At 42.0% G+C, this 134872-nt stretch overlaps 1 protein-coding gene across 2 annotated transcripts; it reads left to right on the forward strand.

Moving 5' to 3' along the window:
* Nucleotides 1–46563: 46563 nt before the first annotated feature.
* Nucleotides 46564–119014, forward strand: KCMF1 (potassium channel modulatory factor 1). 2 transcript variants are annotated; one of them, XM_057741898.1, is made up of 9 exons: nt 47030–47240; nt 52420–52547; nt 52842–52967; nt 90917–91084; nt 94237–94376; nt 108267–108368; nt 111281–111452; nt 112784–113066; nt 116902–119014. In XM_057741898.1, the coding sequence occupies exons 2-9, from the start codon at nt 52490–52492 to the stop codon at nt 117161–117163; spliced, it is 1311 nt and encodes a 436-aa protein (XP_057597881.1). In that variant the 5' UTR covers nt 47030–47240; nt 52420–52489; the 3' UTR covers nt 117164–119014. The 2 variants fall into 2 exon arrangements, with proteins under 2 accessions (XP_057597882.1, XP_057597881.1); XM_057741899.1 differs by lacking the exons at nt 47030–47240; nt 52420–52547; nt 52842–52967 and adding an exon at nt 46564–46719.
* Nucleotides 119015–134872: the final 15858 nt, after the last annotated feature.

The raw sequence follows: 134872 nt of genomic DNA on the forward strand, positions 1-134872 counted from the left end.
AGGAGACTGAACCCTTAATACTGGGAGATGGCCCTGTTGGCTCAGCCCTGGTGTTTTTCAGCATTACTCTGAATTCTGTAGCATTCATTTCTATCTCTGTATTGAAAAAATTGATGTGTTTCATAGAAATCAAGATCAGAAGGACTTTGTTATTGGTAAGAAGGTAAAAACTGGCCCCATGGATGCTATTTAAGATTATCAAGCACCCAAACCACAGCTGAGAGTATTTTCTACATTTTGGAGAAATCCTGTTCCCTAGGAAACAGAAAAATTCTAACACTTGTATCAGTGTAGCCCCAAGACCTTCATCTGAGGCATCTGTGGCTAAAAAGAACCTGTTCTTTGAATTATTTCTTTCATCTGAATGTTATCTCCTGCCGAGCTGTCCCTTACTTTGTTTCCTGCTACTCAGATGCCAGGTTATTTGATATGGCTTTTCTTAGGGGAAAAAAATCAGTGGAATGCATGATTGTATCATAAGGATTCTTTGGTTTTTTTATTTTTAAAAATCCTATCCAAACTGGCTTAAGCAAAAAGGATTTATTTACTTATGTCAATGAGAAATCCAGAGAGTATGTTCTGCTTCAGGTGTGCTGATGTGAAGACAGTCGAATGATGTCACAGAGACCTGGTTTCTCTCTCTCCATCTCTCACCTTAAACTTCTTCTTCTCAGGCTAAACCTCCCCCTCATGGTGACAATATAGCCGTTGGAGCCCTGAGACGACATTCCTCCCAGGGGTAAGAACAGCAGAGAAGAGAGAAATTCTCTTCAACCAGTTCAAACAAAAACCCTGGACCTAACTTTCAAAGGCTTGAATTAGATCAAGTGTCCATCCCTGACGCAATTACAGTGGCCGAAACAAAGGAAGACAGAGCTTAGTTTAAAACTAGGTCCCATAGTGACTTATATGGGAAAGAATCTAAAAAAGAATTGATGTATGTATACGTATAACTGAGTCACTTTGCTGTAGAGCAGAAACTAACACACTGTAAATCAATGATACTACAATAAAAATTAATCTAAATAAGAAAAATAAGGTAAAATAAAAAACTAGGTCCCGTGCTATCCCTGGAGTTAGGGGAAGGGTCAACTTCACTAGAATCACAGGGACATCATGTGGAGAAGGAGTACATGTCTGAATGAAAATCAGGGACTATTATTAAGAACAGGGTAAATGGATATTAAGCACCCAAACTCATTGATGTCCACAGTCATGTGCTAAACTGAAGCCTAAAGGTCCCATTTTAACCCTTTAACCCCTGGGGACTGCAGGGGCTGGAATGAGTCTGATCCTGGGAGTAGGTGGATGTGAACTGGTGGAGAAAACCTAACTGTCATCACAGCACTATTCCCAATATCCCTGCCGAAAACCAGGGCTGAGGCAAAGGTCTTGAGATTAAAGACACACACACACACACATCTATGTACATACACACATACATATATATGTATACATGTATATATATAAATATATATACGTGTATGCACGTGCATATATAAAGAGAGAAAGAGATTTTTAAGGAATTGTCTCACAAGATTATGTGGGCTGGTGAATCCCAGCTTCATACAGTAAGTCAGCAGACTGGGAACTCGGGCACTTCTTCCATGTTACAGCTTTAAGGCAGAATTCCTTCTTCTCCAGGAAACCTCAACATTTGCTCTTCAAGCCTTCAACTGATTGAACAAGGCCCACCGATATTATAAGCAGGTAATCTACTTGCAGTTAACTGATTGTAAATGTTAATCACATCTACAAAATACCTCCACAGCAATATCTGGACTGTGTTTGACCAAATAACCGGGCATCATAGTCTAGTCAAGTGGACACAAGAAATTAACGATCATCGCAGTGACTGAGGTTGATTGTCCATTTCATCCTCACAAGTACCCAGATTCCAGCAGGCATTGTCTCCTTGGATCTGGGCACCAGTCCATGATATGTCAAGCCTGGCTGGCAGAAAGGAACACCCAATGTAGGAGTCTGGTTCCCACTCCCATCTTGGGCTGGGAAATGAACTATATGCTGGATGATTTCAGTTGCCTACTTCCAGACTTCTTTTGAGGGAGAGGAAAACGCGTCTATGATATTTAAGTCATTGGGTTTTGGAGGCTTCTCTGTTATATCCAGCTGTTATATGAGCCCAATTCTATGTAATACAAAAACCAAAGAAAATGCAACCCACTTAAGAAAAGATAATAAACAAAGGACTAAATAAGGACACATTTTTTAAAAATAAAGCGTAATTCAAGATGACGGAAATAAGACTACAGAGATTTTTTTTTTACCATAAGTATAAATTAGTTTTAAAAATCCTTCTAAAAGACTCTCAGACTGGGTCAAAATCATTTTCAATCATATTTTTTCAGGGAAGATATATCTGCAACAGTTTTCAGAAAGGTTAGGGTGTTAACAACAAAGTAAAATTGAAGCCAGAAAACACTAAGCAATTAAAGAGGGTTGTTTAATATTGCCACTATGTGAAGAATAGTCACAAACTTTTATGCACTGAATAACATACACACACACACACACACACACACACACACATACACACACACAGACACGCAGACATGCAGACATGCACATTCTTACCACTTAGAAGAGTGCCAAGCCCAGATGGTTTCACAGATGATTTCTTTCAAAGCTGCAAGAAAGCAGTAACTTCAATACCTCAAAATTTGTTTCAGTAACTAGAAAAAGACATATGCCTACCAAAACATTTTACACAGCCAAAATGATCCTGAAAACAAAATCTACTATGAAGATTGTTGCAAAATTCTGAATAAAATGCTAGCAAAATTAATCAGGAAATAAATTAAAATAATACTACAACAATGCTGATAGTTACATTTTACTATGAGAATGCAAAGATATTTCAATATCAGGAAATCTATTGTCATAATTCAGCACATTCATTGGTAAAAGGAAAAAATATATGTGTTTATTTTGACATGAGCCCCCAAAGTTTGTTATTGTTTTATTTCAACAGCTATATCTGATTTTTTAAAGTTCTTGGTAAACTAATCATAGACGAGCTCTTTCTTAATAGGACTAAAAATATCTGGTTCATAGTAATAGCTAACATTATTTTATACTAAAATATTAGAGTTATTCCCTTTATGTGAATTAACCCCACTGTGTTTTAACAACGTACTGGAAGTCTTAACTATCACCACAAGAAATAAGAGGCATTATTATGGAAAGGAAAAGAGAAAAATGTCATTATTACAAATAATATAATTATCCAAATTAAGATTCAGCAAATAAATGTTAGAATTATTCAGAGAGTTTGGTTAGTTTATTTAGATCACAAAATAAACAGAAATCAATTGCAGCAATAATCAGTTAGAATATATAAAGAAAAAAACATAGCTTTTGGAGAAATCCCCAAACAATTTTCCACGGTGGCTTAGTGAAATAAACCAGACACAGAAGGACAAACACTGTATGATTCCACTTATATGAGGGACCTAGAATAGGCAAATTCATAGAAACAGAAAGTAGAATAGAGGTTACCAGGGGCTGGGGGAAGGGAGGATGAGCAGTTGTTGATGGGTACAGAGATTTTGTTGTAGATGATGAAAAAGTTTTCGGTATAGATAGTGGTGATGGTTACAAAACATTTTGAACATATGTAGTGCCACTCAACTGTACACTTAAAAATGGTTAAAATGGGAAATTCTATGTTGTGTATACTTTACCACAATAAAAAAAAATTCCCTGATCCACAGAATACATGAGATACAGCAAAATAGTCATTTTAAGCCACTAATTTTGGAGTCACTTAAGTGGAGCAAACCAGAACAAAACATGTTTAGGAATAAATTTAGCAAAAATATACAGAACACTATGAAAACTCTACCCATGGAAACTGGGTAAGATTTGAATAGGATGCGAGATAAATTAGTCAGAGGTCTCTAGTCAGGGTTTCTAGAGAAACAGAAGGTCCCGCCACTTCCTCTCTAGTCTCTTCCTTTGGGGTCAGCCCACATAATCTCTCCCTCATTGGTCGTTAGAACCACGCTGCCACTTCCCCACCCCTCCTCCACGCCCCACCCTTGGCCATTCCCCCCAGGGGTGGCCTAAAGGATGCTAAGTCCATCAGAGTTTGCTTCCACTATAGCACTGCTCACCAAGGACGTGGTTTGTACCTGTCACCCAGGAGGTGGTTGGTACCAAGGGATATTTGCCCCACTACCATCTTTGTTAAACTCATAAATAAAATAAAAACTAATAATAATACCCTCATGTAAATGTAATAAAGACATCTCTAGAAAATGTTGCTTTTTTGATTAAGCTGCACAAGGGTGTCCTTACAAAGCAAGTCTGTAGGTATCTCCCTTATTACCACGCTACAGACCTCCCTCTTCCAAACAGACTGTCACCCAGCCCCTTCTTTTTAGGAATTCTAGAGGCCTTACAGACGATAGACACAAGGCAGGTGAATAACCCTTTAGCCAAGGCTGTCCCATCACTTATGCCCAGCTCGCCTGGAGGTATCCACCTGTTGGAAGGCCTCCCATAGCTGTGTCACCCTTCTGCCCACAGGCTCAGGGTGCTGAGGGGGTCTTTCCAGGGCCCCTCGGTCACACTCGGGGTGGGGGGTGGGGGAGCAGCAGGGGCTGTCTGGCTGGCCCATCCAAATGCCATGCTTAGCCCACGGCCTCCTCAAGCCCGGACTCCACAGGCGGATCCAGGGCAGGTCTAGGCAAGTGGGACGCGCAGGGCTGTTATTTTCAACTCAAGCATCCTGAGAGGGTCTCATGACTCGGCAGCAATTTCTTGAGTCAACACCGTCCATGTGGGAAGGAAGTGAGCCTGAGGGCTTTCAGCATCAGCCATGGGGCAGAATGGAGCGGAATGCACCCCAATCCGGCCTCTACTGGGCTCAGAGGTCCAAGGTCTTGAAGAGCAAAGAGCAACTTGAGACCCAAAAGCGCCACAAACACGTGCGTAAACCTCCCTCCCTGGTCCCCGCCGAGCGGACTAGCGCCATCTGGCGGCCCGCCGTGGAGGCGTCCACAGAGAGAGTGACCCGGGTAACTTACGTCACACTGAGACCCGCTCCGTGCCCGGCGGCGGCCTTACACAACTCGTGGGACACGCGGGGGCGCCATTCTCACAGGACCCAAAGTAAAGTTGCCCCCCGGAGTGAAGCGATGCTGCGGGACCCACAAACCAGTGGAGGAAAGGGCACGCTTGATCTGGACTGTGAATAAGAAGAAGAAAGGAAGGGCCGTCTGGACAAAGGGCCCAGGGCAAAGGGTGCGGAGGGGCTCGGCATGTTGGGTCTGGCTAGAGCCTAAGTGCATGGGATGGGGATTTAAAAGGAGGGTGGGAATAGCTGGGAAGCGTCCCCAGAGCCATGCTGGGGAGCTCGGGGTTTATCCTGGGCCAGGCATCTTACATGTGAGTAGCTTGCAGATATGCATGGTGAGGCCAGCACAGTGTTTTAAGAAATTGTAAGTTGGAATGCCTTGAAGAGGAGCTCGTGCTCTCAACAGACCCCACCACCCCCGTAGTCTGCTGTTATGCCCAGTTTCACCCCTATGCATCACTTCCCCAGCCCTGAAGCATGTGGGTTTATGACCCTTCAAGGTCATGGGGTGCTGGTTCTGGACAGCACAACTAGGAACTGGCAGAGGAGAGAGACACACCTGCCAGCGGCAGGAGGGGATGCCATCAGCCACCATTCCCTCTCACTGGATGGTTGGGGGTGAGGTGCCCCCCCCCCACCTCAGTCATCTTCATCACTATATGAGGTGCCCAGGCTTCCAAGGAAAGGCTGTGCCCTGGTCCCTCCCGGGCCCCAGACCCAGAGTACTTGCTGCAGGGTCGGCTTTCCTGCCCTTGCTTAGATCAACACTGTTGGGGGTGCCCCTATTTCAAGGATTGCCCCTTCCTCCATAGCCCACGACTCCCCATTCTCTGTGACTCTGTCCTCCCTCAGGAAAGCACTGGATGTGTCCGAGGGAGAGCAGACTTCTCTCTTACAAGGTTGGAGGGACACGAAGGAACACAAACCACCAACCTGCAGGCAGCCACAAGCAGGTTCCAGGTACACCAGGGCACAGGAGGTGGCTACCAGTCCAAAGACCTAAGACTTTAGAAGGGGGAACGGACGCCATCTGGTGTCCATTTCTAAAATGGCAGCAGAGAACTGGGACGCGTTTCTGTATTTTGTTCCAACTCTGTTCCAGGTCTTGAGCAAAGCAGCAAAATTCCAAAGAGTAGTGTAGTATCTAAAGGCCACAGCATACCAGAAACAACAAATGTAAAACATTCCCTCTTCTCTGTTCACACCGGTAGGAGGGTTGGGGATGGAGACCCCCATGAGCTGAGCTCAGAAAGCTTCCTCCTGCTTTGATTCAACTTCAGAGTTAAGTTTGGGCTCTCAGGAGGTCCCCTATTTTCTTGGGAGCTTCCCTACAGATCCCTGCATTCTACCAACTCTTGTTCAGCACTCTATCGCTTGTTTACCATTAAGCTTGAGAACCATTTAGGAGAAGTAAAAGGAGATGCAACTTTCCTAGAGGAGGCTTTCAGAGGACCCTTAAAAGAGGGTGTTAGTGCTGCCACCAGGGCCTCTGCTGGGTCTCCTGTGGGTTTTTCCCTCCTTTCCAAAGCTGCTTTTCCACACACATTCACACACTTGTATTGGGCACCTCTCGACACAAGCCTGATCTGAGTGGGTAGAGTCCAAACCTCAGACACATGGGTCCTTATTACCACCTTTACTGCTGGCCACCACTAGGAGACAGACAGGAGGGCAGGTCTGAAGGCATTTTGAAGAAAGGAGGTCTGGGGCCAGTGACCTCTCCCCAGATTGTTTGTAAGAGGAGAAGATGCCACAGAGCTTAGATATTTTCTTAATTAAGGATCATAAGTTTGCATGGAATATTTGTGTTTGATGATCCTTGCAGTTCTCTCCCTGGCCGATGTTTTTTCTTCTTTTTTATTTTGTTGTATTGTTAATATTTTTAAGGTCACCTTAAATCTATTCTTGCAGGGGACGTCCCTGGTGGCACAGTGGATAAGACTCTGCACTCCCAATGCAGGGGGCCTGGATTTGATTCCTGGTCAGGGAACTAGATGCCACATGCATGCTACAACTAAGAGTTCGCATGCCACAACTAAGGAGCCCACCTGCCACAACTAAGACCAGGCACAACCAAATAAATAAATAAATAATTTAAAAGTCAGTAATTTCAATACAATGTTTTAAAAAAATCTATTCTGGCATAAGGGAGGTGGTATGCACATATGTGTATGTGTACTCAGAGGCTGGCAAATAAGAGGCCTCTGGAATCTATGAGTGAGTGATTCGTGAGGGCATGAAATACCCAGGTTGGAAAAGGAGGGGGTGTAGGTGAGTATGAGAGTTGTGTTCAGGTCACAGAAGGGGACAAACAGAAGCAGGAGACAGTCAGAAAAAGAGGCAGATATTGGGGTCTAAAGGCCACTTCAGCCAGGAGCTAATAATGGACAAGCATCACTAAGGCAGCAGTGGAAACAGGGAACTGAGTCAGCCAAGAACAGATTCCCCCACACCACCCCAAGCTGGCACAAATGCTACAAAAAAGAATGAAAACATGCTGGACCAGTTCAAAGCCCAAGGGCAAGCAGATCTTCAATTCACACATATTGAAAAACAACCCTAAATTCACAAGCAATTGCCAGGTATAATAATAGTGCTTTCTGAGGAAACATTTTCAGAAATGTTGTTTTTTTTTTATAGAAAACTTGGCTTAGGAATATTTTAATTTTTCATATGAAAAATCACATTTTAATTTTTTAAAGAAAATGCGTCAGCCATCAAATTTGGTCAGGGAACTAGATCTGGCATGCATGCCGCAACAAAGGAGCCCACCTGCCGCAACTAAAACCCAGTGCAACCAAGTAAATAAAAAAATAATAAATATTTTCTAAAATGCCTGCCCACTAAGGGCAACGACTTTACCAGAGCCTTATCTGACTTGGGAGTTGGGGGGAGCATTAGTCCAGCCCCCTCTAACCTTCCTGTCTCAAGTAAGGTGAGGAAAAAAAAGGCAAGGAAGTGGTTCTGAAAGTCACAGCCCAGGGACTCAGGTCCTCCCCTCCCCCCCCCAAAAATGAGATTTAATCAAAAGATTATAGAATCTAATACCTTACTACTACTTCAGCAGAACTCCAGTATCATAACAGTGGATTACAACTGAGATTGTTACAGTGCACAGACTCTATTTAAGAAGGAGTTCTGGAGATGGAAGTAACTTAAATGTCCATCAACGGATGAATGGATAAATAAAATGTGATTTGTATGTACAATGCAATATGCCTATCTGTTCTTTAAAAAGAAGGAATTCCTGGTGGCACAGTGGTTAAGAATCCGCCTGCCAATGCAGGGGATACTGGTTCAATCCCTGGTCCGGGAAGATCCCACATGCTGTGACGCAACTAAGCCTGTGCACCACAACTACTGAACCTGCGCTCTAGAGCCCGCGAGCCACAACTATTGAGCCCACGTGCCACACCTACTGAAGCCCTTGTGCCTAGAGCCCATGCTCTGCAACAAGAGAAGCCACTGCAATGAGAAGCACAAGCACCACAACAAAGAGTAGCCCCCGCTCACTGCGACTAGAGAAATCCTGTGTGCAGCAACGAAGACCCAAAGCAGCCAATAAACAAATAAATATTTTAAAAAATAAAAAACAATAAAAAATAAATAAACCAACCTTGCATAAAAAAAGAAGGAATTCCTGTCATATGCTACATGAACAAACCTTGATGACATTAGGCTAAGTGAAATAAGCCCATTGAAGAAAGACAAATGCTGCGTGATTCAATTTATATAAGGTACCTAAAGTAGTCAGACTTACAGAAACAGAAAGAAAATGGCGGTTGCCAGGGGCTGGGTGGAGTGGCAGGTAGAGAGTTGTTGTTCAGTGGATGTAGAGTTTCATTCAGGATGGGGAGGTTCTGGGGATGAGTTGCATGGCAATCTGCATGGGGTTGACAGTATTGTACTACATATATACTTGGAAATTGTTGAGAGGGTGAATTTTATGTTATGTGTGTGGGGTTTTTTTTTTTTTTTTGGGGGTTTTTTTGCCACAGTTTTTTAAAAGGAGTTCTCAGAAAAACTAAAGACAACAATGAAGGGGGAAGATTAAGGAAACTACAGGAAACTGAAACCTCTGGCACCTATAGCTATAGTATACACTAAACATAGCCCAGCTACATCTAGCCAGATTAACATAAACCTTTCATATGAAAGCTTAATTTTCTCAGTTTCTATCACCAATACACGGTGCCTAGTTTTCAACAAAAACTATAAGGCATGCTAAAAGATTTTTTTAATACAGTTGAAGAAACAAAGAAAACAGATTCAGATATGACACAGATTTTGAAATTATCAGGGAATTTAAAATAACTATGAGTAATATGTTAAGGGTTCTAATGGAAAAAATACACATCTGGCAAGAACAGATGGTTAATGAAGCAGAGAGATGGAAACTCTAAGAAAGAATCGAAAAGAAAAGCTAGAAATAAACGCTGTAACAGGGAATTCCCTGACAGTCCACTGGTTAGGACTCCACGCTTTCACTGCCAAGGGCACAGGTTCAGTCCCTTGTCCGGGAACTAAGATCCCACAAGCCACATGGTGCACGACCAAGAAACAAAACAAAACACAACACTGTAACAGAAATGAAGAATGCCTTTGATGGCCATATGAGTGGATTGGACATGGCCAAATCAGTGAGCTTGAAGATATGTCAGTAGAAGCTTCACAGACTGAAAGAAAGAAAGAAAGAAAGAAAGAAAGAAAGAAAGAAAGAAAGAAAGAAAGAAAGAAAGAAAGAGCGAGCCAAGTACTGTGGTACAATTTCAAAAGATGTAACATACATGTAATGGGAACACCAGAAGAAGAGAGAACAGAGTAGAGAAATAGCTAAAGTAATAATAACTGAGAATTTTTCAAAATTAATGACAGCCTAAAACAACAGATCCAGGAAGCTTTGAGAATACCAAGCATAATAAATACCAAAAGGTCTACACCTGGTTATATGTTCAAACTGCAAAACCAAAGGTAACATGAAAATCTTAAAAGAAGCCAGAGGAGGAAAATTGCTCACCTAAAGAAGAATAAGGATAAGAATCACATCCAATTTCTCATCAGAAACCATGTAAATGAGAAGAGAACAGAGTGAAATACTTAGTGTTGGAAGAAGAAAACACCAACCTAGATGTCTGTATCCAATGAAATTATTCCTCACAAGTGAAAGAGAAATAAAGACTTCCCAGACAAAACCTGAATTTGTCATTCATAGACCTGCCCTTCATTTTAACAAAAAATGTTAAGTTTTTCAGAGAAAAGAAAAATGATATAAATCAGAAAGTCAGATCTACATAAAGAAGTGTTAGAAACTGACAAAACATTGTAACTCAACTATACTCCAATAAAGAACTTTTTAAATAAAATAAAATTTAAAAAGAAGTGTTAGAGAAGGACTAAATGAAGCTTCAAAAATCTTTTTTCTTTTTCTTTCTTTCTTTCTTTTCTTTGGCTGCACTGGGTCTTCATTGCTGTGCACAGGCTTTCTTTAGTTGTCGTGAGCAGGGGGCTACTCTTCGTTGCAGTGCGCAAGTTTCTCATTGCCGTAGCTTCTCTTGTTTTGGAGCTCAGGCTCTAGGCACGTGGGCTTCCGTAGTTGTGGCACATGGGCTTAATTTCTCTGCAGCATTTGGGAATCTTCCTGGACCAGGGATCAAACCTGTGTTCCCTGCATTGGCAGGCAGATTCTTAACCACTGCACCACCAGGGAAGTCCAAAAATCTTTCTTCTAATTCTTAATTGATCTAATTGATAATTGTTCAAAGTTATGATAGCAACAATGTATTTGACAATTGTAACATCTGAGTAAATGAAATCAATGACAGCAATCTTATAAGGGACAAGTGGGAGGAATTGCGAATACTCTGTTATAAGGTACCTGCACTACTTGCAATATTCATGAAGTGGTATAATCTTGTTTTAAAATAGACCTAGATTAATTGTAAATGTATACAGCAAAACTCTAGGGTAACCACTAAAAAAAGAAATATACTTGATATGCTGAGAGGAGAAAAATAAAATTTAGAAAATACTCAACTAAAACCAGAAAAGGCAGGAAAAGCAGGGAAGATAAAAAAGATATAAAGAAAGAAAAGCAGGGACTCAAACAGATACATATATGAGGATATTCATAGCAGCATTATTCAAAATAGCCAAAGGTGGAAACAACTTTTATCAAAACAATAAATGTCCTTGAGCCAACAGAAGAATGGATAAACTAAATATGGTGTATCAATACAATGGATTATTATTGAGTCTTAAAAAGGAATGAAATTCTGATGCATGCTACAACATAGATGAAGCTCAAAAACATTATGCTGATTGAAGTAAGCCAGACACAAAAAGACAAATATTGTATGATTCCGTTTATATCAGGTAGCTAAAATAGGCAAATTCATAGAGACAGAAAGTAGAATAGAGCCCCCCAGGGGCTAGGATGAGAGGGGAATGGGGAGTTATTGTTTAATGGGTACAGATTTTCTGTTTGGGATGGTGAACAGTTCTGGAAAGAGATAATGTTGATGGTTATACAACATTGTGAGTACACATAATGCCACTGAATCATACACTTAAAAATGCTTAAAATGGTAAATTTTATGTTATGTATACTTTATCATAATAAAAAAGAAATTTGGAACAAACACCATGAATAGAAAACAGTTACAAGTATGGCAGATATTAATATAACTTTGTCAATAATCAGTGTAAATGTGAATGGTAAAAATACATCAATTAAAAAACAGAGACTGTCAGAGTGGATTTTAAAAGAGAGCCAATTATAGATTGTATAGAAGAAATCCACTTTAAATATGAAGACAAAGACAGAGTAAAAGGGTGGAGAAAAACATACATGCTAAAACTAATCAAAAGAAAGCTAGAATAGCTGTATTAATTTTAGACCAAGCAGACTTCAGAACAAGGAAAATATCAGGGATAAAGAGGGCATTATGTAATGATAAAAAGGTCAATTCTTCAAGAGGATGTAACAATCCTTGATCTGTACACACCTAACAGCAGAGTGAGACAAAAACCAGTGGAGCTGCAATGAGAAATAGACAAATTCACTCTTTACTTTGGCATCTGTCAGTAGTTCACAGACCATCTGGTAGAAAATCATAAGGATATATTTGACCCGAACAGCACCATCAATCAACTGGATCTAATTGACATTTATAGAATAGCTCAACCAACAGCAACAGAATACACATTCTTTTCAAACTCACATGTAACATTCACCAAGTTAGACCATTTCTGGGCCATAAAACACTCCTCAATGGATTTAAAAGGTTTTGAATTATAGGAAGTATGCTTTCAAATCACAGTGGAATCAAACTATAAATCAGTAACAGAAAAATTGCTGAAAAATCCCAAAATATTTGGAGATTAAACAGCACACTTCCAAATAACACAAGTCAAAGGAGAAGTCACAAGAGAAATTTTTAAATATTTTGAACTAAATGAAAATGAAAATACAACTTATCAAAATCTGTGGGATGCAATGAAAGCTGTGCTTAAAGGGAAATTTATAGCATTGAAAGCATATAGTAAAGAAGAAAGACCTAAAAATGAACAATCTAAGCTTCTTATTATGAATCTTGAGAAACAAGAGCAATATAAGCCTAAAGCGAAGAGAAGAAAAGAAATAATAAAAATTAGAGTAGAAATCAATGAAGCAGAAAACAAGAAATCAACAGAGGAAAATCAATGGAGCCAAAAGCTGATTCTTTGCAAAGACCAATAAATGGATAAACCTCTAGCTAGGCTAAGCAAGAAAAAAAAAAGGGAAAAGACATAACTCACTAATAATAGAAATAAAAGAGGGGTCATCATTACTGACCCCAAAGACACTGAAAGAATTATAAAGGAATATAATGAACAACTCTGTATCCACAAATTTGATAACGTAGATGAAAATGGACCAGTTCCTTCAAAGATACAAACTACCAAAATCCACACAAGGAAAAATAGATAATCCAAATAGGTTTATGGCTATTAAAGAAATTGAATCAATAATTAATAATGTCCTCAAAAAGAAAGTACCCAAACTGAGATAGTTTCATTGGTGAAGTCTACCAAATATTTTTTGAAATAATATCAATTCTCTACAATCTCTTCCAGTAAATAGAAGCAGAGAGGACATTTCTGATCTATATTTTTTTTAGATTTTGTATTTATCTATTTGTCATCCATTAGGCATAGGGACAAACTATGGTTGGTTGGTTTGTTTGTTTTTTGTCTGTGTGGGTCTTCATTGCTGCGCACGGGCTTTCTCTAGTTGTGGTGAGTGGGGGCTACTCTTCGTTGCAGTGCGCAGGCTTCTCATTGCAGTGGCTTCTCTTGTTTCGGAGCTCAGGCTCTAGGCACATGGGCTTCAGTAGTTGCAGCACATGGGCTCAGTAGTTGTGGTGCACGGGCTCAGTTGCTCTGTGGCATGTGGGAATCTTCCTGGACCAGGGATCAAACCCCCAAAAGATAAATATTAATAGTTAGGAATATATCTAACAAAATATGCACAGGATCCATTTGAGGAAAACTATAAAACTCTAATGAAAGAAATGAAAGATCTGAATAAATGGAGACATATGTTCATGGATAACATTTAATATTTTTAAGATGTCAATTCTTTCCAACTTGATCTGTAGACTCAAGTTAATCCCAATCAAAATCCTAGCAAGTTATTCTGTGGATATCTACAAACTGATTCAGAAGTTTATCTGGAAAGGGAAAAGACTCAGAATAGTCAACACAATACTAAAGAGGAAGAACAAGGTCAGAGGGCTGACACTACCCAACTTCAAGACTTACTGTAAAGCTTCAATAAGCAAGGCAGTGTGTGGTACTCACAAAAGATCAGACAAATAGATGAATGGAACAGAACTGAGAATCCAGAAATAGATCCTCTCAAATATAGTCATCTGACAAAGGAGCAAAGCAATTCAGTGGAGAAAAGACAGTCTTTTCAACAAATGGTACTAGAATTAATGGACATGCATATGTAAAAAAAAGTAATAATTATCTAGACACAGACATTACACATTTCACAAAAATTAACTCTAAATGTATAATAGATCTAAATGTAAAATGCAAAACTATAAAACTTCTAGAAGATAACATAGGAGAAAACCTAGATGATCTTGGAAATGGTGATGACCTTTTAGATACAACACCAAAAGGAATCCATGAAAGAAATAAAATGATAAGTTGACTTCATTAATGTTGAAAACTTCTGCTCTGTGAAAGGCACTGTCAAGAGAAGGAGAAGCAATAGACTCCCATCCAAGTACTAACCAGGCCCGACCCTGCTTAGCTTCCAAGGTCAGACGAGATCGGGCGCATTCAGGGTGGTATGGCCGTAGACAAGGAGAAGCTATAGACTAGAAGAATATGTTCGTAATACACACATCTGATAGAGGACTTGTATTCAAATATACCAAAAATCTTTGAAAGTCAACAATAGGAAAACAAACAACCCATTAGAAATTGGGCAAAAGATCTAAACATACCACATCAAAGAAGGTATACAGATGGCAAACATATGAAAAGATGTTCAACATTATATGCAATTAGGGAACTTCAAATTTAAACAACACTGAGAGAGGACCACACACGTATGAGAATGGCTAAAAAAGTTTTTTAATAAGAAATAAACCTGACAATATGAAATGCTGGTGAGGATGTGGAGCAACAGGAACTTTCATTGCTTGCTGGTAGGAATGCAAAATGGTACAGCCACATTAGAAAATAGTTTGGCAGTTTCTTATAAAACTAAACATAGTCTTACCAGGCAATCCAGCAATCACAGTCTTAGGTATTCACTCAATTGAGTTGAAAATTTCTCTGTATGCAAAAAGCTACACATAAATGTTTATGGCAGTTTTATTTATAATTGCCAAACACTTGCAAGCAATCAATGGAATATTATCAAATGGTAAAAAGAAATGAGCTATCAAGTTATGGAGGAATCTGTAATGCATATTACTAAATGAAAGAAGCCAAACTGAGAAGGCTACATGATTCCAATTATCTGACATTCTGGAAAAGGCAAAACTATTAAAGATGGTAAAAAGATCAGTGGTTGGACTTCCCTGGTGGTGTACTGGTTAAGAATCCGCCTGCCAATGCAGGGGACACAGGTTTGATCCCCAGTCCAGGAAGATTCCCACATGCCGTGGAGCAACTAAGCCCATGTGCCACAACTATTGAGCTTGTGATCTATAGCCTGTGAGCCACAACTATAGGGCCCATGTGCCACAACTACTGAAGCCCACATATATATAAAAGATCGGTGGTTGCTGGGGGCTGGGAGGTAGGGAGTGAAAAGGTTAAGCACAGGAGTTTTTAGGATGGTGAAACTATTCTATATGATGCCTTAAGGGTAGATACGATACATGCATTTATCAAAACCCACAGAACTATAGACACAAAGAGCAAACCTTAAACTAGAGACTTTAGCTAATAATAATGTATCCAAAATATTGGTTCTTTAATTGCAGCAAATGTACCACACTAATGCAAGATGTTAGTAATAGGAGAAACTGTGTAGGAGGTTGGTATTGTGGGAACTCCCTTTACTATCTGCTCACTTTTTTCTATAAATATAAAACTGTTCTAAAAATGACCTATTAATTTTATTTTTTTTAATATTCATTTCTTTATTTGGCTGCACTGGGTCTTAGTTGCGGCACACAGGATCTTCATTGCGGCGTGCGGGCTCTTTAGTTGTGGCACGTGGGATCTGGTTCCCTGATCAAGGATCGAACCCAGGCCCTCTGCATTTGGAGCATGGCGTCTTAACCACTGAACCACCAGGGAAGTCCCTAATTTTGAAAATATATGAAGCTTTAATTGATGGATAGCATTGCGATAGAAGTGACCACGAATGTTTTTGCCCGTGATTTCCTGCTATGTCACAATCCTCCCTATCCGGACAGCTAGACCAAGAGTCTCCCCACTCCACTGGTTAATGACAGTGAGATTATAGAGGAACAAAGAAGAAAAGAATCTGGGTCTTGGCTTTAAGTCTTCAAAACTCCAAAGATGATTTAGAAGACTGTTCTATCCATTTGGTTAAGTTTTCCCATGGAGGAGCAGGGAAAAAATGTCCTGGAGTGACAGAGAAGAGCTGAAAGGGAAGCAGGAGGGTGAAAAAGACCTGACAAGCTCCACATCTCCATCCAGGTGGCTTTAACAAAACACCACAGGCTAAGCGGCTTAAAACAACAAACATTTATTTCTCACAGTTCTAGAAGCTGGGAAGTCCAAGATCAAAGTGCTGGAAGAGTCCATGTCTGATGAGGACCCTCTTCCTGGATTGCAAATGGTTGTCTTCTTGTGTCCCCACACTGGCTTCTCTTGGTGTGTGCACAAGCAAAGAGAAAGATCTCATGGCTCTTTCTCTTTCTATAAGGACACTAATCCCATCATGCAGGCCACACCCTCATGACCTCATCCAACCCTAATTACCTCCCAAAGACCCATCTCCAGACACCGTCAGCATATGAATTTGAAGGGGATACAGCATTCAGTGGGTAGCAGCCCCCCAAGCTACAGGAGAGGCCACAAAGAGGGAGCAGTGAGAGGAACCCAGGAAGGCATGGGTGATGGTCCAGGGGCTCCCTGGTGCCCACAATGACAGGAACACAGAGTGGGGAGAGGCCCAAGACAGCCTCAGGACCCTGGCTTCCCAGGCTGGAGCCGGGGGAGGCACAACCAATTTCTCCTGTGCAGGAGCTATGGTAGAACCAGAACTCTGGGCTCATTCAGTCAGGGGAAGCAACAACACAGCAGTGACCTTTGTGGACCAGAAAGACAATGTCCACAGCAGTGGGCACCAACCTGACAGCCAACAGCAGGATGGATGCCCTCCTCACCCCAAATGCCCACCTGACCCCATGCTCCCTTCCATGTTCCTCAAAAATCAGACTAACTCTAACAATTAATCGAGGAAACTCTAACTGAAAAATAGAAGTTAGGTTGCATCCTTTAAATACAGAAAATTACATTTCTCATGTACCTGAGTTTGTGGGTTAGGATTCACTCACACAAAAACTAGCTAAACCTTCCTTCTTCCAGCCTCCAGGGTAAAGATGGTCTTTCCCATTTACTGCTCTTCAGCACTCTTTTCTCATCAAAAGCATCCATCATAACTTTCAAAAAATGCCTTAAAGAAGAAAAAAATATTTTTTCAAGCACAGCATTTTAATGCTTTCTCTCTTAAAACAGGGTGTGTAGCAGTACATTCAGAAGTGGATGTTAAGCCAGCATCTGAAATGACTTCCTGGATAACACGATCCACCCAGGAGCAGCAGTTCTTCCAAATGACATTTCTGATATGCAAATACAGTGGAGAAGAAAAATTAGTTAAATATCTTTGCTGTCTTTGGTAACAAGGATGATCTGAACAGATTGCTACCATACACAGAAGCTTCTCAGTGGGGACAGATCTACCCACCCTCCATCCCACCCCATCCCACGCCCATTCCAAGCCTCCCTTTCACACCTGGTACTTGAAATGTGACTTAATTATCTTTCCTTACCCTGTATACAGCCCTGATTGGATGATTATATAATAATTGTATATACTTGCATATCATTGTATATATAATGATTATATATTATCCACATATATAATAATTATATTTACAGTCTTTTTAGAGGATGGAAAGAAATAGAAACACTTGAATGTAATGAAGAACAGTTAACTTTTATTGGGTGATTACCATGTGCTAGGTTTTCCCTTCATTAACCCTTTCAGTCCTCACAATCCTATGAGAGAGGTGCCATTATCATTCCAATTTTTGTAATTAAGGACAATGAGGCACAGAGAGGTTAAGCAATGTGTTAAGCAAGGCCACACACACAGGAATCCAACACCGGAGGCCATGCTGGTAAGGACTGTGGTTTACTGCCTCCCATCATGTGAGTCTCATTGATGACATTTACATACCTTATTTACTCTTACTATAGTACTACGAGTTTGACGTCATCCCCAATTTTCTGATGAGAAAAATGTGGCCCAGAAAGAGTAAGTGATTTTCCTATCAAGACACCCAACTATTAAGCAGTAGAGGTGGAATTGCATTCTTAGAGAATTTTCTATCTCACCACTAGAATGCAAGGTCAATGAGGGCAGAGATATTTTTACTTTTGCTCATTGCTGTTTCCTCAGCACTGAGAACATTGACTAGCACGTAGCAGGTACTCAATATATATATGTTATAAATGAAGGCTTCCATTGCTATAAATGCTGAGATATGCAACAAATGTTGTCAGGAGATTAGAATCATGTATCCACGCAGACAGCCTTGGTTTCATTGTGCAAGATCCGTGGATCTCCCAGCTGTTCACAGCTCAGACTCTTCAACTGACATACGATGGGGAAGTTATATGATACGCATCTACTCATCTAACCCCCATCTTTTTCCAGGAAGGGTTTAAGGCAGTTTATAGGCTTATAACCACAGAGAAATGAAAACTGCAGCAAAAATAAGATGCAGACAAAGTAAAGCTAAGAATGGGGCTCAATAATTCAGATCTTAAGGGACTCAGTGCTCGCTAGGTGGGCCTTATATTCTGCTCCAGTCTTCCTAGCAGCCTGTGCAAAAGAAATAGCTGACTAGTTACACAATCCACAATGTCTATGAGATGAAGGCAAACTCCTGGACCTGAAGAAGTATAACTGTTCTCAGTCCTAAAATCAGAAATACCTCTATCCTGGAGTTTCTCATGAAGATGACTTGTGTGTGTTTTATTAGAAGCTCAAAAAGTGAAACCAGAGGCTTCCTAGGTGGTGCAGTGGTTAAGAATCCACCTGCCAATGCAGGGGACGGGGTTCAATCCCTGCTCCAGGAAGATCCCACATGCCAAAGAGCAACTAAGCCCGTGTGCCACAACTACTGAAGCCCTCGCACCTAGAGCCCGTGTTCCACAACAAGAGATGCCACGGCAATGAGAAGCCCGCGCACCACAACGAAGAGTAGCCCCCACTCACCGCAACTAGAGAAAGCCCGTGTACAGCAACAAAGACCCAACACAGCCAATAAAAATAAATTAATTGATTAATTTTTTTAAAAAAAGAAAATGAATCAGTATTTTTAAAAAGAGGAAGGTCTCAGGGTAAGAATTTAACTGAGCCTTTACATAACGTAACAGAGCTTATAGCTCAGTGCACTAGATTACATGCTAAGAAACAAGTCCCTACGCATTGTCAGAGTGATATACCACCGTGTGATAGACCTTACAGTTTTCTAATTTACTTAGCTGAGTAAGCCTGCAGGGAAAGGATGTTCCTAGTAGAACTCCACTGGCCCCTCTCAGATCCATGGGGAGGCACTGGTGACTATTCCCTTAGCTGCACTAAGCCATGACCAACATTAATTATCTTCAGTTGTTTAGTTACTCCAATCCTTCAGTTAAGTCTCTTCCAGACATATGGAATTACAACGCGATCATGGTGGTGATGTTGGTGGGGATGGTTGTGGTGGTGATAGGGGTGGGAATGATGGGGATGGTAGTGGTATTGGTAGTAGTCATGGTGTTGGTGGGGGTCATGCTGGTGAGAGTGATGGTGGTGATGGTGGGGGTGATGGTGGGGATGACGGAGATGGTGATGGCAGTTTGGAGAGTACAGGGAATGCGCAGTAAAGCTAAAGCAAATGTAGCCCGCCACCACGTTTCTATGAAGCTGGAAGAAAGGAGACTAATCCTAGGATTACCAGGCACTGACTAGCAGCCACAGGAGAAGCACAAAGGTGACCTACCTCTTCTCCAAGGCAATACCTGCTGGAAGGGCCAGGATTCTTCTTGGAAAATAGTTTTATATTCCTCTAAGTACACAGGCAAAGGAGACCTCAAAGTTCTACCTTAAATCACCTGGCCAAAATGGTTTTCTTCAAAAATGTGTGAAGGCGGCTGAACTCTGACACCTGCCTTGGCCAAAATAAACTTTCATTCAGTCATGCAGGGCCCCATTGCCCAGCTTTGGGCAATGCTGCCTCCTAGTGTCACTCTCCACCCATCAGGTGTTTGCAAAACTACAAGATGGCATGGAAAGGTAACTCGATTGTTTAGGTCAGGAGTCGGCAAACTTTTCCCATCAGGGGACAGACAGCAGATAGGCTGTGCGGGCCATGTGATCTCTGTCGCAACCACTCACCTCTGCTGCTGCAGGGTAAAAGCAGCCACAGACAATACATTTTGGAACGAGTGTGGCTGTGTTCCCGTAAAACTGTATTTATGAACACTGATATTTAAATTAGATATCATTTTCACAAGCCCTGCAATATTATTCTTCCTTTGATATTTTTTCAACTATTTAAAAATGCAAAAACCATTCTAGCCTTGCAGGTCCTGTAACAACAGGTGGCAGGCTGAATCTGGCCAGCAAGCCATGGTATGACAACCCCTGGCTTAGAGTCCAGTTTTTAAACCAGTCAAGAGTTGGGGACCATCTGCCAGAAACTGCAGATTGAGTTTTAGATTCATTGAACAGTGGGCCCTTCTTTCTGGCGACAGTTCTGCCAGCTGGGACCCCTTCTATCTATTTCGGTGTGACAGGCCCATCCCTTCATCTGGGAAAGAAAGCTAGTCTTTCTGCCCTCTGCAGCAGAGGCTGTGTTTCCATTCCAAAGCTGGCCAGATCATCAGGAGAGAATGTTGTAAAGAAGGAAAAAGAAGAGAGAGTAGAATACAGCTCCCAGCACAACCATCCCCCCACCCCCCGGAGGCTCTAACTGGCTCGCTTCTATTGCTGCTGGCTCTCCTGGTGGTGTTATTATGTGCACAGAGGAAGGAACCAGGTTCTAACTTCCGGGAGGGCAGGCGGGTGCAGACCTGGAGAAGGCGCTGGTCTACAGGATGGGAGTGGAAGATATAAAAATGCCAGCCCCTAGCCTTGATTTTCCATTCCTTCTCTAACACCTGTTACCATACTCTTAATAACTGTCATGTCAACATGTAACATTAAAGGGACTTCCCTGGTGGCCCAGTGGCTAAGACTCTGCGCTCCCATTGCAGGGGGCCCAGATTCAATCTCTGGTCAGGGACCTAGATCCACATGTCACAACTAAAAGATCCCATAAGCCACAATGAAGATCCCACATACCACAGCTAGGACCTGGTACAGCCAAATAAGTAAATAAATTTTTTTAAAGTAACATTAAAAATACAACAAAAAGTGACCACCATCAGAGATGGCAGGGAACACCCTAGCTAGAGCCTTAGCTTTGCTTCTGTAGTTCCTGCCACAGAATCAAAGGCAGTAGAAATCTCAGTAAAAGTTTTAAATTGGGTGGTGGTTCCAAGTTCAAGGTCCAGAGTCAGATAGGCCTGCTAGTTACTAGCTCTGAGATCTCAGTCAGCTTACTTGAAACCGCAGTCCGTACTCCACTGCCATGGCTGCTGAGAACAGTCCCTACTTGTCTGCCATCTTTGGGTCCATCCTTCCAGGTTTTTCTACCTGGGGGAAGCTTGGGATTGGCTGAGCCTGTCACATGGCAGCACCCAGTTGCCAGGGGCAAAGCATCTGGCCACCTTTTAGCTTCTACCTTGCTTCCTATCAAAGTATGTACATTGGGAGATGCTCTCCAAATAGGAAGGAATACAACTAAAAATGACACTTCACTGAATTGATTAGATTGTAGAACTATTGTAGAATAATACTTAAGGACATAGAAAAAATACCATTTATTGGTAAGTTAAATTTTAAAAGACTGCAAAATGAATGTATACATTTGTGTGTGTGTGTATATATAGATATATAAATGGAAAAGTTAATACCAAAGAGGGACTTCCCTGGTGGCACAGTGGTTAAGAATCCGCCTGCCAATGCAGGGGACACAGGTTTGATCCCTAGTCTGGGAAGACCACACATGCCGTGGAGCAACTAAGCCCATGCACCACAGCTACGGAACCCCTCATGCCTAGAGCCCATGTTCTGCAACAAGAGAAGCCACTGCATTGAGAAGCCCGCGCACTGCAATGAAGACCCAACACAGCCAAAAATAAAATAAATTAATAAATTTTTAAAGAGTCACTCACAAAAGAATAAATATTGTATGATTCTACTTATATGAGGTCCTAAGAATAGGCAAATTCACAGAGACAGAAAGTAGAATGGTGGTTGCCAAGGGCTGAGAGGAGGGAAGAATGGGGAGTTATTGTTTAATGGGTAGAGTTTCAACTGGGGAAGATAAATAAAAGTTCTGGATATAAGTTGTATAACAATATGAAAGTACTTCATGCTCCTGAACTGTACACTTAAAAATTACTAAAATGACAAATTTTATGTTTATGTCTTTTACCATAATTTAAAAAACAATTACCAAAAGTTTTTAAAAGAAGTAGAAATAAACATATTTCTATAAATATAAGCGAATTATTTTATACAATTAATAAAGTATTCTACAATTATTTTAAAATGGTTAATATGGTAAAAAAAAATTTTTCTTTTGGCCTCGCAGCTTGTGGGATCTTAGTTCCCCAACCAGGGATTGAACCCGAGCCCTCAGCAATGAAAGCACAGAGTCCTAACCACTGGACCACCAGGGAATTTCCTGGTAAATGTTATATTATGTATATTTTACCACAATAAAAAAATGTGTTCATGAATATTCACAGCAGCACTATTCACAAGTTAAAAAGTAGAAACAACCCAAATGTCCATCAGCTGATGAAAAGTTAAAATATAGGGTATCTGCACAATGAATGGTTACTCGGCAATAAAAAGGAACAAAGTCCTGACATGCCAAAACACTGATGAGCCTTGCAGACACTATGCTAAGTGAAAGGACACACACAAAGGCCATATAAGGCATGATTCCATTTATATGAAATGACAGAATACACAAATCCATAGAAAATGAAAGTGGTGCCTGGAGCTGGGGAACATTTCTCCTGGGGAGTAAATGTGGAGTTGCCACTGGCTGGGTTTCTTTGGGGGATGATGAAAACGTTCTGACTGTGGTGGTGGTTGCACAACTCCACGAATATATTAAAAGCCATGAGTTGTACAATCTAAACGGGCGACTTGTAGCGTATCTGAATTCTGTCTCAACACAACTGTTACCAAAAACAGTTAATGGGGGGGAAGCAATCTATAAAGACATAAGCAATTTTAAACAAATTTGAAAGGCTAGCTGGTAGAGACACATTAAATAGTAAAAACGACCAAAAGAAATGTTAAAACCATTCAAATCCAGGGCTGACCTGTCCTCGAGACGCGGCATCCACCCACGGCCTTTGGTTGCACAGGGCACGGGCATCTTGTCTGGGACACAGGTGCTGTGGTCTGAACATTTGTGTCCCCCCAAAATTCATATGTTGAAACCCTCACCCCCAAGGTGATGATATTAGCAGGCGGGGGCTTTTGGGAGGTGATTGGGTCATGAGGGTGGAGGCCTCAGGGATGGGATTAGTGCCTCATAAACGAGACCCCACAGAGCTCCTTAGCCCCTTCCTCCACGTGAGGACACAGCGAGAAGACAGCCATGCAGGAACCACGAAGCACGCCCTCAATAGACACTGAATTCGCCGGCTCCATGAACTTGTAGCTCTCAGCCTCCACGATGGTGGGAGATAAATGTCCATTGTTTATAAGCTACCCAGTCTATGGTGTTTTGTTCTAGTAGCCTGTAAGAACAAAGTTCAAGTATAATGCAGCCATCCTCAGGCAGTCCCAGACTGAGGCTTCCTACTGAGGGGCACCTGAGAAAGCGGACGGATTTACAGCTGCTTTCCTAAGGAAGAGCATGTGCACAGGAGGCCTGTGCTGAATTGAGACACTCATAATGTTTTAAGGATGCATGAAATTTCATATCAAAATCTCATGTGCCTCCACCCCTCAAAAAAAAAACAAAAAAACAAAAATTCCCATGTACCTATATGGGCTGGACCAGGGTAGCAGCTGCCTTTTGTATAAGAGCAGCTTCTACAACACCCCACCACCACTCTTACCTGACTCCCGGGTGGCTACTCTCTCCTGCTTTACCTGCCTGGCTTCTAAGGCACACCCCAACCCCCTACTTGAGGTTTCTAAGGGCAATGAGGGAGTTGTCTCATCTATTCATCTCTTTGGTTCGCGGGAGAAAGAGAGAGGGGAGTCACCCTGTGGCTTCTTTTTGCCTTTAAAAAATGTTCTGCCATTCTTGGCTAAATTTAAAATGTGAATCAGAAAAGAAGAGACTTGGTGGGGAGAGAGGCAAGGGATGAAATCCCTCCCTGGGGGGGAAATGAATCTAGATTTAGAAATTGCCAGGAGCTGGGTTCCTTGAGCCACCTTGGCCTTGAACATCCTATAAGAGGAGGACATCAGTGAGGATTGAAGAGGTGCTGGAAACCCCGCCCCGGGGGGGCGGCCTCCTGTTACAGTTTGGTTTCAGTTTTAAGCACGTGGCTTTAAAAGGGACTTTCCCCATCAGAGCAGGAAACGTTAATAAGGGGAACAGCCCCAGAGCAAGGAGCAAACGAAGCTGAATTCAAACAGCTACAGCTGGGAGCAATAAACTTGAGATGCTGAATTGTCACACAGCTGACAGCAGCTGGACCCAGCCAGGAGCCTATCAGGTCGGAGACTCAGGACCTGCCACAGACCAAACCCTGAGGCTTGTGAAAGCACAGAGCCTTTTGTAGGGGGTGGAAAAGGAAATGAAAGCTAATGTTAGGTTGAGCAGCTACTGGCAGCACTGAAAGTTCAGGCCAGGTCCAGCTGAAGAAAGATGACCCAGAAGGCCTTTCTGCTGCAGGATAAAGGGACTATCGCGATGAACTCAGCCAGGCACACCCTCCCAGAGACACATATTGCCATCCCCTCCCTGCCTTCAGCTAAGGAGAGTAGAGAGAGGGGTGCCCTAAAAAAAAAAAATAGACAATATATTAAAATTTTTAATGGTGATCTTATTGGTAAAGCAGAAATAGAGACACAGACACAGAGAACAAATGTATGGATACACAGGGGGAAGGGTGGGGTGGTGGCATGAATGGGGAGATTGGGATGGGCACATACACACTATTGATACTGTGTATAAAATAGATAACTAATGAGAACCTTCCTGGATAGCACAGGGAACCCTACTCAATGCTCTGTGGTGACCTAAATGGGAAGGAAATCCAAAAAAGACGGAATATATGTGTACATATAGCTGACTCACTCTGCTGTACAGCAGAAACTAATTCAACATTGTAAAGCAACTATAATCCAACAAAAATTAATTTTAAAAATTTTCATGGTAAAAAGTACACACGGACGTTTCTCTCTCATTGTTCCTTGAACTTCCAGTTCCTCTCTCCCAAAAAACTGTTTTTCTTTCCTTCCAGAGCTAGTTTATACCTATACAAGGTCTATATATACGCATATGTATAATTTATATATTTTTTTTTTTCTAAAAAGGGCAGCACATTATAACACAGTTCATACACTTGCTTTTTCACTTCTCAGTATGTCATGGAGAATGTTCCAGATCAGCACATTCAGAGCTTCCTCTTTGATTTTATACTTGCGTAGGATTCCTTTGTGTGGTTGCACCATCTTTTTTATTACTGTTGAACTTTCAGGTTATTCCCAGTCTTTGTTATTACCAACAGTGCTACAGTGGAAAACCTTACACATATGTAATTTCTTACATACAAGGAAAAGTACATTCCTGGAAGAGAAAATGCTGGAGAATTTTTGCTTGTCATTGCCAAATTTTCCTACATAAAATCCATGCCAACTTTACCCACCCCCCCCACACCCCATGTGCAATTCAGGGCACATGCTCCAGGCAGGAACTGAGGCGACTTCAACCTCACTGTGCTGAGAACCTGCAGAGGCAGCTCAGCCCCGGGGGGAAAGGCTGCTCCTTCCTTTATGCCTGTATTATCCACAGCTGTCGTTTGGTCAGTCTCCCCAGCTCTGGCCTGTGAACCCCACGCAGGCTAAAATTGGGCTTTATCCACCTTTATTCCTCCAGTGTCTCGTCCGGAGCAGATGATCAATAAATGTTTATTAGATGAGTGAACAAATTAATACATTGGGCTCCTAGTTTCCATCTAGGATAAAGAATTGGAAACTGTAAAAAGAGGACTAAGGCTGTAATACCCTTAAAAGATTTCTTGACTCTCTGCAACTTTCCCATGTTTGGGGGTTTTGTCCTCTCATCTGTATTTCCCTAGAGAGATTAACATTTAAATACCAAAACTCTTCTATTTGGCTGTCACTGAGTCATATCCTTTATAATAAACTGGTGAATACAAGTAAAGTGTTTCTCTGAGTTCTATGAGCCATTCTAACAAATTACTGAACCTGAAAAGGGGGTTGTAGAAACCCCCGATGTATAGCTGGTTGGTCAGGAGTACTGGGCCTTGCTATTGGCATCTGAAGCAGAGCCAGGCTTATGGGACTGAGCCCTTAACCTGTGGGATCTGACACTAATTCCAGGTAGGTAGTGTCAAGAATTGAATTGAATTCTTGGACACCCAGCTGGTGTCTGGAGAGTTGGAGAATTGGTTGTTGTGAGGAAAACATCCACACACTGGATGTCAGAGTATCGTTAAGTCAAAACAGTTCAGGCCTCCCCAGCTCCCGAACTGGAAAACCCAGCATCATCTTAAATGCCACCCTCCCACTGCACGCCCTTACCACTAGCCCTGCCCAATACCTTGAAAAGTCATCCTGATTCAGCCTCCCAAATACCTCTCATGTCCCCTCTTCACCTTTTATTCATCGGTTTACTCATTCAGTCTGATGTGTACTAATTACCTTTTCTGTCAGATTTTATGCCAGGCATTGGAAACCAAGGACTAGTGAGACCTGGCCCCTGCCTTAGGAAAATCACACTCTAGTGATGATTTAGAAAGAAAAACACAATCATAAAGCAATGGAACTTGCACAGAGACGGAGAAATGCCCACAGCCTCATGGAGCCCAGAGCAAACTGGGGTCCCCAGCCCATCTGGGAGTGGTGGGGGATGGGGCGGGATGGCAGTAGACTTTTCTTGGTGGGGTGATGCCCACGTCTTAAGAGTTTAAAGACTGACAGAGAACTGGCCATGCCAAGAGGAGGGAAGGGGACGTGGTAAGCTGGGCAGGCAGCTTCGAGAATGACCCAGAGGCGAAGGCAGCATGGACAAGAGGTCATTAACCACTCTCCCCACCGATGCTCCTCCACCAGAAAATCTCTCTAAAGCTCAAATTTGACTTCCTGTCTCCCCTGCCTGCAGCCCTCTGCTCGTTCCCCTTCCTGATCTGCAGCCTCTCTGCTGTCCAAAAACTTCTGAGGGTGCCCTTGGCAGTATTTCCCCTCTCTGGACCATCTCTGGCCCTTCCTATCTGCTCTTCTGTCTGCCTGGAATTTCCTGCCCTGCCTTGGTTGATTTGGCAAACTCCTATTCACACTACAGAGTGACTCAGCTCTGACTCAGAGGCGACTTCTTGCACAAAGATCCCCTCCCACTCGCACTCACCTCTGCGGTGCACGTATTCCAGGGCCGTGAACTTCACCTACTCACAAGTCTCCCTCCTGCTCCGGCTGTGAGGGCACAGACCTCCTCCGCCCACTGGCACCAGCACCGGCCAGCAGCAGATCGTCAGCAAATGAGGAAACGAGGGCTCCTGACCAGGTGAAAATGCAGCTGATGACCTGCAAAGCTGAAGCTGCTGGAACATTCCTGAGACCCTTTAGACCTAGAAGGGGCTCGATGTCGGCGGTTGGGATGTGCTGACTAGAGAAGGCCTGAGCTGAGGCTGGTGCCTCTGTCTTCAGCTCTGCCTCTGACTCTGGCTCCAGACACAGCCTCAAGCCTCCCAGAGCTCTGACCTGGCTTTGCGACCAACCTGCCTCCTCTTTGTCCACGGATCTGTGTAGACTCCCAGTTCTAACCATGGGATGCGGTGGCTTAGAGGCACTGTGTAATGGTGATTGTATGGTTATCATGAACAAGAAGTTGTTCTATTTTATATAACATACAAGTTTACATACATTATGACTAAGACTAGTAAAATTCTTTTGAATTAAAAAAAATTTCAATTGAATTCTATTTAACTACAAAAGCAGGGACTTCCCTGGTGGCGCAGTAGTTAAGAATCTGCCTGCCAATGCAAGGGACACGGGTTTGATCCCTGGTCCGAGAAGATCCCACATGCTGTGGAGCAACTAAGCCTGTGCACCACAACTACTGAAGCCTGCACGCCTAGAGCCCATGCTCTGCGACAAGAGAAGCCACCGCAATGAGAAGCCGGTGCACAGCAAAGAAGCGTAGCCCCCACTCACCACAACTAGAGAAAGCCTGTGCGCAGCAATGAAGACCCAACGCAGCCAAAAATAAATAGATAAGTAAATAATAAATAAATCTTAAAAAAAAAAAAGCAAAGCTCTCTCCATATACAACATTCAATAAAGTCAGGAAAAGAGACCAACTGTCCCAACCTCTCACTTCCGCAATCCTAATCACTAGATGTGACTGCTGTTAACAGTTGGGTGTGTGCCCTTAAAGACTCTTTTTCAGATCCATACAAAGGTATGTGCAATTTTGCCCCCTCCCTCGAAAAAATATACATGTATATATTTAAACAACTTGATGGACATCTTTGTCAAAATGCATAATTCTATTTGATTCTCTTTACTATCCACAAAGTAAGAATTTATCATATCAGAGGTCAGCAAACTATGGCCTCCTGGCCAAAGAAGGCCCAGCACCTAAATAAAGCTTTACTGGCACACAGCCAAGCCGATTCATTTACATAGTGTCTCTGGCTGCTTTTGCACTATACTCAGCTGGGATGGACATTGCATCAGAGACCCTATGGCCCACAAAGGCTAAAATGTTATTATCTGGTCCTTTACAGAAAAAACCGTGCCGGGGAGTTCCCTGGCAGTTGAATGGTTAGGGCTCTGAGCTGCCCCTGCAAGGGGCACCGGTTTCATCCCTGGTCTGGGAACTAAAGATCCCACAAGCCACGAGGCTCAGCCAGAAACAAAAAAGAAACAAAAAAAGAAGTGTGCCAACCCCTGCAATATATGGCTGTCCCATGTTTTATTTAACCGGTCCCGTGTTAATCACATGTACATTATTTCCATTTATTCACTGTTACCAACAATTCTACGATGAACACTTTTCTCAGTGTTACACCATTGATTATCACCACGGTGGGGAGCAGTGAGTGAGAACATGGTGGAACATAAACCCAATGTGTCCTCCACACAGAAAGATTTCTTTTGAAAGAGATCTTCAAGTTAATAGACCAAGTGGCTCATGGGGGGATTCTGGGATTACGAGCAACTGACAAAGTCACTGAGATCTCATTTTCGTGAAAAAGAACCAGGACACTCCCCAAAACCCATCAAAACACCCTCAAGGTCCAGGATCAGGTGAAAATTCAGGGATGTAAGACAATGAAAAATAGATGCTAGCAACCAATGGCCTACTCTCAATGATGGTGGGACATAATGGAGCCCCAAAAAAAGGAAGGAAAGAAAAGGAAAGGAAATTAACAATTACAATCATATGCCAGGCACATGAGCTGGATACTCTATATACAGGCATGGTGTTCCAAATGTCAAATAACCATTATGGCATGGGCATCAACCAATCAGAACAGACACAGACCTTAAATAACTGGTATAGCTGAACCAGTGTGAGCTGCTGGAGATCATACTGTCCATAATAACTCTTAACTTAGTCCCTATAGTAATATGCCACCTGACAGTCAAGAAAAGCAACTTTGAGGAAAGACATCAACCCACACAAAATTCCCCTTCCTTCCGAGAAGCCTCCGGGATTATCCCCTGCACTCTGACTACCAATGATAACTGAAGAAGCAATGATCAGAACTTGCGCACAGTCTCAGACTATACTGGGGAATATGGGTACGTGTGTGTCGAGTTAAAGTTAGACATTGTTATAGGTATTTCCCCAAAGAAGGTATACTAATGGCCAATGAATCTATGAAAAGATGCTCAACACCATTAGTAATTAGAGAAGTACAAACCAAATCCACAATGAGGTACAGCTTCACACCCACTACCATGGCTCTAGTGAACAGATGTACACTTACAAGTGTTGGTAGGAATGTGTGGACACATGGGACTTCTCTGGTGGCACAGTGGTTGAGAATGTGCCTGCCAATGCAGAGGACACGGGTTCAATCCCTGGTCCAGGAAGATCCCACATGCCTTGGAGCAACTAAGTCCGTGCACCACCATTACAGAGTCTGAGCTCTAGAGCCTGCGAGCCCCAACTACTGAGTCTGTGTGCTGCAACTACTGAAGCCCACACACCTGGAGCCAACGCTCCCCAACAAGAGAAGCCACCGCAATGTGAAGCCTGTGCACCGCAGCGAAGAGCAGCCCCTGTTTGCCACAACTAGAGAAAGCCTGCACACAGCAGTAAAGACCCAACACACCCAAAATAAGTAAATAAAATAAATAAATTTAAAAAAAAGAATGTGTGGACACTGGAACCCTCATACATTGGTGGTAGGAATGTTAAATATTGCAGCCACTGTGGAAGACAGTTTACTAGTTCCCCAAAAAGATAAACATAGAATTACCTACCATAAATGATCTAGAAACTCTACTCCTAGGTAGATACTCAAGAGAAATAAAAACGTGTCCACACAAAAACTTGTACGCAAATGTTCATAGAGGCAGCATTATTCAAATAGTCAAAAGGAGGAAACAACACAAGTATCTGAATGGGTAAACAAAATGTGGTATATCCATGTAACAGAGCATTATTCAGCCATAAAAAGAAAGCAAGTACTGATAAATGTTACAACTTGAGTAAAGCTTGAAAATATTGTGCTAAGTGAAAGAACAGACCCTAAGGGCTACGTGCATATTGTATGGTTCCATTTCTATAAAATGTCCAGAATAGGCAAATCCAGGGAGTGGAAGTAAATTACTGGCAGCCAGGGGCTAGGGGGAGGAGGAATGGGGAGTGACCGCTAATAGACTCAGGGTGATGAAATATTCTAGAATTAGTGGAGATGGTTGCACAACTCTATATACTGAAAACTGCTCGGCTCACTCTCGAAAAGGGTGAATTTCATGGTATGTGAATAAAATTCTTTTAACAGTTACCAATGAACTTCATTGTTAATTTGCCTTAATGGTTCATGCCAAAGATGTCCCTCTACAAGAGAGAACACATGCTTCATTTGCTTAGTTTTGACACATCCCACCTGAGCTCTCACTCCAGCTAATCCTGCTGGCTCCTTTTACTTCTTTTTTTTTCAATTGGGGTATGGTTGTTTTACACTGCTGGTTCCTTTTTGAAACCAAGCTCTGAGCTCAGCCCTACTACTGAAGGGGCCTGATTCACACTGTGGTTCTCCCCTAGGCCCTGTGGGCCCCATGACACACTTCAGGCCCAGCCTGTTGGCTTTCTTCCTGCATGCTGTGCCCTGCTTGGCCAGGCTGCCACCCTGGTGGGGACAGAAGTTAGAGCCACTCCAGGATGGGAAATAGACTCATTAAAGAACGAGGCAGAGAGAGAGATTGAAGGAGGAGGGGGAGAAGGAGGGATGGAGGGAGGAAGGGAAGGAAGGAAGGGAAGGTCCCAAGTCACTGGAAGCCAAATCTTGCTCTTGACTCATTTATTTATTTGATTTGCCAGATATTTTCTTTTTTATTTTCTTTCTCTTTCCTCTCCCTCGGAACCCATTCATCCATCCATTCTACATGGTTCTTACGAACAAGGCACAGGACCAGGTCCTGAGGAAGCCACATATCTTCTCTTTCAGGTTTGTTCTTCCCTTTGGTGAAGCTTCTCCTCCTTCTCGGTTATTCCCAGCTGACGTCCTGGCCAACTTTCCCCAGCAGCCCCGTGGCCTCAGTGCCAGATGTCCTCGGTTCCTGGAGTCTGTCAGCCACACCTCAGCAGCTCTGACAACCTGAATACAATGTGATACAACTCCTTGTATCCTCCTATTTCGAGGCCCATGTTCACTGGAGTCCAGTTTCCTGCCTAAGAGACCCCCCCACTCTTGCCTACAGTCTATTTACAATGGAAGAAGCCGGGGGTGCTAGACACTCTCCAAGACACCAGCTCCCCACACTTTCCGAGGGCTTTAGGGGAAGGACAATTAACAACGCTCAGTCTTCGTTCAGGTGGAGGGTCACTTGTAGCGAGGAAAAGAAGAGATGACTTCATAGGGAGATGGGATTGGATGAAAGGATCTTTGGTCACAAGCAGAGAGCAAAGCCAAAGAAATAAACCAAGAGGGCGTCCTTGTTCATGCAAGATCAAGGTGAGTGCTACAAGCCAGATACACGCAGCACAGTCTGAGGCAACGTGGCAGGGGTAAGGCGGTGTCCAACTACCTTTACAGCAGGCTTTTTTTTTTGGTCCTGCCACATGGCTTGTGGGATCTTAGTTCCCCCACCAGGCATTGAACCAGAGCCCCATCAGTGAAAGCACAGAGTCCTAACCACTGGACTGCCAGGGAACTCCCAAAATAAGCTTATTATTGAATGATGGATTGCTTGATTGATTGGCTTCGTTGCTGCACTCGGGCTTTCTCTAGGTTCGGTGGGCAGGGGATATTCTTCACTGCGGTGTGCGGGCTTCTCATTGCAGTGCCTTCTCTTGTTGTGGAGCACGGGCTCTGGGCACGTGAGCTTCAGTAGTTGCAGCACATGGGCTCAGTAGTTGTGGCTCATGGGCTCTAGAGCACAGGCTCAATAGTTGTGACGCATGGGCTTAGTTGCTCCGCAGCACGCGGGATATTCCTGGCCCAGGGCTCGAACCCATGTCCCCTGCATTGACAGGCGGATTCCCGACCACTGAGCCACCAGGGAAGCCCAAGGCTTATTATTTTTAACTGCTATGTGTGTCTTCCTCTTCGGGGGCCAAGCCTCACCTAGTTTAATTACATGGTGATAACAGAAACAACAGTAAGTAACACTTACATAGGCTCACTCTGGACCAGACACTGTGCTTAGTGCTTTACACGAGTGAATAATTTTATTGGGTGGAAAGAACCACTGTTTGTGCTTGTAGACTAGTGGTCCCTGAAGTCTCCCCACGAGAGTTCTGAAGAGTTGGCCTCAGCGGGATGGCAGGCAGCAGTGGCACAGAGAGAATACAGGGCACTGGGTTCAAAAAAGTCAAACAAGGGACGTCCCTGGTGGCGCAGTGGTTAAGAATCCACCTGCCAATGCAGGGGATACAGGTTCAACCCCTGGTAGGGGAAAATCCTACGTGCTGTAGAGCAACTAAGTCTATGCGCCACAACTACTGAGGCCTTGTGCCGCTACTACTGAAGCCTGCTTGCCTAGAGCCTGTGCTCCGCAACAAGAGAAGCCTCTGCAATGAGAAGCCTGCGCACAGGAATGAAGAGTCACCCCTGCTCACCGCAACTAGAGAAAGCCCGAGTGCAGCAATGAAGACCCAGTGCAGCCAATAAATTAAAAAAATAATAAAATAAAATAAAAAGAAAGAAAACCAGAACCCTCATACAGGAGAGCCCAGAACAGTGGCCAGCAACAGAGGACCAAGGTGAAGCTCGGTATCAGGGACCAGCTGCAGACTGGGATTGGAAAAGAAATAAGGGTGGGAGGTGAGTTCCCAAAAGGGAATGATGTTCAGCGCCCCATGGAGGGGCTCCTTCTACAGCACCTAATCCCAATAAAGCATGATAAATTTAACCCAGGTCTACGTCAAGAGTTCTTAGGGGGCTTCCCTGGAGGTCCAGTGGTTAAGATTTCCATACTTCCACTGTAGAGTGCATGTGTTCCATCCCTGGTCAGGGAAGCTCTGCATGCCGAGAGGGGTGTCAAAAAAGAAAAAAAAAAAAGAGTTCCTAGGGCTGCACATGGAGTCAGATTGGGGCCCAGAGTTGTGCAGGGCGTGGCACAGATCTGGACATGGATCAGGGATGAGGGCAGTATGGATTTCCAAGCCGGGTGTTCCCGTGACTTCTGATAGGGCACTGCCTGGGGGAACAGGGGCAGGAGCCAATGTTCTAGGTGGTGCTCAGTCAAAGATCCAGGCCACAGGGAGGACAAGGAAGAGAGAATGACAGAACAGTAAGACCCAAAAAAGGCCAAGCCCAGGGATGGGGATCATGGGCAGGGCAGGAAGTGATTTCGGAAACATGTAGGCTCCGTGGGCATCCCTCGGCTGGAGACTCCTGGGACCCGATTACAAAGCAAAGGCCTGGGAAACAGCAATGCAGGAGCTCAGGGAACAGCCGGGGGCTAACAGAGCTGAGTCTGCTCCCAACGTGCTCCCTGCAGTGAAGGTGGGCCCGTGGGCTGCATAACAGGATGCTGAGAAAGGCGGTCCAAAGTGTCAGTCTGAAGGGCCTGGGCAGAAACCAAATATCAGGAGGCAAGACAAGGACATTCAGAATGGAGAGAGGAGACAGTCCTGGAGAGACTCCCCCACGCCACTTGGAGCAGGTCACGTGTGGTTTTATGCCCCCTGGGAAGAGGGTACTGATGACAGCGCATCACACGCTGGTTCAGACAGAGAGTGGGTCCTCCCTCTTTTCTTACTCAACCCCACCACCCAACCTTGGGAAGAACTGGATTAGAGAAAGTAGCAGTGGGCCAGCTGTGAGGCAGCGCTTATTGAGCTCTTACTGTGGCTAAAACAGTGCTAGGCACGACTCTTTAGTTACAGTTCATCTACCCAGATTTTCCATTCTTTCTTCCTTAAATGAAGTTCTCCTTTTACAATTACGTATCAAACACAACCTCTACAAGAGCCTTTGTTTTAGGCAAAATGATAAGTCTCTATTAATAAGTTAATTAATCATTGTGTGCTTTATTACCAAAAAAAAAAAGGTTGTTTTTTTCCTATTCTTGGAAGGAAAAAAACATCATAGATGCTTATCAAGTACTCCAGGAGTTGGGCTCTTGTATATATGTTATCCTCTGTTCAATTTTTTTTGTAGTTTTCCGTCCCTGAGATTTGGGAGTTGTTTTGTTACTGCAGTGTCATTTATCTCATCCTGATTGATCTAAGAGCATAGAGGAAGGAAATCAGGAGAGGCTTCACCGAGGAGCTTGAGAAGATGAAGCCGACTGGAGCAGCAGAGAACAGAGAGGGACATTCTAGAGGGCGGATAGGGGTGTGGAATCACAGAGCTGCATAAGCCACTGACCGGCCTTGAGGTCTGATGTGGCTGTTGTACAGGACAAAGAGGAGAGGAAGTGGGGAGAGACAGGCTGCAGGGAAAGAACTGGGCCAGATCGTGACAAATCTTAAAAATACACTAAGGAGCTGTAGGAAATGAGAAGCCAACAAAGATTTTACTGAGTAAAACCCTAGTGGGATATATATTTTAGGAAAACAACTAGCTGCAGAGTAGAGAGAGAACAGAGTAGAAAGAAGACCAGTGGCTAGGAGACCAGTTAGGAGGCAACTGCAAGTTGAGAGTAAAGTGATGGAGCCCTAAATCAGAGATTGACAAAGTTTTCTGTAAAGAGCTAGACGGGAAATATTTTAAGCTTTGTTTACCATGCGGTCTCTGTCACCACTACTCAACTCTTCCATAGCAGCACAAAAGCAGCCAGAGACAATATGTAACAAATACACACGGCCATATTCCAATACAATTCTATTTACAAAAAAGGAGGTAGGGGCCAGATTTGGCCCATGGGCTGCTATTTGCCTAGCCTTGACCTAAAGTAATAATAGGACAGCCACCATTTTTTGAGACCTACCGTGTACCAGACACTTTTCAGGCATCATTGCTGATTCTCCCAAGCTTGCAGGGAGGGATTCTTGGCTCCATTTTGCAGATAAGGAAACTGAAGCTGAGACATATTGGATAACTTGCCCAAGGTCATATGGCTGGTATATGGCAAAGTCAGCATTCAAAGTCAGGTCTGACTCTGTAGAGCTTAGGCTCTTAGCCTATGCCACCCGAAGGCAGCCAAGGAGAAAGGGACAAGAGGTATAAAGGACTGTCAGTTCTCCGTACCTGGGAGAATTCATTCACTCATGCATTCACTGATTCATCCATTCATCCCTTCAACAGATATTTTGCTCTATGCTCTTTGTGAAGTATCAGAGATTTGAAGATGAATGAATGTGATTCCTGTCCTTGAGTAGCTCAGAGGATAGCATTTAAACCTGCAACTGGAAGTGGGGATGAAGAAAGGGAAGTATGATTTATTAAGATCAAGGAAGTGAAATATTCAAGTCACTTTCATGCCCACCCCCCTCTTTCCTCTAAGCATCCAAACAACCCTCCAATCCTTTGGATCAGAGACACCCATTATTTTTACCTTCTAGCATGAACGCATAGGTGATTTACCATGAAACGATTAAAGCTTAAGCTTCAGGGTCCCTTGCTTCCTTAAACAGGGCCTTCTAAGGCCCTCAGAAATATGTAGGCCTCAGCTCCCAAATCTGAATCTGTCCTTCAGTGAAGGTTTCTCAGAGCCAGGTCTGTGAAACACTGTTTTTAGGAATTTCCAGGGGCTAAGGATCCCGGTTTGGGCTCTCAGGGTGTCTCTCCGGGAAACTAAGAACCTGGGGGCTGCCCTCAAAGTCACAGGTGTGGCCATTATATCCACTCTCCACTTAACATCAGCTGGTCCTGCGCCCTTCTCCTTTAAAATCAATCCTGGGCCCAGTGGTTTCTACTGAGTCAACTCCTTGGAATTCAAGACACCCAGGAATTCAAAACTCCTCCCAAAGACCTCTAAACAGCTGCTCCGTGGGCTACTGGGGCAGGAAAGCACACAGGCAATCCTAGTGGTGCCGGGGGTGGGGCTGAGGCTGTGCAGCAACTGAGAGCCGCTGAAGGCAGGCCGCTGGCCATCGCGGGGCTTCCCAGGCTGGGGACGTCTGTCCAGAGGCCCAGAGGAAATCAAACTCTGCAGCATTGGCTGTTTCACCCTCACCAGCAACTCAAAACTAGAGTGTGATTAGTGTGAGAATAGGAGGCCTAACTGGCAAAATAATTGGCTCTGGCCATTTGCTCAGAGGCCTATGTCTTGCCAGGCAAATCCACAAAGCATCCCAAATTCCAAGCTGGGAATTGGGTGAGTGAGTGGGAACGATGCTGAGACTCCTTTGGGGCAGGTACTGTGCCGTGTTGCCCACTGTCACAGCTCCAGCAGCTGGTACAGTCCCCGACCCATGGGAGGCGCTCAACAAAGACTTGAATTGAAGGGACTTGCCTGGATGTCCAGTGGTTAAGACTTCGCCTTCCAATGCAGGGGGTGTGGGTTCCATCCCTGGTCCGGGAGTTAAGATCCCACATGCCTCACAGCCAAAAAACCAAAACATAAAATAGAAATAATAGTGTAGGGGACTTCCTAGGTGGCACAGTGGTTAAGAATCCGCCTGTCGATGCAGGGGACATGGGTTCGATCCCTGCCCCAGGAAGATACCACATGCCGCAGAGCAGCTAAGCCCATGAGCCACAACTACTGAAGCCCACGTGCCTAGAGCCCGTGTTCCGCAACAAGAGAGGCCACCACAATGAGGAACCCATGCACCACAATTAAGAGTAGCCCCCGCTTGCTGCAACTGGAGAAAGCCTGTGTGCAGTAGCCAACAGCCAACATAGCCAATAAAATAAATAAATAAATAAATAAATAAATAAACAATAAAATTTAAAAAAAGAAATAATATTGTAACAAATTCAATAAAGAGTTAAAAAATGGTCCATATAAAAAAATAAGTTTAAAAAAAAAAAGACTTGGATTAAAGAAAGTGGATTAGCTGTTCTTGGGAGATATACCCACCTCTCCTAAAATGACCTGGCCATCCTTTGAAAAGTTCTCTCCAAATGAACAGCACTGACCAATAGTATCAGAGCACCTTCGTCCTTGGACAGTGTGGGAGACACATTATAATTTCTAACTTGTGGCCTCCCCTCTTCTGGATTCTGTGCAAGCCACAAGCAAGCATTTTGTTATGACTCATTGCCTGCCAAGCACTCACCTTATTAACTGTTGCATTAAGGGCTCTTTTCCACAGTATGTTTTAACTCCTTGATGGGTGTGAGCGAGACAGGTGACACCCTGAGAATCCCCACCAGCTGCAGGGGCTGCATCATCCATTTGGTGTGGATTCCACTCACTTCGTTTTCAAAGGGCCTCATTTTCTGACTTTCCTTACAGCCACCAACCCTCCTTAAGTCCACTCTTCCCAGGATCTTCCTGTGTGGGTTTGTGAGGTTTTTAGTTCGCATATGATTTTTTGGCATAGCTGAAGCAAGAAATGCTTTCATGAAGAATTCAGCGGCTTGTGCAGACAAACCATGATGTCAGAGGGACATAAGAAAACCTGGGCTCACTGTGGACACATCATTCATTTCACAAATTAGCACCCAAAGCCCTCTGTGGTGGCCAAGTGCAGGGCTGTACTTGAAGTTTGTAAATGAAGGGACACACCCTTCCAAGGGCAGCAAGCTGGTAAAAAGGAATCATTTATTTGCAATCATGGAAAATTGTAAAATGAATTGGGGGCACTTAGTGGGGTGATTCTCCACCTTTGCATGGCCAGGATCCCCATGGGTGGGTATTCTTTCAAATGCAGATTCTTGGGCCCCACTCCTCAGAAATTCTGATCCAGTAAGTGTCAGGGGTTGGGAAGCTTTTAACAAGCAAGAGCTCCCCCTCAACCCCCCACGAAGGTGATTCTATTGGAAGAGGCGCCAGCACTCTTGAAGGAAGGGGTCTGGAAATGGTTCACAAGGGCAGGGGTCTACTGCTGATTCTTAAAGGAGGAAGGAGTAGAAACTTACTAGGCACAGAGGCACACAATGGCACAACCTTGCCTTCCACTTTGAGAAAATAAAGTTCAAGAGACACAACTGCCACAGCTCTACGCAGACTGACAACTTTATTTCTGCTGATGGCTGTCAACAGAGAACGAGGAGTCCTACTGCCTGGTGACAGCTAACTTCACCTGGGCTCCCCCTCTCTCCTCCATCCTCCTTGCACCCCCACTGAGACACACACACACACCCCTTCCCCTAAGCCTCTTAACACTGGAGTCTCCCCAAATTCCCCAAAACCATCACTCTGGGCCCCTCCACTTACCGCCTTCTGGTACCCATTTATTTCAATGAGAAGCTTCTTTAAACATAAAAGAAAGAAAAAAGAAACAAAAGGGATACAAAACTAGTACATGTTCATTATAGAATATTTCAGAACTAAGGGGGAAAAGGCCCTTCACATCTGCATCATAAGCTCTCAAGTCACCCTTAGCACTTATCAGAATGGCAATTCAATTAATTCTGTCACTGGAATGTAAACGCCTTGAGGATGAGAACATGATTTTCTTTCTCATCCTTGTATCCTTGGTGGACACAGAAGACTCCCAATAAATATGTATAAATTGAACAAATAACGTAAATCATTCATATTATCCATCCAGTCTTTATGTATTTGCTCTATTAGAAAACAAAAATGGCATCATGCTGTATATACATCATTTAGAAAAGGATCAGTGTATGTTTGATGTCTGATTTTCTTATTGAAAACATACCACAAATATATTTCTAGCTGCTCTGAGTTTGGACAGACCCGAATTTATTTAGTTTGTCTTCAATCTTAAATATTAAAAAGAACATTGTGATAAACATCTTTGCATCTAAAATCTTTGTATGCATCAATCATGATTTAAAGACACCAAGTGAGTCGAAGTGGGATTGCTGTATCAAACCCTGGGCAAAACTGTGTGGCTCTTTGAAATTCTGTCTTGGAATGGTTGTAATAATTCACGAGAACTGTTATTAATAAAATAAACAAGATTTTAAAAAATCAGTGGTTGGGGATGGCCTTAGATAAAGTGGTCAGGAAATGTTTCTCTGAGGAGATGACTTTAGGTTAAGGCTGTTACAGGAAGAATCAAGTACAGACACTCCAGGGACAGGAAAGGAAACCACTCTGCAGGCAGGGCAACCCATCTAACATGGATTACATAGTAGGAGCAGGAGACAAGCTGAAGTAACTAGAGGCAGACCCTGCCAGGACTTTAGACCTCGGTAGGAATTTGAGTGATTGTCCGTAAGAGATGGGGAGCATTGAAGGTGAGCCATTCGAAGGGCTCTAAGCAGTGGCTATATGATCCATTTGTGACTCTGAACTGTAGCTCTAGGAAGGAAACACAGCAAAATATAACAATGTTTACCTCTGGGTGGTAGGTTTATAAGAGATCTTTATTTTTTCCTTTATGCTTTTCCGTATTTGCCAAAATTTCTCCAATGGGTACGCATGGCTTTCATAGTTTTAGAAATTTAGTCAGAAAAGGGGAAAAAAAGCTAACTAGAAGTGGTACAAAGGACAACAGAGAGGGGTATGATGGGTGGTGAGGAGCCAAGATTCACTCTGACACTTGAGGAGGGAGGGTAGCAGCCTGGAGTGGTTTGGTTGCCATGGGAATGGGAAGGGATGAACCAGACCAGTGTTTAACAGGTAAAATCCACTGGTGACTGATTGGCCATGGGAGATAAATGGGAGGGAAGTCTAGATGACTGCTGGGGTTCATCTTGTGTAACTGACTAGGTCAATAATGACTCTGCTCAACCCAGTAGGGCATACAGGAAGAGCACAGATATGGGAGGGAAGATGAGAGTGGTATCACAGGAAGTGAGAGCAGCCTATAGCATCAAAAGCCAAGCAATCAAATGAATCAGATTATAAGGCTGAGAAAGAGGAGTGACGGCTATTTTAAGAAGCTTGACTATGAAAAGAAAGAAACAATAGGGCAGTAACCACAGGGAGTGTAGGGTTGGGGTGTTTCTCAGCCAAACAAACAGCCTAGGCTGAATGGTTGGAAGTATGGGTGTTACGGAGGTGACTGAAGGAGCATGATCCGAGCTGGGGGGAAGAAGTGGGATCGGACTTCCCTGGTGGCGCAGTGGTTAAGAATCCGCCTGCCAATGCAAGGGACACAAGTTCAACCCCTAGTCCAGGAAGATCCCACATGCTGCAGAGCAACTAAGCCCATGTGCCACAACTACTGAGCCTGTGCTCTAGGGCCCGTAAGCCATAACTACTGAAGACCACTGGCTTAGAGCCCATGCTGCACAACAAGAGAAGCCACCACACTGAGAAGCCCGAGCACTACAATGAAGAGTAGCCCCCGCCCACCACTAGAGAAAGCCTGCATGCAGCAACGAAGATCCAACACAGCCAAAAAAATAATAATTAAAAAAAATAATTTTAAAAAGAAGTGGGATCATAAGCAGAGGTGGGACTGAACTGGAAAAAGGACATCCCGGTTCCTCTGGGATGGGAGAGGGCATGAGGCAGCTAGACACACATGTACAGATTCCTTTGAGGGTTATAGTGGGAAGGGGAAGTTCTTACTTTGAGAATGATACTCCCTCTGTGAATTAGAAGGTGAGGTTATCTACTGGGGATGTGGGTAGGTAAGTAGTTGAAGCCAGGTGGTGAAGGTCTGTAATAATCTGAGAATGGTAGAGGGTGCTGATCGGATAAGAACTGCTCCATGGTACCAAGGTCCAACTGCAGTTGGATCCACTAGATTTTCTAACAGTTCACCCCACCACACCCCAAATTCATTTATTTCCATCATATTTTACATTGTGTTCTGCATGCCAAGCAGATATAGGTGGGAGGAAACTGTCATGCAATTGATTCAGGATTGGGAGTTTGCAGGGGTGGTGCAGCTTGAGAAGGAGGAGTCTAAAGAGCTGAAGGTCATGCATGAGAATAGTTTTAGCTGACCATAGGGAACCCTTTGGGTCAGAAAGAGAATAGGGTTAAAAGAAAAAAAAAGTAAAGTGGAAAGATCAAAGGGTTGAGGTCCTGAAGGAATAAAAGAAGAGATTTAATGGCAGAGTAAGAAAACTGGCAAAGCAGGCAGTTACAATAAAACAGGAAGTCTTATATTAGAGCTCTGGGTGTGGTCAGGAGAGGGGAATGGGTGGTTGAAGTGCAGATGCACGTGGTTAGATTGTTAGACACCAAAGCATTGCAAGGCTGTGCTTGAAAATACTCAGGGTGGCAGAATCTGAAATGAAAACTGGAAGTTGGAGGCCTCCGTGACTCTTGCCTAGGGACTGTAAGGTCGGTCGGTGGAGAGCACAGCGCGGGGAGGTACCAGATAGCACGAGCCTTCTTGACCCTTTCCAGGCCTCTAGGGAGGTGGCAGAAAACGGCGGATAGTAGCAGGGCCTCTGAAACACAGGGGGGTTCAAATCCTCACTCTACCAGTAACTAGGTATGTGGCCAAGCCAATTAACCTCTCTGTGGCTCTCTTGCCTCATGAGTAAAATGAAGCTATAATAGCACACATAAGTAAAGCACTTATCACGAGGCCTGCTACCTGTACCAGAGCACTACTTAAATGTCAACATCATATCATTTCTTATCTGAACAATGAAGAGGTTGTAACAGTCTCTAAGGCAGAGTCTCAAACTTTTTGGTCTCAGAATCCCTTTATGCTCTTTAAAATTACTGGAGACTCCAAAGAACTTTTTTTAAAAACATGTATTATATCTATTGATTTTTAATTGAAATTAAAACTGAGAAAATCTTTTAACATAACCTATTTCCAAGAAATACAAATTTTTTAAGAAAAGTAATTTTGCAAAATAAAAAATATTTGGAAGTGTGACATTGTTTTACATCTTTGCAAACAGTACCTTTAATGTTTGTCTTAACTGAAGACAGCTGGATTCTCTTAGCTGCGTCTGCCTTCTATCTATTGAGATGTGCTGCTTCGAGTATATAAGAACACCCAGCAATTCACTGACTCTCTGAAAGGGTCTTGAGGACCCTGCACCATACTTTGAGAATGGTTACTTTAAGTTTTCTTCCAGCTTTAAACCAGTCATTCATTCACCCATTCAACACTACCAGATCCCGAGATAGAAAGGAATCATGTGATTGACTGCCTGTCTTGGAGGAGTTTAGCTAAGAAACAAGATGAAAACTAATTAAAAATTATGCACAGCATAAGTGAGCACAGGGGAGGAAACTTACTGGTGTGCCTGAGAGGCAAGGAAGGTTTAACAGAGTGCAAGGAATTTGAATTTAGGCTTGAATTTCTTGTGCTTCCTTTAAGCAATGGGAAGAGCACATGCAAAGGCCCAGAGGCAGGAATCAATATAGTTCAAGTTAACACAGGGTTCACTGGCAGAGGCAGGAAAAGTCCTTATGCTGGAAGAGACTGTTGGGGCTTATATGAGAAGATAAACTTCACCCTCTAGATCAAAGAAGGCTGGGTGACAAGAACTTGCTTTTCTTTTTTAAAGTTAGGTTTAGTGAAGTACAATTTACACAGAAGTAAAATGTAATCTTATAGGTTTAGAGATCTATAAGTTGTGACAGAAGTATACAGTAAACACAACACAATCAAGACAATATTCTCATCACCTCAATAAGTTCTCTGTAGCCAATCCCCATCCCCTACCCTCTCAGCTACAGGTGACTATTAATCTGATTTCTGTTCCTACAGTTTAAATTTTTACTTTTTTTTCCCCTTTGGCTACATGTGCAGCTTGGGGGCTCTCAGTTCCCCAACCAGGAACTGAACCCCCGCCACAGCAGTGAAAGCCTGGAATCCTAACCACTAGGCCACTAACGAACTCTCTAATTTTTTACTTTATAAAATAATTATACACTCACAAGAAGTTGCAGAGAGAGCCTATGTACACTTCCCCGTTTCCTCCCATGGTAACATCTTACAAAACTATAGAAAAAAATATCAACCTAGGAAACTGACATTAATGCAATTAACTAGACTATAGACCTTATTCTGATTTCACCAATGTTTACGTGCATTAGCTTTAAGGAACATAATTGGGCCATAGTATGGATTTGGCTTGGCAAGGCAAGGACACAGAACTCAAGGAAGTGCAGGGAAAGGAAAGGACTGGAGGAAGCACTTCTGGAGAACAAAAACCATTTGATGAGCAATGTGGTCTGAGTGTTTACATTATCCTTTTTTGAGAAATGCAGTCTCCTATAGGGCAGGACAGCAAGCAGGTTGTTTTAATTGAAGGGCCTGATCTCTAGTTGAATTGCGGAAATGTTTCGTCCAGTCATGAAAACGCCAAGTAACAATAATATTTCTGCTTACTCTTATTCAAATAGGAAAAAATACATTTTTTTTAGTCAGCTTCTTCATTTTCTTACTTTTGCCTTACTGAAAACAATAAAAATTGTCAAAGATCTGATATTCCCTTCATGTTTACACAGGCACCTGTATGCTCTCTTTAACAGGATTAGCTAACATTTCCCCAAACCAAAACGAACTTTTATTCCTTCCTGGAGTTCAGTAGTATTTGTCTGCTCTCCTACCTGCTCCAGCATTTTGCCTATGTTATTGACAATGCCTTAACCTCTATAACTTAATATATTTATAGACATCATTTACTCATCACAAGACTATAGGGTGTTGTTGTCTTCACTTTTACAGCCCAAGAAATTGAGGGTCCTAAGAGTTTGGTACCCCAGATCACACACACAACACTGTAAAATGCTTAGGAAGACACTGGCACAGGGCAAACATTCAGTAGATGTCAGCCTTGCTGGAAGCCCTATTCTATCCCACCGAACCCCATAACAGCCTAGACAAACCTCTTTCTTCAACAGCTGTGCTGGACTGAATTTAGGCAAAAGCTCCATATATGCATTGGAAATATTTCTGGTGACAAAGTCCTCATGTAAACCCCCGTTTGTTCAAACTTTAGTTTGGCTGATACCTGTTTATCATTAGTTACTACCAAATACAGCCCTGGAGTAGAGCTGAGTGACCTAATACCTAGTTCCTTGACTTAAAGACGAGCTTTTTAACACCTATGAAATCAAGAAGCGTCTTGAAATCTGATTTAAGGAAATATGGTCACAAACTGTTTTTACTGTGTCACATGCTAGGTATTTTATATACACTTTAGCTCTTCATCCTCCAAATACCTGTTCTTCTTCTTCTTATTGTTACTCTCATCGTCTGCAATCGCGCTCATTTTAAAGATGCGACAGTCAAAGCCACTCGGAGGCTAAGTCATTTGCTCCAGGTGACACAGCTAGTACTGGCGGAAAGGAATACGAGTAATCCCAAGGCAAGCAGTACTTCAGAACCTAATTTCTGTAGACTCAGCGTAGGGACACACTTCTAGTTTATGCCAAAAAAAAAAAAAATATATATATATATATATAAAAGGGTAAATTAAAATAACAGCCAAACCCCAAACGAAACACCAGGAAACGGAGACTCAGCAAGGTTAAACAGCTTGTCCAAGGTTACACAGATGCTATCAGAACCAGAATCCATGGCAGATTTGTCTTGACTCCAAAGTGCGATCTCTTTCCACCAAACCACGCTGCCAACCGACACGTGGCAAGGGGCTGTATATGTGATGATCTGGTAATGCCTGAAAACAAAGTTGACGAGGAAGAGGGTAAAAATGCAAAAGATACATAAAAACAGAAAAGTAGTTCACGGACAGGAAAAAAACGAAACACACACACACAAACACACCCCAACAGTTTTCTGAGCAGGGAACTCAGGGTGAGCCAAGGTGCGGGAACAAACTTAGCGCGGGTGCCGCCGGACACCCCGGCTGGCGGGAGAGGAGTCTTCCAAAGAGATGGTTCCCGAGGAGACGGCCTTGGGGCACAGCAACCAAGCCCGGCCGCCTCCCGGCTGGCCTCCCGCGCCCACGCCCTCCGGACCGCGAGTCACCCGGCCGGGCAACGCCGGACGACTCCCGGCGGCCAGCCGCCTTTCCCTTCGGGGCGGCGGGCTTAAAAAGAAACACAGACACTTGGCCCCAGCCGGTCCGCAGCCTCCCGTCGGGGTCGGGGGCCGCAGGGCGCTGCCCGCGGTCGGGCCGGCAGCCATGCGCCCGAAGGCGGGAGCCTCCCGGGGTCGCAGCTCGCTGCCGGGAAGCACCCGCCGTCGCGGTTGGCCCGGCCCAGCGGCGGAGCGCCTACGGCTCCGGCCCGGGCAGGCCCCAGGAGCGGCTGGGGGCGGCCGGGCGCCCCGTGGGCCACGCGGGCCGGCCGTACCGGCGAGCGGCGGGCGCCGGCGGCCGGGCATTTCCTCTTCCTCCCTACGCGTTGCGCGGCGGCGGCGGCGGCCAGGCCGAGGCCGGGCTCGGGCGTCCGACCGCGGCCTCCCGGCGAGCGCGGCGAGACGCCGCGCCCCGAGCTGCCGCTGCCACCGCCGACGTCGCCGCCGCACCGCCCCCGCCGCGCCCTCCGGCCGCTGGGCTCCCGGCGGCTGGGCCCGGCGCGGGGAGCGAGAGGCGGGGCCGGCGTGCGGGCGGCGGAAGGAGGCGGAGGAGGCGGAGGAGGAGGCGGCGGCCGGGAGCTGGGGGAGAGGGGCGGGGGGTGGGCCGGGGGAGGGGAGGAGCGGGATTTGCGGAGCGCGGCGCCGCAGCCGGGAGCCGGCGGGCCCGAGAGTGACCGAGTCACGGCGGGCGCTGGCGGAGCTGCGGCGTCGGACCCGCCTCCTGGAGGAGCTCAGCCCCGGCCAGGCCCGGCCCCATTCCCGCCCCGCGCCGCCTCCCCGCCGCCGCCGCCGCCGCCGCCGCGGGAGCGCTCCCCTGCCCACCCCGCCCCCGCGGCCGAGCCCGGGAGTCGAGTGGGAGTCGGCCGGCCGGCGCGGGCAGCGCCGGGACCCCGCGGGGGACACTGCAGCCGGAGCCCGGGAGGGGCCGCGCCGCCACCGTCTGAACTAGGATGTCCCGACATGAAGGTGAGAGGCGCCCCCGCCCCCACCCCCACCGCCGGGGCCTCGGCCTACCCCGCCCGGGCCGGGCGCCGCGGAGGGCGGCCGGGAAGCGGCGGAGACTTCGGCCGAGCCCGAGCCGGGCCCGAGGCTCCGGGCCCGGGAGCGAGCGAGGGCGGAGAGCCGCGGCGCCGCCGCCGCCGCTGCTGCCGCCGCCGCTGCCGCCGCCACGGCCGCAGCCCTGAGCTGGGCCTGGTGCCGGAGGCGGGGCGGCGGGGCCGGCCGGAGGGTTTGCACTGTCATGGGGCGGGGGAGGGGGAGGGGAGGCGGCGGGGCCCGTTACCGGCGGGAGCCGGGCCCTCGGGACTGATACCGGACGCCGCGGCCCGGCCGGCCGGCCCCGGAGCCGCGGGGCCCCGGCGCGGCCTAGCGCTCCCGCCGTCCCGGAAGGGCCCGGCGCGGCCGCCGAGCGGGGCCACGGACGGCGGCAGGAGTCCGAGGAGCCGGTCCGGGATCCGGCGGGCGCGTCCGGTCGCCGGGAGACGACGGCGAGTGCCCCTGCCTGCGGGCGAGCGCGGGGTGGGCGGGAAGGCTCTGCGGCCGGAGGACGGGAAGCCCCCGCTGGCTGGAGCCCGCCCGGGCCTCGCGGCTAGGCCTCGGCGCGTCCCTGGGCTCGGGTAACCGAGTTCCCGGGGCGGATCCGGCCCGGCCGGGCGAGCAAACTCCCTGCTCGGTCACCCGGTCGGAGGGGGACTCGCTCCCCGCCGGCCGCGGGCCCCTCGCCCGGCATGCGTGTCTCCCTAAACCAGGTTTTGGTGAATGACCGTGGTGAGGTCTGTTAGTGGTCAGGGGGCGTTTTGGACTTTGTTTCGCGATTTAAAAATATGACGGGGGTACAGTTGCAAATCAGCAGATAGCTCTAGCCCGGTTCCAGGGCACAAAGAGAAAAATGTTGAGGGCCGAGGTATAGGCGTTGAGCTGGTAAAAAATAAGTTAACTTCAATTTGCTGCCATATGGTTTAGAAAAGGGGGAGGGGGGTCGTGTTTTCTTTGTTTCACCACCACAGGTCTTTAAGTAAAAAGTATTATGAGACTTGGCGAAAAGTTTATCCTGGTAAGGTTGATGCAAGATTGTAGAAGTGGCTTGAAGATATTGTGTACTCTTGATGTTAAAATACCGTATAGGTGATGTAGGAGTGGAGAAAGTTTAGTGAGCCACATTCGTGTGTGCATCACACCGTTGGAAGGATATTCTTAGGGAAACACAGGCCTTAAGAGTTTCAAGATTGAAAAACTCAGATCAAAATTAGATTTAGAGCAAGTTTCAGGATTTGCATTACAGATTATAATGTAATTTGAGATTAACTCAGAGAATATATTGTGTCCAAGGGTTCTGTATTTTAAAGTGACAAAACTGATACACTTACTGTGTACAAGTGTTGGACATTTTGAAATGATAAGGTACATACATAGTAGAAGCTGTGTCTGTTTTCCCTTTTTTTCTACTTCATGGAAATACGTTATCTTGTAATTTAAAATAAGTTGTAATTAAAGTTGCAATCAAATTTTAATCTGGGATATTAAAGTTTATCTTAGACTGAGGTCTTAGGTACATTGACCACCTTCAAAACAAAACGAAATTGAGCAATGGCTGCAGGCTCTCTTACTCTTGAGAACTGGGAGAGTTACAGTTACAGAATCATAGCAATGGAAGAAGGGTGTTTGAGACCCATTCTCCTTGCTTCAAGAAAGTATCCAGATAGTTCCAGACTGATCATTCTAATTGGATGGTGTCCTGGGAAGATTCCTTTACTCTCAGTAATCTTTTAGAGTAATTAAAATCTCACAGTGTCAACATTCTTGAATGTAGCGCAAATTCTGTAATTTAAGCCCATTTTCCCATTTGTTCCTGTGGAAAGGCATGTGGTCATGAAACTTACATTTACCTTTTAGTTACTTGAATATTACCCACACACATGAACAGCACACTTTTCTGGTAACTTACACAATGCCAGATGTTTCTGAAAAAAGGAACATTCCTATATATCAGTTGAAGACTTATAGTACAGTATTTGACAAGTGATTACTTTTTAAGGGTCTAGTTTATGGCCTAAGGCAGGAATGGCAATCTCATTAAGAATCACATTTAGTTCACCAGATATATGTTTTTGTGGAATTCTAGTTTAGGCTGCCAGTTATTTTCATCGGTGGCAATTTAACCTATCAACAAATGTAGCGTTTGACACCCACAGTATTATAGTTCTTTTCTCACCCTTTCTTCTTTGGGCCAACTAATCCCATTTCTTTAGTGGTATGATTTTTGAGCTCTTTTAATCATCTCTCCACCTCCAAATTCTCTGTAGTTCTTTTTTTCCCTTCAGTAGTGTGACCCAGAACTGGGTGTAGTAGTCTGCGAAAGGATCTGAACTGTGCTGCCTGTAATGTTGTGCTTACATGTGCTTCCTTTTCAGTGCCCTCTGTGTGCATGTCTTTGAACCCATCCTAATGAGTTGCACTATGTTATATGTAACGATGTAACTTTGGACAACACAGCCCCAGGATGGACATCTGTCACACTTAGAGTCTGTACTTGGTGAAGCAGTGGACTACCTCTGAGAAATGAGATGCAGCTAGAAGCACAGAGAAATGTTCTAGCCCAGGGGTCAGCATGCTTTTTTCTGTAAAGGACCAGGTAGTAAATATCGCATGCTTGGCAAATTGTAAGGTCTCTGACCGCTCTGCCGTTCTTGTGTAAAAGTGGACAACATGTACTGAATGAGCACAGCTGTGTTCTGATGAAAAACTTTCTTCATGGAACTGACATTGAATTTCATGCAATTTTCATGTGCCACGAAATATGATTCTTTGTTTTACCATTAAAAAATGTAAAAACCATTCTTAGCTTGCAGGCTGTGCAGACACAGGAGGTGGTTAAGTTTGGCCCATTTTGGCCTGTGGGCTATAATTTGCCTACTTTTGCTCTAGACTAGAGCTTTAGGGAGTTGATAGAACTGGAATTGTTGGGAGTCCAGAAAGGGCCCACTCTGCTTGGTATTCCGTCGTTCCTTTGGGGATTGGGGAGTGAGTCCATGGACTGAACCAGTTCTGTACCCGTTTCCAGCAGTACCATGTAGATTAGGATAGAAGTCATTGTTCCAGAGGTGTGGGAAACAGACTCCCCACCCACCTTCCCACACAGTCTGAGATGGTGGTACTCTACATTGTCTCCTGCTTACCCGTCATGACTTTTCCAACCAGAATTCCAGCATCTTTTAATTCACTTTGTAATGTTCCTGTCACGTTAACAAATGTTTTACAGCATCATTTCCTAGTCACTTTATGTTCAGCATTCCAACACCATCTAGTTTCATGTTATACACAGTGAAACCAGTCATTTTGTATTTCATTTGTAAGAGTTTTTTTTTTTTTTTTACATGTTTCACAACATACTTTCTTTTTAAATACATTTGAAGTATATGTTATTCGGAGCTTAAAAACCATTTAATAGCTTTGCAACTGTTTTTAAAAACACATCAAATTACTCAGTGCTTATTAGCTAAAATGAAATTATGAATGTTCTTACATGAGTTGGAGCCTCATTGATTACCTGGGGTTAGGAATACATTTACTACCTTAAATCATTCAACCTTTTTTCATTCGCTACTATGTATAAGGCCCTGGGCTAGGTGCAAGAATGTGGGAAGAATGAGAGACAAGCTCCGCACCTTCAGTCTGGTGGGGAAGGTGCCTGTGTACACAGCTTCTACACACAAAGTGAAACATGCCATAAGGAAGGGATAAACAAATTGGTGACAAAATAATTACCACCTTCTTTCTTATCGATTTTGCTAATTTCAGAGAGGGAATCTATTATGATTTCTAATTCCTTTTTCTTGAGGGCCTCCATAGCTTTTCTGTGGGCTGCTCCAATTTTGGATAAAATCATTTGAAATTTCAGATAGAGTTCTTATCTCTACCTGATTTATATTTCCCCTAGCTTTTTGAAGATTTTCATATGTAAAAATGATAGTGAATAAATGGACAAGTGATCATATTACCTTACTCTCAGAAGCATGTGATACTGTTTATTTTCAAAATGTACAGTAGAAGAGTAGGTAGGCCATTACTCCAGTTTTTGAAAGTTGTACCAATTTGTGAAATTGTATCACTCTTGTTAGTAGATTTCTCTTCTCTAAAAGCCTATCCAGTGCTAAAGATACACATGCAGGCAATCCTGGAGTGAATTGCAGGAAGTTTGTTTTCAGGATTGGGGACTGCAAAGCCAGAATTGGCCATTAGCATGTGATTTTAATGTGGTGACTTTTGCCTTCCTGTGGCAAAGTAAGTTCCCTCCCACTGCAAAGATCTTTGCCATCATGTCAGGCAACTTATTTTACTTTACAGTCTGTTAAAAGATTATGACATTCTTACTTCAGACTTTAAATTTCAATAAATCATGGATTACATTTACCTTGACTTTCAAAAAAGGATAGATAAGAAGAAAATATTTTAATTTTGGGATCGTTGATTTCATGATTTCTGTATAAAGTTGATTTTGAAGCCCATTTTCCCCGTGTATTGACATTGTGTTTAAGTTAAAATATGACAACGTATAACTTTCCTCTCTTGTTTTAAATTGGAAATTTAATTTGGAAGAAATTCCTTTTAGTCTTAGAATTTTAAGAATTTATTAACAGTCTTGTTTAAAGATTGAAAAGTTTTTCACAGTGGAAAATTAGGAAGCTTCTGATGTGAAATGACCAAATTCCCTCATATTAGGCTTGCAGCATTTCAGAAAAGAAATTCATGCCCTTATGAGTCATAACTTAATTTTCAAAACATCAGCTTTATAACATCTACCATATATATTTGCTGAGGTTTGGATTTTTTTAGACTGGGGGTTCCAAAGTTGTTTTTAGTGAAGATTCAAGTATCATTGGGTTATCCTAAAAATAGTGTTTTCAATTTCATTATAAATATTGCTCTGGGGCTACTTTCATGAGTATGGAAACATTTCCTGTTCTTCATACTCATAAAATTTAAAAGTAGTGCTGTTCGTAATTAAAATCTTTGTTAATAAAAGTTTAATTTCATGTTAATTTTAGTGTTGTGCTAGGAGCCATGATGTTTTTCATTTCCTTAAAATGATAAGGTATACTTTTTTAGTCTCCGAAGTTAGTAATTAAAATTGAGCAAAGAGCCTGTAAGAGGTATGCAGATCGGAGGATTTTTTAAATGTGGTAATTTTTATATATTATCTGTGTCTTGATTTGGACAGGATATATTGGATAAGGCAGGCAGTTTCCTGAGGGAACAAATTACCTACCTTCCATGAGAAGGACGTGAGTGTTTTGGGTGAAAAGAGGGTGCTTGAGGGATGGTAAGGACAAGAGGCCAGGAGGGTGATGGCAGAGAAAAGTTATTGAGGGTGGTCATGAAGCTTGCAAAAGATCTGTAACCACAGGGAGTCAGGAACAGAAAACTAACTCTTGTGCTTGTTGAAATGTCTTCAAGAGCTTGATACCAGGAGGTAAAAACTCAGGGTCCCGTGAAACTAGCAAAAGATTAATTGCCTTGTTAGGCACCTTCCACGGTGCCATCTCTGCTACTTTTCTCACGGCCCTCCCTCATGTTTGTTAATTCATGTTTTTAGCTGTGTCTCTGAACAGTAACGAAGCAGAGTATGGGTCCATCCAGTTCATGTGTATGATCTGTTTATCTCTTCAGGCCACAGTACCAACCAGCAATCCAGCCGACTTTGCCAGTAGCCACAAGGGGTATCAGGGAGAAAGTATGGATGGATCCTTGCAAATCCATTACTGCTATGAGAAAAACAACTGAAACCACAGGAGTGGGTCAGTCGAGTCACCTTCAGCTTGGAGGGACAGACAATAAGTGGGGGAAGCCTCTTGACCTCATGACTCATTGGGTTTGCATGTTATCTTCTGGAGAGGGTGTGTGTGTGTGTGTGTATGTTTTCCTTCTCTTGCTAGTACTCATTGTCACTGTCATGAACTTCAAATTTTTCTAGTCAGAGGATCTTCATTCAGAGAGCCACTGTAGAGTGCTAACTTGGTGAGTTGACCATTAGAACAGGTATATTCAACTATAATTTTTGGTTTTGACTTTTGTTTCTCTTGTTCCTTAAGACCCTGTCACCCTCCCCACCCACCCAGCAGTGAAGTCCTTCCAGTGGCACTCCTGCCTCATTCTCCAGGCATTTTTTTATGCTGTAATTGTTTACTTGTCTGCCTGCCCCACAAACTACCTGAGGGGTAGGTATAATGTTACACTTACCTTTGTACCCTACCACCTAGCATAGTGTCTGGCCTTTGGGAGGCCCAGTGAACATTTCCAGATGATTGTTAGAGATGTTAATACTTGTCTAACAAAATGGCGAGACCGGAAAATGCATTCCTGTTGTTATCTAGGGGAACTGGTTAAGAGGGAGAGACACTGTAGGAAAGAAAACTTGAAACTTTCCTAAAAATAAGAGGGGATGAATAAACTATGTACATAGAATGAAAATAGGGTAGCTGACTCCTGGGGGAATGGCCTGGGACTGGACTGCGAGGTACTGTTTTGTTCTCCTTCTGGCTCTGGTTTCAGATTAACTGGCTGTGGGTTCTGCATATTAATTGCACTGTGTGTGAGTTTTCTGGTTCATGCAGTTATTCGGCGAATATTTATGGACTACCTTCTCAAGTACCACTCAAAGTCATCTCCAGAGCTGGCCACGAGTTGTTGACCCCTGCTGCACGATGATAATATTCAGTGGGTTAGAAACACATGTTTGGGAATTAAATGCTTTCCTGTTGCATAGGTTGTGGCTCTTTTCCAGTGTGCTTGAATTAGTCCTTGAAGTTTATATTTTATGACAGAGTAATTAAATCATGTAAGTGTTTTAATGTTTTGGCAATATTTGCGCCCTCCCTCCCTTTTTTTTTTTTTTTTTTTTTGAGCTTAGTTTCATTCAAGCTTCATAATCACTTCTAATTCTGTCCAGCAGTACGTTTCTTTCTTTAACAATATTATCCTTAGACTGAAATTTTCAACACACATCTGCATATATAAGTATCTTTTTGATATTTAAAAAAAGAGCTCAAGGGATTAAACTTTTTGTATTCAGTATGTTTTTTTGCAAAGTCCTTATGGATATATAGCAACTGTTGGGGTAACTAGACCCTGCTTCCTTCTGTTATTCTTCCTCAACCAGCATTCTCCTTTGGTGTCCTCTGTGATTGTAGAGGTTTGGCAGGGCAAGCAAATGAGAAACTTTCTAAATCAGGAGTTAAAAACATTGAAGTAAAATGGGCAGGGATTATATAAAGGAGTTGTTACAGATGTGTCTCTTCTCTGCAAGAATGAAATACATGCTGGGAGAGCTGGGGTGGGGGGGGGAGGTGGTTGGGTGTTGGGAACCTGGTAGTTTTGGTAATCAGAGATCTTATGTTCATCTTATTAACACTGCTAGGGATTCTGACACTCTGTTCTGCAATTCGAAGTGAATGTAAACTGTTCACGTGCAGGTATAGCTATAGACATTCGTAGTAGTCACAGAGGTGGAGCCAGTCTTCCTTTCCCTGGGAAAAATGGTGATTAGAACCTCAAGTTCTAGTGTTTGGTTACCTGGCCCTTGGTGATCCTCGATTAGGCCAGGATCGAGGAGCTTTTGTCCATGTCAGATGCACTGCACACCTTCATGCTCATTCATTGCTCCATGTCATTTTCTGCAAGTTTTTTAGAAATCACCCAAAGGGAAGAAGAGATAGCAAATCTCCTTGCAGAACTGGGGCGCATAAGCACACCGTCCGATAGAAATCTAATGCAAGTCGCATGTGATTTTAAATTCTCTGGTAGCTACAGTAACAAAACTAAGGAGGTGAAATTAATTTTAATAATTTAATGCTTTAACCCAGTATATACAAAATAACATTTCAACATGTAATCAATATACAAATAGTTAATGAAATATTTTTACATTCTTTTTTCTTTACAACGCTGTAAAAATCTAGAGTATAGTTCACATTTAACACCTTTCAATTCAGATGCTAAACTTTCATAAAAAGTGCTTGGTCTTAGCTAAGAAACACTTAGACTCATACACCGGGGGTCTGCTAATTCATCTTTTGATCATATACTGTCTCTTTTTGTAAGTACATGTCGATGCAGTATGGCCATCCACTTAATGGTCCGTTCGTTAACATTCTGGATTTCTGTTTCCTGAATTTCTCTCCTAAGAAGCTAATACTTTACCTTACTTTTTCATTTTAAAATTATTTTTAACCTCCTTTAGCTACATATAACCATCACAATAGAAATCCACTTTATAAACAGCTATGAATGTATATAAATTCTAATCCCTTTGCAGGTGTTCAGGTTGATGAGGTGTAAGTAATGGCTTTGGGGTGATTTTAATGTGAGTTTGGGGGGTTATTTTTAAGTCCCCTGCATTGGCAAATGTAGAATTTGCAAAAATTGTTACAAGTCCATTTCAAGTTCTGTTGTGATAAATTCATCATTTGGTAATTTTTGTAGATATATTTCATTGTAATGAGATTAGATCTCTAGTATCCATATCCAAAAGGCTCTTGGCATGTAGCAATAGAAAGAGGTGGTTATGATTCTTTTTTTAAGTAATTTTAAGGAAACTGATTATGGAATTAATACTTAGCCCACTATCCAGGTTAGCCACCCACCAGGTGACTTCTCTTTTGTACTTATTTGACTTATTGTTTTAGCCAGTTACAGCTAGATTTGCAGGTGAAAATAGACTGTTTGGAAGACAGTCTGTTAAAAATTAAAGACCTAGTGTTTTTCTGTCTTCATTTTACTGGAGCAACAGCTCCACTGAGCAGTCAGTTTTATGGGTTTGTTTTTTGTTTTTGCCCTTCAGAACCCCTCCAGCCAGATCACTGGAACATCAGGAATCTGTGGCCTTTTTTTTTTTTTCCCTCTTTTTAGTATAAAAATGCTAGCCCTGTCGTTTTTGGGTACTCTCGTCAAAGTGTGGTTCAGGACCAGCAGTAGCAGCGTCACCTGGGAACTTGCTAGACATGCAGATTCTTGGACTCTACCCTAGACCTACTGAATCAGAACTTCTGGGGGTGGGGCCCAGCAGTCTGTGTTTTCACAGGCTCCTACCTGGACCCAGTTATAACCAAAAGCATTTTTTTGCATGAGGTGGTTATTGCTGGTGACGGGCACACAGTGGTTGTGGGACCACTTTTGTTGGTATGATACTAATCCAATGGAAATGGAGCTGATGGAGCTTGGCCTCATTCTTCTTGAATGTCATGTCACCTGAGGAGGTGGAAGAGGAGCGTAGCTCCCCACTCCAGACTCGTTCTGTTTGTCTGTTTACTCAGCACATATTTATTGAATGTGTCCTTTGGGCCAGGCACTGTTCTGGCCACAAGGAAACCATAGTGAAAAACAGAGAAGCCTCCTTTCCCTCTGACACTCACACTCTACTAGAAGGAATATGTCGGTGGTGTATGGCCTGTGAGTCAAGCTTGGCCTACTGCCTGTTTGGTAAATAAAGTTTTATTGGAGCATAGCCCCATTTCTTCATTTCCATGTTGTCTAAGCTGCTTTGTGCTACAGTGGCAAAGTTGAGTGGTTGTGACAGAGAAAGCGGAACATATTTACTCTCTGGCTCTTGACAGAAAAAGTTTGTGGATCTCTGGGAAAGACCATAAAAGAACAAATAGGTAATAGAGTGTTAGGAGGTGACAGGTGTCATGACAGCCACACAGCTGGTGAAGGTAATAGAGAATGGGGGCTACTTTAGATACGGTGGTCAGGGAGGGCCTTTCTGAAGACAGAACTTTAAAAGAAAAAAATTGAATTGAGTGAAGGATGTTTAAAGAAGAAGGGCACAGCAAGTACAGAGGCCTTGAGACTTGGAATGTTCTGGGAACGGCAGTGAGGCCATTGTGGCTGGAGGACAGTGATCAAGGGGATTGAGGTAGGAAATGAAGTCAGCGTAGCCAGGCCAGGCCCTGCAGACTCTGCACTGTGGGCTGCAGGGTGTTAGTGCTTTGAGAAGTGCAGTGTAGAAGCCCTTCTTTAGAGGGATCTTTCTGGCAGAGGCTGGAAACTAAATACCTAATGTAGCACATTCCAGCATCTCTAAGAAACATTTCTTTATGAACTTTCCCATACACTCATCGCTCTAGGGGTGTCCACCAAGTAGGAGAATGGCAGGGAGTAGACTGCAGAGCTAAGAAAACACGTTGGAGAGAGGTAGATGGGACACTACTGAGGAGACCAGGGTTTCTAGAACAGGAGAATCCCATATGTAAGTCCTGACTTCAAGTTCAGGCTAGGAGTCTGTTTTCTGTAAAAGAAGGATACTAATGCCTCTTTGGCCTCTTTCCAAGGGTGGTTGTGGAGATGAAATGTCAGCACATGTAAGAATATTTTCTAAGTTAGATAAAGCACTGCACAAATGTAAGGTGATGGTATTTTTATTATGGGAGATAAGATTAGAAAGGAAGATTGGAGCAAGGTAGATAGGGAAGGGTTTTGATTGCCACACTAAGGTCCGTCTTTTCCTCTTCCCATGCAGGTTATGGAATGGAAGGGGTGGGGGTAGCGCGTCAGAAATTTGAAGCAGAGGAAGGGTGTGATGGAGAGTGGCATGTTACAGGGGGATTAGTGTGGTCGTCTGTGCAGGGTAGCTTGGTGCCTGTGGCAGGGACCAGTTAGAGGCTCTTTGACAGTATGAGCTTGAAGTTAAAAGGACCTGAATTAGTTAATGACAGAAGGAACAAAAAAGAAAAAAATATGACTTGAGATGAAGTCTCATTGCGAGAGAGCAAGGACTAAATTATAATTTCAAAACAGCCAGCCAGGGTGCTGAAAGGATAGCAGGTTCTTCTAGTAGGTAAGGAAGATAGGAAGGGAGAGGTGGGGAAAAGATGGGAAAGAATAATTTTCAGCTTTTTACATTTTGAATTTAAGGTGGTGGTAGGCCATTAGGTAGAAATCAGGAGTTGAAAAACACTGGGGCTCAGGAGAGAGAAACCTTGACTAGGAAAAATAATTTTATAGCCCCCTACATTGAAGTCTGGGGATTGGCTAGATTTCTGAGGAAGAAAGCATCTAGAGAAGGGAGCATTGGCGAGCAGGGGGGAGAACTGTGATTGTAATGTGACTTGGAAGCCACAGACGTCTCTGGCCACCCATCATCTGCAATAGTGCTTGTCATGCAAGCGTTGACTTACTCCTTGAGATGTAGGCTTCTTTGAATAGGGGTGCAAGGTAGAGTAGAGGAAGAGGTGGGAAGGGGAGAAACTAACACTAACCAAACAGCTGCTGTAGTAATAGTAATGTTTATGGAGTGCTTACTCAGCATTTCAAATGTACCAACTCATTTAACTCTCCCAACAGTCGTCTGAAGTGTGTAGTATTATCCCAGTGTAATAGGTGAGGAGATTGAAGCACTGAGAAGTTCAGTACCTTTCCCAAGGTCACACAGTCTGTGATGGAGCTGGAATTCAAACCGAGGCCTGGGTTCTCAACATTAAACTACACTCTGTACCAGGCACTTTATAGACTGGTTCCTACAGCAGGAATCTCAATTAAAAGGGTTAGTAAAATTTCAAAACAACATAGCAAGATATGTCATCCTGCTTTACAAAAAAGGAATTTGAGTCTAATTAGGAGAGGTTAGCTTATTTGTCCTAGTGACACAGGTAGTAAGTGGTAAAGCCAGGACTTGAACTCAAGTTCTGTCAAAAACCAAAGCCCATGATCTTTTACTTCATTCAGAGGTCAGTAAACTTTCTGTACAAGGCTAAATAGCAAGCATGGCTTTGCAGGCCACATGGTCTCAATTGTAACTACTCCACCCTGCTGTGGTGGTATGAAAGCAGTCATAAGACTAAACATAGGGACTTCCCTGGTGGTTTAGCGATTAAGAATCCACCTTCCAATGCGGGGGACTCGGGTTCGATCCCTGGCAGGAGAACTAAGATCCCACGTGATGCAGGACAACTTAGCCCATGAGCCACAACTACTGAGCCTGCACCACAACTAGAGAGAAGCCTGTGTGCCGCAATGAAGATCCCTCATGCCCCCCCCCCCCAAAAAAAAAACTAAACAGAAACAGATGAGCATGGCTATCTATGATCCAATGAATATTTATGAAATTTGAATTTCGAATGATTTTCTGGCATCACTGAATATTATTTTTAAAATTTTGTTTTCTAAATATTTTTCTTTATTTTTCTGTCTGTTTTTTGGCTGCATTGGGTCTTAGTTGTGGCACTTGGGTCTTAGTTGAGGCATGTGGGATCTTTCCTTGTGGCGCATGGGCTTCTCTGTAGTTGTGATGTACGGGTTTTCTCTCTCTAGTTGTGGCATGCGGGCTCCAGAGTGCATGGGCTCTGTAGTTTGTGGCGCACGGGCTTTCCTGTTTAGACACACGAGCTCAGTAGTTGAGGCGCACGGGCTTAGTTGCCCTGCGGCGTGTGGGATCTTAGTTCCCTGGCCAGGGATGGAACCCTCATACTCTGCAGTGGAAGGCGGATTCTTTACCACTGGACCACCGGGGAAGTTCCTGTAAACATTTTTAAGTGTAAAAACTGTTCTGAGCTCATAGATTGGACAGAAACGGGGTGAGCCAGAGTTGGCCCACGGGCCGTGGTTTGCTGACTCCTACTTTAATCCATTCATTTAATGAATATGCATTGAATACCTTCTCTATGTGGAGACATTGTGCTGGGCACTGGGGACAAAAAGCAACGGGAGTTCCAGTCCCAGCCTTCTGAGATGAGACAGGTGATTATAATACAATGTAGTATGAACTGTAATAAATATATATTTGCAAGGTATAATGAAGGAATAAACATGGGAGGCTTCTCAGTTTCACGGATGAATCCACAAATGCATCCCAAAAGGAGTTATGTATTTGAGCTGTATCTGATGTTGGGGAGAGTATCCCATAGAAAGAGACCTGAGCAGAAAGGATTTCCCCTTGCAGGGAGACCATTAGCAATTTACCATTGGAGCAGGAAGGGAGGGGCTAATACCAGGAGATGAACCTTACCAATAGGGTAGGTTAATGGGAGTGAGTTTTTAGGAAATTTTAAACCGATATGATTTTTGTGTTCTAGAATGAGATGCTCTGAGGGGTGGATTGATGGGAGGTTTGGCGGTGGGGCAGACAGGTAAGTTACCACAAGATAATTGCTGCAGTGGGGCAAATAGGAGACCTTATTTGGTGAATGGTTAGGCATGGGGATTTTGGAATAATGAAAAGTCTAGGGAAACTCGGGGTCTGGGCTTGATTAGTTGGGCAGTGCTATTCATCAAGATGCATATCTAGGACAGAGAAGTATGCTTTAAGGGTGAAGGTGGGGAGCAGGGAAAAGAGAAGTGACTTCCATTTTTAGCACGTTGGTTTTTGAGGTACCTGTGGGACATCCAGGTAGAGATGTCCAGAGACAGTTGAACAAGTGGGTCTGGAATTCAGGAGGAATAGGCCTGGGCTAAGATAATCCATAGTAGCAGAGTTGATTGCTTGGCCATGGTGAGAACTTGTAGACCAAGAAGATGGGGAGACCGATCATTAAGCCCTTGGGAACACTTAACGTTTAAGGAGCAGGAGACTGGCTAAAGGGAATAGCCTGGAGAGTAGGAGGAGAGCCAGGAGAGAGTATTGTCATTGAAACTTAGGAAGGTGATTTTCTGGAAGGAGGATGTGGTGAGTATTGCTGCAGAAAGGTCAAAAAGATAAGGAGTAAAGTGTTCTTTGGCTGGGACTGTTGTCGTGAAGAAGGTTGTGGAACTTAATGCTCACCTTCAAAGGCATAGACTAGAGCCCAGATTGCAGTGTATTCAATCCCAAATGAATAGGAGAAACAGGGGACACTACTTAAAGATTTAGCTGTGAAGGAAAGAAGAGATGTCTGCAGCTAAAAGATAGATACTAGAGACTGAAATTAAAGACTGCAAGTCATTCACTCAGCAAATACTATGTGAGGTACTGGTGTAGAAACTGGGGATAGAGTAATGAAAGATAAGAGGAAGTTCTCATTCTATCTAGAGCTTATGTTTTAATGGGGAGGGGGATCAGAAAAGAAACATATAATTTAATTTTGGATAGTGATAAATATTCTGAAGAAAATAAAGCAGACTGGGGGATTAAGGATTGAATATGACAGGAGGTGAATGAGTGGTTTGTGTGTTTATTTTTAAAAGAGTGGTTAAGAAAGCCGTTCAGAGGAGGTGACTCCTCTCAAGCAGAGACTTCAGATATAAAAGCCCTGGGGTTAGACTAAAGTAGGTTGTGTGAGGAACAGGGTGGCTGGAGCTGACTAGGCGAGGGGGAGGGGGAGGAGAGAAAATGAGGTGGGGATAGACTGGGTCCAGATTACATGGGACTTTGTAGGTGATGGTGAGGCACTGGGGTTTAATCCTTTGAATGTATAGCTAACAGGACACAAGCTGACTGGGTGAGAGGAGGGCCATTTACTGAGTTTCGGAGGGGAGGAGCACTTTTAAAGGCAGAAATCAAGAGTCCTATTCCAGACGTATTAGGTAAGAGATTTCTGTTAGAAGTTCAAGTAGAGATGTGTAATGAATAAGCTGGAGTTGGTTGAAAAAGTATGAACAAATACATGCTCAGCAATATCATTAGGAATCTTAAAGTCAAGACCTGATGTGATTCTGCTGCCCTTCTTTCCAGTTTCTTGTGGCTTGAATCCCCGAAACTTTTATTAGGTAAATGTTTATTTGGGGGTCGGTGAATCTTGTTTTTTTCCCCCAAAGTAACGAGAGAGAGAGGATAGAGGTCACAAGCCCAGTGTGTCTCCTATGCCAGTGTTGCAGTGATACAGGTCCAGGCCAGGGGAGCTCAGTGTGGGAATTAGGCCAGTTTGGCAGCTGGATAATGAATTAGTTTATTTTAGTCCTTTTCTCTGCAATAAAATCAAGAGAAGATAGAGTAATAGACCTTTTGGTCCAGAAGGAAATCAACCTTTTTTTTTTCCCCAAATAAAATTGCAGTCTAGAAAGGCTGAGTCATGCTACTTGAGATCACAGTGAGGACTAGAATTCAGATCCCATGACTGTTATTCCAGGCTCATTTTGTACTATATATGCTGCTGAGATGAAGTTACCCAAAACTGTAGGCTCAGAGAGTTTATTAGTTTAGAGATGCTCTGAGGCTAGATTTCTTCAGTGGATAAAATTTTCTGTTTACTCAAATTTTTTTTCCTGAGATGCTGAATAGTAAATTTATCGATGTGACTTTGGAGTCAGAGTGCAAGGATTCAAACCCCAGCCTGGACGCTTCCTTTACAAACTGTGTCCTTGGATAAGGTGTTTACCTCTGTGTGTATCATCTCATGAGGTAAGCATAATGCTAGGCTGGTTGTATTTGATGGCTATTTTATATAAAATGTTTACAGTAGTGCTTGGCATACATATGGTATGCACTCACTGTCTGAGCCATCGTCATCCTTTTCATCTTGGACCTACAAAACAGTTGCCTACCATACTTCTAAGTTCTGTGCCTATAATTTGAGTGTTAACGTTATACAAAGTATATAAGAGAAGATACAGAAAGTAAGGTAAGATATAGTCTCTGCCTTCAAGGAATTTGCATTATAATGGAAGAAGTTTTAAAAGGCTTACCTATTTAAGATTATAGGACAGTGAAGCTATGAAACTCTTACTTTCCTAACATTCTGTGAATCTAATCTGTGTTCAGAGGAAGGCAAAGGGACTAAGAAGAGGTTTGAGCAAGTTTTGTGGATGAGGGACTTGCCTGGATGGAGGAGACACAGACATTCCAGACTGATAGGGGCAGACGTGAGTATGTAATAAGACGGCCAAGGTAGGAAAACACAATTTTGAGAATTTGTGAACAGTGACAAGAACAGTTTTGCTAGCAAAAAGGCCCATGAAAGATAGTAGTGATTAGGAGCCGTTGAGGATATATCAAAACCAAGCATACCAGTCATCTCTTTTTTTGATTGGGCTTCTAAACTGGTATATAAAAGTGTCACTGTAGACAGTATCTTTCATTAAGGTGTATAAAGACTGACATTGTCCTCGTGGATAGGATATTAGCTATATTAGATGATGATGTCAGAGGAATGCGTCACTGATTGAGTAGCTCCACAGAGTGCTGACCGGTAGATTAGTGGCGACCTAGAGTAAAGAGAGGACTACGGAGGTGATTCTGTACCTCTTTTTTCTGTTCTGAGATTTTTTTTTTAACTGACTGAGATTAACACATTGGTAATATATTCCCCTGTTCTATTACCCAGGTTCAGCACATTAGCATGTTGCCATTTTTATATCAATTTCCTACCCTGTTCCTTTTGGGAGGTTTGAACATTTTTAAAGCAAATCCAAGACCTCTGTATTGTTTTACCCACAGATATTTCAGTATTTATCCCTAGTTGATAGGAATGCACCCCCCCACACACATGCACACATGTGCCACAATATCCTTATCACACCTCACAGAATTAACAGTAATTCTTCAGTATTATATAATACCCAGTGCATCTTCAGTTTTCCCAATTGTCTCAGAAATGTCTTTTTAAAGTTAGTTTGTTAAAATCAGGATCCAAAAAAGGTCCACTTAATTACATTTGGTTGTTATATCCTTTAAAATCTATTTGTAACAGCACTCCCCCCCCCCTTTAAAAATGCTATTTATTTGTTGAAGAAACTGAATAATTTCTTTGATGGTATTTCTTACATAATGGTTTGCATTTTTATGATGTCATTTTAGCATGTTCTTTCATTCTCCATATTTCTTTTAAGTGGTAATCAGTTCTAGAGGGTTGATTCAGATGTTTGTTTCACAGAATATTATATAGGTGCTGAATATTTCATAATACTGCTTATCACATTAAGAGGCCCATAGTTACTGGTTGTCTTAGTGGATTCAAATGTCAGCTGCCCCTCCATTGGCAGTTACTGATGGAAGCTGCCTGAATCTGTTGTTTCATAGTGGTTGCAAGATGTTGATCTTTCTATTTTTATTTTTCCTGTGTTTATTCATTGGAATTTTTCCATAAAGAACTCTGACTCACATACTTTAAAGAAATCACTGGGGCTTACCTGGTGGCGCAGTGGTTAAGAATCCGCCTGCCAGTGCAGCGGACACAGGTTCAACCCCTGGTCCAGGAAGATCCCACATGCTGTGGAGCAACTAAGCCCATGCGCCACGACTATTGAACCTGTGTGCCACAACTACTGGAGCCCATGCTCTACAACAAGAGAAGCCACCGCAGTGAGAAGCCTGCGCACCACAAGGAAGAGTACCCCCCATTTGCTGCAACTAGAGAAAGCCCACGTGTAGCAATGAAGACCCAACACAGCCAGCCAATAAATAAATAAATAAATAGATAGATAGATAGATAAATGTATTTATTTAAAAAATAAATCACTGTAATGCTCTCATAAAGGATAAATGAAATGAAATAATGTCTTTCAAGATGTAAATGCTCAGGCATAATTAAATTAGAGGAAATAATGAAGAGGCTAGATACTTGTACTTATGTAAGACTCACTGTGAGAACATAGCTTCAAATGCAAATCCATGACAGACATTATATTGGCAGCTCACCTTCAACAATGTTGCCATCAGTGCTGTTTCTTTTGAACAACTCTTGGTGTCAAGTTTTAAACAATTTACCCAAAGAGTTGAATTACTGGTGGTTTCAGTGTGTGTTAAAATCTTACAAAGGATACTTAGTATCTATATGTAAAATTCACTTTGCCTTTAAGTTAAATAATTATAAATAGGTTTTTCTGTTGAAAGATATGTGAAAGGTGGAACAGTTCTTCATTGGGTGCTGTTTCCCATCATTACTGCAGCTTTCTGGAATCCCTGGCATTGACTTCCCACAAGCCAAGATGACACCCAGATTTCAAAATGCCCTCTCAGAAGTAAAATCACACTCTTTAAAAACCACTAGTCAAGTGCAGATAGTATTAGGACAGGAAATCAAATAACCACTATAAATAAACATTTGAAAATAGATAAAACCACCTCTCTTTTTGCTAATACTACTTTATGCCTATAAAGCATGAAACTTTTAAAATTATTAGAATTATTGAGGTAATTTAGTAAGTGCATTGGTGTCTGTACCTAGAGGTGAGAAGTGCTAGGTCATAGGGTAATAAGTGTGCATCTTAGTGTTCATTTAAAAGTTTTTCTTGCACTCACATTTTCCCCCCTCGTACAATTGCTTGTTTCTCCTTGATTGTTACCAGTCTTAAGGATATTAAACCTTTTTATTTATTTATTATTGGCTGTGTTGGGTCATCGTTGCTGCACACAGGCTTTCTCTCGTTGCTGAGAGCAGGGGCTACTCTTTGTTGCAGTGCACGGGCTTCTCATTGCAGTGGTTTCTCTTGTTGCAGAACACAGGCTCTAGGTGCATGAGCGTCGGTAGTTGTGGCACATGGGCTCAATAATTGTGGCACACGGGCTTAGTAGCTCCGAGGCATGTAGGAATCTTCCTGGTCCAGGGCTTGAACCTGTGTCCCCTGCATTGGCAGGCGGACTCCCAACCACTGTGCCACCAGGGAAGCCCTAAAGCTTTTTTTATATCATAGGACTTTTTTTCAGTCTTAATTGCCTTGTATATGATGTCTTGGCTCTTCCAGAGATTTTTCACTTTTGTTGTAGACTTATCTCTGCCTTTTCTTTATGCCTTCTGGGTTTCATCATGCCCAAAAAGGCTACTTTTTTGCCGTTTGCTGTACCCACAGTTTTTGTTTTGTTTTGTTTTGTTTTGTTTTTGGCACACGGGCTTAGTTGCTCCGCAGCATGTGGGATCTTCCTGGAGCTGGGATCGAACCCGTGACCTCTGCATTGTCAGGCGGATTCCCAACCACTGCGCCACCTAGGAAGCCCTGTTTTTAAGACAGAAAAAATAAAAAGAAATTGAGGGAGTCACTTGAAGGCATCCAAGTGGGGAGTAGGGAAGGTGAAAGCACCTGCTTTCGAGAGAGGGGCAGGACCTGGAGGTGGGAATAGATCCCAGAGTAGACTGAGAGCCCAAGAGGGGAGGGACATTTGTGAAGCGAGCAGTGAGTGTGAGGGACCTTGTAGGACAATTGTTGGCCGCTGGTCTGTTCACTAACTGGGAGACCACTTTAACAGTGGCGTGCAAAACTTATTTGACCTTGACTTATAGCAAGAAGTACATTGTTACAACACCCAGAAATCACACACAATGGAAACAAAAGTTTCATAGTCCCTATCTGTGGAATTGAAATAATTTTCAATTGTTTTCAAGAAATTATGATTAAGATCCACTAAATTAATGATTTTCAACCCTATCAGACCTAGTGCCTCATTTATTTTTATGACAAATATTTTAAGACAGCCCCAAAATAAATAAGTTTAATATTTAATTTTCACAACATACATTTCTAATATAGGATAACATATAGTATGACCTTGATGTGAAATTTTTTTAATGTTAAAATTTAGAAAGAACCCTTTGTTTCATAAGTCCTTGCTAACGTAATAATGTTCAGAAGTCAATCTATTCAGAGAGGTCTCTTACACACTATTTGAAAGTTACAGCTATAGATGCAGTCTGATAAGAGGTATGCTGTCCTGGAAGCTCAGGTACTACAAATAGCTTGTCATCAGATTTTCTGAAATGCTAAACAGTCGTAGTTCTAAATGAAGCAAAAGTCCTTTCTTAACTTACGGGATAGTGTCACACCTGGAAAATAAGTTTACTAAAGCAGCAAGAAATAGTTTGTATTTATAGGGGAAATGGAGTTTGGTAGTATGCACAGATAATTTTAAAGATTTTTGTTTGTATGTTTTAATTTCCTACTTGAATGTCTGATTGAGATTTGGAAAATCTTATTGGATGTTGGGCAATTCTTTATTGCATATCCGACTCGTAGCATCCTTGGTACCTTTCCCCAATAAATGCCAGCAGGACCCCAATCATTGTAATTACCAAAAAATAACCCCCATAAGCTCCCTGGGAATGGTACCTCCCAGTTGAAAGCTACTTGTGATTAAACTGATTTTACTGAAAAACACTTATAGCTTGGGGTCCTCCTCAAAACTAGTAGAAGAATCACTTGCAACATTATTGCAAGTATCAGATTTTATTTCCCTAGCTTTGTTCTTTACCTTTCTGGCTTTCAGAGTCCAAGATAGATATTGATGGTCTTGATAAACTCATTTGACCTGCAATTTAGATGTCCCCTTGTCCTGTGAAAAATGCAGAAATCCTTTCAAAGGCATGTATCAGTTTGTCTAATCTCTAAACACAGCCCATGCATTGACAAAGCACTCACTATACTATTTGAGTGTCATTCGCTGAACCATCTGCCTCCTTGTTTCTTGGTTTTTTTTTTTAATAAACTTTTTATTTTTTAGTAATTTTAGGTATACAAAAAAGTTGCAAAGGTGGTGTAGACACTTCCAATCTACCCCTCACCCAGTTTCCCCAAATGTTAGCACGTTACCTTGATACATGTGTCATAACTAAGAAACCAACATTGGTATATTGTTACTCACTAAACTATAGACTTACTCAGATTTTTACCAGTTTTCCCACTTGTATCCTTTCCTGTCGCAGGATCTAGCCGTGGGTGCCCTGTTGCACTTATTGCCTCCTGGTTTGGACTTGAGTAGCTGCATGGAGAGCAGCGCGCTCCTCTGTCCTTGCTCTGTGTGGAGCAGTGCATTCTCTCCACGCTGCCCACTCTCTGCTCTTCTTCCTGTTTTGTCTCCTAGTAAATTCTCTTGACTGAGTTTCTGCATCTTTTGCCATTCTGTCAATACTGCATTTGTTTCTCATTTTAAGACAAGACATCCCAAACTCAATGCAGTTCTTCACATATGGTCTGACCAGAGCAAAATGTTGTGGAAATATTACAGTTGTGTATCGTGCATGACTGTTAATGGAGCCTAAGCTTGGTTGTTCATTTCCTGGCTATTTAAAGCAACTGCATCCCATTTTGGGCTAATACTGAAGCCGAAGTTGTTTGTTTGTTAGTTTTAATCATATGAATTGCTCTTTAATCCAACAGCAAGACTTTATGTGAATCCCTTTAAAAATTCATCTCATTTGTTTTGGCACACCCATTTGCTTCTTTGAATTTCTATTCTGTCCTCCAATGTTTTAACTGTTTCTTTTATGCAAAGCTTGTAAGTATGCTTTCTGTCATTTTCTAACGCTCTATTAAAAATATTATATAGAATAGGGTGAAATACAGGACTTTACCACACACAAGATAGCAAGTAAAAAGAAGCTGTAGCAAGCATGTAACTGTATGAGGAAGCTAAAAAATGTTGTTAGCATAGCGTGAAGGCCTTGATTCAGTCGTACTTACATGCTGACTGGGGTGGCGCCTAAGCTAGAACTCTTACAGGAGAGCAAATGAATTTTTTGGTGGAGGACTGGTATGTGGAGGGTCAGTTCTACCTAAAAACAGAACCAGCCTTGATTCATGAGATTGTCAGCTTATCTTTCATTTGACTGGATGTGTCTGAAATTTCTATTTTAAGATTTCATGAGTCTTTCTTGAATTAGGCCTTTTTATGAATGGCAGTGAAAATTTTGGAGGGCTTTAGACACACTTTTTTTATTACCAAGGATGTATTTGAATAATACTTCCTTTTCAGTAGTGCCTATTCATATATCATTTCCCATTTTTCTTTTTTGTTTTTCCTGTTGGTCTTTTTCTTAATCTTAAGAGCCCATCGTTTGTTGTATTTGTTGCAAATATTTCTCTCCATCTGTTGAAGTTGACTTTTTTTGTGGTTCTTTTGTCAGTGTTAAAGTTTTATACTTACCTATTATCAAATTTCCATTGCGCTTCCTTGCCACCTTTATGGCTTTAGGTTCCATATTCTGTATTGCTTAGAAAGTTCTTACACATTAAGAGGTAAAATAAGAAGATCTTCTTGCAGTTTCTTTTAAGAAGTTTATAGCTTTTTAAAAAAATCTAAACATATTTGCCATTTTTAAGATATATGCCAACCAGTCCTTTTCTTTGAGAATGGAATTTTTATGCATCTGTGAGAAATGTGTCATGCGTTCAGAAGTGTGCAGGAAGTCTATTTTCAGTAAAAGGATAATAAAAAAAAGGGGGTTTGTATCCATCTATATTAAAGCATAGACCGTCTCACAGACATGTCCATAACCACTATCTGAACCTTTGTCTTGATCGTCCTCTTGTCTTTCTCTATAGTTTTGCCCCCAATAAATCTCTTCCTGTCTAAGCAGCATATTGTTTAGTTATGAAGCGCAAAGTGACAAGCTGAAAGCTCTCTGTGTGAGGAAAGGGGAGTTTGCACCCTTGGACGGAAGCTCCTAGGCGAGGGGAAGCTGAACAAAGTCTGTCTTCAGCCTCCCTGGGAGTTTCCCAGAGACCCTTTGCGAACGTCATTGGGTGAAGTCACAAGTGGAAGCCTTGAAAGATCAGGGCCATCACAGGGTGGGGATTTGGCTGGCCTTCAAGGTGACCGGGGTGGATCTCCGGCAGAGATATGGTCAGAGGACGGCTGCTCACTGCAGCCCACCCCCAGCTCTCAGGAGTCAGAGCAGAACACTTGGGGGGTGAAATGAGGCTCCTCAGCTGAACCTCCCTCCTGGAGGGGAGAGCAGGGACTTCGTCAGCCAAGTCCAGACGAGCCGCTGAGCCTGTACCAGGCTCCCCAGGCATCCTTCTGTCCTCGGGTCAGAAAGAAAAAGTATGTGTGTGTGTGTGTGTGTGTGTGTGTGTGTGTGTGTGTAGTTGATTCTTGTTATTCTTGGTAGTTGTGTTCTATAAAGTTGCCACGAGCACTGAATTAGCAAATACTGAACTAGTGCTCCTAGTGGAAATACAGGGCTAGATTCCTGTGAGCCTCTGGTCACACTTTCATCAACAGATCAATACCTTTTTTTGTGTGTTTCTGCTGAAAGACACCTTATTTAATACATAGTTGATTCATAAACATAGAAGTCACAGCTAACAGCGCTGTAACTCATGCCTGCCTGAACAGAGTTTATCTAACACATATTTTCTCAGCCTTGTGGTGCTTAGGACCAGTAGACAGCACTTCAGCACTACACTAGGGGCCATCTTAGACAGTGAAATCACCTACAAGCAGTACAAAAAGTTGCAAAACATGACAGTACATAGACCATGGAAAGGATGCTTGTTTACAGGATGAACTGAAATAAGAAGGCAGAGTGGCCCCTTGTTTGAGCTCAGCTAGGAGGGCGCACATTGGTAACTCAGATGTGCGTGAGTGACTGTGAAAGCACTGCAGGTATTGCTGTGATGTGTGTATGTTTATATATACAAAACAGGGGAAATTAATCCAGGATGTTAGAAGTTAGGATGGTAACTTGGGGTAGTTACTAGAGGGCCATGAGGGAGACTTTTGTTCTGTAACTTGATCGGGGTGTTAGTTATGCAGGATGTGTTCACTTTGTGAAAACCAAGCTGTGTGTTTATGATTTGTGTACTTTTCTAAATGGTGTTCCACTTCAGTAAACAGTGTAAAGCAAACAATACTGTGGCCTCAGGATCTGGGTGGTGACCATTGTGTATGGCTCCTAAGTGTCACTGCTCCAGCATGGACATGTTGTTGTCCTCGGCTACACCATGGCTGTGATTCTGGGGGTTCCCACTTCACCATCTTCCTGGTGATTTTAGTTGCTTCTGTCTTATTTTGGATCTCCTGTTTCCTAGACTTGATCTCCCCATAACTTCCTTCTCTTACTCTTTAGTTTCTGGAGAAAGGGTGCACCAGGAGTAATTTTTTAAGAACTTAGCAAATCTGAAAATATTGTTAATACTATCCTCATACTTGAATGATAACATTCCAAAGTATATAATTTTAATTTGGAAGTTCTTTCATTCAGAACTTGGATGACATTAGTGCATTAGCTTTTAGAGTCCAGTGTTCCTGTGGAACATTATCCGGTTCTTGATCTTTGTGTGTGATTATTCTATTCTCTCCTTCCCCTACTCCCTCTCCTGGAAGGTAGTAGAATCTCTCTTAAGCCTGCTCATTTGAAATGTGACTGGTTGCTCTACTTTTATCCATTTTGTTGGATACTCTGGGGGTCTTTGCAGGCTGGCAATTTGTATCTTCTTTTCTGGGAAGTTTTCTTGAATTATTCTGTTGATTATTTTCCTCTCCTCTCCTGAAAGTGATTATTTTCTCACTTTCAGGTTTTTGTTTTTTTTTAACTCTTAGGATTTACTCTCTTAACAACTTTCATATATAATATACAGCAGTGTTAATTATGTTTCTTATGTTGTGCATTTCATTCCTAGTACTTATTTATCTGATAACTGAAAGTTAGTACCTTTTGACTGTCTTCCTTCACTTCCTCTTCCCCCACCCCCCTGCCTCTGGTAACCACAAATATGATCTGTTTTCTCTATGAGTTTGTTTTTTGAAGTATAATTGACCTACAACACTGTGTTAATTCCTGTTACACAACATAGTGATTCAGTATTTCTATACATTTCAAAATGACCACTCCAGTAAGTCCAGGGTAGTATCTGTCACTATACCAAGATATTGCAGTTATTGACTGTATTCCCCACATGTACATTTCATACCTGTGACTCGTTTGTTTTGCAACTGGAAGTTTGTACCTTTTAATCTCCCTCACCTATCCCTCCCCCCCCCCCCACATGCCACGGCAACCACCTATTTGTTCTCTGCATCTATAGCTCTGTTTTTATGTTTGTTCATTTGTTTTGTTTTTTAGATTCGATATATAAGTGAAATAATATAGTGTTTGTGTTTCTCTATCTGGCTTATTTCACTTAGCACAATGCCCCCTAGGTCCATCTGTTTATTGCAAATGGCAAATTTTCATTCTTTTTTATGGCTGGGTAATATTCCATTAAACACACACACCCACACACCCACACCACATCTTTATCTGTTTATTCACTGATGAGCTTAGGTTGCTTCCGTATCCAGCCTATTGTAAATAATGCTGAAAAGAACATAGGGGCACATTTATCTTATTAGTGTTTTTATTTTGTTCACATAAATACCTAGGAGTAGAATTGCTGAATCGTATGGTAGTTCTATTTTTAATTTTTTGAGGAATCTCCATTCTGTTTTCCATAGTGGCTGCACCAATTTACATTCCCACCAACAGTGCATGAGGATTCCCTTTTCTCCTCATCCTTGCCAGCACTTGTTATTTGTTGTTGTTGTTGTTTTTGATAATAGCCATAGTGACAGGTGTGAAGTGATATCTCATTGTGGTTTTGATTTCTGTCTCCCTGATGATTAGTGATGTAAAGGGTTTTCTTGATGTGCCTGTTGACCAGCTGTATATCTTCTTTGGGAAAATGTCTATTCAGGTTTTAATCAGGGTTGGTTTGTTTTCTGGTTTCTTTTGATGTTGAGCTGTATGAGTTCTTTGTGTATTTTGGATATTAACCCTTTATCATATATATATCATTTGCATATGTCCTCTGCCATTCACTAGGCAGCTTTTTTGTTTTGTTGATAGTTTCCTTTGTTGTGCAAAAGCTTTCTAGTTTGGTGTAGTCCCATTTGTTTATTTTTGCACTTGTTTTACCTGCTTGAGGAGACATACCCAAAGAAATATTATTAAGACCAATGTCAAAGAGCTTACTGCCTATGTTTTCTTTTAGAAGTTTTATGGCTTCAGGTCTTACGTTTAAGTCTAATCCATTTTGAATTTATTTTTGTATGTAGTGTGAGAGAGTAGTCAGTTTAATTCTTTTGCATGTAACTGTCCAGTTTTCCCAACACCATTTATTGAAGAAGCTTTCTTTTTCCCATTGTGTAGTCTTGCCTGCTTTGTCATAGATTAATTGCCCATATAAGTGTGGATTCATTTCTGGGCTCTGTATTCTGTTCCATTGATCTATGTGTCTGGTTTTGTGCCAGTACCATATTGTTTTGATGACTGTAGCTCTGTAGTATAGTATGAAGTCAGGGAGCATGAGTCCTCCAGCACTGTTCTTTCTCCAGATTGTTTTGGCTATTCATGGTGGCTTGTGTTTCCATACAAATTTTAGAATTATTTACTCTAGATCTGTGAAAAGTGCCAGTGGTATTTTGACAGGGAATGCATTGAATCTGTAGATTGCCTTAGGTAATGTGGCCATTTTAGCAATATTAACTCTTCCAACCCATGAACACAGTATATCTTTCCATTTGTTTGTGGTGTCTTGAATTTCTTCCATCAGTGTCTTACAGTTTTCTGAGTACAGATCTTTTACTTCCTTAGTTAGACTGATTCCTAGGTATTTTATTCTTTTTGATACGGTTTTAAGTGGTGTTTTCTTAATTTCTCTTTCTGATAGTTGTTAGTGTGTAGAAATGCCACACATTTCCATATATTAATTTTGTATCCTGCAACTTTACAAATTCATTGATGAGCTCTAGTAGTTGTTTTTTGGTGGTGTCTTTAGGATTTTCTGTGTATAGTATCATGTCATCTGCAAACAGTGACAGTCTTACTTCTTCCTTTCCAATTTAGAATCCTTTTATTTCTTGCCTGATTGCCAATATAGACTTCCAGTGCTATATTGAATAAAAGTGGTGAGAGTGGGCATCCTTGTCTTGTGCTCGATCTTAGAGGAAATGCTTTCAGCTTTTCACCAATGAGTATGATGTATATGTGACCTTTATTATGTTGATATTTCTACCCTATATACCCACTTTGTGGAGAGTTTTTATCATAAATGGATGTTGAGTTTTGTCAGAAGTGTTTTCTGGGACTTCCCTGGTGGCGCAGTGGTTAAGAATCTGCCTGCCAATGCAGGGGACATGGGTTCAATCCCTGGTCTGGGAAGATCCCACATGCTGTGGAGCAGCTAAGGCCACGCACCACAGCTACTGAAGCCCCTGTGCTCTAGAGCCCGAGTGTCACAACTGCTGAGCCTGCATGCTGCAACTGCTGAAGCCTGCACACCTAGAGCCCATGTCTTGCAACAGGAGAGGCCACCACAGCAGGAGGCCCGCGCACCGCAGTGAAGAATGGCCCCCACTCACCACAACTAGAGAAGGCCCTTGTGCAGCAATGAGGACCCAATGCAGCCAATAAATAAATAATTTTTTTTAAAGTTTTTCTGTATCTGTTGAGATGATCATATGGTTTTTATTTTTCAGTTTGTTAATTGTGTGTCACATTGTTTGATTGTGGATATTGAACCATCCTTGCATCTCTGGATAAACCCCACTTGAGCATGGTGTATGATCCTTTCAGTGTATTATTGAATTAGACTGATGTTTTGTTGAGGATTTTTGTTTCTATTTTCATCAGTGATAATGGTTTGTAATTTCCTTTTTGTTTGTGATATCTTTGTCTGGCTTTGGCATCAGGGAGATGCTAGGGTTGTAGAATGAGTTTGGAAGTGTTTCTTCCTCTGCAATTTTTAAAAATAGTTTGAATAGGTGTTAATGTCTGGTAGAATTCACCTGTGAAGCTGTCTGGTCCTGGACTTTTGTTTGTTGAGAGTTTTTTGATTACCAATTCAGTTTCATTACTGGTAATTGGTCTGCTCATATTTTCTGTTTCTTCCAGATTCAGTCTTTGCAGATTGTACATTTTTAGGAATTTGTCCATTTATTCTAGGTTGTCCATTTTATTGGTGCATAGTTGTTTTTAGTAATCCTTTATGATCCTTTGTATTTCTGTGGTGTCGTTGTAACTTCTCATTTTCATGTATGATTTTATTGATTTAGGCCCTCTCTCTTTTTGCCTTGGTGAGTCTGACTATAAAGGTTTAGCAATTTTGTTTATCTTTTCAAAAAAGTAGCTCTTAGTTTCATTGATCTTTTCTATTGTTTTTTAGTCTCTATTTCATTTATTTCTGCCCTCATCTTTATGGTATCTTTTCTTCTAGTAACTTTGGGTTTTGTTTGTTCTTCTTTTTCTGGTTCCTTTAAGTGTAAGGTCACTTTCAAGCTATTGAAACTTCTCAACCTGGATTCCAGTTTTCTTCTCTTTAATGTTCTGTTCTCTTTCCCTTTTCCACCTTCTCCTTCTGGAAGTAATTTTTCCTTCTGGAAAGATTTAACTCAGAGTCTTCTCTTTTCAGTAAAACATGAATATTACTCTGTTGTCAACAGTGCCTTGAGTTCCCTAGGTCAGAGGCCCTCTGTTTTACCCTCTTTAATGAATAAACTTCCTGGTTTCCACTTGGAGTAGAGTATGTCAGAAAGGCAATTTACAGATTTAATTGCTTCTCAAAGAGTTTTTACATCTTTCATCTTTAAACTGGTCTTCACTCTAACTCAGGTTCTAGTGATACCTGATGCTGCCAGTCCTAGACATTTTTTTTAAATTTATTTTTGGCTGCATCAGGTCTTGGTTGTGGCACTCTGGATCTTTCATTGTGGTGCACGGGCTCCAGAGCACGTGGGCTTCATAGTTTGCGGCCTGTGGGCTCTCTAGTTGAGGCTCGCGGGCTCAGTCATTGTAGTGCGAGGGCTTAGTTGCCTCTTGGTACATGAGATCTTAGTTCCCCAACCAGGAATCAAATCCACACCCCCTGCATTGGAAGGTGAATTCTTTACCACTGGACCACCAGGGAAGTCCCAGTCCTAGACATTTTGTTGAATCTGTATTGTAATTTGGGTGGTTTCTTTCCTTTCCCCTTTACCCATACGAGGATTCAGCTTTCTCCAGCCTCCTAACTCAGTTACCACTCACCGACCTGCTTTCCAGCCTCCAAAATTTTGTTGCTCTTGTTTACTCTTGTCCTCCCGATCCTTATGAAATTTGCCTTTTTTAAAATTCCAATACTAAATTTTAGGATTTTCAGAAAAGAACAAAGTTAGGTCTTACCTTATTTGTTCTAGACCTTATCGTCACAGAATTATGGTTCAGTCTCAAATGCCATTGTCCAGTGCACTGTTGTCCAATGTGGTAGTCACTAGCCTTTTGAGCCCTTGAAATATGGCTGTGGAATTCAGTTCAGAACTGAATTTTTAATTTTATTTGGTTTTTTTTTTTTTTTTCTTTTTTTGGCCACGTGGTGTGGCCTGCAAGATCTTAGTTACCTGACCAGGGATCAAACCTGTGCCCCCTGCAGTGGAAGCGCAGAGCTGTAACCACTGGACCACCAGGGAATTCCCTTTATTTGGCTTTAATAAATTACATTTAAATAATCACATGCAGCTAGTGGCTACCATACTGGACAGTGCAGGTCCAGAGCTGGTGAACTAGGAGTTGGAATGTAAGTTCTAGTCAGTGTATCTACTACATAGGGATTTTTTTCCTGTTTCCCTCTCTTTGACTTATTTATATATTCATTTATATCAGTATGGACACATGGATTTCTGTATTATTCAGTGGGCACTTTTTTATTATTACCGATTTTGATGCTCAAATTGTTCCAGATTTGGACAGTGGAAACTCCATTCAGATTTCTTCTGTGTCCTTTTGATATGAACCCAGAGTTCTTTCTGGATCATTCATTCTGGAACTAGACATTACAGACTTCTCATGTACTCACCCTGCCCTAACCTCTGGAATCATCCATTACTACAAGGAGCTCTGGTGCCTCTTTTTTTTTTTTTTTTTTTTTTTAAAAAAGCTCTTTATTGGAATATAATTGCTTTACACTGTTTTTCCAGTTTTTGCTGTACACCAAAGTGATTCAGCTGTATTTATACGTATATCCCCATATCCCCTCCCTCCCGCGACTCCCTCTCACTTTCCCTATCCCACCCTCTGGTTCCTCTTGGTGGAGGATGCTGTTTGGAAACCAAGATCTGGTTGCTTCATGTGTTTATTGCCCCTGGACCAGCACTGCTTCTAGGCTCTGTAAGCTGACAAGGGAGTTAAGGACTGGTGGCTGTTACATTGGACAGTACAGATAAATAGATATTTCTATCATTGCAAAAAGGGAAAAGATGGGGTTACTAGAATTTAGGAGTTCAGAGACCCCTACTTCCTAGGGCCCATCTCTACATAGTTGGTACTTGGCCTTTGAGTAGGATACAGCTGGTTGGTGCTGGAACCCCTCTGCTGCTGAGGGATGCTTTCCATCTCCCTCTTTAAGCTTCCATTGGCAGAAAGTAAACCAGAAGCCAGCTGCCAAGAAAATATGAATAATTGAGTTTGCAGACGCTAGACCATCGTTTCTCAACCTTGGCACCATTGACATTTTGGGCCATGTGGCTGTCCTGTGCTTTGTAGGATGTTTAGTAACATCCCTGGCCTCTACCCACTTGATTCCAGTACCCACCCCACCCCACATGTTTCCATACATGGCCAAATATCCCCTGGGGAGGCAAAATGACCCCATTGAAGACAACATCCTAGACCAGCATTGCAGAAAAGAATATAGAAAGGTAGGCTTGGAGCTAACAAACAGTGGTACTACCAGCAGCCTACTTTGCTTAACACAACCTTGAAATGTGAAGGAAGGGAAGAGAAATTAACATTTACATGCCTGTTACAACCCTGAAATATAGAGATTAGTATATGGTTTTTTTTTTTCCTTAGGTCAATGAGGAAAGCAAAGATCGGTTAAGTAATTTCTTTGCAGTCAGGCAAGATTCAAATCCTTGCTGATAAAGTTATTTGTTTACATACTCTTGAAGTTTGCGCTTAAATTTTTAGGTTGTAGTTATTGCCATACTCTTTTTAAGTGGGGGAACTATTCTTTTGAGTGTTGTATTTTCAAGTCATTATGGATATATTGTCAACTGGGTGCATTTTCTGGTTGGTGCCCTATCAGAGTCACGCTCAAAATCACAGCTAAAAACGTTCACAAATGGATGAGAGAAGAAACATGAATAATATTTATGTTACAAAACTCTCTGGCGGTCCAGTGGTTAGGACTCTGCACTCTCACTGCTGAGGGCCTGGGTTCAATCCCTGGTCGGGGAACTAAGATCCCATAAGCCCCACGACACAGCCAAAAAAGAAAAAAAATTTTTTTATGTTAAAGCCGGTCTTTTGTTTTGTTTTTTAGTTTTGGATACTTGAGTACTGGTTAATTTGATTTCCTAGAGATTTGCTTCAAACTGTACAAGCACTGCCCATTTTTCTCATTTTGCCTTCATGCTTAATCCTTTACTTCTTTTTGTTCCATGCTGTTGTGTATCACTCTCAGCAATAGAAAGACATGTCCTCTCTCAAAGGAAATCTCCCACAGATCAGCCTGATAGTTTACAGTACCTTTCACCATGCATGTCTCATAATCACCTCAGACATAACATCCAAAATGAGGCTAGTGGGCTTTCTAAGCCGGACATTAACTGCTTCTTCTGTTCCAGTGCTAGAGCATTCTCTGTACTTTGCGTTATTCCTAGTCCTCTTCAGAGTTTTTTGTCTGTTGTAGGTCCCTTTGGTTTAAAATCAGTGAAGGAGCTGGAGCATACATAAACATAATGTAACAGTTGAAGGTAGGCTTTTTGAAGACCTGTTAGATTTGAAATTGGTTTGCCTAGAAAAGAGGAGGAAGTGACTTGATTCTTATCTGAAGCTATGCAGTGGATTTCTGAGAGTGGATTTAGAGTAACTGCTCTATGTGGAAGAAACATGGAACAAAGGGACTTGAAACTGTATTTCAGTGTTTTGAAGAGAAGGTACCTCAGAGACTAATTGTGGAGCTCTGTTGTACCCTCCCAACTAGAACAGGTCACCTTATACTGCTCTTATTTGTTGGATGTGTTCCCATAGTCCTCTGCCACTCACTCTTCATACTATATTTTAATTGCTTGTTTACTTATCTTTATTCCTTATTAAACTTTAAACACTAAATGGGTACTGTAGGTGCTCAGAAACTTATGTTCATTGGAATAATGTTGTTACGGTAATTTAATGAGAAATTATCTGCTAATATCCATGCAGGACAAATCCTTTACACTGTAATAGAAAGGGCTATCATGTGCAGACTGGGAGTTTATCACAAATAAATGTGCAGACATTTCTAGCTCAAATAACCGTTAAATAATGTTTTCTGCTCCCTCCCTGTCTTAACAGTTGCAAAAAATCAGTTTTAAAGTGTTTAAACCATAGGTAGGATGTTCCGGGGTGGGAGGGTGCAAGTCCCATTAAGTATGTTTCACCCTTTAGTTGTTTAAAATGACATTCTTCTCTCTCACAAATATATGTAGTCTGTCTTTCCAGGAAAGGCAAGAAGTCCCCTACTGCTCTTCGTACTATATTGGCCAAGTGTGTGATGGGAAGTCACTCTAAACAGCAACTTGACCCTGTTGTCAGTGCCCACTAGTACTCTCTCCACGTTCCCTGTGCAGTGTCCAGTGTGCCTAGATTATGTACTGTGCTTAGGAGAAGTCATTCTGCGAACACTTAGCTTGAAAACTCAGTGACTAGTTTATACTTTAGCAAGAATTAACAAGTATGGGATATAGAATCCATCTCTGGGGCTAATTCTATAATTTCATTAGGTCAACTATTTTACCCATTTATACCTAGTGTAAAACCAGCCATTCTGTCACCTTCCATGCTAGTGAACAAGTTGAGATGAATTGGGGGAGTTTTGTCTATGTTAGGTTTTTGTGCGGGTTTTTTAATGAAACATTTTACACACATAGAAAGAAATAAGACTTTGCAGATACAGACGAATTCCACTTTCTACCCTTTCTTGATTTCATTCTGTTTCCTTTCTTCTCCCTACCTCCCAGAGGCCATCACTTCTGGGAGTTGGTGTGTATCCTTTCTGTCCACATGTCAACATGCTTTCCACATACGTATGTGTCCATAAACTCTAATTATAGAGTATTGTATTGTGTATTTTAAAATTTACATGAGTGCTTCCATGTGTTATATATTCTTTACAACTTGTTTTTGTGATGACTTGCACACGATAATAGCAGTTTGTTGGAGCACAGTGTTCAAGAATTTCATTATGTGATTGTGTCATGTGTAATAGGTAGTTGATTCCCATGTCTGAAGATGTATGTATGTCAGATTTCCTTGTTTGTTTGAAAAGATCAAAAATGAAAAATAAATTATATATTTGAGAGTTGTATTGATATTCTGCTGTGATTTGAAAGAGTGAGGCCTGACATGTTTCTTGATTACTGAAATTTTAAATAAAGGAGATGGTAATGTTTTTAAACATTTACCATTATAGGACACGGATTTTCTTTCTTTTTTTTTAAGAACTTTTATTGAGATATAATTGACATACAATAAACTGCATGTATTTAAAGTGTACAGTTTGATTTTTTTTCTTATTAGTAATGTATATATGGCAATCCCAATCTCCCACTTCATCCCACCCCAACCCCCCACCCCAGCTTTCCACGCTTGATGTCCGTATGTTTACATCTTTACATCTGTGTCTCTGTTTCTGCCTTTCAAACTGGTTGATCTGTACCATTTTTCTAGATTCCGCATATATGCATTAATATACGATATTTGTTTTTCTCTTTCTGACTCACTTCACTCTGTATGACAGTCTCTAGGTCCATCCATGTCTCTACAAATGTCCCAATTTCGTTCCTTTTTACGGCTGAGTGATATTCTATTGTATATATGTACCACATCTTCTTTGTCCATTCATCTGTTGATGGACATTTAGGTTGCTTCCATGTCCTGGCTGTTGTAAATAGTGCTGCAGTGAACATTGGGATGCATGTGTCTTTTTGAATTATGGTGTTCTCTGGGTATATGCCCAGTAGTGGGATTGCTGGGTCAAACGGTAATTCTACTTTTAGTTTTTCAAGGAACCTCCATACTGTTCTCCATAGTGGCTGTATCAATTTATATTCCCACCAGCAGTGCAGGAGGGTTCCCTTTTCTCCGCACCCCCTCCAGCATTTACTCTTCGTAGATTTTCTGATGATGCCCATTCTAACCTGTGTGAGGTGATATCTCATTGTAGTTTTGGTTTGCATTTCTCTAATAATGAGTGATGTTGAGCAGCTTTTCATGTGCCTCTTGGCCATCTGTATGTTTTCTTTGGAGAAATGCCTATTTAGGTCTTCTGCCCATTTTTTGATTGGGTTGTTTGTTTTTTTGATATTGAGCTGGATAAACTGTTTATGTATTTTGGAGATTAACCCTTTGCCTATTGATTCCTTTGCAAATATTTTCTCCCATTCTGAGGGTTGGCTTTTCGTCTTGCTTATAGTTTCCTTTGCTGTGCAAAAGCTTTTAAGTTTCATTGGGTCCCTCTTATTTATTTTTGTTTTTATTTGCATTACTCTAGGAGGTGGGTCAAATAAGATCTCGCTGTTGTTTATGTCAAAGAGTGCTCTTCCCATGTTTTCCTCTAAGAATTTTATAGTGTCTGGCCTTACATTTAGGTCTTTAATCCGTTTTGAGTTTATTTTTGTGTATGGTGTTAGGGAGTGTTCTAATTTCATTCGCTTACATGTAGCTGTCCAGTTTTCCCAGCACCAGTTATTGAAGAGGCTGTCTTTTCTCCACTGTATACCCTTGCCTCCTTTGTCATAGATTAGTTGACCATAGTTTATCTCTAGGCTTTCTATCCTGTTCCATTGATCTATATTTCTGTTTTTGTACCAGTACCATATTGTCTTCATTACTGTAGCTTTGTAGTGCAGTCTGAAGTCAGGGAGTCTGATTCCTCCAGCTCCGTTTTTTCCCTCAAGATTGCTTTGGCTCTTCAGGGTCTTTTGTGTTTCCATACAAATCGTAAAATTTCTTGTTCTAGTTCTGTAAAAAATACCATGGGTAATTTGATAGGGATTGCATTGAATCTGTAGATTGCTTCGGGTAGTATAGTCATTTTCACAATGTTGATTCTTCCCATCCAAGAAAGGGCATGGATTTTCAAAAAGTTAAGAGAACACTGCTCTAGAGTAAGAACTTACAAAATAGAGACTTTAGGTAGAGCTGTGTTTGATCGATTGTCAACCTCTGGAAATAAATAAGTAAGTAAGTAAGTTAAAACTGCCTTGAAAGCAATTCCCCAACCTCAGGGTTTCATTTTAGAGAAGTTATGTGATAAGTAAAATTAAGGTCTCTTAGAAAATAAAGAATTAAGGGAAGAGTGATAAACATGACATTAAATGTATCTTTCTATGCCATAGTAAATAAAAAGTTCTAAAGACATTCATTTCTGAAACAAACAAAAAACAGATTTACTGTTGTCAGACGGTCTGCTTCAATAGGTAACCCTTCATTGTAATCACTGTTTGTCACTTCATGAGTGTGTGCCTTCGGTGCTCGTGGACCTCAGCTTATTCATCTGTAAAAGAAGAACAACAGTTCAGCGACAAAGCTCTTAGCAGGTGCTTGGGGCATCAAGGTCAGTTAAACCCTAATTGGTTAGTGAAGGAACATAGCTGCCTGGAGATGATCTGAGGCAGGGTGTCCTGTGTCATTTTATACCTGTTTTAAGGGTTTTAACTTTTCAAACCGGCCCCTATAGGTTTGAAATGTAATGTATTTTTTAGTAGTATTCTCCTTTACAAGTCTCTGCAAAATGTTCGTGTAATTACTAGATATTTTCATAAAAATTACCTCCTTCTCTAAGGGCACTTGTCTTTTGGGAGGGCTAGAGCTCTCTGCCTTGCCCTGTAGGCCTGCCTGGAGAGTCTTTAAAATAGGGCAGTGTTTCTGATTTGTGTGCGTTGTTTAAAGCAACTAAATGGCGTTGCACACATATTTGAAAGTATTGAGATTTTATATTTGGCTTTTACATATGAAATTGTTAATACAAAAGTGTGGCTGACGAAACCTGTTTCCCAAGAACAACCCCTTCACTTATACAGCTGACATCCAAGCTCTTCTGGGCTGATGTTGCCGAATGGGGACTGATGCCTAGAAGTATTTGGCACAGAGTTTTTACTGACTTAACCTTCCTTTCTCCTACGGAAAACAAGTACCTGTTGTTCAGTCCCTTCTTTTTCCCCCTCTACTTTCAACACTCAGCCATTCTTACATCGAGAAGTCTATTATAGACACACGTTAATCCTGTTTCCCTTCTCTCTTTTGAGCTCTTATCTAATTACTCTAGGAAAATGTCCCATTCTTTTTTCATCCACTTCATTCATTCAGCAGATACTCATTGCATTCCTGCTTTGTCCCAGGCATTCCTTACACACCTCTTCTTCCTTCGTTTTATGTGAGTCAGAAAATAGCTCTAATCATGGCTGAGTATAATAGTAGGTTGAGTAATATAGAAGCTTCTGTATTTACAGATAAGAGGTTCTGCAAGGCTGTTCCTAACTAAGCTTACTCATGAGCAAGTCCATTGTTACTAAGCTAGGCTTCTGTTTGCAAGCCAGGGATTCTACAAAATAAGAGCATAGGACAGTTCTTTAAAACTGAGCAAAACAGCCAGTTGTTCCAAAATAGACCAAATTCTGCTACACTAAAAACTTTTAGAAATAAACTTCCCTCTTTGACAAAATGCCTGAGGAACTCCTTAAATATAATGTCCAACCCCATCCTTTCTGTCTGCTTTGTTGGGCAGCTGTGAATTAGCTTTGAATCATCCATAGCCATGAAAGAAGTTCTATTACATTTTCCAGCTACCTCATGACTTTTGTTGTGAAGATTAATAAAGTAATTGTGAAAATTGTCTGGCACACAATAAATAATGATGGAAGTTGCTGCTAATACCACTGGAGTATCAGCTCTGTGTAGCAAAGACCTTTACTCACTGCTGTATCTTGGCACATGGTACATAATAGTGGATGGATAGGTGGATGCTCCTTATTGTTACCTGTCACGAAAATTATAGAATTCCACCTGAAAACAATAAAGTGAAAGGAAGCTGAGTCCCGGTACAGAAAAGGTTGTTTTAAGTGGCCAGCTTGAATCACAGGGTCAAGCAAGTCTGCTAAGTGTGAAGAACACACATACTACAACATCTGTTCACCAGGCTGTTCCATGGCTTCCCCTACTCTGAAGTTCCTCTCTGTCACCCAGCCCTCTTTCTTCTGAATTGTACCCTCCCCATCTGTGTTACCTCTTTCTCGTTTCTCTCTCTGACCCTGGAATCTCTTTAACTACAGGTCTTTTCTTGAATGGTGTATTTGGGGGGTCTCTCTACCCAATTTTCTCTCCTTGTCTCTCTCTTTATTATATGGCATAGATTTTTAAAAAATAAACATATATAAAGATAAATGTATATTTAATTGAGGGGAATTTTGTTCCTAATTCTAAAATAATTAAGTAGAGCTTTTTTTTTCCTTTGAAAAGAAACGAACTCCTAGAGTTACTTTACCTTTGCAAGGCGTCATTGATTGTATTTTGCTCTGTTTCTTTAATAGAAGGGGAAAGCTTTCTACTCCTGATCTAGGCTCCCAGCTTGTAGAGTGTTATAAAATTTGTCTTAGGTTCCAGCAATTTTGCATCTAGAAATACCCCTTTGACCATCTTCTTTAATTCTGGCTACTTCTGCTTTCCACTGAGTTACGGTAGTTCATTTCTTTAATTCCTTCTGTGTTCATCTGAGATCCTCTTCAAAAGGTTGCATGATTTTTCAGCCATCAAAATGCGAAAGAGCCTCTTTGGGGATTATCCTTATCATTGTCAGGTTATTTTAGTGGCATAGTTCTCTGTGCAGATCTCAATATTAAAATTGTTCTATAGCATATAACACACACGCATTCTTTTTTTTGAAAGTCCCTTATTTAGAGATGCATAGGTCCTGAAGAGATAATTCACTGAAGTAAAAAGAGGGCCTTCTCTAAATAACATGGCACCTAGAAGTCAAAATAGATTGTCAGGGGCAAATGCTGAATAGTCCTGGGGCTTCAGATTCCAGGCAGAGTCTCTTCCTGTTGTGTTCTTTTCATTGTGTAGTTTGACTGGTAGCTTTCCCTTCATGGACTGCCCCTTCCCACCACCTCTCTGTTCCCTACCCCAAAGTCCATGCAAATCAGGACTTCCCTGGGGGCACAGTGCTTAAGAATCCGCTTGCCAACGTAGGGGACACGGGTTCAGTCCCTGGTCCGGGAAGATCCCACATGCCTCAGAGTAGCATAGCCCATGCGCCACAACTACTGAGTTGCTCTAGAGCCCATGAGCCACAACTGTTGAGCCGATGTGCCACAACTACTGAAGCCCACACACCTAGAGCCCGTGCTCTGCAACAAGAGAAGCAACCGCAGTGAGAAGCCCGCACACCACAACGAAGAGTAGCCTCCACTCACCACAACTAGAGAAAGCCTGCGTGCAGCAACGAAGACCCAACGCAGCCTTATTTATTTATTTATTTATTTATTTATTTAAATCCATTCAAATCAAAAGAAAAAGCTGTATCAACCTTTGGGTATTCCTTTTAAAAGATATATAAAGGTATATATAATGTAATGTACACATAACATATATGTAAGTAACTAAACCTTTGTTTACTTTAGAAAAGTCAGAAAGAAAAAAAGACTGTATTATTTCAGTGGCTTTTTAAACATCTGTTCCCACTAGAGGGCATTCTTTCTTTGATTTTAGTTCATAGCTTTTATGTACAACATTTATTTTAAGAACTGCTAAATATTAAGGTGAATACTGAGGGTATGAATGCTTTCAGATATACCTTTTATAGATGGGGGTTGTCAGATATACACCATTCTTCTTATGTAAGTTTCACATGTGGCAGTATCAAAATTGAGGTTAAGCTATACTTCCTAGCATTTTTGTTTGTCTTGTTAGGTGAACTTGATCAAATGGGGAATCACAAATATCCCACCATAACTTTAAGATGTAGCTTGTGTAGCTATAGATGTGGTAAATATATATATACAATGGAATGTTATTCGGCCATAAAAAAGAAAAGTAATGCTATTTGCAGCAACACAGATAGACCTAGAAATTATCATACTGAGCAAAGTACGTCAGAAAGAGAAAGACAAATATCATATGATATCATTTATATGTGGAATCTAAAATATGACATGAATAAACTTATCTACGAAAACAGAAACAGACTCACAGATATAGAGAACAGACTTATAGTTGCCAAGGGGTGGAGGTGGGGGAGGGATGGATTGGGAGTGTGGGATTAGCGGATGCAAACTATTATGTATAGGATGGGTAAACAACAAGGTCCTACTGTACGGCACAGGGAACTATAATCAATATTCTGTGATAAACCATAATGGAAAAGAATGTGAAAAAGACTGTGTACATGTATAACTGAATCACTTTTCTGTATAGCAGAAATTAACATTGTAAATCAACTACAGTAAAAATTTTTTTAAAAAGATGTAGCTTGTGCTAGTTGCCATTTTACAAGGTAGTGATTGTCCGAATTTGTTTATGACAGTATGACTACAGCTAGATTATTCAAGGATGAGTTGCATATTTTATTTGGTTAACTCAGTTTTTTCAGGGTGTATATATAATAGTATAGAGTAAATGAAACCTAACATTTTTTGAATCCAGGAGATCTCAGTGCTAACACTCAGTGGTTCTCCAGCCTTGCCTCTCAAGGCAATATTTTATTTGACAATATTTGAACTCTTGTTTCTATTATAACATGATACTTTTCTATAGGAACTTTAGTTCTTAGCATCTTAAATATACCTTATCAATATCTCACCAGAAGAACTTCATTCTACCTATCGAGGAATTGATCATTTTATATATGCCACGTATATGTTCTGTTTCAGATATTCCTGGGCCTCCTGGTACCAGGTAGAACACTGTTATTAACCAAGGGACTGTGCATTGAAGTGCTGGCTTGTTTTCCCTCATAGGAAAGCACCTGTAGTAGACACGAGGGAGCAGATTTTGTTAGTCTGTGTTATGAAGTGAATTCTGACAGACATACTTGGAAGCGATTGTTTTGAGTGAGAAATCTGGGGTCCTTTTTAAAGCTAAATGAGATGTAGTAATTTCAGGTCGGGGCAGAGGAGACTGGGTTGCTGGGAGAAACTGTGGCCGAGCCTATGCATGCTTCTATGCTGTTATTTAGAGACGTTGAGCTACTGTCAAGAGAGAGGTGGCACGGAGTCTTCTATAAAGTGAGATATTGACTAAAGCTTAGGATGGCAGATTGGAAGTATTAAACTGGCAGAGCTATTGCAATGAGAGGGAGTAGCAGGCTATGTGGAAAACTATATGTGATAAAATATTTTTACTTCCCTGACTTCCTGTTCATAGTACACTCATCACCAAAACAAATCCTCTGTAACATACTTGCTGCCATAGATTATTATGAAGTCACTCTTACTTATCAATCTGTTGTGAGAAATCCTGCTGAGAAACCTAACATAATGGTTAAGGATCTGACTGAAATATATATTTGTGTTTGAAATAATGACCTTGAATCATAAAAGTTGTTCGGTGTCTTTCAGTGTTTCAGAGGTTAAAAAAAAACTTTTGGGGGACGGGGGTGCGGAGGGAAGACACGGCTTATGGTATCTTAGTTCCCCAACCAGGGATCAAACCTGGGCCCTCAGCAGTGAAAACACTGAGTCCTAACCACTGGACTGCCAGGGAATTCACCAAAAATATACATTTTAGAAATGATTCCATCGAAAATAGTTAATTCTTTTTTAAGGAACCCCAGTCTTAAAGGGCTAACAGTTGCTGAACTCAGGCTGAGCAGTAGGTGAATCCTGACATCACTTACCATCCGCACCCTTTAGGGGAGAGCATTTAGATTTAGACAGCTTCGGATTTTGTCAGCCAGGTAGAACAGGCAAGGGCCAGGCATCATCGGTGTGTCCCTGCTGAAAATGATGCCGTCTTTGGCAGTATCACCATCCGCAGTCACCTCAGGCTTTGTGCGTTGATACTTGGTGGTGGCCATCCCCACCACAGAAAGGAGAGTGGGACCCACAGACTAATGTCGGATGGCACACACCAAAAAGTTAGTGTTCCACACTGCGCTCACCTTGCTGGCACCTCTTTAGCTCAGATCACACTACATTTTGTTTGACAAAGTTATTGTACCCTATTACATTAAACTTTCATTTGCGAATCTAAGTGGATACTTACCCCTTTTCTGTATCTTCCGCGTCCTGCTTAAAGCACTGCCATGCTGGGAGCCTTCCTGAACAGGCAGGCTTTGAGGTGGTCCGCCTTTTCGCTCGTCGCCGTTGCAGGGAAGCCTTCTTCATCCACACCATTTCTCCTTTTTGCTTTATTTTTCTCCATGGCACTTATCTTCTCACTTACTTTATAACTTAGTTTGGCTTTGTGCCTGTCTTCACCCACTATTTTAGGCTATCATTTATTCTTTTTAAACTCATTCTATAATGGACTGTTGATGGGCCTTCGGGTTGTTAACAGCCTCTTTTTTTTTTTTTTTTTCAGTTGCGAAAACAGCTGTGAACATTCTTTTATAGTCTTCTGGTGTGCCTGGGCAAAAGATTCCCCAGGGAATAGATTTAAGAGTGACACTGCAGTCCTAGTGATTGTACATGTCTAACTGGACTAGGATATGAACCGAATTTGCGAGGTGGTTGTGTTGATATGTGCTCCCCCCGCAGCGCAGAGGTGTTTCTGCTGCTCCTTGTCTTCGCTGGCACTTGACATCAGTAGACGTCTAGGTTTTTGCCACATTTTAGATGTAGAATGATAGCTCATGATGGTTTTATTTGCGCTTCTTTGGTGACTAATGAGACTGAGCATCTTTTCCTATGTTTATTGGTCATTTTTGTTTGTTGTTCTTTGTAGTGCCCACTGAGGTCTTTGCCCATTTTTCTATTGGATGTTGGTCATTTTCTTACTGATATGTGAGAGTTCCTTCATGTATTCTGTATACGTAACTTTTGTCTGTCACATATGTTGTATTTATCACCAGTTTCTGGGCCTTGTCTTTTCCATCACTGTAGGGTATTAAAAAATGAGGGTAAAGTCTTAATTTTAATGTGACGGGATATGTCTCTTTATGATCTGGGCCGTGTGTGTGTGTGTGCATAAAGAAATTGTTTCCTTCTCTGAAGTCATAAAAACATTCCCTTACATTGTCTTCAGAGATTTTTTTCATTTTCCTGTCACATTTGTCTTTAAACCATCTTGAATTGATCTGTGTTTGTGGGATCTGTGGAAGAGATCCAGTTTTACTTTCCCCATGTATAGGTGGTCACCTGTGCTGGTACCATTTATTGTCTACTCCATGCTTTCCCCGCTGATCTCTAGTAACCTTACTGTCATAAAACAGATTTCAACATGTGTGCATGTGTTTGGGGAGCTTTCTATCCTGTTCCTTTGGTCAGTTTGTCTCTATGCCAATACCATTCTATCTCAATTACTGTAGCTTTATAATAGCTCTTGCTATGTTAAGCAAATCCCTCCATCTTGTTATTCTTCAGGAATATCCTAGCTATCTTAACCCTTTGCATGTTGTGTAAAAATTTGAGTCAGCTTATCATGGTCCACAAAAAAAATTCTTCAGGAATATCCTAGCTGTCTTAACCCTTTGCATGTTGTGTAAATTTTTGAGTCAGCTTATCATGGTCCACAAAAAAATATTCTTCAGGAATATCCTAGCTATCTTGACCCTTTGTATATTGTGTAAAAATTTGAGTCAGCTTATCATGGTCCACAAAAAATTCTTCTGTAATTTTTTTTATTAGAATTGTATTGAATCCACGGATCAATTTGGGGAGAATTGATATTTTATTATGCTGAACCTTCTAGTCAGTGAGCGTGGTATTTTTATTTTTTAAAGCTCTTTAATGTCTTTGAACACGTTTTTACTAATTTACTTCATAAAGGGCCGCATATCTTTGGTTGGGTATAATTACTCATAGGCACTGCAAGTGACATAATTTTTTTATTGTGGTAAAATATGGACAACATAAAATCTATCATTTTAGCCCTCTTTGCATGTACAATTCAGAGGCATTAGTACATTCACATTGTTGTGCAGCTGTCATCACTGTCCATCTCCAGAACTTTTCATCATCCTGAACTGAAACCCATTAAACTATGCTCCCCATTCCCCCTTCCACCCAGCCTCTGGTAATCACTCTTCTGCTTTGATTTTGGGTTTGTTTGTTTTGTTTTTGTTTTTCTTTGAATTTGACTCATCTGAGTACATCCTATAAGTACAATCATAAATGGCATTTTAAAAATTTATTTGTCTTTTTTGGAGTGAAGAAGTCAATATTTTATAAAATTGGTTTTTGTATTTAGCTACCTTGCTTAAAATACTTAATTCTAATAATTTAGCTGGGGTTTTCTATATAAACAAGCATATCACGTGTGAATAAAAGGCTTTCCTACTGTTCAGCAGCTCGTTGAGTTTTAAATTTTTGTATATCTAGATATTTGGTTCATTTTCAAACCTGTTGGTTGCCTCTTCTTTTCAGGCTCCTCTTTTATTTCTTTTAAACTGATATTCCATTCTGTTATAAACTCTTTGCCATTCTGATTCTGCTGTCTGTTTCTGCTACTTCTTTCTGATATTTTGTTTTTTGTTGGTATTTTCTGTATCAACTGTCATTCCTTGAAATTTAATTTCTACCTGTTGCTTGGTGGCAGTGCTAATTCAAGACCACTTTAAATTAAATTCTTGGCCCTAGAACCATTTGGAAGTCTGAATTTAGGCTCTCCATTTATAAGAAGTCTGGCGGGGGCGGGGGGGGGTTTTTGTTGTTATGTGCCTGGGGAGAGGAGGATTTCATGGGCAGGTTTTGTAACCCCCTAGGGAGGGTTTCTAGTTCATCCTTATATTGAGGGTATGTTAGGGTCTCAGCTTTGTGAGGAATTGCCTGTTCAGACATCCTACCATGGCAGATCTTGGTCTTTGCTTCCTGTGCTTTGTCCTGCAATGCTATGAAAATCTAAGCTCAGATTTTTCCAAATAGATGCCCATCTGCTTGAGTGATTCCAGTTACCCATTCCTCTTTAACTTGGTTTTTACCCTCTTGCTAGTTCATCAAGGCATCTAAAAAGTTTTTTTACATTTTATTAAACATTTTATTTCCATTAGGAATGTAAATCTGGAACAAATCACCATATAGTTGGAAATTTCTATATCATTTTTTTAAAAATGTGCTTAACTTTATTTTTTTAAAAGATTTTTTTGATGTGGACCATTTTTAAAGTCTTTATTGACTTTGTTACAATATTGCTTCTGTTTTTGTTTTGGTTTTTTTGGCCTCGAGGCATGTGGGATTTAGCTCCCTGACCAGGCATCAAACCTATAACCCCTGGATTGAAAGGCGAAGTCCTAACTACTGTACCACCAGGGAAGTCCCAGAAATTCCTATATCATTTTACTATGTTGTTTTTAGTCATTTTGGAAAGGAAATCTGGGGTTAAATGTGCATCTTTTTATTTATAAAAATGAAGAGTGGCCTTTTGCGGCTGCTAATTAATGATGTTTCTTTTGTTTTTAATAGGTGTCAGCTGTGATGCATGTTTAAAAGGAAATTTTCGAGGTCGCAGATATAAGTGTTTAATTTGCTACGATTACGATCTTTGTGCATCTTGTTATGAAAGTGGTGCAACAACAACAAGGCATACAACTGACCACCCAATGCAGTGCATATTAACAAGGGTAGATTTTGGTACGTATGTAATTAAAATTTTAATGAATTATCATTTAGAACTTTGTGTGAATGCATGTGAAGCAGTAAAGGCAAAATGTTCTAAAACTGTCCTCGGTAGCATACATGAGGCTCCAAATTCATTACAAATAACATGAATCTTACTTTTATGTTCTAAGTAATTTTTTCTCTTATAGTTTATTTACGAAAGCCATTCAGAAATAAATACAATCAGCAAGGTATGAAATGGAAGCGTGCCTCAGTAAAGAAGAAGTAAAGTTTAAACTGACTTCTTGCTAACAATACAGAAATCTTCTTGCTCTAGTTATCAGGAAGCAAAATATTTCTACAGTTGATTAGAAGGCATTGTCAATTCATAAGAAAAGCTTTAAATGTTTCATGCTGTAATTTCTTACCTAGACAACACTTGTTATTATTGGTCTGATTATAGCCATCCTAGTGGATGTGAAGTGGTGGTATCGCATATGGTTTTGATTTGCACTTCTTTGATGGCCAGTGATGTTGACCATCTTTTCTAGTGCTGATTAGCCATTTGTATATCTGCTTTGGAGAAATGCCTATTCAGATCCTTTGCCCATATTTTTTAATTGGGTAATATGTTTTTTATTGTTTTTTAATAGTTCTTTGTGTATTCTATATACAATTTCCTTACAGGTGAATGATTTGCAGAAATTTTCTCCCATTCTGTGGGTTGTCTTTTCATGTTCTTGATGGTATGTTTTGAAGCACAGAAGTTTTAATTTTGATGATGTCTAGTTTATCTGTTTTTTTCCTTTGTTGTGTTTTTAGTGTCATATCTAGGAAACCATTGCCTAATCCAAGATCACGAAGATTTAAAACTATGTTTTCTTCTAAGGGTTTTATAATTTTAGTATTCACATTTAGATCTTTGATCCATTTTGTGTTAATTTTTGTGTGTGGAATGAGGTAGAGGTCCACCTTCATTCTTTCACATGTGAATATCCAGTTGTCTCATTGTCACTCTACCCAGTGAATGTCTTGGCATTCCTGTTGCATATCAGTTGACCAGAGGGAAGGGGAAGTTGGGGATGTTGGTCAAAGGGTACAAAGTTTTGTTATGCAGAAGATGGATAAGTTCTGGAAATCTAATGTATAGCATGGTGGCCATAGTTAACAATATTGTATACTGGAAATTTTCAAAGAGGATGGATCTTAAATTAAGTCTTCTCAGCACTCACACACACAGTGATAACTGTGTAGAGGTGATGAGATGTTAATCAGCTTAATTGTGGTGATCTTTTCACAGTGTATACATATGTGAGAACATCAGGTTTTATGCCATAAATATCTACAATTTTTGTGTGTCAAAGATATGTCAATAAAGCTGTTAAAGAAAAATCAATTGACCATAAATGTCAGTTTTAATTTCTGAACTCTCAATCTGTTCCATTGATTTATATGTCTGTAGGCCAGTACCACAGTGTCTCAATTACACAATAAGCTTTGAAATCAAAAAGTGTGTCTTGCAGCTTTGTTCTGTTTCAGCGTTGTTTGGGGTATTTTAGATCCCTTGAATTTCATGTGAATTTTAGGATCAACTTATCAAATTTCTGCAAAGAAGCCAACTGGGATTTTGATAGGAATTGTTTTGTATCTGTAGATCAGTTTGGAGAGCAGTGTTATTAAGTCTGCCAACCCATGAATGTGGGATATCTTTCGGTTTATTTAGGTCATCTTTCATTTCTTTCAACAAAATTTTGTAGTTATCAGAGGATAAGTTTTACACTTCTTTCGTTAAATGTATTCCTAAATGTTTTTTTCTTTTTGCTATTGTAAATGGAATTTTTTTAAATTTTTATTTTGGATTGCCCACTGCAAGTTACAGAAAAATAATTAGTTTTTGTGTATAGATCTTGCATCCTGCAATGTTGCTGAACGCCTTTATGAGTTCTAATAGTTTTTTAGTGGATTCGTTAGAATTTTCTATATACAGAGTCATGTCATCTGCTAATAGAGATAGTTTTACTTCTTCCTTTCCATCTGGATGCCTTTCATTTCATTTTCTTGCCTAATTCCTCTGGTTAGAGCCTCCAGTAAAGTATTGAATAGAAACGGCAAGAGTGCACATTCTTGTCTTGTTCCTGGTCTTAGGGGAAAAGCATCCAGGCTTTCACCAGTAAGTATGATGTTAGCTGTGGGTTTTTGTAGATGCCCTTTATCAGGTAAGGAAGTTCTATTCTTTTTTTTTATATTTTTCTCCACCTACCCCAAATTCACCTGGCAAGTCTTATGCATATAATAAATGGTCAATGTATATGTAATAGGTAAATATTTTTAAGATAGTTTAAACCTCCCTAATAATGAATGTGAACAAATCTGTCATGTAGTAAACTCTTTCATTTCCTCCTCTTACAAAAATGATCATATCCTCTTAAGTATTTGTTTCACGAGATCTTTGTAATGAAGTGACATATATACTAAGTGTGCTTTCAATTGTATTTCCTTTCGTGCTATTAATGGAGAAAAATAGACTTATTCCTTGAAATGTGTTAATTGGGCAAACAAATTATTCCCACAGACTCTCACTAATTGGTCAGTTCTTCAGTAATGAAATTGGGGAGAGTATGTTGTGGTAGTTCCCCATTCAAGATAGCACTTACAGGAAATGAATGCTTAGGGTCCTTCCTGCTGTACGAATGGTATGTTCTGTAGACAAATAGCTGCATCTGGGAGTTGGCATATTGATCATTGTCATCTGTTCTTTCCCTCTGAGCACTTGTGTTCTTGTATGTGATACATCCTACTGATTCTTTGTGTTGACATTGGTGTTGCCACAGTATATACAGAGATAAGGAAAAGAATAAATTACGATAAAATTAGAACAAGATGTGAAATTAGAGATGTTTCAAAATTAAATGAAGGGATAAAAAGCTGTTTGCTTGCTTTTCTCTTAAGGCTATAGTGGCAAGTGGAGAAGGCATTTCAGAAGAGTGGCATAGAGTCCTCTGGAGAATAGGATGTTACAGATGTAAACAGAGAGGTACCTAAGCATTCCTTGACAGAGTGAGGTTGTTGGTGGACATTTCAGGCACATTTTTTTTAAAACATCATTATACCATATGATTGTATTTTTATATGTTTAAAAAATGAATAATAATTATTTTTCAATGCAGTTTCACTCTGTTTTTCAGATTTGTACTATGGTGGGGAAGCTTTCTCTGTAGAGCAGCCACAGTCTTTTACTTGTCCCTATTGTGGAAAAATGGGCTATACGGAGACATCTCTTCAAGAACATGTTACTTCTGAACATGCAGAAACATCAACAGAAGTGGTAAGTGAAGCAGCCATGTGCCTAAATGATATGGTAAAGTACGTTATTTCCAACATAAGTAAAGCCATGACACTATTATCTACCTCCTGCTAAGTGTACTGATACTGTTTGCATGATAATTGTTAAAATTATCTTTTAACAGCAAATTTTACACATCCTAGGGGGCTGCATGTGTACAAGATAAGGCCCCTTGTTTGTCCACACCAGCCTTTCTTGCCCTGTTGCTAAAAGCACAATGTGGAATCTTAACCAAATTCAGGAGCCTTCAGTAAATGCATGGTGAAAAGGTTTAAAGCACTCCGACCTGCAACACATCTCTTTTTATAGTATTTTAGCTGCCTGATTGATTTTTCTTCTGTAAGGAAAGCTTCACAAGGAAATTTTAAAATCTTTGGTTATATACTAAGTAGAAATCCATTGTCACATCTCATAGTAACACATCACTGACCTTACTTGTTTTTCATTGATCGTATCTGTTGCTTCATACATCGAAGCTTTGATGTCCCTAGAGGTTCCTCCTACTCTGATCTTTGCCAGTGGCCAGGGACCCAGCATAATACACAGAGAAAGTCTTGCCTTAAAAGCTTTTTAGATATTTTACTTGACATCTGAGTCAGCACATATCCAACTTCAAGAAATGATGAGTACACCCCGAAGAGTCCCCTTCCTCTGTTGACCATTGATAACAGTAGATAAAGTGAGCCATGAGGGCTAGAACTGTGGGTGCGGAACTTGGAGAGTTCGGGCACAAGCAGTGGCACGTTGCTTCAACTTATAAGCCCCTGAATGCACTCAAAACAAGTGAACTGAAACTCAAGAGAAATAAAGCAGTGTATCCAGGGACGTACAGCTAGTAAGGGGCAGAGCCAGAGTCCCTCTGGGTTGTAGAGTACCTACTTAACCACTGTCCTGGTCTGCATTACAGCCCTGCTGTTACAGCTGTGAGGAGTGCAGGCTCACTCTCATTCCCACTTACCCTGCTAGTTTGATGTTAAAGTTGTTATAAAATTTGTAGTTCACACAGTGGGTAAATTTACATTATATAGTTCTCAAATCAAACTTTACCGTCTAACAGGTCAGAAATGCTCTCATCTTGCACCTTGGGGAACCTCAGAACACTGTTGTCACATTTTACTTGCATTCTTAACTTGTTCTTTTTATTCTACAAAGGTGATTTTGCTTCCTTTTGGAACAGTCACAGATAACGGTGTGAAGAATGCTCACTTGATTGCATCTCTGGTCTGGTTGTTGTGGGAAAGTTGGAATAATCTCTCTTTGATTTGAATTCTGTTAAGTTTGAGCATTTATTCACCTAGATATAATAAGGAGTGGTTTCCCTTTTGTAAACCAGGGATTCTTAAAATCATTATTATATTAGCCAGTAGGCCCCAGTGTAGTACTTTCATCACCCCATTGGGATGGGACAATGTGTTAGTTTTCCGCGTCTAAAATTGGAGAAGCTAGTGGAAATTCAAGTCCTCTCCATGAATGAAATGCTAATTATTCCTTTTCAAAAATGAGAATCAACCACCAGCAGCCTTGCCCTTATTTTTACCAGAAAGTAAATACTCATAATTTATTTATACTCTTTGTACCTGATACACAGTTTGAAAATTAAATACCATCTGCAAATAGTTTTATGGTCTGCCTCGCATAAGTTGTGTTCAGTTTTATGCCTTCATTTAATTCCCCAACTTTTGGAACATAGCTCAAGGCAACAGCCATACTGTTTTTTCATATTAGTACTTGAGGAATATGTTAAGGATTTCTTCCTCCTCATCAGCTCTCAGTCTGCATGAGCACTGCAGCTGCCTCACTTCCCACCGATAGCACACCCAGACGTTTCAGAGTGAAAAATAGCAAGCAGGCAAGAATCTTTGATACGAAGGTGCTTAGTTCCTTGAATCATGTAGGTCACGTCCTAGATCCCGGGCTGCCCTCAGCACGTGCTGACTGCTGTCCGTGCTCAAGCATTGCTGCCTGTGCCGTGCCAAGTGTTTAGTATCTTGAATGCCTCTAGGTATACGTGCAAAGCATGTTATCAGCTCTGATGTGTTACAGTTATATGTAAATGTCCATGTGATATTACTGTGTGTCCCCTCTCAACACCCGTCCCCCTATGTTTTGTCAAGTCATGGTAATTAAAACATTTTTGAATTCTGGAGTTCTGGAGTGACTCGTGTCATTTTGGTAGGCAGGGAATTAGATTCACATAATACCCAACTGTACTTCCTTTTCTAGTCCTGTTTATATTTTTCTTTCTGAATGCTCAGTTTGCTATCCTTCTTTGCCCCTGCATTTCCTGCATATGACCTCTGTACCATCAGCTTGTACCTTCCTTTAGGACTTAAGGATCTCACTCCTCTAACCAGCATCCTTTTGAAACATTTAGGGGCAAGAGGATATATCACTGCAGATATTAGTGTCACCACTAGTAAGTATTTACTGATACCTGACATAGCTAGTAAGAAAGTCTATGGAAGGTTAACTTTTAAAATAACTTTGTAGTCCTTGTGTATATTTTTGTCTCCTTTTTCAACTTGGGACTCTAAGGCCCCAACCTAAGATTTGCCTCCCTTCTTAAGATGAATTTAAGAATACTCAAGAGGCTTTTGATTTTGAAGATATGGAGGATCCTTCAAAACTAGATGTTATGAAAAACAACACCTGACATAGAATGCATAGTGAAGCTGATTAAAGATTTTACAAGTGAATTGGGTCTAGTCTCAGGAGTCTTTTTATAAACACCAAATCTGATAAACAGTGTGATTTTGAAGTTAAGCACAAGTTCTTAAAAACCCTCATAGTTATGAAATCCGGTAGATTGGGACAACTAACTAGTTTTTGATTGTGGGAAGAATTAAGTGGGGAAGCAGCACAGTATGTAATTATCAAAATCCATCAAACTGATAGTAGGAGTGAGCACTGGAGGTCAGATGGAATTGCAAACGTGAAGGAGCTGTTGAAGGAAGTGGTAGGAATGTGAAAGAAACCTGGTGGGAAAGCTTGGAACATAAAAACATTAAGTGTGACTCCTGAAATCTTTCTTGAATCTTACATTTGAGCTGACTTGCACTGCAGCTAATTAGAAAGCCATCAGGGATTTTTGTTGTTGTTTTTAAATAAAACGTACCTTTTTCTCTAATTAATGATGCGTAATTAATCTCACAGTTTTTTGTTTAATAAATCTCTTGCAATTTATATTAAGAATGTTATGCTTTAAAAGGTAAAAGCAATTTTGGTTCACGAAAATTTTCTTCTCACTTCTAAAAATCTGATGTGCAATATATTATTCTGTTCATAATCGCATCAGTTCTCTAGTGTTCCCTGCTGGAAGCTTTTTGCTTTCTATTTTTCATACTGTTTGCTTTCTTTACTATCCAGAAAGGGGAGGTTAGGGCAATCTCCAGGTTTTAGGTACTCTTCATACATGTAAGTGATATAGTCCCTTCCCCCCCTTTTTTTTTTTTTTTAATTTTAAATTTATTTATTTATTTAATTTGTTGCTGTGCATGGGCTTTCTTTAGTTGCGGTGAGTGAGGGCTACTCTTCGTTGTGGCGCGCGGGCTACTCTTCGTTGTGGCGCGCGGGCTCCTCATTGCCATGGCTTCTCTTGTTGTGGAGCACTGGTTCTAGGTGAGTGGGCTTCAGCAGTTGCAGCACATGGGGTTGTGGCACACAGGCTCTAAAGCACAGGCTCAATAGTTGTGGCGCACAGGCTTAGTTGCTCCGAGGCATGTGGGATCTTCCTGGAGCAGGGATTGAACCCAGGTCCCCTGCAATGGCAGGCAGATTCTTAACCACTGCGCCATCTAGGAAGCCCAGTCCTTTCCTTTCTAATGAAGACCTAGATGTGTTTGTAACAAATTGAGTTCACTTTTGAAATAGCATGGTTGTACTGTATTCCATTTATACTGATTGATAAGACGTAAAAATCCAGAAGAAAGAATGATTTTAGAAATTATCCACAATCTGACTTTAGACAATTTTATTCTCATGGAGAAACATGATGACATAAAAGGACTTTTAAGTCTTTTTTAATGAGTCAGAATAATCCGTTTTAGCTGATAGTTTATTTAATATTTAGACAGTTGTTTGAGTGTCACAAGGAGCCATAGAGCACAGAATGGAAATTATCATCATCGTGGTGGTGTTTTGTGTATGAACAGTTAGATGCATTTGATACCTAAATTAAACAAGCAGGAAAGCATTAGATCAAATATACTGCAGACCAAAATAATGTGGCAGGTATAGTTTATACATGAGGGTTATGAAAAGTTGCATACTTTTAAATTGTGTATAGGACTTCAAAATTTTGACCATCAGTACAGTATCTGTATTTCTCAATTGAAAAACCATTTTAATATGTAGATATATAACGCTAACTTCCCAGCACAGGTATTTCCTTGTTAGGCGCAATAATAGTGGAGTGAACCACAGTTTTTACAGATCTTCTAATCTAATCTTGTACATTTTCTTAAATATTATAATTACCTATTTACTCTTATAATCAGGTAATCAAAAAAAGTAAGCATTTAAAAGCCAAATACACATTTTTTAAAAAATAGGCTTTGATTGACTGTTACTAATTGCATTCTTCGTCTTCGTCAAAGAATACAGTTGGAAGCTGTCTGCTTTTCTATGAATTAACAACAGTATTTTATTTAATAGTAGTGGAGGAATACATAGGATTTGAAAAATACCATTGCTGTAGGCAACCTTATTGCTACTACTCAACTGCATTTAGCTGGAGAGATTATAAAAGACCAGGATTTGATGTTTTACCATTTGTTCTTTTTATTACTTTTGACACAGAACACTGTTTTTATAAATCACTTTTTTTGGTTATCTTTGCACATTTTTTAAATTTAATTTAATTAATTAATTTGTAGATTTGCTTTTGGGTTGCATTGGGTCTTTGTTTCTGTGAACACCCTTTCTCTAGCTGTGGCGAGTTGGGGCTACTCTTTGTTGTGGTGCCTGGGCTTCGCATTGCAGTGGCTTCTCTTGTTGCGGAGCATGGGCCCTGGAGCACGCAGGCTTTAGTAGTTGTGGTACATGGGCTCAGTAGTTGTGGCGCATGGGCTTAATTGCTTTGCAGCATGTGGGATCTTCCTGGACCGGGGATTGAACCTGTGTCCCCTGCAGTGGCAGGTGGATTCTTAACCACTGCACCACCAGGGAAGTCCCTCTTTATGTTTTTAATAATAGTTATTTTGAGCACATTTACTTGTTTAAAATCAGATAGTAACACTTGTGATTTTAAGGGCGATACAGCCATTGGTTTCCCAGTAGATTTTTGAGTTGATAGCAGGGAAGGAAATGATAGGAGACACGTGGGGGATTCCGGGTTGTTCTAGGGTAATTCTGTTCATGTGTGTGTCATGGTATTTTAAAAGATATTTCTATAAGAAATCAGTTCCTTAAGGTGATGTGAAAACCAGGAGGGGAATCATTTAGAATATTATGAAAATGAGATGATAACAGCTTTTCCAAGAGGGTGTTGTGCCTGGCATGCCAGAGTGTGTGGTTATCCTGGATTAGGTTTTCGTGGCTCTGTACTGCCCTCTGTGTTGAAGTAAACTCCTGAAGGGGAAGGTGAGTATGCAGTTTTCAGAATGGAAGGAACACCCAGTATGAAGGGGAGCACTGGGTAAGGTGCAGAGACATTCATTTTGAGTTCTTTTTTTCTTTGGCCACTGGTTTGGTTTCTTCTTTGTCCTGTGAAATACTGGTTTGTCTAGTTCAGTGTCCGGACAGCTAATCTCAAGTCAGTGCATAGAAGCGGGGCTTCTTTCTGCAGGGCTCGCAGAAAGAGATGCGTGGGGGGGGGGCAGGTATAAATTAAAGATGGGAGCTCTCTGGCAACTGTTGGAAAATTATAAGGTAGCTCAGAAGTTAAGCACTTTTCAGCCTTGTCTCTTTTCTTCCTGGTACCCCTTCTTTTCCCATCATGGCCCTCAGTGTTTTTAAAAAAAAAAAAACTGGTTAAGAAAATTATTTGAAGATGCCAGTCTCAGTATTCACAGCTGAGGTTATTTTTCCTAGGAGATCCTACCAGATTCAGCCCCACTTGACAAACTTGTTATGCTCTTGAGAAGAGGAGCTTACAAAGCTCCTGTCATTGCCAGACTCCAAACTCCTTATAAACAGCACTAACCCACCAGCTCAGGTAGAGTCATCTCTGGTTTTCCACTAAAGTGGTTGCTGGCTTTGGGCTCTGCCTCCCTGCACCTGTCCGCCTGCAACTCTCAGCTACTTCCTGACACCACCACGCAACGAGAGGTGCCTGTGTCCTTTTCTTTCCCTAAGGCCACAGATGACATAGATAGCTTACTCCAGGAGAGGCGCAAACAGTAAAGCTTGCACTGGGGATTTTCTTCTAGGTACTCCTGGATGTGGGTGCTCATATTCTGAGTGAACTGAGAACGGGATAGCACAGTGGGACTACTCTGACCCCTCTGGAGTTATTTTTCATGGTGCCTAAATTATGTTTTTTCAGGTTTTATGAATTCCCAGGACATCAGTATACACATAAAATTTAAATTTATGTCCAAGAAACAGGTTTAAAACCAAAACTTTCATTACTTAGTACTTTTAAATCATATATAAAAATAATGAAAATTGATATTTTGTATTTAACAGAAACTCCCTAACATTCTAAATGCTGCCCTTTGGAAGCAGGTGACAGTTCCAACCTAAGTATTAAAATGGGGAGAATGGAAACTGAGGAGAAAAATAGATTCAACATGAAGTAGCTCATACTTAACTGGAAGGTAGTTTGAGTGTCCACTGCAGCAGTAGAGAAGGAGGTTATAGTCAAGCTGAATAGTGTGCTCGCTGAGAGCTTGAAAGAACCTGTATGTGCATTGGCAAAACAGATGGCTAAGGTGCATGTAGCTATCATTTAGATGGTTCTAGAGAACCATCCTGTAGCATAGATTTCCACTAGTGCTTTTTGTATGTTCTCATGAAGTTGGAAGCAGATCTTCACTCTTCAGTCTTATTTTCATTATGTCTGCAGATTTTAGAAGATAAACTGCTTTCAGTTGGGCAAGAGATCCAAACACCTGGCGTTATCAGTTAGCCTTAGCAGTTGTTAGCTCAGTAGAATGTCAATGCTCTTTTTAGTATGAGGGTTAAAATATAATGCATGTAAGGGGTTTGGTGTGTCATGGTATTAAATTCTAATAGCTCCTTTGGGATCATCACTTTTCAGTAAAAGAAACTTTGTTAAAAACAGCCCCATTGTATTGCAGGTGATCAGAAAACCTGCCTTACAGAGCAAGCCTGGGGTATTTGTAGAGCTGAACTTTAGAGTTCCTCAAAAGGAGAGACACGAACTGTGTCCCAGACGTGAATTGTACCTAAGTATTTACCCAGTAAATACTTAATGACTTAGTTAATCTGTAGTAACAAAATTATACAGTATTACAAGCTTAACCAGTCAGTCAGAATTTTTAACAGCTTACCTGGGTTTTGTAGTATAAGTCCTTTAACTTATGGAAATTAGGACACAGTTGTAAAGAGCAGCACAAGAGAAGCTGTGCTTATTGCATTTCCAGAAGTTGCTCCTATCTTAAATGACACAAGGCTTTACTTAAATGTTTTTTATTTGAATTTACTACATAGTCTACATAAATATCGTAAAGAAGGAAGACCCCAACTTTAAAGAGAGGCTTTTTTTTTTTTTTTCATTGGCTGCGTTGGGTCTTCGTTGCTGCTTGCGGGCTTTCCCTAGTTGCGAAGAACGAGGGCTACTCTTCGTTGCGATCCACAGGCTTCTCATAGCAGTGACTTCTCTTGTTGCGGAGCATGGGCTCTAGGCACACAGGCTTCAGTAGTTGTTGCACGCAGGCTCAGTAGTTGTGGCGCACAAGGCTTAGTTGCTCTGCAGCACGTGGGATCTTCCCAGATCAGAGATCAAAGCCGTGTCCTCTGCATTGGCAGGCAGATTCTTAACCACTGTGCCACCAGGGCAGTCCCAGGGCTATTTTTGTAAATGTCTTTTCGACACCTGGTTTGGAACTCAGAGCACAGTAACCATGTAAGTTGGCAGAACACATCATGTAGTGAACTTTGATTTCAAAGCTAGCTTGGGAAAACTTAGGTAACCTTGTACTAGAAAGTTAGTATAGTGTTAAACAACATAGGCAGCTGTGTTCTTTCTTGTGCTGTTATCGGGAAAAAGGCACATTCACATAGGGATGAAGAAATAAGCAGAGCTTTTCTGAAGGCAGGAGAGCTATGGCAGTGGGCAGGTTCTTCACTGCGTTTTAATTTTGCTTCAGAACTTTTAACTCCTCAGGTACAAGGGTATTTTAATCTTTTCAACCATGATTAACTTCATAACTTGACTCACAGCTATAATAAAGGAATGAGGAATGGAAAAGGGAGAAGGAGTTTTCAAGTAATGACTGGACAAAAAGCAGGGAATTGCAGAAGCATGGGCGCTACAGCAGGGCTTGTGTGTCAGAAAAAGTGTGGGTGCCTGAGCAGAAATTAACTGAGTTGTGAGAGTCTAGGTCATTCCTGGGGCGGTTATAAAGGACAGCTTGGACAAGGAAACGTCTGCTGGTCTTTCTCAAGACGTCGTACATTCCTAACTTCTCAATGTGTCTCTCCAAGTATTAACCAAAAGCATTACATCTAATACGTCAGCTATGAAGTAGTGCTTTCTGAAGTCATCTGATTCTTGGAATAAAGCATGATGGCTGTCAGCATAATAATTTAAAATACGGCCTCTGCCCACACAGACCTGTGGCATGTCTAAAACCAAACTAGCTCTTTTGACACGATTGGAGAAAAATGCAAGAAGGAGTCAGGGCTTTGTGACTTGAGGTAGGCCTTGAAAAATGGGTGTTATTTCAAACAGTGGATGGGATGGGAAGGAATGGCATTACTTGGAGGAAGAGACATGAACCAAGATGCAGTGTTAAAAAGAACATGGTAGGTGGAGAGGATGGTAAGGCATTGATTGTTGTGGAAAGTAGTGGGAAATAAAATTGAATCAGCCAAAGGAGGCCAGATAATAGAGAATCTTTAAAACCAGAATATTTGTGCACTTGGTTTGGTGGACAATAAAGAGAAGTGTTTCCCCCTGTTCAGAGGAATGACATTTTCTCCACCATCATGCCTCCTAGGCTCTCATTTGGGAAGGGAAGGACGGTAGGGTCTGAGTGATTCTGTAGTTCTTTTGCAACAGGATGAACTTAATCATAATGATTATGTGGATGAACGTGGATCAAAGAAGGCTAGAAATTACAAAGAAGCTTTTGCTGCCTGTTGTAAGACCATGATCATCAGAGAAATGATGCCTCAGACATTTGGTGTCACCAGAAGGTAACCGAAGGTGATATAGGGAAATCACAGCTTTTGAACGTGTATTCTCAAAAGGAACATGTTTCTCATGAGTCTAAAATTAGATCAGAGAAATAAACGAGTTTGTCAAGTTTGTGATCCAGAAACCTAGTCAAGAAATGCCAGTTGCCAAGGCAGTTATTTCATTGAAGGTGTTGAAGAAGCACGGTGTCGCAGAATCTGAGGTCAAGGGCAGTTTCACGTGGTCCGAGAAGATGATGCATCAGAGTGGGTCATCCTCATGGTGAAGAATCAGCCTAGCTCCTCAGCAGCTGCTGAATGATTTTGGTAAAAGACCAGTCTCTCTATAATGCTGCAGTCTAGCTTTAGTGAAAGCCAGGTTATATGCTGGATCAGATAGGCAGTTTTTTTAAATGTATTTTTCGGTAGCAGTGAGCAAAACGGGCAAGAAGTGTGTTATAAAGCCTATCCAAAAAGGAGTGGGGGCTTCCCTGGTTGTCCAGTGGTAAAGAATCCACCTTCGACTGCAGGAGACGTGGGTTCGATCCGTGGTCGGGGAGTTAAGATCCCACAGGCCACAGGGCAACTAAGCCCACATGCCTCAACTGGAGAGCCCGTGGGCCACAACTAGAGAGAAAAGCCATGAGGCACAACCAGAGAAGCCTGCATGCTGCAACTAAGATCCAATGCAGCCAAAAATAAATAAGTAAATAAATAAACTTTTTAAAAGGAGGGAGAGAGAGAGGAAAAGAACTCACCACATCATGGGAGCTTAACTCCTCCTCTCTTGTTTTTAAAGCACTATACAGTAGCCAGACTGAGAATGCCATCTGGAGGGTTTGTTTCAGTTCAAGAAAGAGGCTGGGGGGAATCCGAACTGGTTTTAGACTAGTTGATAATTGTATGGGGCGCTTGCTTAAAAACAACCTGGCATGCTGAGTTTGGATTTTTTTTAATGCACATAGCCTGTCACAGGGAAAAAAGTTTTGTAAATTCAGAAGTGACTTAGCATTTATATGTGGAATAATGACTTCAGAAGGAATGTTCTAGACATCGGTCACACAGGTGACCACCTGCGTTAAGAACCTACACTGACTGGTTGCTCGCTGGCCATCGTGCGCTGGGACCATGAGGGAAAATGGAAACTTCGTTATGTCTTTGGCTTGGGATCGCACCTCAGTACGTTGCTAAAAGCTTCCAGAGGTGCTGCAGACAGAAAGCAGGATTGATGGTGACCCTCAGTGGCAAGATGAAGCAGAAGGCAAAGACTCAAGCAATAGCAAAGATTGCTAAGACTGAGAATAGCAAGGACATTTGTAAATAAAGATGTGGGGGAGAGGTAGCAAGTAACAACACTTGGTGTTTCATACAACAGGGTATTATTTTTCACTATCATTGTATATTTAAACTATATTTACCAAACTTTCTAATTATAAAGTAACTGGGAAAAAAATAAAGTAACTGGGACCCTTGTTAAAATACAGATTCTCAAACCTCCTAGAATCACTTCCTAGGCAGGGATCTAGGAAACTATATTTTAAACAAATGCTCCAGTTGAATTATATCCCTAGCCAAGTTTAGGAGACACTGACGTAAGCCGATTCAGTGAGCCTTAATGTTGACAAACTGTTGTAATTTTTAAAAATTTTTATTTTATTGAAGTATAGTTGATTGTTAATTGTTAATAGTTGTGTTAATTGCAATTTTCTTATTTGCGTGATAGGTATTTCTGGAGCATGTGGCAGAAGTATGATAAATATTAATGTTGACAGTACTCGTAATTTTAGGGTTAATAGCTTATCCTTTGTGTGAAATTTTCCTGTCCTATAAAAGGTGTTGCTGTCATCTCGTGGAAGTAAAGATACACTCGGAGCTAAGCTGCATGTGTGCCCTTGGTTGCGGGGTGGCATCTCTCTCTCCATTCTCACCTCTTCTGTGTTTCTCCTGCCCCACTTTGCTCTTATTTTTCTCCCTTCCTTTTGTTCCCTCCATTACTTCTCAGAAAGCACAATCTTGAGTTACCAGAGTTTTTATCCTAAAACACGAGTTAGCTTGCTAAATATAAAATGTAAAAACTTGCAAGTGACCGGGCCTCTGGTCACATCAGCACTTAGTTTTCCCTGCCAGGTCCTCATCTGAATTAGCTTCAGGTGGCGCAAGTGGGACAGCATCTTCCACTTGATTCTAACCTGGTCTCTTGATTTTTCTGTGCCAACTGCCAGATTAGATGATCCCACCCCAGTAATTCCTTATCCTTGGTAATTCTTTATCCCTGGTTACTAGGGACGTGTTTGTTTTTGTGTTATTTCTCTCTGAATGAAGTGGTCTGAATACTTTCATCCTGCTTTATCCCTGTAGTGAAATCTAAAAGATTTTAAATTACAGAACTGAAATTAATGTACAGTATTGAAGGAACTTGATTTTCTTTCTATTTTACATCCCTAGCTCAAAGGTGCTTTCTAGTTTGTAGGAGATTATCAGTCTTACTAGGTCATTCTTAGTATGTGTGAATTTCCTGTTCTGTCTTCCTTCCAAGAATACATGTTCGCAAGGAGACTTTTCTCATCTAAGTCTATTTACATACATCCTTAAAGTCCTGCAACTTCTGTAGCTGTCTTTGTGCAGTTCAGGTTATGCTTAGATTTTATCCAAAGGCTAAATCTAAAAGGAAGTATCTTAGGAGGAAGATGCCTTTTCCTTTTGGTGGTTATTTTCTCTTTGGATAAAAATCTTATATGTGCAACTGGAGGTTGTTTCTGCTTCTCCAAACCTTGTCAGTCTTTTTGCTTTTAGCAAATCTGGTCACAGTTCCCAAACAAGAAAGAAATCACACTGTCCTGCATTTCTCAAAGAGTTTAGTCTAGCTAGACAAGACAGAAACATGTGAAAAGTAAAATAAGTGTATCTGACTCTCACAGCACAGGAGTGCTACAGACAGTAAAACCCAAATTCCTGCTAAGGAGAGAGTTGATAATCTGTAAACTTATAAACAGATCCAATTGCTTTTCTCTCTGACACAGAAAAAATGACCACCTTTCTGGCATCTTCTGAAAAAAGCACAGGCATATCTGTCTATTTCTTTCTCTCATTTGCCTCACAGGTACGTCCCATCGTGACCTCCCTACTTCTTTTGCACACTGTCATGCTTCAATGCTATTTTTTATGAGCATCTTTAGGTTTTCTTGAGGATACTCCTCAGAGTCCTGAGGCAGATAATCAGGACAGCTGACTGTGTATTAAGAGGAACTGGGATCACATCGGAGTTTCCAGGGACTTCTGCTTTCTAGTCATTCGAGATGGGGGTTTGTGTTCGCTTAGGCTCTAGGAATCAGAGTAGTTTGTTTTCCCCTCCGTATCCAGTATTGTCCTTCCAAGTCTCACCTTTCCCCTGCCCCCTCATCTCCAGTGCCGCTCTCCTTTCCCACTCTGCTGTGAGCTGGCAGTAAGGTCAACCAGATGCCCAGTTTTACTCCAGGTGAAAGAATTTAGGCCCATGACACATGTATTGGCAAGATGAATCCTGCCCTCAGCTCTCCTGTCCCCTGGAGGGGCACAAGCCGAAACCTTTTGCTGTCCAGGTCCTGGGACTCCCTTCGGTTGTGCTCCTTGCATCAGACCTTCCTTCTCTGGTCTGTTCTTTAAGGTTGAAGTTCTTCATACTTCAAGGCCTCGCTACAACTCTTAGGCCATCATCTGCCCAGTTGGATTTCTGGAAGACTAAGGGCCTTTCCCCCTGAAAATTCCGCATTCTTTCTATCCTTCTCCTCTCCTGCCTCCTATTTCACCACTTCTGTTGAAACTCCTGTTTCAAAAACCACATTCCCAACCTGTCAAGCTTCCTCTGCCTGTGGACACATCATTTAATTTCTACTTTCTCCTTCTATCCCTCGCCCCCAGGCCCACAGGGAAGTTGTCTTCTATTCCTTGGCCTTGCTCTGATCACAGACTTTTGTCCTGCCTCCCGTCCTTCTGGGAAATAAAGTTCTAAGGTGGTCTCTCATCCCCCTTCTCCCCCCTGGAAGTCCCACTCATGAGTTGATAGAGCTTATTTGCATATTATCAATAGTCATTGTCTGTCTTAGCATACCACATTCAGAGTATTTAAGTTTGTGCAGTTGTGTTTTTAATGAGAGCTTTGCTGTCTTGTTTGGCTATTGGCTCTCAAGTCTAGCTTACTTCGGGGAAGCTTAATGTCTCAGCCTTTACCAGTCAAGACTGGACTTAGACATGAATGTGCACTAAATAGCACACTAAAAAGCTTTTTTTATGGAAACTGTTTTGCTAGACTGTGCAGATGAATCAGCCAGACTGTCAGAAAAGTCTTTGCCAGCGCTCAGGTTTGACGTGTGTGTTTAGAATTGTCTGCCTGACCCTGGCAGACAGTCTGCTTCAGTGAAGAGTCATAGCGTTGATGCCTGCGGTTCTTGTTCAGCCTCCACGGCTGTTCAGCAGTTCAAGGTTTGCTGTGTTTTTGCCTGGTTAAAACTTGGTCAAGGTAAAGTTTACAGTAAAAGTTGTCTAATCAGTGTTCATCTGTAAGTAAATCTGCTTTCTTTCCTCTCATTTCAGATTTGTCCAATATGTGCAGCGTTACCTGGAGGCGACCCTAATCATGTCACGGATGACTTTGCAGCTCATCTTACACTTGAACACAGAGCCCCTAGAGATTTAATATCCTTTCGAGAGGCAACAAGGGAAAAAGTTATTTGTAACGTTGGTCATTTTAATGATTTTTGAGGACAGTATCCCCAAAGAGACAAACTAACCTCCAGTTTATCTTAGTTGATTTGACCTTTTCCTAAAAGTGACTAAGTGTTGAGGTGCAATTTCTTATTTCTTTTTCTGTCCCATGAACCGTGCTCAGTACGTGAAAGTTCACTTGCTCATCATCTTTAATTCATTAGCATCAGATTTTTTTTAAGACAATTTGACCGAGTTATAAGTCTTCAGGAGGGTATTTTCATACAAAGGAGTAAAATGCTAATCCAGATTAAACTCTGGTTCATTAACTGTGTGGAGGTGGTATTTGCCTGCCGCCCTGTTCTCCGTTGCCTTATGACCCTGTCAGAGGCTGGATGGTGGGCACCTGTGCATCGTGGGGCTCCCTTCCCTTTTGGAGTCTCCTCCTCCAGAGAGAGCCCTTTCCTTCCCAGCCTCTGAGTAGGAGAGCGTAAGGTCAGGTCCAGCTCTAGGTTCCTTTCCTGCTTTCATTTCTGCTTCCCCTCCCAAGCCAATCTCATGACAGTTCCTGGCAGTATTCCCTAGAGTCTCCAAGAGATTACTGGCCCACCAAGGTAAATTAATTTTGTAAACTCAGTGCTTCTGGTTTCAAGCTATGAGTTGTTTTTCTAAAACTATCACCTATTAGTGTAGGGTTCTGTTCTCACGTGAAGGTTTTAGCGTTCATTGCAGTTAGAAGCAATTCAAGAGCTAATCACAGCCTTCCTCCCTGCCAGACTTCATTCTGATTCCTTTGCTCACCTCCTGGCAGTCATAACCCAGCCTTAGGCTTACTTTAGGAGGAAGCTGCTCTGGTGGTTTTCTTGTCCTACAGCTCCCATCCCTTGCTCACAGTTTCTGATTTTCTAATTAGAAATTGGGCCATTTAGAGTTTAGGGAAAGATAAAGATAGGAAACCATCCAGAGAAATCAGAAGATCAGCCTGGACTGAGCCAGTCTAGGGCGAGTACTGAATGAATGGAGGAACCCACTCTTCCTCTCTCCTAAATGCAGGGGACGCTAAAAATGAAGAAAGTGGTGCTTGCTTGTCGTCCCATCCATCCATCCATCCCCCCCCACCCCGCCCACCAAGAGAATATGAAAATCCACATGGGCCAAGAATACATTCGCCTTTGAATCGCTTCTCATTTTGTATAAAAGAATCCTGTAACAATACCCAGAGTTAGGCTTGATTCATGCTTCACTCCATCTTCATGGAGAGGCTAGGCAGATAACGTAAAACCATGCCACTATCCTGCACTTTTTCAGCAAGTTCGAGGGCCTCTAGTGAAATTAGTATCCATTCAGTAGAATGTCGCATATCCTCTGCCTCCATTTTTATAAGATTTTTATGAGTCTTTCATTACCAAGAAAACATGAAATTATGCAAAATACAAGAATAAGAGAAGTCATATGTTGCATTTTAGATTACTAACAAGTATTATCATTAAGTTCTAGAAAGCAAAATGTTGGCATAGCAGTTTTCCTGGAAATACAAGTAATTTTTCAGGTACCTCAAGTACTAGTATGTGGTAATTTTGTTTCACATGAGGGAGTGGCTTGTTTCGAAGCCTCTTAAGCACCCAAAATTTTTTTTTAACTACTTTGGCGGAACTCTTCCTAAAGTGCACTTTTTACACTTTTTGAAAGCAGTGTGATGATCATAACAGAACTTTCTGTAGAATCCAAGCCACAGTCATAAATGCCACCATGAAACAGTGTACATTACGGTGGCACCTGAGGGCTTCCTGGAGCTGCCCACCCTGTCCCCACATGACTCCTGAGCCGTCAGCTGAAGAACTGGGAAGCCAGCACAAAAATTAATCTGCATTTTATAGCTGTTCTGTTGGCTGCTTTTTTTTCCTTTAATTTTTGTTGGTGTATAGTTGATTTACAGTGTTGTGTTAGTTTCTGCTGTACAGCAAAGTGAATCAGTTGCACATATACATATATCCACTCTTTTTTTTTTTTTTAGATTCTTTTCCCATGTATTGGATGATTTGAAAGAAAATCTCTTCTGCTACAGTATCTGGTTCCCTCAGTCCCCCTCCCCGCTCGCTCCTCCTTGCACACTCACACTCGCCTGTGTGGAAACACAGTGTTGTCTTCGTGAGTTTTGGCAGCTGTTTGCTCCTCAGGACCTTCTTCAGTTTAACTTACACGCAGGTGTATAAGACAGTCAAGGCTGCTAGAAATTTGACTTCTTAATAAATGTGCTGCCACTCTTTGTGTCCACTTACACAGGAAATTCAAATTTGGTTTTCTGCTTAGCAGCAGCATGGGAAAAAAAAAAGTTGAGGATAGATTAACACTAATAGCCAAAAGGAGTCTTTTGCTCCTGAATTTAAATTATTTATACTGTTCCTTTCTCATTACAGATGGTCATTGAGATTTAATTAGCCTATATATTCGCACAGCTCTCACCAGATATAAAAATTGATGGTTTTTATTTGTGATTACTTTGATATGAATGTATATGGAATTTAATACTGAGATCAGGATAAGGGAATGTCTCACCTTGGATGTCTGGTGGGACAACGCCTTTCACCTCATCTGGCAATGGTAGGAAGAAACTTCTTCCCACCTGGAGAAACTTTTTTTTCTCTTTGAAAACACACACACACACACACCACAGTATACACACACAGTATACCCATATTCACATGTTGCTTTATATTTGAGTGTCTTTTTTTAGAGTTAATAGTCCTCATAGGTAGAGTTGTACCATTTGTATTCTAAATGAAATATGCTATTTTAAAATGCTTATAATTTGGGAAATCTGCATGCCTATCTTGCAAGGGTTCGAGTGATTTTTTTTTTCTTTCTGTGAAATATTTGAGTCCTTTTCTTAACTTTGGAGTTATGATGAATCGAGTGGCGTTCGACATGTACGTAGAATGTTTCACCCTGGCCGGGGATTAGGAGGTCCTCGTGCGCGTAGATCAAACATGCACTTTACTAGCAGTTCTACTGGTGGACTTTCTTCTCAGAGTTCATATTCTCCAAGCAATAGGGAAGCCATGGATCCTATAGCTGGTAAGTTAGTTTCACGTTAGTAAAGGAAATGGCTGGGGATGGGGGGGCTCCCTTTAAGAATTTTTGATAGGATTTGTGTTCTTAGTCTCTCATCACACTCCTGTGCTCCTTGACAACATTCCCCTAAAATTTGTAAGTATAAAATATGTTTAAAGTAGACCATGTAAAGTAGTTCATAATATTTGGGCATTTCTTTAAGTACTTAGAAGTATAAAGATAGTAAGGAATGGTCTATGTTCTATTTGTGGCCTCCATTGAAACCCAAGAAAATCATAGACGATTTCAGAGTTGAAAGAAAGACCTCCAAAATGCCATTGTTCCCCCTCCACAAGCACACAGATAAGAAAACTAATTGACAAGACTAAAGAATTAAGCTCTTCTTGTGGAAGAAAGTCAAGTAGGAATGTCTTGTCCTTGCCTTGATTTGACAATTATATTGTTGTGGAACATTCATGTTTTAACAGCTTGGGAAACTCTTACTTAAAAAAACAACATTTGAACATGTAGTTCATAGCCAAGTCTAATGTGCCCTGGAAATAAATTTTAATGGTGGGGAGCTTTGCCAGCCTGGGACTGTGGAAAAGGCAGTCATCAACTCCATGTAAGCCCGGTGGACCATCCACGTGGGAGAAGGCCATCCCTGCACCTGACTTAGCTGAGGAGGCAGGGACAGAGAGCCGCATGGCTCTTGGTGAGCACAGCCTCGTTCAAACAAGGGAGTCTAAATAGGCTGTACAGTCGGGAGCCGGTCAGCCTCACTGGGCATCACTGGTGGTCCTCACTGCAGTGGTGCTCTGGGGCTCTCACACAGCAATACCAGAAGGTTCCAGAGAAAGAAAGCAGAGGCAAGTGTACAACAGTCACAGTTAGAAATGATGCAGGTCTCTCAGAGTCATTCAATTGTTAAATAAATGTTCGAGTGCCTACTACGTGTCAGGTCCTGTTCTAAGAACCAGAAACACCGTAAAGAGTACACTTGATGCCAGCTTTCATGGAGCTCGTGTTGCGAGGGTTTATGTTATGATTGCAGCAGTAGACGCACCACCTTTGTGTACAGAAATACTAAGGGAAAGTATAACTACATCAGCCCATCATGCAAACAACTTAATTTGCTCTGTTTTGCTTAAAAATAATTATGGGTGAGCTAATATTCATAGGTATTTGCATTCCCCATACACAACAGTTCTTGACTCCAGGAGGCATCCTTGCTAAAAGGTATTAAGCTCCAAGCTGAAACTGTATGTTGCCACAGGTCTGGTAAAAGAATGATCTGTAGCGTTTTGTTTTCCTCATACTGAAGTCGACATTAATATCTTCATTTCCATTGGCAGAGCTCTTATCTCAGTTATCAGGAGTGAGACGTTCTGCAGGAGGACAGCTGAATTCCTCGGGCCCTTCCGCTTCTCAGTTACAACAACTGCAGATGCAGCTGCAGCTGGAACGGCAGCACGCGCAGGCGGCACGGCAGCAACTGGAGACTGCACGCAACGCAAGCCGGCGTACCAACACAAGCAGTGTCACCACTACAATCACACAGTCCACAGCAGCAGCCAACACAGCTAACACAGAAAGCAGTCCGCAGACTATCCAGAATTCCCAGTTTCTTTTAACAAGGTAGTTCATTTGTTAATGTAACTTTGAGAAGTGATATTTTATCAGCACTGCACAGTCTGAGATGCTCTCTTCTCTTTTGTGCTTATATGTGTTCCTAAAGACTCCGCCTTTGATCAGATCATTAAAACTCACAGATCTCTGATCAAAACTGTATATTCAGTATTTCCTTAAAAATATGAAAAAGAATAGTTTGTTTTAGATCAACTAGGAATGCTGATGGTCTTGTTCTAACATTGTCTCATTATCTGATATGAATTTCTTTTCCCATATTGCCCATAAAACAGAAACCCCACATCACTACATGTATGGGACATATTAGATGCATTTATTGTCATAATTAACATTGCTGTCTTTTTATTGCCAATTTCAGTCTGCTGTGAAATATCCAAAAGTGCGAGAGAAGATTTTATAATGTGGTTTTCTCCTGAGAATTTCTAAAGAAGTGGAATTTAAATTTTTGTGGTTAGCATACACAGAAGTAACTGTTTAAAAAAGTGGTTTACCACAGTGTGAAATATACTAGTGCACACAGTGAATGGCTGTGCTGCACGGGGTAGAGTTCTTGTTTGCTTCTGAAAACTCTCATCAGCAACTGAATATGTTCCTCTGCTGAGACCTCATAGGCATTTGAGGTGGCTTTTAAAAATAAGTAAAAGAATTTTAGAAAGAGCAGCAATGAGTAGGTGTAGGCTCAAAAGATAATGAACCTGGACTAATTTGAACTTTTAATGGAATAGAGAGGAATATAAAGTAAAAACTATAAAATGAAGAAGAAAATTAGTGTAATATAATCACTTATCTCCACAAAGTAATGTGTGTGACAATTAGATGTTAGAAGAAAACATTTCTATGTATATTTCTTTTATCTCATGCTTTTAAACATCTCTGTGAGTACAGTGGCATATGTATATAGTTGTAAATAACATATTCTGGGTGCAGAATAAAAAATGTTTGCAGATTCCTGCAAATAGGACCCCTGTCAAGAGTGCCAGCTTTTACTAGTTTGGACCTTAGTCAGATCACTTCGCTTCTCCAAACCTCAATTTTATCATAATATCCCATGTGAGTTTTGCCTCGTGAGAGTGAGAGTTGTTTTGCAGATGAAATGGGGTACAGGTATGTGTATGGGCTGGCACAGTATCTGGCATATGGTAAGGCCCAGTTAGTGGGACTTACTGTCATTTGTTACGGGTCTAAGGAAGAAGTGTCAAGTGGGAACTTTACCTTTGGATTATTTCTGCAAAGTAACTGTGCCTGATTATTACCAGAAGGTGTTGCTTCAACATAAAGAAATCACAGAGCCACCGATCTAGGTACACCTCAGAAAGGAGCCCTACCAGTATGTGTGTCTGCTGAGGGTTTACGGGGGGGTGGAATGAATGTCTTGCCCCACTGCCCTTTGGAAAAGACATCCTCCCACCTTTGCTCCACTCTGGTTTTGTTTTTTGAGCTCCAGACTCAGTGAGCTTCATCTGGGACTTTTCTCTGTGTAGTTGTTCCACATGAGACACCCAGCAACCACAGGCACAGTACAGGTGGCCTCTGAGTGCTTTCCTTAGATTCTGGTTGTAGCTTCTGCAAGGCCCCCTTCTGTCATCTAATACCATACGTTGCATAGTACCTTGCAGTTTGTAGGCTACTTTCCACATGTTTATTGTATCATTAGATCCTGACTCATATGATTCATCTAAGGCAATATTTCCCCCAAAATATTCCCTGGAACTTTATATATTCTAAGAAGTATAAATATTTATGTTCAAGTTTTTTTCCTGATGAATAAGTTTGGGCAAAGCTACATAACAAAAATAGTTTATTTACTGTTGGGCATCTCAGAACTTCAAATACATCAATGTGCATACTGAGAATCTTCAAGGCCAGAGAGCGGCTGTGATGTTTCCAAGGGGAAATCCTTGTCCCTGGCCACACAGCTGTCATGTGATATGTGTAGGGCTCAAGCCTTATCTTTAGTCTCTTTGACCAGGGGCAGTTCCTGTTGCCTTGGAACTGATGGTGGGACATGGTTTCTTTGGGATCCAAAAACGGTTGACCTTTTTAGACAGCAGTTGTGTAAGTGTCTGTGTCAGATTCCAGTCTCTTGGTAATGGAACCAGCACATTTGGCTAACTCCAGGTTGAAGTTCTTTACAAGCTTTGCAGTTACTTCTAGATCCCAAATGAAGTTTGGCCCATCAGGAAATCTAGCCCTAGTACCAATTTTATCTACCGCCTTAGGAATGAAACATTTTCTCAGTTATTTCCTAAAAATCAAAACAGTAATAGTAAAATTACATGATTTCCAAAGGTGTGGGTGCCTCAGCCTGCATGTTTCTAGTTTGCCTGCTTGCTATATAAATACAGTAGTCCTTTCTCTTTATAATAGGTTTGACTTCAGTTTGTTTTTCTTTTTAAGGCCTTTTCCAAAATTAAAGATGAGGAATGGATTTCATTTCTTAGCACTTTCAAAGTTTTTGATAGAGAACATGTAGCCTGTTGCTCAGTCTTTCATTAGATACTCTCCTACATCCTTAATTTGGTTTTAATTATAAATGTCATCAGTCATTTCCTTTCGATGTGGATTTAATGGCTTTTATGTAGTTACCTTCCAGCTCCTTTTGTGTTTAGTTCTGAAATCTAGATCTTTTGTTTTCTAAGCCATAGAGCTGATCGTTGAGTGGTTTTGAACTTGATAGCAGTGAGATTTTTGAGTAAGTCACTTAACCTCTTCAGTTTCTTCTTCCTATAAATTGGTAATAACGACCGAAGTCGTAGGAGTTAAAAAGCACTGAAAACAGAGCCCAGAGGGAGTGCCGCACGCCCCCTCCGCGGCTACCCTGGGCCGCCCCCGTGCCTTCCCGCAGAGGCGGGACCGCAGAGAGCAGGTGCCGGCTGTAGGCGAGCATGGGCTCCCAGGCGCACCTGGCTTCTGCGGGAGAAGCACCTGTCACGCCTGCCTGCTGGACCTCCTTTCACTGTCACCATCTTCTCCTTGTTTGTTACTCTTCCTGACCCCCGTGCTCCAACCAGTTTCCCTTTCTTTCTTTGCCGCTAAAACTGTCAAGAAAGAAAGTTAGCACTGAAACTAAGTAGAATTTTGCATGTCACTTAACGGGTTAGTAATAAAAATTTAACTGTTACCATCTGCCCAGTCTCCCTGTGGATGACCAGGTTTCCCAGCATGACACGGAGCTCCTAAGTGCCTGTATCAGATGAGCATACCGGGCCGTGATAAACCATGGGTTAGCCCCGTGTCATGGTCCTTGGTAGGAGAAGTGTAGGTGCACACATGCTTGTACATGCGTGTGTTTGTATGTGTGTGTTTGCCCTCTCAGGCTTCTGGACGTATCTTCATTTCAGGAAGAATTAGATGGAAATAATAGAGAAAAATCAAGGGGACTTTTAGGATTTTTCTCTGTTGACTATTCTAGTCACTAGAGATTTTGTTTCTGTGACCAGGGTTGCTACTTTTCCTCTTTTTACTACCCACTAGTGAAATTCTGGTTAGGAAAATCACTACTTCCCCAAGCATCTAATCTGTTAGAAGTTTTGTTTTCCTTAGGAAAATTTTCACCAGTTTTCTCTAAAGGGAGTATGAGAAGTCAAAATGTATTTTTTCTCATTGAATCTAATTAAAGCATAGATTTGCACCTCAGGGTAACAGTATTGCTACAAGTGTGGGAAATTCATCTCAACATAATTAAGGAGGTAAATTAGAGCAAGGTGTTTCAGTAATGTCTCAGATTCTGTGAAGCTTGCACAGCCTAAGACATTGTAGAAATTGACCAAGCCATTGTTCATTGACTCTTTACCAATGAGGTTTTTCTTTTTAATTTACACAGGTTGAACGATCCTAAAATGTCTGAGACAGAGCGCCAGTCCATGGAGAGTGAGCGCGCAGACCGCAGCCTGTTTGTCCAAGAGCTCCTTCTGTCCACTTTAGTGCGCGAAGAGAGCTCGTCCTCAGACGAGGATGAACGGGGGGAAATGGCAGATTTTGGTGCTATGGGCTGTGTAGATATTATGCCTTTAGATGTTGCTTTAGAAAACCTAAATTTAAAAGAGAGTAATAAAGGAAATGAGCCTCCACCACCTCCTCTTTGATGACATCCCAATTCGCAGACAATGTCCTCTGTGCTGTATTTGCCAATGAAAGTGGACAACAACTATCTTGGGTTTGTTTGGTGATTGTAATTTCAGGTCTGTCACTCTTGTTACATTGTGTACATTCAAAAGGAAGAGAGAAAATATATATGATAATCATTTCCACTTAACTAATTTTTACTTCTAGCAGGTAAATGTAGGTAGCAGTGCAGGGGTGATCTCTGCTTCCTGTACCTTGACATGCAAAGGCTCTCCTAATACTCCACGTTCAAACTGAAGAGGAAAATTGAGATCTCTAATGAAGCTGCTGTGTGTATTTATGAATATTAATGAATAAAAACTGCTTGGATGGTTTACCTTAACTACTGCATGAGGTTTTTTGCAGCGTGCATGAGTTTTAGTGACCTTGTTATTTAAAAAATTTAAATACAAGGAGTAAAACTTAAACAAAAATAAAAGCCCAAAGCTTTCCCAAACATTATTCAATGGTTACACGGCAAAAGAGTTACTTGACGAAGTAGCTTTTGAATAATGTCTGCCTGAATCACCTTTCTTTGTGTGCCTCCTATGCACAAGCCAGCTCTGCAGTGGAACCTGGGGTCTCAGCCGGTGTCGCGCTCCGCCCTGTGTGACTGTCCTGTCGCCCTGTTAGTCATCTTACCGTGTGGAGCTCAGCCTGTCTAACTCATCCATAGAAGATACACCCGTCCAGCTACTGCGGGAATCTGCTGCAGGCGTCTGTGTGCCCTGAAAACAAATCCTGTTCTGTTTGTTTAAAGTTTTTACTTTTTGTGGTTGTTTAAAATTTTTTTCAATTGTTAAATATGTTTTATTCAGGTGTAGATGAATTTCATTTATTCACTGTTCAACAGAGTTAACCTGAATTATGTTGTCTTTGTTTTTGGAAATCTCACATTCTCAATCATACTTTGCGTTATTTATGTATTTGCTTCATAGTTTGCTGAGATAGATCAGTATCAGGGGAGCTTTGAGGATTTGCCTTCCCAGACTTTGTCAATATATTACAACCAAATTCTTAATGCTAACTTTAGTACCTTTTATTTATTGGGTTTTTTTCCAGCATAAAAAGTAAAGCCTTTTAATTGAATCATGCCACCTATATGCCTATATTATTAATCCTATGTGTAAAAAACAAAAAAATGTACAGCTTTTTTGGGTTTGTTTTGGGGTTTGGAGGGGCCGGGATATTTTTTATTTTCTGTTTCAGTTTTTGTGCATAGACTTTCACAATAGCTCCAAGGCAGGGACAGTGGGTTTGGGGGTTGGGGGGCAGTTTCTGGAATGTAAATTTAGGACTTTTAAAAAAGGTGCGCACAGCTTCTGATAAATTTATAACTAGACTTAACCTAATCATGTCTTGTTCCAGTGCTCTCTCTCCTCTGAGCCCTTTCCTCCGTCTCCCCTCTTCCCGCGCAGTCCTTTCCTTCCCCGTCTGTGTTTCTCTTGTTTCTTCAACACGACAAAGCATACAGACTCGAGCACCCTCCGGTGTTCTCCCGAGAACTGTGAAGTCCATGCTCATCCAGATGTAACCAAAAAAGACGTCACCCCATATTTCTAAAAAACTGTTGCTTCTCCTCCTCTGAAACTTCAGACTCCAACAATTTCCAAATATCCTAGCTTTGTTTTCTTTAGTTTCTGTGATGGAAAATGTTTTAAAGAAAAATTTTACACCAGGCTTCTGGTTACGCTGGAAGTCCAGTCCAGTAGGATTTTTTTTCTCAATTGGTTGTTGAGACGTTTCAAAAACCAGTTTTCAAGCTGTGGTCTTTTCACACACATCTTCTGCACATACGTCACACATTTCAATAAAGCATTTTCAAGACTGTTGACCACTTGGATTTCTTTGGTGTTGGTGAATTAGCCTGACCATTATTTCAGAGATGATACATCTCTTATCCAGTTTTTGTTGTTTTGATTTGTTTTTGTTTTTTCTTTTCATGCTAGAGGTCCTGATTTTGTGTGAATGCATCACCTTGAATGTGAGAAACAGAAATTGCCAATTATGTGCTTTCCTTTTCTCCACAAATTCTGGGAAAATGTAAGATCCTTCCTTTTTTAACATGGTTTGAGGGAACAACTGTAAGTCCAGTCAGGGCAGTTTAATTTAGATGATCAATTTGACACTTCAGAAGACCTAAAGGTTCATAAGATTCCATCTCATATAGAATACTGTATATTAATTATTTTTTACCAGATATTTTACAAATACCTCACCTCATCCTGTATGTAATCAATAATAATGTATTAGGTTAGAAAGACACAGATTATCAATATAAAAAATATATTTAAGCCCTTCAAATTCTTGTGTCCTTTTTCTTTAGTTTCTGAATTAACATCATATTTATTGGAATTATTGAATAAAAATAATTGCGAAGACTGTGATGTAGAGGAGAGAAAATCAATATACCATTGTTTATTTTGGCTAAAGCTTTAAATTTCTAAGGACCAGTTCCTGAGTTTTGAGAGGTTTTTGTTTGATTTGTTGAGTTTTGAGTGTCTGTAAGTGTTCTGCAGTGCTTGTCTTTACTTCCTGTTTGCAAATAATCTAAATCTTTCTGCTCAAGAGGTTCTGGGAGAAGTTGAATGTTGTCATTCATAGGGAACACCCCCTCCCCCCCCCAGGGGAAAAAAAAAACTGATAAAGAGGAAGATCTGCAGGGAATGTTTGAAACTATATTTGTTTCTATTTCTGTGTAATGTATGGGCTAGAATTCCTGCTAAACTGTAACTGTGTGTAGGGGTTTGTGGGCTTCCCACTCCTGGATATTTAATCACTGAGAACAATGGAATTTTGGAATTTGACTGAAATAGTAGAATCTACCTCATGACTTCCTCAGATTGTTTTTTCACTCATTTAGTTTTCTAAAATATTTCAGCTCTTTTGAATAACTAGAAATGCCTATGCTTTTATGGCCACAGTCATAAGATGTAATTTCTATGATTGGCCACAGTGAAATATTTGGATTGGTTTTTAGATCATATTGGTCTTTGTTTTTCTTTTTTAAACCACTGAGTTGGAGCCTAGGTTTGTTACGTAGTGGATTCTGAATTCATTTAAAATTAGACTCAGGCAATATAAGAGAAGGCCCCTCTCCCTATGACCCACAAAGAAATGTAGTTTGGGATAGTAGATTATATTATTAGAATAACAGAAGCAACACAAAAATCCATCCTTCCCATTATCCTCTCCCCGCAACTTTTTCCCTCTCAATATTTGAATTTTCAATAACGTACAAAGAGATTTTATAATACTAAGCCTGTTGTATTTTTTGTGGTCTGTGGGCCACAGTTAAAAAACTGGTAAGGAGTTCCAAGAATTCTCTCGGTGGCCCCTTGCAGCAAGTATTGCACTTCCCTTGTGTATTTTACTCCATGGCTCTTGGGAGCATCACAGATTGCAGTAACTCATAGCTCTGTTTAAGGTCATATAAGGAAAGGTGGTCAAGAGGACAGATAGTGAATGGAGGTGGTTGGCGAAAAGAGGTCTTCTGAATAGGTCCTTGCCACTGAAAGTATCTGGTAAAAAATAGGTAAGTCTACTCTAACTGGAGTCTGATATGGTTAGCACAGCCCTGTGAAACAGCAGGTGTGTAAAAAACTATCCAAGTAGGTGCTAAAAGCTCTTTAACGAATGTATCATTTTTGTAGCAAAAAGTCCTGCATCAGTGTTCATGTTTCTCCCTTATTTGCAGGCACAGTTTTGGAGGCACGTGCAAAATTGATTTCATGTGCAGTAATAAGTAAAATGCTAGGTATGATTCCCAGAATTATATGCTAAAGTTGTGATGTCTGGCGCAAAGGTCATGCTTGTCCATGCTCATTTTATCTTTTATGTTATTTTATTTTACTTATTGGGGGGCAGGGGAGGGCACGCTGCTCAGCTTGTGGGATCTTAGTTCCCCAACCAGGGTTTGAACCCAGGCCCTGGCAGTGAAAGTGCCAAGTCCTAGCCACTGGACTGCCAGAGAATTCCCTGCATGCTCTTTCTAAAGTTTCACTGGACACTTCAAAACCCCAAACCGGACAGTTTAAAACCTAAAATAATTCTCTGCCTGAGAAATGGTAACTGAAGCCGTATGTCCAGGTTGAGGTGGAGAGAGGTTAAAGTTGGAACGTAAGATGGAGCAGCAGGTTCCAGACCTTGTTCATTTGTGACAGTGTTGTGGAATTCTGTGGCTTTGAACATGGCCTTAATCTGAATAAATTCAGTATTACACAGTATTACAAAGACAAATTTAGGTTACTTTGTTTTTCAGAATAGTGTAAAAATCTCGTGCCATCCGCTTCGACCTTGTTTGAGCAGTGCTTTGTCTTTGTTTCTGATGAGTACCCTTGGTTATTCTAGTTTTCAACCCATCTCTGTCAAATAATCATTCTGTAAACAAATTGAGCTTGAGTTCCTTATTTAAGGAAGCCTATAGCCAGCCTTGCTAACTTGGTTAGCAGATTCCAACATGGAATATTATTCACCTCTCAGGCTGGTCCAGAACCGAAAATCCACATGACATTTTAGTCAGTTGCTACCAGGTGGGTGGTGCCTTGGCTAGCCTCAGATTACAAAATACAATGCTCCCCTCAAGTTCTCAGGGTTTACAGTCAGTTGAACTTTACAGCAACTAGTGAAAGAGAAGGTTCAATTTAAAAGAAACCCTTCAGTATGATTTTGTGTTCCTGATTGCTGTCTTTGGTGTACAGGTTGCACACAGACATTGATGTGTGTACATGTGTGACTTGAAACCCTGCGGGCCACGCGTGCACATACCTCCCTGGGGCCGCTCTCCTCAGACCGATGAGTTTTCTAGTCTGAGGTCTTCACTAATCCTTTAGGAACCACCAGGTACCTAGTCTGTACTTTGTTTCCTTTGTAGACAGTGCATGTGGGCTTTGGATGTTGGCTCCTCTGTCTCCATAAACCACTATCACCTGGTTCCCTCTCATTCATACATACTTTTTGAGCTCTTAGCAGGTTACAGAGCGTTAAAGAGAATTCTTCAGAAATGATTCCTAGAAGTCCTCCTCCCTCACCCAATTGGGAGTGTTTTCAAAGGTCAAGCCTGCTGCATTTGGTAGATATGGTGACCAGTCTGACCTGGTGAGTGAGCTACTCCTTTAAATCTTGCTGTCAGATTGGAGGGAGCATGTTTAGAATCCTGCCTTACACGTAAAACATCAGTCTGCATTTGATAGTAAAGCTGGCACAAAACCAGTTGGGACATCCTATTCTGTAAGCTGGATGAAGTCTCAGCTCTCTCCTAGATCTTCCCACCACACCCTGTATAAAAGGTTTACACACTTGAGGTAGAAGCAACATTACTCCTAAGCTAAGATTTAGTAATACTCCTGAGTCAGCAAGTGTGCCGGACTAACTAGGAAGCAGGCCTCAGCCGTGGTCTCCATGGGCTGAAGATGTGGATTCGTACACCCGAGGCGCATAAACTACTCTGGCCAGTCACAAATGCCTTTAACTTTGTGAGAACCTCTCATGACAACGAGTGACGCTAGTTTCACCCATAAAAACCCATTTTTGGATATGCAGCATGCTAATTAAAATCCGCATTGCAGAAGAGCTTGTCGCTGGAGTGTGACCCAATTGGAGGGCAGCCACCTTGTTCACTGACCACTCTGAATTAAAGCTTACCTTGAAAAACATCCCACTGACTATACAGCAGTATTTTTTTTAATAAATTACATTGTAACAGGCTCCCAAACTAATTTACACTGAATCCTTATATGTTATCTTTTATAACATCGTCACTTGGCCACCCAGTTTACCTGTGTGTTCTGATTTGAATACATTCTTGGGTACATCCATAAACAAACCTTGCGTTATACACATCACTTTCCATTTCATTCATATGGAGTCTCATTGGCTGTGTTGCCTCATCTTAAGATGTAAGTAATGCTCAACCACAGAGATTGTGGAACCAGTGCCTTTAGCTGTTTTACAAAGAATCTTCTGTAGTTTTAAATTCCCCGTGAAGATCTTATTCCTCTTGTCCCTCTCTGCTTCCTCTCCTATTTCCTCTGTCTTCCATCTGTGTGTGAGTTTCTTTGGTGCTTCCTGTGACACCTGAAGTTTTAGCTCTGTTTGCCTACAGAATTTTCAGGACCTACCCAGGTTACCCTAAGACCCATTGCTGGTGGCACTTGGGACGACCGTGAACACTGCTGAGCCAGGGAGGTGAAGCTGTAGCCTCTGCTGAGTCCAGACAAGGACTTTGGAAGACTTACCCCAAAGGAGCCCCCAGACTTCAATCAGCACAACATGAGTCCTACCCACCTGACACCCGAGAAGGCACAAAGCTTGTGCCTCAATTTATTTTTTCCTCTTCAGAGTCCCTGTTGGCTTTTTGGTTGTTGTTGGTTTTTCCCTTTTTGAACAGCCGAATGCCTCCAATGATCAAAAGTGGGTTAAAAGTGATTCGTGAAAATCATAAAATATTGGCATCTCCTGGAACACGGGCCTTTCACTTTAGCCTAGGGCTCTAAGGGTTGAGACTGTGAGCGAGACACGTGGTCTCTGGGAGGGAAGATGGAGTGTATCTGTTAAAAACACTTAGTATATTTCAACAAGTCTTTTGATTCTTTGTAGTCTTTTTTTCCCCAAGTGCTCACCATTCTTTGGTTACAGAGCACCAAACAGATCCACCTGATTAAACCAAAACCAGCATGTAGACTTTAAGGTGCTTGTGCAGTGGCCCTGGTGCCAGACATTCTTCTCATACTGCCCTATTTCAAACTGTCTTCCAGGCAGCCAAGGATTGGCTAAGATTTCTTAAAGAATGCAACAAATACTGCTTTTCACAACTTATTATGTTGTTATAAGTTAGACATTGTTAGGGGGCATTTCACCTAGAATTTAGGGCAGTATTTGGTGAAGCATTCGGAAAATGCTCAGCTTTTACACGTTTATAAATTCGGTAACTGCTGTACAGATGGCAGTCAGGAGAAAGCATGGAATAAGATTGGTGGAAAGGAGAAGTGTTGGAAAGATTACAGTGAATGATAATGGACATGAATGCTGAGCATTAGACATTAGGGTTCAGGGACTTCCCTGGTGGCGCAGTGGTTAAGAATCCGCCTGCCAATGCAGGGGACACGAGTTCTATCCATGGTTGGGGAAGATCCCACATGCCCCAGAGCCCCTAAGCCCGTGTGCCACAACTACTGAGCCCCATGCCACAACTACTGAAGCCCGTGCTCCACAACAAGAGAAGCCACCACACTGAGAAGCCCACGCACCGCAACGAAGAGTAGCCGCCATCCATCACAACTGGAGAAAGCCTGGGCACAGCAACAAAGACCCAACGCAGCCAAAATTTTTAAAAAACCAGAAAGGAAAGAAATTAGGGCTCAGCTCATCACCTGAAGTTTCCCTCTCCCACCTTAAAAGTACCCAAATATGCCTCAGCTAGGGACAAGTCCTTGCGTAGCAGTTGGCCGAGAGTCTGGAATTCTCAGGACTCCCTGGGTTACTGATGTTGCTCTCTCCGAGGAAGGGGGAGGGAAGACAATGCTGTTCCCTGATCAAAGGTTAGAATTTGAAACTCACGGCGCAGATTAAAAGATGCGCACTTTCAAATCAAGAGCGGCGGATGGGGGGTAACATCAAGTTGAGTTAAAGGTGAAATTTGAGGAAAACCTGGAGAATGGGTCTCTGGGATTGGAAAGGTCTGATCACCCTCTGAATGCAGGCGTTCCGACGGAAACCCTCCTGACAAGTGAACATCCACCCAGAACAGGAAGAAGATAACGTACAGAGGCTACAAGCACAGACGTGGGTTTCGGTCCCAGATCTACCATTTACTAGCTGTGTGACCTTGGTTGAGATAACCTTAATTAAACAGTGTGCCTATTTCCTCACCATTAAATGAAACTAATAATAGTATTAAATAACGTACTCAATCAGTGCCTGGTACAAAGTAACCATTCAGTAAATGGTCGGTGGTAGATCAGATGGCAGAGAACAGGGCAAGATTCTCCTGGGAGAAAACTCCAGAAGGTGGCACAGGCCTCTGCAAAGCCAGTACATCGATTCAGTTAGCCTGCCCTCCTTCCAACACTTCTGAGAGATTCTGGCAACCATCTCCATGAGGCTCAGTGACCTAGTAAAAATCACAAAGACTCAAGATTTCTATCTGAAAAGCTCAGGGGGAGGGAGGTATCTCCCTGGGTCAGGCGATGGCCCGAGGCCCTACGGAGGAGCTCGCCACCTTTGCGTTTACTCATTCTGTGGAGCCCTCCTGAGTGCCGGGCACGGCTCAGGCCCTCAGGGTCTACAGGGAACCAAGCAGAGCTGTCCCCCGCGCACGGAGTAGCACAGTCTGCTGTCTTGTCAGTTGCTTCGGGCAAAATCCGTTGGGATCATTTTCTACTCTTTTCCTCGCACGTCACATCCATTTAATCAGCAAACTCTGTTGGCTGTGATTCCACAGCTTGTCCAGGAACTGACGCTTGCTCACCATCTCCACGGCTGCCCGGGCCCAGATCACCACCATCTCCCACCAGGACCACCATGGTGGTCTCCCAGCCGGCATCCCTGTCTCCTCAGGGTCTGCCCTCAACGCAGCCGCTGCACCATCTTGCCAGACCCCAAGGAAGATGCAGTCACCACACACCTCAGATCCCTCCAGCGCCTCCCTTCTCTCTCAGGGTGAAGGCCAGAGTTCTCGTGTGGCCCTGGGACCAGCGTCTGCTCATCCCTGGCTGCTCTCCATCCCCCGCCCCCGCCTTGCTGGCCGCGGGGGGCCACCACAGCTTCCGGAGTGCTGCCTTCGCAGTTCCCGTTTTTGGAAGGTCCACATTCCCTCACCTCCCCTGCTTTGTCAGTGAGGCCCTCCCTGGCCATTCAGTTAAAAACAGAGATCCCACCGCCCCCTGACTTCCCCAGTCCCCTGCCCTGCTTCAGGGTTTCCCCAACATTCCTATCCCCTGACGCCCCCTCACACACACAGACACACATATACATACACACAGATGTACACACACACATATACACAGACACATGCACATAAATACACACATATACGCAAATACGCACATGCGCGTGTGCACGAATCCCAGCTTTCTGTTGTTTGTCACTCTAGCCCTGTGTCTACAGCAATGTTTGGCACAAAGTAGGTGCTCTGTAAATGTCTGTGAGATGAAAGGATGACTACTGTGGACCAGCTTCTGTTAAGAGTGGTTTTTATGATTTCAAAAGTACACACCAGTATAAAATACTCAGCCACTGTGGAAAAGAGCTTGGTAGTTCCTCAAAAAATTAAGCATAGAGTTACCATGTGACCCAACAATTCCACGCCTAGGTATACACCCAAGAGAATTAAAAACATTTGTTCACGCAAAAATTCATACATGAGAGTTCATAGCAGCGTTACTCAAAGCAGCAAAAAAGTGGAAACAGCCTCAACGTCCTTCAGGTGTTGAGTGAGTAAACAAAACGTGACATATCCATGCAGTGGAATATCATTTGGCCATAAAGAGGAGTGGAGTTCTGACACATGCTACAACTTGGATGGGTCTTGAAAACGTTAAGTAAATGAAAGCAGCCAGACACAAAAGGCACATATTGTGTGATTCCACTTAAATGAAATGACTGGAATAGACAAATCCATGGAGACAGAAAGTGGATTAGTGGTCACCAGGGGCTGGGGGTTAGGAGAGTCGACAGTGACCGCTAATGGGTACAAGGTTTCTTTTTCTTTTTTTTCCTCTTTTTTTTTTTTTTTTTTTTTTTGGCTGCATTGGGTCTTTGTTTCTGCACATGAGCTTTCTCTAGTTGCAGCAAGTAGGGGCTACTCTTTGTTGCGCTGCATGGGCTTCTCATTGAGGTGCCTTCTCTTGTTGCAGAGCAGGGGCTCTAGGCTCTTGGGCTTCAGTAGTTGTGGCACATGGGCTTAGTTGCTCCGCGGCGCGTGGGATCTTCCCCAACCAGGGATCAAACCCGTGTCCCCTGCATTGGCAGGCGGATTCTCAACCACTGCGCCACCAGGGAAGTCCTCAGGGTTTCTTTTTGAAGAAAATGTTCACAATTAGGTAGTGGTGATGGTTGTACAATTCTGCAAATACACTGAAACACTGAATGGTATACTTTAAGACGGTAAATCTTATGTGAACTTTTTAAATATATAAATATATATACACACACACACACATATATACACACACACACACACACACCCCTCTGTTAGATAGCCTTAATATCCCCATCCTACCGATGATGAAACTAAGTGCAGGGTAGCAGGTCTGCCCCGGTGCCCAGCAACCACAGTCCAACCTGGAGGTGAGCAGCCTAGGGAGTTGCTGCTCTGAGGCCCTTTTCCACCCACCTCTCTACTATTCAGGAGCCTGCTGCGAGGCCACTTCTGCTGCATGCCCTCGTTTCCATCTCCCCTGCTTCCACAAAGACGCCACTGTGTGGGTCCATAAAATTGCTTGGCTAGAGTTGAGAGTGGGCTTCTGCACAGCAGAGCACCCCACTGCCCCTGCCATCTGTCCCCCAGATGTCCCACTCAAGGTCACCCTGTAGGGATGCAAGTTGCTAACACCACGCTGATTTTGCTCATGCTGCCTGTGTGTGCAGCAGCCGGTCTGAATCCACGTGGGCTCAATATCTCCTTGAAGCCCAACCTGTGGAAGTGTGGCCGGCCAGCCTGGCAGCTGAAGCAGTGACCCTCACTGCCACCACACTGCTGCTTTGGCAGTGCTTATCACGAAGAGGCAGGGATGAAGTAAGTTTCCCCAGGTCCCACCGCTGCCGGAGCCAAGATCCTGACCAGGTGGTCTGACTCGAATTGGACAAAGCAAAATCCATCTGGCATGATATCTGATGTGACAGTACATTTACATTAGGACATTTCTAGAAAACACAAGGTGATTTGTTCTTTTTTTAAAAAAAAAATGTAGATTTTTATTTTTCATTTAAAAAATGTTTTTAACAGGAGAAAAATCAAACAAAAGTGTAATAATATGTATACATGGAAGAGGCCCAGGAAAACCAAGTAGCTTGCCGAAATGGCCCCCAAACCCCGCCTTATATACCATCTTCAACTAAAGACAAAAGAGGATGTAGGGGGTGACTGATTCTTCTAATGTGTTTCTCTGACCTCTTCGAAATTTCTGCCTTAATCTTTATCACAACAAATTCAGAGGCATCAACTCAGAAAAGTCTCTCTGGGGACATTTAGACAGTCATCCTTGGGGAAATTTGGGGTAGGACACTTAAAGCCATTTAATAGCTTTTAGAAACACTGGCCTAGGAATACACATACATGTCTTTCTCCACATTAGAAATTAAACTGGTAGCTTTTATACTATATTTGAGAATTGCCTCCGGAATTGCCACTGCAGTTTCCAAAGGTTAGAGGTCGTCATCATTAGGAACCCTGAGGTCATGGCACAGCACCTAGGCCTTCTTCAGTTGCCGCCCTGACCTTCCAGCTGCCCCTTCCATCCTCGAGATGGACAAGCTTGGCTAATCTCCGTGAAGTTGAGGGAGCAGATCCGGAAAGGTTTCTGCTTGTTTGTGGTCAAAGGCATCACTTCAGCAGTGATGGGAAGGACAGAGGTGGTGGCAGGGTTCCCCTCTTGGTCTGTGAGGCTGGTGATTGGTTATCGTGAATGGGCTCCTGCCTGGTGAAGAGGCAGGGAGGGCTTCCCTGGTGGCGCAGTGGTTAAGAATCCGCCTGCCGATGCAGGGCACATAGGTTCCATCCCTAGGCCGGGAAGATCCCACATGCCGTGGAGCAACTAAGCCCATGTGCCACAACTACTGAGCCCACGTGCTGCAACTACTGATGCCCGCACGCCTTGAGCCCTTGCTCCACAACAAGAGAAGCTACCTCAATGAGAAACCCGCACACCGCAATGAAGAGTAGCCCCCGCTTGCCACAACTAAAGAAAGCCTGTGCACAGCAACAAAGACCCAATGCAGCCTAAATAAATAAATAATAAAATAAATCTTAAAAAAAAAAAAAAAAAAAGAGGCAGGGAGGCCTGGGAAGTACTACACAGGGGACTCAATCCCAGCACTGCGTGAGGTTGGGATTTCACAGCTTCTTTCCTCTGAGCCTGACTCCCCTGCTCTGAGACCCAGACACTAACAGTTTCCTCCCCGACCGGCTGTGTCAATGAGCAGACATCATGTCTGTGAAATCACCTGGCAGTCTCACACCAAGAAGCTTCCAACAACCGGTCCAGGGAGGAGAGGTTTGGGGCAAGTACATATTTCCATGACCCCAGCCATGGAGAAGTCTTTCCATCCGGATCTAAGAGCAGGAGGGCATTATCTGGTGACAGACTTCTGAACAGTCTGAAAATCGGGGATCTGAGCCAAGCTTCCCATCATCTCAGCAGCTTTTAACCTTTTACTCAACTGTGGTCAGAGTCAAGCCAGCAAGAACCAAGGAGAGCATTTTTCAAGGAGCCTTGAAAAGGGGGTGGTCTCGTGTTGAATGGGGATTCTGAACATTTGCAGTTGGCTTGGCTGCTCACGCGTTGCAGCAAAGGTACCTCCCTATTTAGAGAGAAAGGAACTGAGCTTACCAGCACCACAGCTAATGTTTATTGGGTCCTTAGTTTGACGCAGGAATTCAGTTGTAGTATTTCATCATTTCACTTAATTCACGAGCATTACCTCATTTTAGAAAGAACCTACTCGAGACCCAGAAGGGTTAAGTAGCCTGCCCCAGGTCATGCTGGTGGGTGGGGCTGTGTCTCTCAGCAGGGTGAGGTTGGAGGGTCTTCATGGCAGGGACAGAATCTGGAGAGCCTGCCCGCTATTCAAGAATAAACAAGGATGAAGTTCAGGAGTGTGGCCACCTGGGGGCAGTGCATCAACACCAAATGGAAAGGCAACCCCCTGCCCAACCCTCTTGGAGGCCTCCAAGGGGTCCCTTTTAACACTTATTTTACAGGTTTCCCAAGCAGCAGTGGGAATTGGGTTAAAGTGTAGTGTTTCCTGCTCTGCAAGAGCTCACTCAACAATGGGCCAGGTAGGACTCCAAAGCAATAGAGAACAGGTGGCAGCACTTACCTGCTTGAAGCCAGTGGGCTGCAATGATCACAGTGAACAGCAAGGCTGCGGTGGCAGCCGATGATGGAGCAGAGCAGCAGGGAGCTATGGAGACGGGGACAGAATCGTCTTGGCATAACCACGGGCAAAACAGCTGCTTAGGCAGAAAAAGTACTACTTGATGAAGCCGGTGCACCACAACTACTGAGCCTGCGCTCTAAAGCCCATGAGCCACAACTACTGAGGCCATGTGCCGCAACTACGGAAGCCCACGCACTTAGAGCCCGTGCTCCACAAGAGAAGCCACTGCACTGAGAAGCCTGAGCACCACAATGAAGAGTAGCACCTGCTCTCTGCAACTAGAGAAAGCCCACGTGCAGCAACAAAGACCCAATGCAGCCAATAAATACAAAATAAATTTAATTAATTAATTAATTAATTAATTAATGGAAATACCGAAACATTTGGAGGCTATTTGCCCACAGACTCCCAGTTGACTTTGGTAACCTGAGACCCAAAGAGTAATCATGGCCCCTTGTTAGCACAGGAGCATGTAGGGCAAGCGAGTAAATGGCAGTAAATGGAGTTCTAGCAAATGTCCAGTTTGTAGTAGGTCCAGTGAGGTTTGTACTACCTTGTGGTCATTTCCCTTGTACCCCCATGTGTGTTAGAAATAGACATACTTGATAGTTGGCTTAATCCCTAGAGGTTTTTAAATTATAGTGATTTGAATGGGTATATAATGGTATCTTAATATGGTTTTTTAAAAATAAATTTATTTATTTATTTATTTTTGGCTGTGTTGGGTCTTCATTGCTGTGTGCGGGCTTTCTCTAGTTGCTGCAAGCAGGGGCTACTCTTTGTTGTGACGTACAGACTTCTCATTGTGGTGGCTTCTCTTGTTGCAAAGCATGGGCTCTAGGCATACGGGCTTCAGTAGTTGTGGCACATGGGCTCAGTAGTTGTGGCACATGGGCTTAGTTGCTCCGCGGCAGGTAGGATCTTCCTGGACCAGGGATCGAACCCCTGTCCGCTGCATTGGCAGGCGGATTCTTAACCACTGCACCACCAGGGAAGTCCCTCAATGTGGTTTTAATTTACTCTTCCAAATTGACTAATGATATCCAGCATCTTTCATATGCTTATGAGACATTCATATATCTTCTTTGGTGAAAGGTCTATTTTGCCCATATTTTAATAGGTTTGTTTGTCTTCTTACTGAGTTCAGTTCCTTATGTAGTCTGGAAACAAGTCCTTACCACATATATGCTGTGTAAGTAATTTCTTCCAGTCTGTGTTTTATCTTTTCATTTTCTTAATAGTGTCTTTCACAGAGCTAAAGTTTTTATTTTGATGATGTTCCATTTTTATTGATTTTTAAATTCACATAACATAAAATTAACCACGTTAATTGTTTTCCACAGCAGCTGTACCATTTTACATTTACAGCAATAATGCGCAGGGTTCTAATTTCTCCACATTCTCGCCAACACTTGTTATTTTTCCATTTAAAAAAAATAGCCATCGTAATTAATGTGAAGTGGTATCTCATTGTGGATTTGGTTTACATTTTCCTAATGACTGGTAACGTTGAGCATCTTTTCATGTGTTTACTGGCCATCTGTATATCTTTTTGGAGAGATGTCCAGTTAAGCCCTTTGCCCACTTTAAAACTGGGTTGATTTTTTATTGTCGAGTTTTAGGAGTTCTTTATATCTTTTGGATATTATTCCCCTATCATGTGTATGATTTATAAATATTTTCTCTCATTCCATGGGTTATCTTTTCATCCTCTTGACAGTGTCCTTTGGTGTGCAAAAGTTTTTAATGTTGTCTCTGTAATCCATTTGACTTAAAAATATAAGGCATGAAGTTAAATGAAGTTCATTTTTTTGCATATGGATGTAGAATTATTCCAATATCATTGGTTGGAAATGTTATTCTTCCTCCATTGAACCAATGTCAAAAATCAAATCTCCATTTTTCTGGGGATCAATTTCTGGACTCTATCCTATTTTTGTGATCTGTGTATCTAAATGTTCACCAATAGCACATTGTCTGTGCTTTTCAGCTTTAAAATGGGTATTGTAATTCCTTCCATTTCATTCTTCTTTTTCAAGATTGTGCTAGCTATTTTTTGCCTTTATTAATTTTATTTTTTAAATAAATTTATTTATTTATTGGCTGCTTTGGGTCTTTGTTGCTACATGCAGGCTTTCTCTAGTTGCAGCAAGTGGGGTCTATTCTTTGTTGCGGTGCACAGGCTTCTCATTGAGATGGCTTCTCTTGTTTCAGAGCACGGGCTCTAGGTGCAAGGGATTCAGTAATTGTGGCATGCAGGCTCAGTAGTTGTGACTCGTGGGCTCTAGAGCACAGGCTCAGTAGTTGTGGCACAGGAGCTTAGTTTCTCTGTAGCATGTGGGATCTTCTTGGACCAGGGATCAAACCCATGTCCCCTGCATTGGCAGGTGGATTCTTAACCACTGGGCCACCAGGGAAGTCCCTATTAACTTTAGAATATCTTGTCTATGCTATAAAAAATTTCTGCTGGGATTTTTTGCTGGATTGAGTTTAATCAATTTAGGGAGAATTATTATCATTATTATGTTAAGTCTGCCAATTCATGAACATGTGTTATTTAGGTCTTTGATGACTTTCATTAGGGTGTTATAGTTTTCAGCTTACAAATCCTGTACGCATATTAGGTTATACATAAGTATTTTCTATTTTTAGTATTATAAATGGTCTTCATTTTTTTTTTAATTTGGGTTTCCACGTGTACATTGCTAGCATATAGAAATATGGTTTCTTTTTGTGTGTTGGCCTTGTACCCTGTGATCTTGCTAAATTCACTTATTAGTTCAAGGATTTTCTTTTGTAGAAACCTTGGTATTTCTATGTAGACAGTCATGTCATCTGACAATAGAAACAGTTTAATTTCTTCTTTTCCAGTCTCTATGTCTTTTATTTCTTTTATGAGCTGTTTTCACTCTCAACACTTCTGACACCAAATGTATGAGTTTTTCCATATCATCAACCAGCTCTGACACCAAGTGGGTATCCTACAATTCAATTCATTTCTGACACTAACTTCCTGAAGTTAGCACAGACCCCATAGGTGAAGGGCTCAGTCCCACAAGACTGTCCTCCTCTGCCATCCTAGCCACAGATGCCAGTCACAAGTCCCAGCCTGCCACCTGTACTTCTGACAAACCAGCTATAAATTGGGGGTTCCATGACTCCCTTATCTGGTTCAGGTTTTGCTAGAATGGTTCACAGGACTCAGGAAGACACTTCGCTTATTATTATCAATTTATCATACAGGATACAACTCAGGAACAGCCAAATGGAAAGGGTGCATAGGGCAAGGAATGGTGGAAGGGTGTCAGAGCTTCCCTGCCTTCTCCGGGTGAACCACCTTCTCAGCACCTCAACCTTTTTATCAACCTGGAAGCTGTCTGAACGCCATCATTTTGGGGGTTTATGGCGATTTCATTATACAGGCACATTTGATTGAAACATTGGCTACGGTGATTAACTCAGTCTCCAGCCCCTTTTTCTTCCCCAGAGACTGGGGGGACAGGGCTGAAAGTTCCAACCCCCAATCATGCCTTTGTCATTCTGTGACCAACACTGCCCCTGAAGCCATCTAGGGGCTGCCAAGAGTTGCCTCATGAGAACAAAAGATGTTGCTGTCTCTCCTATCAGGAAATTCCCTGGAATCTGGGAATTCTGTGTCAGGAACCAGGGACAAAGACCAAATATATGTTTCTTATTGTATCACAGGTTACAAAGTAACCTTTATAACCTGACTTCCACCTTGCGGGCGCCCTCTGGCTCTCTAACTTACTTGTTCTAGGGGAAGCCAGCTGCCGTATTGTGAGCTGCCCTGTGGAGAGGTCCCTGTGGCAAAGAACTATGGTAGACCTCTAACCAACAGCCAGTGGAAAACTGAGACCTTCAGGTCAACAGCCTAGAAACAGCTATTTGAGAGAGATTGGAAGCAGATCATTCAGTCACAGCCAAATATTGAATGAATCCTCAAGTTCCTCTCCATCTCAACAGCAGCAGGGCAGAACTAAGAGAGGATGATGATAGAGTTGGGCCCTCAGAAGGGAACCACAGGCTTCACTGGCAAGGAGGAGTGGTCTTCACACCCAGCAAGGCAGGGAGGCTGGGACTTGGTCCTAGACCATGCCCCATGGTGAGGGGTCAGCACCCTGGGTGGGCTGAAGGCCTGGCATGGTGCTATTGGAGGACAAGCAGGTTGCAGTCAAGGTTTGGGATCAGGACAGTCCCAAAGTGGCCCCAGAGGGACAGGGAGGGGATTCAGTGACCCTGGGAAGTCAGATGGGAGGGCAACTGGAGGAGGATGGCCTGTCCACAGGCCCTGATGGTCTGCAGGGTGGCGCTCACAGGCAGAGGATAGAGGTGGCCAAAGGCATGCAGGACCTGTGGGCCTGGGGGTTGGGCCTTGTCCTGAGCCCATAGCTTGGAGTAGCAGCCAGAATCAGCATCAGTTCTGACTCGTGGGCCCTGGAGAGATGGGCCCCCAAGTGGGTTGGGTGAGACAGGAGCAGGGCTGAGGTGGGAGCCATTGGATCATATGACTCACCTGCCTTTCAGGGGCAGCTGAGCTGAATTTCAAATTTTTATTTAACAAATATTTATTT

Source organism: Hippopotamus amphibius, chromosome 7 (assembly GCF_030028045.1).
Source record: "Hippopotamus amphibius kiboko isolate mHipAmp2 chromosome 7, mHipAmp2.hap2, whole genome shotgun sequence".
Lineage (NCBI taxonomy): Eukaryota > Metazoa > Chordata > Mammalia > Artiodactyla > Hippopotamidae > Hippopotamus > Hippopotamus amphibius.

What these genes read in the sequence shown, in the direction of transcription:
- KCMF1 (XM_057741898.1), top strand. Translation starts at nt 52,490, where the DNA reads ATGGATCCTTGCAAATCCATTACTGCTATGAGAAAAACAACTGAAACC. An exon ending in CCCCACAAACTACCTGAGGG is followed by an intron (nt 52,968 to 90,916) that starts GTAGGTATAATG and finishes TGTTTTTAATAG; the next exon opens with GTGTCAGCTGTGATGCATGT. An exon ending in CAGAAACATCAACAGAAGTG is followed by an intron (nt 94,377 to 108,266) that starts GTAAGTGAAGCA and finishes CTCTCATTTCAG; the next exon opens with ATTTGTCCAATATGTGCAGC.